Below are 111,934 nucleotides of genomic sequence, written 5' to 3'. Positions count from 1 at the left end.
GAAGTAAGAAGAGGAGGGAGATTGTGAGTCTAGCAAAACAAAATCAAGATGACAAGGACAGGGATGTTGGAAGTAGTAAGAAGAGGAGCAAGGTTGTGAGTCCATCAAAAACAAATCAAGATGACAAGGATGTTAGAAGAAGTAAGAATAGGAGGAAGATTGTGAGTCTAGAAAAACAAAATCAAGATGACAAGGAAAAGGATGTTAGAAGTAGTAAGAAGAGGAGGGAGATTGTGAGTCTAGCAAAACAAAATCAAGATGACAAGGACAAGGATGTTGGAAGTAGTGAGAAGAGGAGCAAGGTTGTGAGTCCATCAAAAACAAATCAAGATGACAAGGATGTTAGAAGAAGTAAGAATAGGAAAAGATTGAGAGTCCAGCAAAAACAAATCAAGAAGTTAAGGACAAGGACAAGGATGATGGAAGTAGTAGTAAGATGATTGTAAGTCCAGCAAATCCAGACGACTATCCTCGGTTGGCGTCGTTTCTAAGACAGAACCATATGGAAGAAGTGCTTCAACGGAATTGGACAGTGATTGGGAATGAGAATGCGTCAAAGCTACAACAACAATGGATCCGAATCACAGAAAAGCAGATGGACGTTGCCGCGGTTAAGTTGGATCTCATACAAGATATTTTTGATGTTATTAACCCCCAAGCTAATTTGTTTCTTCCTGATTTTCAATAACAACCTGCTTCATGAATATATTCTACTTATCATCCGTGTTTAGTAGTAATTAGTAGTGAGAATTTGATTAACAAATTATCATAAGGTGAATAATTTTGATGATATTGTAGCATTGGTCAGGACTCAACTCAAAGGTGTGCTTGATTTTATGAAAGTTCTGCATTTGATGCAGATTAGGATTTAGCATTGTTGAATTCAAATAGCTAATAGGACTCCTTGTGATAGTTCATATGCTTTGCTGCAATTTCGGTTTACCTAATTCTTCTTATCTTCTCCTCTCTCTCTATCTTCTTGTTTTCCCATTATTTCTTTTTATACCAATTTAGCTCATTAGTGCCCAGCTTTCAAAATTTAATTCGATAGCATGCAAATGAATTTTACACAAACTTGAGGCGCCATTGCTTGCATATTCATTTTGAGGAACTTTTTAAATTTTGACAATATAAATTTATCGAACTCAAACACTAAACTAAAACTCTTATTCACTAGTATGAAGCACAATAGCAAGTTTTGGCGGATGTTTGAAACATGCAACACTTACTTCGGAGTTATTGGTATGACGGAAGACAACTTGACGATGGCATCCTCAAAGCCGACAACCTCAGATAGCTTTCTCCCCTCTACCAACCATCTTTGTTCTCGACGTCAGTCACCAAGGGCAGCTAAGTCGCCTTCGTGATAGGAATTAATATGAGATTAATTCCTATCTGGAGAAATTATATGAACAACCGTGACTTTGAGAGAATTATAGAGAGATTGGCGGTTTCTCCAAGAGGGGGAACCGATGGAGAGAACAAGATTAATAATTTAATTCTTCATTCTGCTTGATAATAATAAAAGACTCCACACATATTTATAATATGTGTGGTACAAAAAGATCTCTATAAACTAGGAAAACAAATCAAAAGCAAATCAAATCCTAACCATTGTGGAAAGTAAATAAAATCATAATAACTAAATAATACTAAAACATAAATAAACTAAATACATATACGGAGAGAATATCAGCTCCCTTCCGGAATAAAATAGAATATTAGATCCCTATCAGGGGCATTTGCCCCTCAAAAAATTGCATCTATACTAATTTTTCTTCAAATTAGAATATTTATTTGAATTCCTTCTTAAAGGCCCTGTCTCACTTCTTCAAATAATTTGCGTATGTATATTTTTGCCACTTCTGAGTTTAATTTCTAGGTCCACCCCTGGGAGTCAGGGATAGTGGTGGTGATGCTTGATTCCGTCATCATCTCCAAGCCAATGGATTTCCTTTGAAAGTTATTAAATTCAATTCAACAGTTGTTCAATCTCCTTCTTCAGGCGGAAAGTGTACTATCATGGACCAAGTTCGCACCAAAGGCACCAAGAAAACGATTGTTGGGGAACTTGGGTACAAAGATAAGAGCTTGTCGAGAGTACTACAACCCAAGAGAAATTGAAGGAAGATTGCAACTGTAATAACTGCAGAGAAACAACAATAGTAAAAAATATAAACCGTAAAAATAAACTGAATCGAAGAGTCCTCTTTTTGCAAGACGAGATACGCTATGGTAGTGCCCTTGAATCTGACCTTCTAGTGTAGTAGTACCACTAACCACAGAGTACCAGGCTTCCAGCGACTAGATGATGACGAGGGCAAAGCTTTGACAAATTAAGAATAGAGAGAGAGAGATAGTATGCTAATGCATGTGCAGATTTCATGTATCTTGGTGTGTCTCCCTATCTCGGAGATTGCATGAGTATGAAATATACACTTGTGTCTGTTAATCGAAATAATCAAGTTGTCGAAAGAAGGACAATGTCTAGATGATAGAAACCAAATATACATATAATAACACATGCTCTCCCTCCTTTCCATTAGAAATGAAACATTTGCTTCTCGGCACAAGATTTTATGTAGTGTTATTTTATGAGGTAACAAGGAGAGAATAAAGATAGAGAGATGAAAAAAGTAGAGATGATGTTGTTTTCACTTCAGGAAATGTACATTTTTAATGGGATAACCTAAAAAGAAAACGTTTAATATTTAATGGGCCAGAGTATTTATTTTCTAAAATAATTAATTTCAATTTTTATTTACTCGAAATAGATGTTGGTAATGATGGTGGATTTTACTTACCTCCCGTTATAGTAATTTCCTTGACAATTTTGTAGTTTGGGGCTATATCTATATCCAAATATGATTGTGTTTTATATTACTACTAGTATTTTTTCAAAAGATGTCAGATTAACTGTTACATGAGAAGAAATGTCATAGCAATGTCTTTTGTACCTGCTGACTGCTGTCATTGGTGTTCTTTTGACATGGCTAGTTGTTTACCTTGGGGGATAAATGGTGAAATCAAACTCTATGATTTGCTCAGTTGTCATGGAAATCCCAACCTTTCATTTCATTAGGATGTGATAAAATTTGATCACCTTTCTTGCAAGTTTCATTATATGGCAACGAAAGAGCAAAGAAAGATATAAATTTACATTTATAAATTTACAAACTTTTCTTTGAATCAAAGGAATTAATGATATGCTTTTGAATGCCTGTTTCATTCATTTTAAATCAAATCCTAGCATGCCTGATCTTATCTCAGATGATGAATTTGAGGATTATTGATATAACACTGGAGAGATCTCACCATTGGGCAATGAACAAACGTCGGAAAGAGGAAGCATGTGTTATTCTCCATATTTTGGGCCAACGGATCAATCATATTGCCCACAAGACTTGTGTTGTATATAATTAATGCAGCCTCTTGGGTCTCACAGCTAAGCCCAAACTTAGATGAATTCCACCAAGGCAATGTCTTTTGCAAAATCAAATTCAAATTGAATTTGCTCCTCCAGTACCCGAGTTTTGAAAAAAAAAACTGCCAGAAAAATTGAAGATGGCTTCTGGATGGATACGGACTAAAACTATCTAAGATGACTCCTAGATACAAGCTAAAATTATCTACGTGGCTCCTAAATATGAGTAAAAAACTGTCTAGATTTGGCTTATTGACACAAGTTAAAATTGTCAATAAAAAATTGAAGAGCTCATTGACAAGAGTTTAAACTGTCAATAGAAAATGAAGAACACCTTGATAAGAGCCTAAAATTTCAATGAAGAAAAATAAAGAAGCTCCTTGAAATGAGTCTAAACTTTCAATGATGAAAAAATAACTCCTTTGTACGTGTCTAAACTATCAAGGATGAATTGAAGAAGCTACATGATACGAGCATAAACTGTCAATGAAGAAAATTAAATGACTCTTGTATACGAGTATAAACAATTTACCAAAATGAAGATTTGTGAAAGATAATTGTCGAAAAACTAGATACTCAACTTGAGGAGAGTGTTGGAATGGAGAAATCATTTAATTGGGAAAAATCAAATCAAGAAGATACTCCTAGAATTAGAATATATATTTTTCATGTATAACTAGAATTGGAGCCTATAAAAGTTTGTGTAACCATTGAGAGAATACATTCAAGTCTAATACAATGTAGTCTATAAAGTTTTTAATGTCCTCGTTAAAGTTTTGAAAAAGATGTCAAGACGTAATAATGCATCACTCTAACAAGCTTATGTTGCAAGTTTGCATTAAAAGTTGCTTGGCTTGTTTGTTTTAGTGTTTTCTTGATCTAGAAAATTTATGTTGATCGTAAAGGATATTACCTTTACTCATGAATTAGAACCTCTATGAATTAGCTTGATTTATTATCAATACCATTTGCTCTCTAAGGCTCCACCAATGAGTTGTTACTTGTTAGCTAGCACTATCTGTCCTAATTGCACTTTTTGGATCTTTTGTCTACATTGATATCTCATTCTTGTAAGATAATTGGCCTTGTGAGTATTCTTGTCTTCATGTGTCATCGCCTCTCAATGGAGTCTATATCATCATAGGTCCCTATAACATGACCCAAGTTCTTAAGATCAGAAATGGCATTTCCACTGATTAAAAGTGGTGAAAGTATATATGCCTGAATTTTATAAAGCATACTGCTTTGAACTATTTGCTAGTTGAGTCATTTCTTTTGGTAACTGGATTTAAGAAATTTATTTGTTAAAGATTAAAATGGAGATAAGAAAGTAAGAAAGATGAAGAGATAGCAAAGTAAAAGAGAGAATAAAATTTTTATCAGAAAAAGAAATGACTAACTATCTTGGGACAAACAAAAAATAATATTCAACTACCTTAAAATGGAGGGATTATTATCATTTTCATCATCATCATTATTATCATCATTATTATTATTATTATTATTATTATTATTATTATTATTATTATTATTATTATTATTATTATATTTTCTTGACTAGTGTCAAAAAGTACATTCATTTTTTTTACTATGATTTATTTTCAAAATTGCATTATTGGAATACAATTACCGTGATACACAGTATTGATTCTCTCACACACACATACGCACACACTGTAGTTTGTCTTTGAGCTTTTGTTTATGTATGTTGTCATCATCTACACTATTTGGGCCTTAATAAAGTTTAGGAATAATGAGTCCCATAGTGACTCTTATCTTCGACCTAGATTAAGTGAAAAAGTCCACTTAATATACACATTATGGTTATCTACTCCCCCGTCTCTAATACTTCGTTATCATTTGACCTGGTATCGACTTTAAAAAATATAAAAGTGAGTTGAAAAAGTTAATGGAATATATATCTACTTTTATATTAATTTTATAATAAATGTAAGTGTGTATGAATTAGTGGATTATGAGATCCATTGTCAAAGTAAAAGTGAAAAATGATAAATTTTTTTGACAGATAAAAATAGATACATGTAACAAATATTTAGGGATGAAGGGAGCATGATTTGTCTTAACTGCACATGCAATAATCAAAATTTTCGTACCATGAGCCAAAGATGTTTAAATTTTGATGGAATGAAAAAAACGATGAAAGTGTGGTTAATGTGAGAATTCTAATATTTTCCTTTCAATTATTGGATGTTTACATTGGTCCTACGATAAAAAAAAAATGCATTAATATTTCAATTAAAGCTTCACCTGCAGTGTTTTTGTGTCTTTGTAGATGATGCAATATTGGGTATGAATTTATTAGTCACTGTATTTTTCATCATATATTAACCAAAGCTATAGTACTAGAATTATTTCGTGTCCCACTGAGTAATACTACTCTCTCGGTCCAGTGGTGGATCCAGAACTTTTTATTTGGAGGTATGATATTTTATTAAGTAAAACATTTTCCTTTTTGATTATCCTATTAAAAATGAAATATTTTCTAAAATGAAAACAATTATATCTCTACTTTTTCATCTTCTTTACTTTATTCTCTCTTTATTAACTCACAAAACAATACTACATAAAATCATTTATCGATTCCCAAATATTTTATTTTAAGTAGGACGGAGGAAGTATATAGTATGAGAATATTTGAAAATCTTATATAAATAGGTATACTAATTAACATAAAGATAATAAAAAGAGAGAAAATAAATATTTGTAACTCTAATATGTATAGACTATAATATTTGAGGGAAAAGAGAAATAAAAAGAAAATATATACAAAAGTGACGAAAATAAATGAGAACGGGAGATACGAAATTAATGTGGGCCAAACTTGGGTCTCTCCTTAGTCAGAGCTGGCTTCTAGCACTGTGCCACGTAGAGTTATATGGAAATCTATCGTAATAAATAAATAAAATAACAATTTCTGGGGATACAGTCCTACCCCTTTGCTTGCATAGGTACGTCAATTCAACCCGAAACCCATGGGTCGCCTCAAACAATCTGATAATATGAGCGGGTTAGGGCTATAATTTTATCACCCGAATACAAACGAGCTAAACGGGTTGACCCGAATGGGTTGGCGGGTTAAACGGGTTGGCCCGAACGGGTTGCGGGTCGGCCCGATGGGTTGTGAGTTTTAATTATAAAATATAAAGTTTTAGGGGTTTTTTATATTTTTGAATCCTCAATCTTCATTCTACACAATCATTAGTCTTATTCAATCTCCATTCTATACTTTTCAACTCGATCCCACAATATCAGCTCTCAAGTTCCATCTCAATTCATTATTGCCCCGTCCCATCATCTGCCACTAGTGTCTTACCACCACCAAAGCCAATCAAGACAAAATTAAGAACTAACACATCAAATTAATATATTTATCATTTTAATAATGATTCATGTAAGATATGATTTTTCATAAAGAATTAGTTACGAACAATGTCATAATAATGACACGAACACAATCTTTAATTTATATTGTAGTTGATCGAGATGAAAGGCTTCTTTTCAAGTATTATTGAAGAAAACTATGAAAATTCGAAGATTTTATATGATTCTAAACTAAAAAGAAGAAAGTATCTAAAATTTAAAATCATTTGAGAGAAGAAAATTTTGATACAAGAGATTATTTTCGAAAGCTTTTAGGCCCGAATAGCCCGATGGGTTAGCCCAAAACCCGACGGGTTAGAGTTAGGGTTGAAAATTTATGACCCGAAAAATCCATAACCCGAATGGCCCGCACCCAAATAGCCTGGCGACCCGAGTGGGCTGGCCCGAACCCGCACGGGTTAGCCCGATTGACATCCCTAGTCTTACATTTGATCCAACGGTGCTTCATCACTTAGAAATAGAAATTTTTTCTTTTCTGGTCGGTTTCCTAAAAATAAATATTTTTTATTTAAAGAAATTTCTTTCTCTCTAATGGGATGTGACCCATTTTTCACTAACACACTATTCTTTCTATATCTCTCATACTTAATCGATTTTATGAAATTTTTTTAAGAAGTTTGTATTTTTAGGGGACTAAGAAAGTATAATAAGTATATTGTATAATATCTGAACTATCTATTATTGTCCTTACCGTACGCATTTGTCATCTGCAACAAATAAGTAGCATGCGTGTGTTAATAATGAATTAATAATGATTGACTCAAATGTTTTTATATTTTGATCTATTTCATCTCGTGTACATATATGGGTTTGGCTTTGGAGGGTTTTTTTTGTTTTCATTTGTTTGGAGTTTCAAATTTGTTGTTCAAATGAAAGAATTACAATATTTTTTGAATGATTGATGAATAATCGGCTTACAAAGTAGGAACCCTCAAAGTATTAGTTGCATTTCATCATATAATAGCAATTAAAATCTCTGCTAATCATTTGTCACCTATCATAATTATACCCCAAAAAAAGTGACATCATTCACAGCAATTATGGTTATGGTTGAAAATCTTGAAGGTCATGAATATCATTAGATGATGCATTTTATGTAGGTGAAATGAATAGTGGGAAATAGAATAGATGCATTTTATGTAAGTGAAAGGAATAGTTAATAAGGGATAAATGGATGAGGAATGGATTGAAAATAGCAAAAAAGGGACCCACATGAAATTAGGATTGACGCTTTCTGTTTTGAAGGCATCGCATGTGCGCCTCTCTACGCTTTCTCACATGTGCGCTTGTCCCGCTTCTTGCTTTCCCCACTCGCTTTCCTATTTTGCCCCTCCCAGCTGATTTGATTCTCTGTACCTCCACCCACTCTACTTACCATGTTGCTCTCCCCCACTTCATTATTATTCCCGATCAACACTCACATGCTTCATTCTCTTGCTTCCCAAATTATAATTATCTATTAATCATTGTTACACCTATACGTCAAATTTTGTTTATGAAAATAATCAAGTGAATCACATTCGCATGATTATTGAAATCATAATTCTTGACTTCGCATAAAATTAATAATTAATGAGTTAATGACCAGTTTTATCGTATCAATGCAACCCGATAAAGTAACAAAAAGATAGAAAGAAAAAAATAATTAAAGTATTATTAGTAGAGAATGAATCATATCCCAATAAAAGAAAAAAATTTCTAAAAGTATTTCAGGTGAATTTTTTATCTCTTTTACTTTACCAATTTACAATAAAAATATTTGTCAGTCACCAAAGTTTGTGCTTTTTGGAAGTAAATGTTTAACAATTTAATAGTTAAATATAGTGTCATGTTGGATCATGTGTTTAACTGTGATGTATTGTGATTGTGTTACATTTGTGTTTGTGCGACATGTTTGTTCGCGATGTATTCTTACACACCTTTAATCAAATTTTTTTTATTTTTTTATTTTTTTATCATATTTGGTGAACATTAGAAGCATAACTATTTATTACTCCCAGTTATATTGTGCAAAATAAAGTTGTTTACTGAATTGAATGTTGAATGCATATAATTACGCCCACTTATAGTCTTCTTTAAGCACATGCTTGTGTTTCTTCAACTAAATAGACTCATAATGATTTGTCTAATATTGATTAGATTGCTTTTAGTTTTCTACTTTTTTTCTTATCATTGATATGACGATCTCTAATTGGTTTTGTGATCTTTGACTTTCTCCCAAAAAGTCTGATATATAATACGAAAAAAATATTGAGCTACAATCGTATTAATGATAAAATCTCATTACATTGATGAACGAAGTTGTAAAGAAATCAACTCGGAAACGATTTATTGTCATTTTTGGATAATTGAGAGTTTATCCTTATCGAATTATTTTAGTTACTAATTTGATTGAAAAATAATTCCAATATTTGCGTACTTTATAGTGTTGAATGGTGTTCATTACATACAGTTACTTTTATATTCGAACACTTAATATATTATATTATATTATATTATATTATATTATATTATATTATATTAAAAAACCTCTACAAAAGGTGATGTAAACAACACCTAAGTCAACCAAATCATTCGTTGATAATTGGAAGATAAATCGGATTATGACGAGATTAAAAAAGGAAAAAAGCTAGAAAGTTGTGATACAATTAATTGCTTAAACGATACTATTTCACTCTTTATTTATCATATAATAATCAATTAAAGCAAAAGCACATCTTTAGAAAGTATTTGGTTTTGTTTGGTAACTGCAACGGTAAATTGCAGCAACTTTTGAAAATGGACCACAAGTTGTTGAGCTGCGACCGTTCCTAAACAAAAATGTTGCCGTTGTTATGTCACATTATCAATTACTCATCGTTGGATAATGACTCGTACATATGCTTTTCTGTGAAAATATTGCGTGATATTTAAATTTATGCTAAAATAAGTAGGACATATTTAATTTCGTAGCCTACAAATATGCATGCATTCTTGCAGACGAAATCATTAGACTTTATAACCCTCTTGTTATTTTTCCTAATTAATTCCGACAAATCAATATATTAATTCAATTATGTGATGTTGGATTTTATTTTAGGTTTTCCCCTTTTGTGTAGAATTAACGAATAACACGCGACACCTAAATATCTATAAATTTTAGAAATTTTTTTTTATATTAATTTAATATTATATAATTATTTCAAATCAAGCTCGAGATCACGTAAAAATTAGTTACTATATTTTTCATATCACTTTTTTCATTGCTATATAATAATATGATAACAAAACTAATTATAATATAATTCAATTAAATTTAAATTTAGGGGTATTATGTATGCGTACAATTTATACATTTATCGTTATTTATTTATTAATTATTTTTAAATTCACATTTTGGATTGAAAATATCATGTGTTGTCCTCTCATTGGACGGACAACTAGGGATCAAGTCCACACAAAATGCATCGACGTGCTCCAGCGCTGAGCACCCATACTCGCATCGTTGAGCACGTTGTTGTCGATTCTCTTGGATCATCTATAATTAAACTGTAAAAATCCAAATCTCATTTCAAAGTGAACTTCTCAATTTATTTTATCAAAACGCCAACAACTCGAGTAAAAGTGAGAGAGAGATAATATTTGTATAATTATGAATGGTTGGACATACAACATGACAATATTTCCAGACTACTAAGAGCATCGATGATGGAGTGGGGAGGGGGTGTCGCACCGCGAAGAAGGGATGTGGTGGTCGACACCCCACATTGTTGGCCACTGGGTCGAACGACATTATTTTTGAGCTGCCAGCAGTGAATAACGACTACAAAGTCGTTGGTATAAAACCGAGGACACGTGTAAAGGGAAAGGGCAAGAAGCATTGGCGTAGCAGTTAAGAAAAAAAAAGTTACGATTGTACCACCAATAGATGTAGATAGCCTAGTTGTAAAATGCTCATACGTCCTAGTGTAGATTCGGGTTCGACGTTTCTCAAGCGCATGTTTTGCTATTCTATTAAGTACTCCCTCCGTCCCAAGATAAGTGACTTATATTCCTTTTTGGAGTGTCCCACTATAAGTGACCTATTTCCATTTTTAGCAAAAAGTCATCTCTCTTACTTTATTCTCCACCTACTTTATTCTCTCTTCTCTCATCTACTTTTCTCTCTCTCATACTTTACTTTCTCCATTTTAACTTATTTAAATACCATTCCTTAAATCTCGTGCCCAAAAGAAGTAGGTCACTTATCTTAGGACGGAGGGAGTATCATTTAATATTTGTTCTTTCATTTTATTAATAGTACATAATAAAGCATGTATGTTGGATACTATTTATGGTTTCTTATTTTAGTCCTACTTGATACTATCTGTATAAAAAAAATAGATAAAGTTGTAAATGGTACGAATTTTAATGCGCAATCAGTAGGAATATACATTTGTTATTTGTACTTTCATTTGTTTTATACGTACACAATAAAGCATGCATGTTAGATACTTTTATGATTTCTTATTTTATCATACATTTAGTTTTAGTTTAAAGTATTGAAAACTTTTCTAAACTAGAATAAATTTTTGTTATATAAATATCAACCTCCATTCATTTGACAGTAACATTAAAAATAAATGTAATATAAAAAAAAAAAGAATTCAGCTATCGAATAACGGTGAACTGAAGATTTCCATAAAGTAAATGTATAATTTTTTATAGCGAATTATTGATACAATATACGATTTGAATTTTGATAAGATATGCATCCTCCTCTAAACTTTTACTTAAAAAAAACTGGTTACAAAAATGAAGCGAAATGTGTAAATGATTGTGGGCCAGCGGAGAAGATAGAAATGGCGTCTTAATTGCATATTAAACCCCGCCTAAACTGCGTCCTTATGATCTATATAAACCCCACAATCAATTCAAACCCATCCTTCAATTTCTCTCTCTACACCAAAATCAAATTCTTACTCTTCTCTCTGCAAATACAACAAATACAATACAAATTGTTGTTCTCCGATTCCAATTGATTTTCAATTTCTGATTAACATATGGGGAGCTATCAAAATTGCGTCAATGGAGAAGCTCTCACCTCGTCGGCCTCCTTCAAGGCTAAGAAGAAGCCAGCCGCTGCCATCTCCCGAGCTGGCTCCGACTCCGACGACATCATTACTCTATTGCATGGCTCCGATCCGGTGCGCGTCGAGCTCACTCGTCTCGAAAACGAACTTCGAGGTTTGTCATCATTTTCAACTTTCGATTTTCGCTAAATCTCCATTTTATTTCTAATTCACTGATTTCTAAATCCTTCCATTTTTTGATGATAACTTCTGATTTTAATCATACAATAGATTATCTATAAGATGAATTTGTGGTCGCCGGTAATTTTAAACAGAATGTATTAATTTTAAAATAAGATATACAAGTAATTATGAGAGCTATGAATGTTGAAATGTGCGATCTGCATATTTCTATTAAAAAATGATGTTTTCTTCATATGAAAGGGCTATTCTTTCCCCCCTGATTTAGCCCCTGAAACAACATCTTTAATCTCATTTTTTTGTTTTATCAAGATCATTTGAATGGTTACAAGTTCATTTTGTCTAATGTTTTTTTATTTGAAGTCCAATATTTAAAGCTTTTTAAGTATAAAAATACAGATTGTGACTGTTGTTACGTATAGCTAAAGATAGGAATAGAAAGGAAAAAGAAAAAGAAACGGGTGCAGCATGTGGTTGTGTGGGCAGTGGACCTTTTGCTCTGAATGAGTGAACGTAAAGTCAATTCTCTAGTCCCCACTGCATGTTGCTTATGGGATTCATCAGATTTGTATTTTTGTATCATTTCAATATTAATGATATTGCACTGCACACTTTATTGAGCCTCTTTCATTTTTTTTGAATAAGAAACACATTGTTTGGCTTTATTGGCTCATCTTCTCTCCACTTAGTTGTGGTCCTTGGTCTGTCCAAGTATGGATTTCGAGCAGCATTCGAAGTGAGATTTTAAGATTTCCGATTTAGATTTGTTGTAAATATGTGGCTGCTATTGTCTTTATAGGATTGATGATATAATTGCGGTGTTTTTGCAATTTGCATAGGGTGTGTGCTGCAGGTCTGAAAATATATGATCTAAAATTGCTGTTTGTGATAAATTGGTAGATTCTAGATTGAATCGTATGTGCTTGAAACAATGATATGCTTCACGTTTCAGCCCTCTCATTGAAGGCGGTGAGGACCACCAGTACTTCACTGATGGCAATATCACCGTCATTTTTATCCTCCATATGAACAGAAAACATGATCCCAAACATAACTAGCATTTGGTATGGTGTAAAATTGCTGGAAAAGGTTAAACACTTGATGTTTGTGCTATTCAATTATTTGTGAAGATTCTGAAGCTTGAATAAGGCAAATAGCCTTTATCTTTATTAATTTAAGGATAGTGTGATTCAGCTTGAATATGTTTTGCTCAGTGGTAAAGCAAGTATATCTTTGTTTGTGGAATTCTTATTAAATTATACTGCAATACTCAGAGAAGGACCGTGAATTGGGAGAGGCACATGCAGAAATCAAAGCATTAAAGTATTCAGAACGCCTCAAGGAGAAGGCAGTCGAAGAGGTACTCTTACATATATAATGTTGAAGTTTTCGTATATTCTGGCCACATGCTAAGAGGTCCACCAACGTTATATATGAAAGATACACTCTGGAATTGTTTTTTTCTGAATAATATCTTGGAGGTAGCATGTGGGTGGAACTTGTATGCTTGGATCACAAGGGAGGAAGTGGATGTAATTGAAGCTTTTGTTCACTGGTTAAACAGTTGATTGGGCTGTATCTTGTCATTGTCATTTACTGTGCAACATATTGTTGGTGTAGCGGAAGGTTGCTCGGGATTGATTGATTGATTCTCGAAACAGAATATTCAAGAACAACCTCTAGCAGTTTTTCTCAGGATAACTATTTTGCACTCATTAGTTATTACTACTGGGTTTTCCCCCTGACTGTTGTTCTTTTGTTCTTTTACTCTTTACACTATATGTGGTGTGGTGTTCTGATTTTTTTCAAGAACATAAATAATACGCTTCTTTTTTTGAGGGATGGTCTGATAAAACCTTATGGTGTTTCTGTAGCTAACTGAAGAGCTTAAGAAAGTAGATGCAAAGTTAAAAGCTGCAGAATTGCAACTTGAAAGCAAGGTATGACAACAGTTTCTGAATTTTCAGTATTAACTTCTTGAAACATTAAATTATAACGTCCATTTAATATAAGGTTATATTATTCCTTGTGAATTTCAGAATCTAGAAATCAAGAAAATAAATGAGGAGAAAAAAGCTGCTTTGGCTGCTCAATTTGCTGCAGAAGCCACACTTCGAAGAGTGCATGCGGCACAGAAAGATGACGAGATGCCTCCCATTGAAGCAATCATCGCACCTCTGGAGGCCGAGTTAAAGCTTACCAGAATTGAGGTACTCGGCTGGGTCACTTTGAGTTCCTCTAGCATTTAGTATTCTAATTATTACTCCGCAGATGAACCTTACTGCTGTATGTTAAGATTGAGCTATAAAGGTCTCTGACTAAAAATACTAAATGTTGCGTTTATTAGGTAGCAAAGCTACAGGAGGACAACAGAGCTCTTGATCGGCTTACTAAATCAAAAGAGGCTGCTCTGTTAGAAGCAGAACGTACTGTTCAAATTGCTCTAGCAAAAGCATCCATGGTTGATGATTTGCAGAACAAAAACCAGGATTTGGGTAAACAGATTGAGATATGCCAGGTTTTTCTATTTTATACCATTTTATGTTTTACATATTTTCTAGTAAAGGTATGATATTAGGTTCTGGTTTTGATTTCTGATACATACGCTTATGATATCACATCAGGAAGAGAATAGAATATTGGACAAAATGCACAGACAAAAGGTTTCTGAGGTCGAGAAGCTGACACAAACCGTTCGTGAGCTTGAGGAGGCTGTTTTGGCTGGGGGTGCTGCTGCCAACGCTGTACGTGAATACCAGAAAAAAGTGCAAGAGATAAATGTATGTAACAATTAGTTCGATTCATTTTAGCCTGTGGCCTGTTGTATTTTTCTTGAGGTGTTGCTAATTGCCTAGCTTAAACAGGAAGAAAAAAGAATCCTAGACCGTGAACTAGCACGCGCTAAGGTATCAGCAAACCGTGTAGCTGTTGTTGTTGCTAACGATTGGAAAGATGCAAGTGACAAAGTAATGCCAGTGAAGCAGTGGCTTGAAGAAAGAAAATTCTATCAGGTTCCCCTGCATTACCTCATTATAATGCTTAGATTAAGTGATTTAGCTGATTAATCATGTTGAATAGCATGCTAGTAGCATACATTAATTAATTTGGACTTAATGGGACTGAAACAGGGAGAAATGCAGCAGCTGAAAGATAAGCTGGCTATTGCGGAGCGTGCTGCTAAGGCGGAAGCGCAACTGAAGGTGAATATACCACCCATACTCCTTGTTCATTCTGCTGCGATAATTTGTGAATTGATCTGATCTCGATCTTCTTCATATGCTACCAGGAAAAATACCATTTACGCTTTAAAGTTTTGGAGGAAAGGCTTAAAGGGCATCCAAATGGTATAAATCGTGCTGCATCACAAGGAAGAAGTACGAGCAATGGAGCTTTGCGCAGGCAATCACTTGGTGGATCTGAGAACTTATCGAGACCATCATCAAATGGAATTCTGTCTAGAAAAGGGGGCTTATCAGCGTCATCCCGGATCATTAATGCGAGTTCACTGTTAAAGCTGGAAAGAGATTCATCAAGTTCATTTGAAAGTGATGGTGAGCTATCCAATGGTGATAGGAGGGTAATGGATGTGAACGAGAAAGACAGTCGACTTACCAACGGAAAAGACACCCCACCAAACAATGGAACAACCCATCCTTGTGAGAATGGGAATGGAGTTATCTTAACTGAAAAGCTGGCAAATGGATATGAAGACTGTGTTTCTGGGATGCTATATGATATGCTGCAGAAAGAGGTTATTACGCTGCGGAAATTTTGCCATGAGAAAGATCAAAGCCTCAAGGACAAAGATGATGCCATTGAGGTCTGGTGATCGCTAAATTACTGGTTTTATTACACCCTGCACCGCACCCCATCCCACCCCATCCCCTGCCTACCCACTCTCTCTGAACTGTTTTTTCCCATGATCAGATGTTGGCCAAAAAGGTTGAAATGTTGAACAAGGCAATGGAAGTCGAGGCCAAGAAGATGCGGAGAGAAGTAGCTGCCATGGAGAAGGAAGTCGCTGCTGTACGCACTGGCACACAACAAGACCAAAGGAACCGACGCCCTAGCGCTACAAGAGGAGCCGTTGTTGGGTCTCATACGCATTCCATGAGGTACGGGCTTGCCAATCATTTTTGAAAACTTGGTTGGCAGCAAGAATTCAATCAGGTTGATGTATTCGAGCAATAGTGTAACAGTTTGGTGATGAATTTTTCAGGAACGGACGCCACCCTTAGAGTGAATGTTGGTTGCTGTGTTTATTGGAGGCAAGTATTGTAGTTTTGTAAGCATAGAGCTTATATAGTGTTCCTACATATTAGTAGTATAATTTTGTATATCTTGTTTGCCAAATGTCTGATTTTAGGAATGTATATTTTATGATTTGAGAGCTGCTACTGCAATGCAAATTTGTAAATGGAGTTGTTGTTTTGGGGTATCTTCAACCATGATATTTTATTGATTTTGCATATGTTTCCACACCGTATCACTTCTATTTAAGACTGTATAATTTGGTCTAATAATTGGACTGGGAATGAGAAAATCATATTTTCATAGAATGAAAACATTCATTGGCAAGCAAATGAAAAAGAATTCGTACAAAATATATGTCAAAATAAAATAAATACTCCCATTTTTTATTAAACAAATTATTTGAAAAGAATGCCACATTTGTTTGCTACTTCCTTCGTTCCTATCTTGCTGAATTGTGTTTCTTTTTCAGTTGTTCAACTATAACTGAGCTTTCTCTTTGTTTGAGCCAAATTAGATAGATACATAGAGGTATAGAAAGCAAACTTATACGAATTCATTTTCCATATACAAGTGCGGAGGAGTGATCAATTGCTAACTCATCACTTAATTGCTAACTACAACTAATTTAAGACCATAGAATTTTAGAAAACGTGTGGTCTACAATTTGCCACGTGTAATTTTTGTTTCTATTAATAAAATAAAAAAAGATAAAAAAAAACCGCCAAATTAGAGTTTTAGATGAAAATGTCAATATAGTGTTTCGGAAATATCAACACAATGCTTTGAGAATGTCAACACAATGCTTTAAGAATGTTAACACATTGCTTATATTGACATTCTACATGTATTATATTGACATATTTTATATAGTATGTTGACATTTCTGCTTTACGAAAAAATTGAAAAAATGTTGAATTTTTTTTCAAATTTTGACGTCGGAATATATGCATGTATGATATCGTTAGAATCCTTATAAAATTATCTTTAATTTGATATATGTTATATGAATTTAACGTTTTGGGATTTCTTTTAAAAGTTAGTTATAACTAAACATGTAGTTAATTGACATTAATACCCCTATTGATATTTTATGGAATTAATCCTATGGCTTTATTGACGCTTTTTGTTGATCGTATTGACATTTCGTGGTTGATGATCTAGGCCCTTAATGTGAATATCTAATGGCTATTATTTAGTTGTAGTTAGCAATTAGATATTGAGTTAGCAATATAACACTCCCCTACAAGTACAAATAGTGAATTTATAATATTTTATTTAAAGATGAGTAGTTAAGCAAAATATAATTCAAAAGGTTAAACACAAAAAATTATATGGTGCCTCATTCCAAAAACCTCTATGAACATCTATTGATTTGTAATCTAAAAATAATGCAAAAGGTATATATAAAAAATATGGAGATTAATAGTATTCCAGCTTTTCTCTTTCATAGGGAAATTTAGCTATAGTCTATGACCTTAACATTTCCTCTGTACCTATTGATTTGTAATCTAAAAATAATGCAAAAGCCAAAAGGTATATATAAAAAATATGGAGATGAATAGTATTCCAGCTTTTCTCTTTCATAGGGAAGATTAGCTATAATTTATGACCTAAACATTTGTTTTTTATCATTCATAAACTACTACTATTAGCCATTTACTCCATTTTATCCGCACTAATTCACACCATTATAAATGACAACATAAGCAATTGAAAATTTGAAGATGTATAGATGGGGGAGCACTAGTTTCCTTTCATATCACAACATCCTTCCAACCACATATTGCCACGTGGCACGTAGATGCAACATAACAACATAATTAAGCAAGAAAGGATGATAAAGGATGAAACAAAAGAATTATCTCATATTGCATAAAATACAGTTTATTTTGCATTAAATGCACTTTATTTTGTATTACAGACTAAAATGCAAAACAAAATGCATTTAATGCAACATAAACGGTTTTTTATGCAATCTGATTATCTAAGTCATCCACTAAGTTTGTTGCTTAATAATGTTGTTTTGTTGCTTATAAATGCCACATGGCAACATGTGGTTGGAAGAATGATGTTGTGAATTTTTAAAATGTGATATTTTTGAAGTCCATCCCTGTGTAGATGTTATCATATTACAAAGAACTAGAAAGTAGTAGTAGTATGATGCGGTTATTTTCGGAAAGGAGAACCCAATACTTAGGTTTTTGTGTTGGAGTTTAAGATCATCGTGTTCTATGATGCGGTTATGTTGGTTATATGTAATACCTCCCTGAGGGACCTTTTCCCCCTAGAGTTACTCCCCACCCCCAAATCGGTCTGCTAGTCTTGGCTAGTCGGCATGTATCCCTAGAGTATGTCAGAGTCTTACTTGTACTTTATTTGCGTCTTTATATTCCATTCATTGATTCTTAAAAAAATAAAAACTCTCTTTACTTTTTTTCACTCTTATTTTATCACTTTTTCTCACCCTCTTATTTTATCATTTCTCTAATTAACTCACAAAACAACGCTATATAAAATAGTCGAAAATGAAAGCTCATTTAGAGTGAGACAGAGAAAGTATTAGACAATAGTATCTACAAGATTAAAACATAAATTAGATATGATAAAATAAATATCACACTATTTTACTTGATTTCGAATTTGAGAATATTTTACTTGATTTCGAATTTGAGAATGCGTAATTAGTTTAGTTACACATTGTCAGAAAGTGTAACAACCAATCTCAGAAGCAAAAAAGTGACCCATTTTTAAAAGCTAATAGCTGGATTGATCCGTTTCAAGAATATTGCCGTAAATTTAAACTCCGGTGATTCGGCATGCTTCAGTTGCTTATGACTAACACTTTTAAAAAGAAATACAGTTTCAATTCCATACATTGTTATTCAAAATTCCTCGTTTAAACAATGCATTCATCTTGAATCTTGAATATCACACTTATTTCAGAGAATCAGGGCAGAATCAAATCCATACATGAGCAGTTGAGCACACATATCTCACAATTCAGCCTCATCATGCTTAGACAAAATCTACCATAGCAGCAACCTTCAAAAGCTTCTATGATCCTTTGATTGAACACGACGAAAGAAATCAAGCTCGCTCTAGCGCAAGGTAGGCATCACCCAAATTGGGAAAGAAAAGTGCTTCTGAGTATCAGTGCCTATGCAGAGGGGTCCTGAGTAACCACTCCTCAAGCTATACACACCCACATTGACACGAGTCACCCTCTTCGGCCACCCTTTATCCTTCTTCGATGCTACAAAATACACGCTGTTACTTTCGCAGTTCAAATAGCGGGCTGTACATACAGCAATACAGGTATTATCACCAACAAAAATTGTGCGACTTCCCAAGCTGCTCAACCTGACCCACTGCTTGTTGTCAAAATCGAAATTGTAGACCAGAAACACAGTTGACTCTATGTAAGACCTCCACGGATTACCCCCACGATTTTGGTAAACCATCCAGAGATCTCCAGATGATTCGACCAAGGATATTCGCTCCGAGCCCCCAATAAGAAGTGATAAGGCAACATTCCTCGGAGGGTCTTGCCCACTTATAGCAGAAACGGTTATGTTATCAATGTCAATGAGGACAAGAGATCCCATAAAGGAGAGAGCAAAGATTTGATCTTTCACACACGTAACATCTATAAACTCGGAATGAGTTTTATCTTTGACACATCTCCAAGAACAGTAGCCGGGTCTACAAAATGCTAACTGCTTCAAAGTGCCATAAATTATCATAACCACCAAGTCCTCATTAGCATCGGAAGTGCACGGATTCCTAAAGACGAAGGCTCTCTCTATGATATCATACCAACTCAGAAAATCACCAAAACTGATTTGTAGTGAGGACTTAGGAGGGAGTTTATAAGAGATATGAGTAAAGGGATTTAGAAGCTGGATTTCAAGATCATTTCCTGTAGTTACAAGCCACCCTGAAGAAGAACCCCAGCACCGCCTACCACAAGCCTCAGGCAGCTCCGAGTTAGAAACCTTATTTGTATACAAGCTTAAGAAACTTATTATGCTACTGTTTTCAGTGTATGAGAACATTAATACCGGAACCTGAGGACCTGGATTCCATTCCTTAGCCAAATAAACCGATCGCCACGAGCAACAAACAGCAGAAAATGCAAGGAAATCTTGAATCACTGATAAACGTCCAGCCACCTTGTGGATGATATCATATGGAAGTTTGGACCAATCAGCCATTATTGATCTTTCCACATGACCTGATTCAGATACTTATTAGTAATTTTTAACAAATACTCATGTGAATGCAGCAAAAAAAAAGTGAGATGCATTGAAAATGATCCATCCAAAAAGGGGCATCGAATGTAAGAGGTGAAGAATCTAATGAAACCTAGACTTGTGTGCAGCATAAAATCAACAACTTAAACATGAATCCAACTTTCCTTCAAGTGTAAATAATTCAAAAATAACTGTGACTACACTCCTAAATTAGATACTCCTATTTCTTCCCCTGCATTGCAAATTACAATTACAAATCAACGATATTGCCATCAAAAATGTCGGCAGTCAATTCGGCTCTTAGAGAAACCAGATCAATTTATATCCAATAGAAAGGGACTTAATTATCAGAAAGCAAATTCAATCCTCGGCGCAAATAATCGCAATTTAGCATTACATAAGATGGCATTAGCTAATTAATCGAACACGAAATCAAATTTTCACATAAGGAATCAACGCCGCATAAAAATTGGGTCCAAAAGGTGAAGATTGAATCAAATTTACCAGAATTATAAACAGCACGACACAATTTCTGGCGGAGAAGGATAGAATGAGATACGCTAATGCTAATCTGGAATCTGTAGCTGTTATCCAATACTGCAATTTCTTAATTTCCTTTTGTTATAAAACATGGTTAAGCACATTTTTTTTACTGAGATTTACGCGGCAACCTCTCTTAAAATAATATTATCATATTTTCACCGTTCTTAGCCAAAGAGTAAATTTTCTCGGCTAGCAATATCTAATACACTATACAACAATATTCAATACACTATACAACAATTCATAAATGTAAAAATCTCGGTCAGCAATATACAACATTGTATACAACAATTTTTTCTTGGCCAACAGTATCCAACACACTATACAACAATCTGTATAGTGTTTATAATATTGCTGAATATGTGGTGTCATATTGTCACTTTAAAAGGTGTTGTCATTTTAACACCGAAATTTATATTCTCATAATTCCCCTAAATATAGAGAATTTGGTCATAAGTTTATAAGACTAGTATCATCATCTATGCACAGACCAAATTTTTTTTTTCTTGAACTAATTGCCCACTGTTAAGTAATTAACTGAAATAAAAAGCAAAATCATTATATGGAATGCAAAATTCACAAAAATATTGGAGTTTAGATATTAGCAATATATTTTAAATGCATCAGTACTACCCAAGTTTTTTCTTTTTTAATTTCAAATGCTTCTATCTTAGTAGGTATAGTTCTTCGCCGAGACGAAGAAATTGTACTCTCTCCATTCCAGATTAATAGAATAATTTTTTTTATTTTAGGAAGTTCCAACATAATTGAACATAATTGAGTCATTTTTATTTTGGCAAAAAGTAATTCTACATTTTACTTTATTACTATCTCTTATCTCTCTTATTTTATTCACCGTCCACTTAACACACTATTCTTAATCTTTGTGTCGGAAAGAAATATCTCTATTAATATAGAACCATAGAGTCGTATTTAACTTACTCTATTGTTTTTATTTTCTTCTCACGTGTTCTTTTGTTGTTCCTTGTGCAAGTTGGTTATGTGTGTACGGGTTGTTGAAAAAACAATTGTTGAGATAAAGTAAAATAAATAGCATGAAAAGTACAATGACAAAAAAGAAACATAAAAGTTGAAATAAGACAAAAAAAAAATTTGTGATTAATCACTAATGAAATTTATATTTATAGAAAATTTAGTAGCTCTTGACATTCTTCTAATAACCTTTAGTGACAGCAATATCATTCATTATAAATTAAATCAATAATAAATATATCTTATAATTTTGTTTAACCATTCTAATAATGCTTAAATAATTAATAAGTGCTTTACCATTAAATATTTTCCCTCCGAAATCATTAATAAAAAAATAATATTAAACAATAGATAACATTCCAATTAAAATAGCGTTCCACTAAATATCTCTAATTATCTCTAATTAGATGGTGGCATGCGTGCTATTACAAACAAAATTTTACTTGCTCAATTAAATAATTAATTGGCCTATTGTCAGAATATGACGCTTGAGACTTTATAACTAAATGAAAGTAATAGAGAAATATAGTAAATTGTGTTAAAATTTTCTATTGATATAATTTTGTCATTTGTTGATATTTTTTAATGGTCCAGATAATAGTTCAAAGTTCATACAATATTTAGAGCTTTCATTTGATCACATCTTTATATATATATATATATATATATATGCATGTAGTATTTTAAAACTTGGCTCTTTTTCCATGCGTATACATATTAATATATACGTATGTAGTATTTTAAAACTTGGCTCTTTTTCCATGCGTACACAAGTATACGCATGTACTATATTTCTCTATTACATTCATTTAGTTATAAAGTCTTAATAAATAACTATATTTATATGCTTTACAATTACTAATATTACATGTGTGTATATATATATACATTTTAACTATATAAGAAGATATCTCCTAATTTATTAAATACCTCTTGTGTAATACTCACTTGCTATAATATAAATAATAATAATATCTAATGACTAGAAATTATATAATCATACAAACTGATAAATGATTTGGGTTAGGGACGTTACATACTTTAACTTTCCAACAACCATTTATCACTTTAATTTAGTTTAGTTTTAATTAGTTCTCTCTCTAGAAAACTTTTCTCTCTTCCTTAAGAAGAGAGATTTCAAATTCAAACTCATGGCTGCCAAGATCTTTTGTCCATCATGGATCAAAGTATTTATTTCTCTAATTGCTAAAATCTTTTGTCCATCATGGGTTAAAGTATTTATTTCTCTAATTGCTTGTTCTCTTTTGCACCGTTCTCTCTCTTAGTTATTGTTGTTGGTCTTGTTTTAGAAGCTTATTTCAAGTAGTTAATGTTTATGTGTTTAATGTGTTTTAAAGTTTAGTTCAACCAGTACTTAGATCGATAAATCAACCTTCTAAAGCTCCATGTGTGGGAAGTTGCAATCAATTGGCAATAATTTGGGGGCCTTTCCATCTCTTCAAGCAGTCGTTGCACAAGGTTCGGGTTGTAAGTCGAAAAGGCTTGGCTCCTACAAGGGCAAGGTTGTTGTTTCTAGTGGAGGTGGCGCACTCCCAAGGGATCCTGGACAAAAACATGACCAGGCCAACACACATTCACTGAAAAACGGTCTACCAACTGTGGTCCAAAAGTTGATGTTCATCCGGGGAAAGAGAGAAAGAAAAATCATTCGAAGAAGTGATGTTCAGCCCGTCCTTTGGATGAGTCATCGCTACACGTTGACCCGTCTCAATGGTGGTGACAACTTGGAATGCAACGGGACTACAACAACCCTGCAGACAACCTGTTGTTGTGGACTTTATTAAGTCTAATCGAGTTGATGTTATGGGTCTCATTGAGACAAAGATGAAGGATACCGACGTCAAGATGTTTGTTACTAGATACTTCCCCTCATGGAAGTTTGAGTTTAAACTAGCTGATATAAACAACACGTGTATAATGCTCCATATCTGGAACCCTCAGGCGGTGGATTTAGATGTTCTGAAAGTGGAAGAACAGACCATTTACACAAAAATATGGTGCACTCGAACAAGAAATTAATTTCGATTTTCTATTGTTTATGGCTTACGTTCACCTGGTACACGACAACCTCTGTGGGAGTTGTTAGTCAACTTTTGATTGCAGGGCGGCCTCTATCTTGTTAGTGGAGACTTTAATGCTGTTATGCATATGGATGAACGTAGAGGAAGGAGGAAGCCCGAGAATAAGGAGATGGATGGGACGATCCAAGCTTGTGCTCGGCTAGGCCTCCAAGACACTTATTCAATAGGTTGTGCTTTCACTTGGTCAAACGGCACAGTCTTTAGCATGATCGACCAGGTCATGGTCAACCAAGTCCGACTCAATGTTGGATTCCTTGCGAATACTACTTTCATGCCAGCGGGCTTCCAAACTGATCACTCACCGCCCAAAACAAAAATCTTTGGTGATGTTAAATCTGGAGATTCGGGCTTGCCTGGATTCTCCGTGTCTTTGGGTATGCCCAAGTTGGAGTTTGTAACATGTGTTCCATATATTCGATTGATTTAATTATAAAAAAGGTCTAACAATCAAGATCAGTGCTTGTATTATTTTAATTCGAAATTGATTAATTTTGTCTAATTACAAAGTTAAAATAAAATGGGCCGTGGAAGTAACACTAGTTAAATGTAAAACTTGAGTTTTAACTGCATGTGCATCTTACTTTCGAACTACCAGTTCATACAATTTATCAAAATTATCAACGTTAATAATGTGAATTGCTTCGCTATATATCTTGTAGAGTCTGAGATGCCAATCACGAAGACTACAAACAATGTTTTTAACGCAATTCATGATGACAGTCCCACTTGAGTACCCACCTAAAGATAAAGAAAAAAGAAGATTGTATTTATTCATCAATTTCAGTAGACTAGTCGATTGGATTAGTTAACCGATAATCGATTTGTAGGCTAACTGATTGGTACTATACTAGTATACTGGTTCTGCCACGGTTCCAAACTTCCATAGTTGAGGTGTATTCTTTGTTAATTTATTGATAGTATCAATTCAGTTAGAACTTAGGACTGAATTTATCATTTTATTCAAATGTAAATTACTCTCTCCGTACTATAATAAGAGTCACACTTCACTTTTCCTATAAATAGTAAGTAGGTCTCACGTTCCATTAATTCATTTAACCCACATTTTTATTATAAAATCAATATAAAAAAGTGAATCTACGGAGGGAGTATTATATATGTATTTTGAACTTTCAAAGTCAAAATAAAATTTCAGTAAAACATAATGCGTTTGTGAATGCCTTTAATTTTTCTTATATTAGCCCAAAATAAAGGGTTAATAGCCCCAAACAGCACCATATTTACTCTGATTTCTAATCTTTGCGTTATTTTTTAAAATATAATTTTTTTTGCAATTACAATATTGATTGATTTTCAATTATTTTACTAAGTTTCTTTCCTTAATAAAGCAGTGATACATCTGACATTTTTTTGTGAATATGGAGAATATAATGTTGCAAAATTCAAAAGGTTATACTTGTAATTATGATATTTTAACAATTATTAAATGGAATAAATATGTTCAAGGTAGTCGAATATGGGCCGAAGCCCAACTTACGTGCCCATGAAAGTAATGTTATCCGAAAAATCTCATTTTAGGATATTTCACTGACCTCCGTTCGATTCAATCATACCAAATTTCAAAATCACTCCACGCAAATTAAAGGAACCCTAACTCATTGAGCTCTTCAATATTCGAATTCAGGCTACAAATTGTAGTAAAACACAGGTTTGTTTTGGAATTTGTTTTTAATTTATTGTGTATCTTGTTTGAATGTGTATTGCGTACGAATCGCTGTTTCCTACGTGTTTATGATTTGAGCTGTTTTTTATTTGTGTTTTCGATTTCAATTTGATGTTTTGACATTTTTTTACTGGCTTATTGAATGTAATTTACACAGTATGGATTCAAATGCGCGAGAAAGTTCGGATTCGGCGGAATTCCGGAAGCCTTCGAATGATGCTGCTAATAGGAAGTACAGGCGCAGATCACCTGTTGGCGGATCATCGTCTTCTGATGGTCAGTATCTCCTTACCATTAAATCATCATTAGAAACCATACATATCTAAAAAAAAAACAAAACTTTTTTTTAATTTGTTTCCACTGTATTAATTACTAAGCCGCTATTAGCTACTAACGATAGGATTGAGTAACAATTTGATTTCCAGCTTCGTAGTGACTTGTTTACTATGAGTATTCATTTGGTTCCTCATATTGATATTTCTTAGAATATATCCTAAAGAGGCGATCAATAATTTTCTTTGTTAATGGTTCGGTTAATCCAAAGATTTTCGAGCATGCCATTACTTATATTGGTGATTTTTGGCTAATTCTACATTTAGTGAAATTTATACTACTGAGATGCATTATTTGAACTATGTGTAATCAGGTAGCCTTACTTTCAATTCTTGCGATGAATATGAAGTGAATTTAAATTGAAAGAGGAATACTTCCTATACTGTTTATGACATGTTATGTGAGCCTTAAGTTGTTCTCGATATTTGGTATTTTGGTTGTAATTAACTATTCTTGTATTCCTATAGCATCTTTTGCTTGTATTCAGGGAGTCCACGCAACAGGCACAGCTTAAGTCCAGCCCCATCTAGGAAGGAAACTGCTAGGGTTGATGATAAACGAAAAAGGGATGATGATCAGTCTGGGCGTAGTGATGAACCATATAAATCCTCTGATCGGCACTCATCTAGGAGTCACTTTAGGCAAGATGATCGTAGCAGACGTGATAGGCATGTGGATAACTATGATAGAGGTCACGCTAAGTCATCCTATCGTTCACGGGATTCACGAATCAACAATAACTTGGATTACTCCAGGTCGGATAAAAACCACAAATCTAGAGATTATGCAAATGAGGCTGACACATGCTCTCATGGAAAATCTGATGGTTTAAGGAGTAGAAATAGGGATAAGGACTCATATGACAGAACTGGATCTGGTAGGAGGCATGCTGCTGCTGAGGAAAGGGACTGGGACAGGGACCGAGATAGGAACAGAGAAGGTAGGGCTGACCATTATGGAAAGACAGATAATAAGAAGAGTTTTGTGGATCTCAAAAGTGATCGTTCACCTGCATATGAAGAATCAAGGGGCCTCCGAAATGATTCTTTTGCTCAAAGGGATAGTTCTGTCTGTCATGTGAAAGAAGCTTCTTGGAGAGATGGCAAGGAACTAGACTCTGCAAGCCATGCTAATGATGAAAAGAGAAGAGATGATGGTCGAGGTACATATAAGGAGCAAGCCAATAGAGAATCAAAGGAGCATTCTGATGATACGTCCATCAAAGGTTAAGATTCTGAGAAGCCCAATTTTTATGCTTTGGGAAGCCCATGTTTTGAGACTGATGATTTGTTTTGCTTCGTCTGCTAGTTTCTTTCTATTTCGTTTTTCGTTTTGCAATGTCTGATATCTTCTGGAACTACTCAACAGGTACTTCTGAGCCTTTTGTTACAGATTCTGATATTGATGCTGCGAGAATTGCTGCAATGAAAGCTGCTGAATTAGGTACTTTAATTTCTGTTGACTGTTATGGCAGTTTCCTCTTGATACCCATATATCCATTGACATGACATGCATTTTTATTTTGTGGAGATTTTTTTTTTATCGATATATTTTCTTTAACTTGTTTGGTTTTTTGTCATGTGTGGTAAAGTGGTTATCTTCTACCATTGAAATTGCATTATCAGTTCTTCATTTTAGCATGGATTTGTTATCTACTGTTATCTGAGCTGAACTCTCTGGCTGTCATTCTGTTTTTTGAATGAACACAGTTAATAAAAATTTAGTCGGTACGGGATACATGTCAACTGATCAAAAGAAGAAGCTTTTGTGGGGCAACAAAAAGAGCTCTGCTACTGAAGAGGTATTTATAATCATCTCTTTACTTCCACTTCAAAAAACTCATCTTTTTACTTGCACAATCTCTTAGTTTCATAAATACCAACCCATGGATTCTGTTATATCCAACCAAATGCTCCCTCCTTCCGTTCATTAAATGTCCCAGTTTTCCTTTTCCGTCCATCAGCCAATAAATGTCCCATTTCATTTTTACTCCCTCCGTCCCACTTTAGGAGTCCCAGTGTACCATTTTTGGCTGTCCCATTTTTGGAGTACCGGTTGGAATATTCAATAAATGGTAATAGGCCCCACATTGCACTCACATTTCATTATAAAACTAATATATAAAAGCAGGACCCACATTCCACTATCTTTTTTCACCAACTTTCCTCTACATTTCTTAAAAACACTTGCCGAACTCAAATGGGACTCCTAAAGTGGGACGGAGTGAGTACTATATTTGGTAAGTGGACCCTACGTTCCATTTACTCATTCCACTCACATTTTATTATAAACCAATATATAAAAGTAGGCCCCACATTCTATTAACTTTTTCTTTCCGCTTTACTTTATAAAGTCAAACAATTTCTTAAAATCCGTGTCGGTCATATATGGGACATTTAATCATGGACGGAGGGAGAATATAATTATTAATAATGTCACTTATTATTTCGAATGTCTTGAGAACTGACTTTCTTTTTTCCTGTTTGCATGTTGGACTTAACTCTATATATACCATTTGGTGTGCCTTTCCATTCTCACTTGTGCTTTCCCGTCTAATTCCTGTATGGTTGACAAAATTTTTCATGTAGTCTACTGCACATCGTTGGGATACGCCAATTTTTGGTGACCGTGAACGACAGGAAAAATTCAACAAACTCATGGTAATTTCATACTTCCTTTTCCCTTGGTTGTCGCATCATATTATATGGTGTGCATGGGACCATGTAATGCATGAATAATTGGGTTGCGTGCTCATAAGAATTCATCCACGTACTAATGCCCTTTTAGAGTCTGAGGTTGCATTGGTGGCCAATTGTAGGGTGTGAAGGCGGATGCAAAGGTAGAGAACCAGGGAGACAACCCCGACATGGAAAAGAAGCGAGAGCAACTTCAGATGGAACTCGAGAAACAATATACAGCCGGACTGCGTCGAAGAGATGGTCGGACTGTAGGACTCGGCCTTTAGAAGTTTGCTCTAGGTACTTGCGGGCTTGTATGAATGTACGTTTGGCAATCGAGATATATTGCGTGAAAAAACTATTCTGTAGGAGTGTTGTAATCTGGGCTTTGAACGTGACTGGCGGTAAGGCTTCTACTTATATTATGGTTCTCGGATTAATTGCAAGTAATGTCGTTGGGATTCATCTTTTTGTTGGTGGATTAACTTGCTTGTTCAAATATTTCTGGTTACAATCGATCATTTGGTCATTTTCTTTATTTTTATTTTTTCCCCTTTTGTGTGCTATTGAATATCTAGTGAACGAACGGATTGCTTTTATCAAATGCCATGGATATGAATAATTAAGTCTCCATCTTGGAAATGTTTGTTGTTTGTTGGAAAATAAAACGCAGGCATTATGTAGAGTCTAGAACTAGTGGCATGAATAAGGGGATTGGACTTGATAGCTTGAATTTTATCACCTATAGGGCCATCCCAGCTAATATTATGCTCTGTACTACTAAGCTCTTTACTTTTCTTTCAATAATTGCTAAATAAGAGTTGATATTATTGGTGCCACTTTAAAAATTGAAGTAGGGGAAAATAATCTATCAGCACATTAACTAGAGCATGTCAAAGCAAAGGAAAAGAGAAAAAGAGGGCACTGCACATTAATTTCCTACTCTACTTTAAAAGAGTAGGAAATGGAGGATTGAGAATTGCATTAGAACTTGGTATACCTAGCCAAATTGATAATTATTTATCAAATGGCATTACATTTGCAAATGATTTATGAAAGGGGAGAAGTGGAGAAAGTACTTCCCCCATTCTATTAGTGTTGGAGCTTCTTTTTGGTACGGAGATTAAACAATACATATTTAATAAGTAAAGTGAAGTGAAGTGAAGTGGAAAAAAGTAGGAGAGGAATAAAGTACAGTGATAATGGGTTGTGTTTATAAAAAAAGAAAATGATTCAAACTCTTATGGAACGGCTTAAATATAAATATGTTCCAACACTTGCGGGTTATATTACAAGCTCTATACAACATTAACTTATTGATTGATTAGTGTTTCTATTTCTTTAAGTTTAACGCATTTCCTTGAAATGTAATTTTGCTTCTAATCTTTAGAAAGTCAAAGCATCCCACTTTCTCTCTCACGTTACCTAAGTTAATTACTACTATATGATAGAGTGAAACTATTGGTAAAGTGCTCAGTAACAAAATACATGATGAAGTCTCTCCACCCAAGAAGAAAAGAAAAACATAAAAAATATGATGGGATGCCTAATTTCTTGGTATGGATGGGGACTGTATATGCTGGTTAGATAGGCATCATTTAGTTAGTGATTAGTAGATTGATCCAAACAATTAGTAGTATATCATACTCATATGTATGGTTTGATTACCTAAGTAGATTTATTTAGGTAACAAGTTATTTCAGTTAATTTACTGATGAACCAACTTCATCTTCAACTTCATATCCCTATTTAATTCATCTTAAAAAATATCGAATAGTCTTTTTAGGAAGACTAATTATTTAATGTAATCTCTTTTGGTATGAAAATAACTGCAGGAAATTAGGTAGAGTAAAGTTGGCCTACATCTCTAATGAGTAGATAAATTCTAACCATTTGCAATTAATTTATTACTACTGTATTTTAGAAATAAATAGCTGCTCTTTTAGATATGAAAATTCAGTATTTTACTGCCACGTGTCCATAAATAGGTTACCTGTGCACCCACCAATTTGTGATACATCTTTTACTTTTCAGCAAGAAGCCATATCAATTTTATCAAAAAAATTCGATCTTGACAGTTTTCTTTATAAAATAAGGAGAAACCTTTTTCACCACGCCCTTATTTAAAAAGAAAACTTAAGTTTTAATGAAAGTGAAAGTCTTGACAATCTAGATTAAAGCAAAGGAAGATGTGGATGCATTGTTTGTGTTCCTAGATTGTCTTTTGATGTAAACAAAGGCATTGTTTTCACCAAAGGGTTTAGGCTTTTAGCAATAGAAATCTTAGCAAAGTAAACGGCTCAATTCCTCTAGATTTTATTCCTCGGTTTAAATAAATATTTAAATTAATACAAGTATTTATTGCAGCCCACCTGCATGTTACTTTCTCCGTCCGCGAATAGGAGCCATTTTTTCATTTTGATCCATCCGCTAATAGGAGTCCTAAGTCATAATTACCATAAATGGTAAAGAGGTCTCACATCCCACTAACTCATTCCTCTCATATATCATTTAAAACTAATATATATAAGTAAGACTCATATTATACTAACTTTATTTCATCCACTTTTCTTAATACTCCATCTGTCTTCATTAAATATGAAACGTTTGCTTTTCGGCAATAGATTTTATGCAGTTTTATCTTGTAAGTCAATGAAGATAGAATAAAGTAAGAGATAAGAAAAAAGTAGAAATAATGTTATTTTTATTTTAGGCAATGTTTCATTTTTAAATAGACAACTAAAAAAGAAAAACATTTCATATTTAATGGGACATAGATAATATTTATTAAAATCCTGTGCCGAAAATAAATAAAACTCCTATTTCTAATGGATGGAGTATTAATAAAGTGAGAAAAAGGCTTAGAGAAGAGAGAATTCAATGCATGTAGATGAAAGCCACATAAATTGGGTGGGAGGTGTTTCATACTTTCATGGTTCATCGATTTTGGAGTTGTAACTCCCAACAATCAAAATTGTCGGTTGTGTTGTCTATAGACAGAGCACCTTTTTCTTAACCATTAAATCGATTTGATTAATCTTGCCTACTCCGCCATTTTCTTTCAAGCATTACTATAAATTAACAAACTTAACTTTCAGCTGATTAGAACATCTTTGTTCAAATTACAAGTTACTTATCTTCATGCAAAAAACTTCCTTTTAGATTAGATTAGATCTCCAAACCTTTCTTCTAAAAAATCTCTTGTTTGACAATGTTGCTTTTCCTGGTTTCTTGTCTATCTTTCCTACTGCTTTTTTCTCAGTCATTTCTGAAGCCAAAACCAACTCCCAAAATGGGATCAAGAGTGTGGAGATTCCCCTTGTTTTTTAGGGAAATTCTCTTTCTATTGGCCAAGAAAAGAAAGGATCTAAGGAAAGTTTTTCAAACTCCATCATCCAAGAAAATTGTGAGCACAAAATTTGAGAGAAAACAAGAAATTTGTAGTATGTCTCTAGTTGATCTCCCTGATTTGGTTCTAGACTGCATTCTTGAGAAACTCTCAGCTGCTGAGCTCTGCAGCATGGCTGGAGTTTGCATCGCTTTGAGAGAGAAGTGCACAAGTGAGCATCTATGGCAGAAGCTCTTGAAACAGAAATGGGGTGAATCCATTGGTGCTGCTGCTTACACACAATGGCAATCTCAGATTCCTGCAAAAAGATTCTTGCTTTTCACTGAAAAAAGAAGAAGCAAATCATGGCTCTTCTCCAACCTTTTCAGGTTCAAATCAGAGACTAGGGAGAAAAGAGTAACACCAAACTCTGTCATGTCATGCTATCTTGCTCTTGAAACTGGAAAATTCTGGTTTCCAGCTCAGGTTTTTAACAGAGAGGTAAATTTCATTTTTCAAGGGATTTAATTTCTTGATGTAATTAAACAAGTTTAGTGATTTAAGTTTTGTGATGTGCAGAATGGGCATGTGGGATTTATGCTTTCATGTTATGATGCACAGTTAAGCTATGATTCGGCCACAGACAATTTTGTTGCTAGGTAGGATCAACATTCATTCTTGTTTATTTTATTTGAGTATCAAGATTTGGTTTTGAGTATCAAGATTTGATCTTTTTGCAGGTATAAGGCCCAAGGGCGGTCTATGATTGAGGAAGGTATTGATTGGAAAAGAATTAGAGCACCAACTGTGAAAACTCCTGCAAATGTTCTTCACATTTCGACTTGCTTAAATGATCTCAAACCTAATGATCACATTGAGATACAGTGGAGGAAAAACAAAGACTTTCCATATGGTGTGTGATTCCTCACTTTTTGTGTGTGTATTTGTGGGTGTGAGAGAGAGTTGCCTCATGACCAGCCAAGAGTGAAGAAAAAGATTTTGCATTGAAGGGGGTGGGGTGGGTTTGAAATTTGAATAGTTGGATCTGTCCAACTGTATTCATTAATGAACATTTTTAATGTTTTCTTCTCCCAACACCACAGGTTGGTGGTATGGAGTGGTTGCACATCTGGATTCCTGCAGTGGCAATGAATTAACTTGTCAGTGTCACATAAGCGGTGAGCACATTAATTTCATACTCTCTAGTCTCGTTCCTTCCCATTGCACGTGACACATTTCTTTTGAGCACAAGTTTTAGTTAGTGGTTAAATAACGAGAGAATTATATGAGTGGGAAAAAAGTAAAGAGTAAAAGTAGGGGAAAAGATAAAGTAAGAGAGAGAATGTTACTCCTTTCATCCACGATTAAGTGTCCTAACTGACTTGACATTGATTTTAAGAAATGTAATGAAAAATTGATAGACAAAAATAGAGTAGAGTAAGTCCTATTTTTATATATTAATTTTAAAATAAAATGTGAGTTTGAGTAGTTAATAGAATGTGTAGTACATTATCAAAATAGTAAAAGATAAATGAGACACTTAATTGTGGACGGACGAAGAAGTTAACTTGAGATACTTAATCGTTAACAGGGGGAGTACCTTTTTCCCATAAAAGAAAATATCTCACTTATAGTGGGACGGTCCAAAAAGGAATATGCCTCATTGGACGGAGGGAGTACCTATATTTGCTTAACAAAAGGAGGGTGCTCCACTTTACTTCTAATTTTTTATAGAATCTTAAAATTTGAGTTTGAAGTTTGTTAAACCCATAATTCATGCATTTATAATGGGCTAATTAACATGTTTTAACTACCTACTTTAAGGTTTGTTTCCTACAAAATGGATAAAAATGGCTAAAATGTGTGTTTGTTTGTGTAGATACGATAGTGTTGGAGTTCAAGCAATACAGTGGAGAGTCGCGGTGGCGGAAGGTGGAGATGAAGAGGAAGGGCCACAGAGAGATTGGTAATGAGGTGGATGGATTTTATGGTGGGATTAGAAAACTTAGCAACAAGCAAGAAATTGAAAAATGGAAGCAGCTATGGCCAAACTGTACCTTGGAATAGCTCATTTTCTTTTAGATCCCTTTCTCAAATTTGTAGATAGCCTCATCATATTAGGGCTTTGCTTTTTTTTTGTGCATCTTGATGCAGAAGCCTATGGTAGTTCCAATATTTATATTTAATTTCCGCTTTTTATTATTTGAAAGATTGGTTGTTTTTATAAATTTGACCATGCTTAACACAAAAGGATGGAAGTGAAAGAGGATGGATAAACAAGAAAATAGAAGGATAGGCCCAATCAACATCAATTTCTTATTCCAGATTGGCTATCATGATATGGATTCATTGAGATCTATTAACCCAAGATGTATACCCTTTGATGGTAATATAAAGGTGATTTATCTTGCAAATGAACACAAACACACAAAAACAACAAAAGGATAGGGTGTGCCTAGCCTTCAAAAATTAGATCCAAAATGATTTGATGGAAGACAAGGAATGAAAAAGTGTGAATTTGATATTAGCTACATCTATTGATGGAGAAAATACTCTAAGCAATCTTCAACAGATTCAACTAATGACTCAACTACTCAAAGGAATTCACAAGCCCATTGATGCATACCTATACTTGATCATACTTGATTGAATCAATTGATGATCAAGCAAAATAGAAACTAGGAATTTGATAAAAACTCTCACCAATGAGAGAACAAAGCTCACAAGCTACAAATTCAATATTCAACCAAGCATAAAAATGAGAAAATATGCTATTTATAGGTTAGGCCAAATTCCAAGAAAAGGCCCACAAAATATAGCCTCTGCGTGAGACAACTGGTCGGGTGGCCTGGCCGCCCAAGAGTCACCCGTCCGAGAGGGATCTGCTATCTCAGCTGTGCCTTCGGGTGGCCACACATCCGGGTGGATTTTTGTAACCGAAAGTCACTCGTCAGGGTGGGATTTGTTGTCTTAGCTGTGCCTTCGGGTAGCCACCTGTCCGGGTGGAATTTGGTGACTAAAAGTCACTCGTCCGGGTGGGAACTGGACTCCGATTGAGGCATGTAAGATACTCACGCGAAGCTTTTTTGAAGATGAATACATTGGTGGCATTTTTAGAGCATTTGTACATCATCTTGATAGGCAAAATACTGATTGAATCCAGCTGCAGTTGCAAACTTTGATGCACGGCTTCCATGATCATATTATATCATCATAGCTATATAGAGTATCCACAATGGGAGGACTCCCTCCATGCCACAACACGCCATCACATTATCGTTTATCTCTTTATCCTGCATTAGGCAACAACTTCCACATGGACGCCCTTTCCTCATGTCTCTCCCATTAACTTGCATTAGTCATTGTTTTAGTTGTAGAATTGAAATACTTACGAATCATGTTGTTCAATCTTCTCAGTGAGCATGTGAAATATGAGGTTGTGCAGTCGGAGCTGATCCGGGGTCATGGCTGAAGTTTTTTTTCTATTTGGTGCACCACTTCCAGCCTTCGGCTCCACCGCTGAATGTGGGGCTCCTCTGGAGAAGTTGTCAGACATCGAAGAACTTGAAGGGCTTCTCTCATCACTGAAGAAGACTTCATTCGCCTTCCTAGCAATGTCGGCCAAGTTGTGCCCGCTCGGCCGCATCTTCTGGGCGTTGGTGTAGATGGTATCCCACTTGAAAAAAAAAAAAACAAAGAAGTATTTAAATCCCTAAACAGCTGAAAATCTAATTCCAGCTCTACTCACTTCATTGTATTAGGCATGTCTCCTCGAGCTTCCATCTTCTTTTTTTGTTTGCTACACTCAAAGCAGTCGATGATCACTGTGGGCTATTGCTACCGGGCAATCTCTTCCACCTTCTCTTTAGAAACAACTCTGCCTATCACGATATCCACCACGAGCTCTATGGCAATAACTACAACTTTTCGCAGCCATCAAAGAAATACCAAAAATGATCACAAAACATATACAGAGAAGAAATACAGAGGGAAAATTATTTGATAGTAATTTAGAGTTAGGTGAGTAGTCCTGAGAAATAAGGAGGAAAAAAAAAGAGCCAAAGTGATTGCATTTTTCCCACGAGAGAGGATATGGGAAACAAAAATATTTGATTAGGTCATATACAAGGGCAATTAAGGAATTAAATCAATTTAATTAGGTCAAATTTGTCATTGCACATTTATTTATGATTTCATAACTTCCCTACTAAACAAAGTGGGCTAATTAGAAATAATATTAACTAGGGTATCAAACACGAGATATTAAAATCATATCTTTCCCTAACTTGGTTCTAAATCTTGATCACTAACTAACCTAGGCATATCCCACATCACTTATCAAACAAGCCCTTAATGTTTAGGCTTTCGGCAGCCTGATCTTGCACCTGACTTCCACTTTTTTGAAGCTCCTTGCCCTCAGCGCCGACTGGACTTCAAAAAAGGTGATGGTACCTTCCCTACCATACATTATAGCATCTTGCAATTGCTCATGCGACTTCGGTAGTGCATTAAGGAGAAGAATCTCCTTATCCTCATTTTCTATGGTGACATCAATATTCTCGATATCATCTTTCGCTTTATTGAAATATTCTAGCTGCTCAAGAATGACATTCTCCTCTTGGAATTTGTACGAATACAAACACTGCTTCATGAATAGCCTATTCACGAGCGATTTCGTAGAATACAGGTCTTCCAATTTCGTTAGAATCCCGACCGCAGTAGTCTCCTTTGCCACCTCACGGAGCACTTTATCTTCAAGACACAACACCACCGTGCTATGTGCCTTGGCCAGCAATTCCTCTTTCTTTGCGGTTGCCTTTTAGTTGAGCACCTCATCCGTCTTCCCGGTCGACAACACCGCCGCCAGCCCTTGCTGGATGAGCATCGCTAGCATCTTGACTCGTCATAGTCCAAAATCATTTTTTCTTGTAAATTTCTCTGCCTCAAACCTTGGTGCCATTGATTTCCTAGAGTTTGATTCCCTGATTCAACAACACAAAGATGAAGTTCCCATAGATCCGCGCCACTTGTTGACAATCGGAATGGATGTGAACGGAAGTAGAAATCTTATTGAATCAGAGAATTGAGAAATTGGGGATTTTACAGCTGAATACTTGGCCAAAAAAACAACAACAAAGAAGTATTTAAATCCCTAAACTCTTCCAACGATAAGTTGGATCAATGACTGAAAATAAAGAGCCTAAGTCATTCTTCATCCAACGGCTCCTGAATGATCGTGCGATCATATGATCTAATTCCAGCTTTACTCAATTTCATCTAGCTTCGTTCAGCATTGAAAAACTGAACAAGGACAACTTCAGCAGCCAAATCTTAGGGTTAAAAGGAAAACAAAATATTTATACACCAAATGTAAGTAGCACAGAATAATCGGAGGCAGATGTGCTATGGTGCTAAGATCCCTCGATCTACTTTATCTTGTTGAGTCTACAAGAAAGAAAGTAATAGCAAAGTAAGTTATTTGCTTGGTTAGTGACATTTTGCAACTGATAAATAATAGAGCACAATTAATTCGGAGATACTCCATTAGTTCAACCAAATGTTCAATTTGCAGCAATATTAACACTGAGCGCGGAGGACTTCGAGGTGGAAGAAACGCTCACCGGTGCCCGCCTTCTGCAGAGCGGGAGGAAGGCGCCAAGGCCGCTGGCCGCGACCGACATTTGTCTTAGCTTATATACTGGCTGTGGTGGTGACTACTTACACTCGCAAGAGTCCGAGCCGAGAAGCCGACTGGCTGGGCGGGACACGTCACAAAGACGCCAGAGCTGAAGAATCTACCGTGACCGAGATCATATTCCTGGGAGCTGACAGCTGCTGGCACAGAGCCACAAGACGCTCAATGAAGGACCATGGCAGCGAGCGATCCGTCGGCATTGGGAGCGCCTCATGAGGGACTGCGGGCACTTCAACGGTATTTATTCTAACTTGATGACTCACATGACGAGTGGCCAGAACGAGCACATGGTCCGAGATGAGGCCATCCGGATGTATAGTAGCCAGTACTTGTCGACGAAGGGCTTCAAGTATTGGAACATCTACGATAAAGTTGAAGGATCTCCCGCAATATTAAAGCTTTAATACATAGGCCTTGAACCAGGGCTCTCAAATATGTCATGTTTTGTAACAGAAGCTTCATATTAGGAACTCAGTCATCCATCAAGGGTACATGATGGAGGCTATTTGAACCATTGAGATAAATTCAAAATGAAATCTAAGCCATCAATAGAATATCAAAGAATGGAGGCTAAGTATTCCATGGGATAAGCTTGGCATCTTGAATATTTATTATACCATACTATCTGCTCCCTCCATCCGCCGTTAAATATCTCATTATTTTCTTTTTCGTCCATCCTTCAATGAATGTCATTTCACTTTTACCATATTTGGTAATTGGACCCTACATTTCACTCTCATTTTATTATATAATGAATATATAAAAGTAGGGTTATGATCAATTGCGAAATTATTAACAATCACAAATTAAGACTAAATCTTAGTCATTAGATTAGCAGATCTAGTGGTTAAAATATTGTCACATAGAATTATTAAATAAACTTAAAGGGTATTAATGTCAATAATAATATATGATATTTAAAATTAACCACTATTTTTCTCCTCAAAATCATCTTAAAATTTTAAATTTACGTAACTCTCTCGATTTAAATTATTTTTCGTAAAAAAATATCAAATTAAAGGTAATTTCATAAGGATTCTAACGAGATCTCAATTGCATATGTTCCGATAATGATCGGATGATGAAATTTTAGAATTTTTATTTTAATTTTCGTATATGTTGATAAGCATATTTTATATCAATAAATGAATCAAACAGTCTCAATATAATGCATGTATAATATCAATAAAACTGTGTTGATATTTTTTCTTGTACTTGTGTTGATATTCGTAATACACCATGTTAGATATAAAAAAACCATGAAAATTATTATGTTATAACATATTGACTATTTTACCCTTTTATTGATATTTTATCTACTATTTATTGAAATACACGAACTTTAATCTCATCCACTAATTTTAAGATCTAATGGTGTATAATTAGTTTTAGTTGTGGATTGGATACTATATGCATTTTAACGTGATCCTATAAAAGTAGACCCCACATTCCACTGACTTTTACCCATTTATTTTTATAAAGTTAAACAACTTCTTAAAATTTATGCCGACCAGATATGAGACTTTTAATCATGGAGAGAGAGAGTATATATCATGCCACATAATCCCAAGGCTATAACATTTCATTAAACATTATATTCAACGGATTTCCACTTCCACAACTGTGGTATGACAACACCACATTAATTCAATAGATTTGATCTTCCATTTTTAACGAATATTTATGAAAGTATAAAGTTCAATTTTGGTCCATTGCATTCGTCCTAAAATTATTTTTGGTCTCATACATTAAGTTTGTAACCTTTTGGTCCCTAACAATTAACATATTATTTTGGTATTTTTGTTCCCAAACATACTGTTTTGGTCCAAAATAACAATTTTCTGTTAAAATTAACAGTCAAAATGTTTGATCAATTTAATAACTTGATTATAATCCAAGACTAAAGTTCAATTTTGGTTCCCTACATTTTTCATAAAATTCTTTTCAGGCCCCACACAATAAGTTTGTGACCTTGTTTGGGATCAAAAAGTACAAAAATAATATGTTAGGGACCAAAAGGTCACAAACTTAATATATGAGACTAAATAGAATTTTAGAACAAATGTAGGACCAAAATTAAACTTTAGTCTTTACAAAATGAGGACGGAGTTCATACAGTAAAACAAAGATAGACACTCTGCATTAGAGGTGGCGAAACGGGTTACCCGCGGGTACCCGCACCCGACAAGTCGGGTACCCGTACCCGATTTTAGCTAAATTGGTTGTCCCAATACCCGCCCCGTGATATACCGGGATTACCCGATACCCGTGTCGGGTATCCCGTACCCGGCATTGCGGGTACCCGTACCCGACCCGAAATTCGAATAAAAAATTTGAAAACCATAATAATCGTCAATGTTCCCTAATTTACTTAATTAATATTGATGGTAAACTTTGAATAGATTAAGAATAAAAGTGAGGGGACTCTATAGCTAGTTCCGATGAGTTTTCAATTGTATGTTCGTCGGAATATAAAAATGTTTCAAAAGAACTCTTAGAAACATTTCATTTTCTTCACTCATTTTGGAAAAATAATAATATAAATACTCTTCTCTACATTATTATCTCTCTTACTTTATTTTTTCTCCATTCTAACTATTTATTTTTAATTTTTCAAAATGAATGTGTATATGGCTATTATTATTTAACTATTTATTTTTTTCTCTAATTTAACTATTTGAAACGCCTCTATTAATATGGAATGGAGGGAGTATTAAAAATGCTATATGGCTCTAATACTAATAATAATGGGTATTAACGGGACTAACGGGTATACCCGCAAAACTCTAAAACACACTACCCGATCTCGTCCCATTTCCCGTTATCGTCGGGTATCGGGTACCCGATACCCGACGGGTAGCGGGTCGAGATGGAAATTACCCATTACCCACTACCCATTTTGCCTCCCCTACTATGCATATACCAAAATTAAAAGCTAAAAGCTCCACTTATGTGATTCACAAATACAAATAAAGGAAAGCAACGCAAAATCGAAAAGGAAGAGAATTAGCAACTACTACTACAAAATATAATCAAAACTACATCTACGCATCATTTTTTGGGATACATAGGAGAGAGGAAGGAGAATTGAGAGGAAACAAGATTCTGACAAAATTTTCCAAAACACTAACCCATAACTTTCAGTCCACCAAAAACTGATTTAAAATGTGTATCCCGAAGCATCTATCTAAGAGATGAGACTTGGATTTCATTTTTAATTTATCCCCATTTAAGCCCAATTAGGGGTTTCACATTATTTTCTCTTTTTATTACAAAACAACACTAGTTTAAATTTTAAACACACCAAAACTTATTACTAATCTAGTCATAAATCATAGGTTAATTAGAGCCTATAATTTCTTAGACCCCTAATCTTAGTTCACGTCGTCGGACATTGCACCCCTCCCCACGCCCGTCATGCTGCCACTACACTGTCCCTATCCTTGTCGCCGTCCTCCGATGTGTATGCTTTTAAGAGCGTCCACAAAAGAGAGCCTCCTTTTATCCTTACAATATTCATTTTTATTATTCTTTTCCTATCTATATAGTTTGCAATTATAAATATATATTCACTGTGTCATGGCCTAAGTGATATATTTCTATTTCTATTTCTATTTTTGGGATATGAATTTAGATAGTGGTATTAAGTGAATTAATTATAAACTAAAGTAACAAAAAGACATGTGGAACAAAGAGAAAAAACAAATGAATTACCTGATAGCATAATATAATCATAAGAACAATAAAACAATCATAACAAAAGCATGAACTATATCGAAAAACTAAACATTTTATTACAATATCTTTATTGCAACTTATAACAAGTTTCATTATTTTTCATCTCGCTCATATTTTTATTTTATTTAAGTTATAATACAAGTCATAGATATTACGTATGATGATAGTATATAGGAGTATTTATTATGGGTTGGCTTCATTTTGCATGTAGGCTAATGCTTCTTGTGCAGTATAGCAGCACCTCCTACAACCGCCACCGCGCCCTCAACATCCATAACGGTAGCCTCTTCACCATCCACCGCCACGACCACCTCCGCCCCATCCACCGCCACGACCACCTCCGCCCCATCCGCCGCCACGACCACCTCCGCCCCAGCCACCGCCACGACCACCTCCACCCCATCCACCTCCGCCCCATCCGCCACCACGACCACCTCCACCCCATCCACCGCCACGACCGCCTCCTCCCCAGCGACCACCGTTGTAGCCTCCCCAGCCTCCTGGCCCACCCCATCCAAAGCCGCCATTATACTTCTGGTCATCTACATGATTTGCTTCAGTGTCGGCTTGATTGACTTCATCACCTACATTTTCATCACATATACAGTTGATATAACTCAAGATATATAAAAATATTTGTAAATTATCAGTGGTGACTTGAACTAACCTTTGATCTCGTTTTTAGACGAATCGTCCCCTGCAACCAAAGAAAAAAGAAGAAGGATGCTGAAGATTACTAAAGCTACGGTTTTCATTTTCTCAAACTGGTTTAGAAAATTTCAAGTTTTTTTTTTTCTTTCTGTGAGAACTATAGTGTTTGGTCACATCTACTTATAGGGGATATTGGATTGAAGATGCGTTATAGGAGTCAGAAACAAACAATCTTGTATTCAAAAGCGTTTATTGGGTTTGTTACCATTAATACAATATGGTTTGCAGTTGAGAGTTTTGGATAATTTCATGATGTTTTAGACTCATATAGTAATAAAATACATATATAAATAAATTAACTGAAAACTCCTTTTATGATATCATAGGACTTGTTGGCAATTCAATTTAACATGTTGCATGCTAGGCACGTCAAATAATTCACGTAATAGGCATATAAAACCCAAGAACATGAATTCTACGTAGAGAAATTTATACCTTCAAGATTCTCCAAATAATCAAAATTGCTTGCTAATTCTTTACGTGATGATCTTTAGAACTCAACCGCGTATTTTGTGTCTCTTTCTCAAACTTCAATTATGATCTTAGAGTGGGCTAAAGCTTATAAAAATTATTTAGGTCCTAAATAGAGAAGATCCTACTGGAAATAGGAGAAAAAATTCGCATATCACCTAACGTGCGCGCGTTAAGAGTTTTGTGTGCTCTTATCTCTCATCTACTTGCATATTTCAAAGTTATATTGGGGTTAGATCAGGGGTTATGTGAACCAAACTGTATTCTTGTATAACGTTATTTTACTGCCCTTGTTAGTGTGAATTACGCACTCATTTTAATGTATTATAGGGGGAAAGGGCTAGAGCTTGAATATGAATAGAAGAAAGGAATAAGTATATAGCTTGGAAACAAAGAATATCAGAATGTAAATAGCAATCGGCTTTACAAGGATGATTTCCAAATGACCTCAAAAGAAAACCATTATATCATCTTCGAAAGAGCTACACATGGGTACCTCGCACGCTTCGATCAGAGTCCAGTAGAGCAATTTCCAACCGGCCCACGTGATATGGCTCGCACCTACTCACCTCAGAAACACCGGCAAACTGTCTAACAAAGATTGGAGAGGATGTAAACCGCATGCTAATTTCATGTCTATAGTCCTTCTGTGACGACGAATCACCACAACCACAATAGGCCAGAACAACCATGGATCAAACTAAATACAGATGGGGCTTTCAAACAGTTAACAAGACAATTGAGTGGCGGAGGAATAATTATGAACTCGGAAGGGGAGCTAATGCGAGCCTTCAACATGCCTCCCACTGCAACATCAAGTATGGAGGTTGATTGCTCGTGGCAAGAGAGTTGATGAGAGAATTAGTATGTGAGATTAGATGTTTTGTTTTTAGCCAAAAAAACAATGACTCAAATACCTTAGGACAACCCAAAATGAAATATGACTCAAGTAATTTGGCACGGAGGGAGTATGTATGACTGTATATGATCTTTAACATTTATGGTTTCAAATTATGCTCATATTTGAAATTTTATAGAAAAGACAACATATTTTGTTTTTTTGAAATATTGAAAACTCTTTAAACTAAAAAAAAATTCATTATATAATACTCCCTCCGTCCCCAGCACATACACTTTGGGTTCGACACGGATTTTAATGCAAAACTAGTATCACACCTGTGCGATGCACGAACCAATTGGTTTTCTATATACATTTATGAAATGAAAAATAATATAATTATATGAAGTTCTAAATTAAAATAAGTATACAATAATAATTTATTTAAAAAACTTTTTCACCTCTATTACAAAAAGTTCAACCACAAACATGTCGAATACACTTTATTGTTCAATGAAAGAAAACAAAAAATTATTGATATATGCGATGGAGCATGATTAACGTGTGCAAAACCAAGTTAAAATATCAAAATTACATGTTTCAATTTATTTAATAAATTTATTATTAAAGAGAATTTTATACTTTAGATACATAAATTTTATGTTTAATAATATAAATATTGTATGTATTCTGATTTTTTATATTTCACGACAATTTTGATTAAATCAGTGTATTCAATTATAACAATGGTGGGACATTTAAACTCAAAATACGATTTGGACATATGTTGAATTTTAGTATTTTCACATCAAAATAAAAACTTTTTTTTTTTTATAAATTTAATTCAAATTAAAGGAAGATTCTTTTTCTTACATATATACTCATTAATACATCTCTAAAATGTAAAATTGACGGTTGGGATTGTTGAATTTAGTCTAATGTATGAAAATAATTACAACACTAATATGCCCTGTAATATTTTTGAGAATTTTCTATACATGTTTATAACGATAGATTGAAATTAAAGTCTAGGAAAAACATTATAATTGAAAATCTATTTGGAGATTTTGTTTATAAACTTGATGCACTATTTATTAGCACTAAAAATACCTGCAAGCATACATGGTATATCTAGTATAGCTAAAGGTCAGTACCGGGATATCGAACACAGGGAATAAGATTGCAACTGACTACCATATACTAAGCATCACATACTATCTAGAGACACAGAGTTTTTGGTTTGATTTTATAAACTAGACATAAAATAAATAAACAAATAACAAGAAACATAAAAACATATGATACAAAGCAGGCTAATGATGTAAAATTTTAGGATCCAAAACACAATCGACCTCCTTGAATTACGGTCTCTAGAGTTATTAAGTCGGTCACTTAACTAGATTAAACCCCCTCCCGAGGTGAGAAATCCGTAGATTAGGTGTAATAATTGAAGTCCCCTTCTAATTCTTAGACCTAACTCCAAAAAGGTTGCAAGACCAATTACCTCACATGAAACCTCAACTCTCTCGAGTTCTATTGAATTAAAGTGTGAATTATCCCTCGTCCAAGTCAATTATTTCGTCTCCCGAGTACTCTAATCAACTCTAGCATGTATTCAAAAGGTAGCTAATCAATTGAATATAAAAGGCACAAGGATAAATCAAATAACTGCAAGAGCTAACAAGGAAAATCCATTGAATATCTTCACCAAAAAAATCCACAAAAGATGTTCTATTCATAGACAAGTAAAAACTACAAATAAAGTACGAGACATGGAAGAAATTGATAAAACCCAAGGTTGAATCTTCAATCTCCAGTCTTCTCTCGATAAAACCCAATGTTGAATCTTCAATCTTCAGTCTTCTTTTGCCTGGATCTGCAGAGCTCCGCTCCAATGGAAGATGGATGATTATATGTGTGGATTGTGGGATGGAAGAAGGTAGAGAGGGAGAAGGATTGGAGGCTCTGAGATGGAGAATATAAATTAAGTTAAGAGGTATTTATAGGGTGGAAAAATGTTTAGCTTGATAATTTTCGTGCCCTAGAATAATTGGGAGAGATTGGGCTTCACAATATAATAATTTCTTTTCTTCCGTGAATTTCCGTCTAAATTCCCGTGAGCTTTGACTGCACTGCGCAACGTTCGTAGAATAGACATAACTTTCTCCACAGAACTTCGATTGAGACGTGCGAGATATCCACGCGAAGCTCTTTCAAAGACAAAGAGAATGGTATGAACTAAGCACTGATTGGACTTCAAAATCACTGGCAGAATGGGCTCGAACAGAGGCTGCTGCACCTTGGCCTTTTTGCACCTTTTTTTCTATCTTTTTCTATCATATATCAACAAACACATTAAAAATACCAAATGTATAACATATGCAATTTAAGAACATAATTTTCATGATTGACATTTAAAACGAGTCAAATCTAGTCCTTAATACCATGCAAAATCCGTATTTGTCAACTCCGGATCTAAGCCATCCACAACAAACCATAGCAAATTTCATCTCCGATCACTCCGATCTAACCAAATCCAACCGATCAACTACAATTCCGACACAATCCAACTTCAACAAAACAAATCAAGTGCGAAAAGCATCCAAAGTAAAACAACAATCAATGCAAATATAAGTCGAAAACAGAATATGAACTTCCATAGCTAAATGATTCGGAATTCAACAAGGTTTCAGCAACAAAATAAACGTTGAGCTTCAAACAGCGAAGACTCGGGGAAATTCAGAGCAGAAATGAAAACAAAAGCAGTAAATTGTTTCTACGCCTCATGTGGAGACGGTGGTACACAACAGCAACTCAAAAAACGAACCCCAATCCCATGAATTTCCGATATCCCCAAAGTGTGTGTAGAAGTGTGTGAAAGTGAGCTAAGAGCAAAATTGAGAGTGATGATTTTTGTGTGTTGCGTGCTCTTTATTTATAGATGTGGAGATGATCTTCTAGAATCTTCTTGAATTCCCTTCTTTGCCCTCCATCTAGCATTCTCCTCCGTCTGACAATCTTTTTTTTTCTTTTCTGCTCACTTCCTCGCCAAACTCCTTCACTAGGTGATTTTCTTTCTTCCTTCCTGGATCTGGTGATTTCTTCTACACACCTGACTCAAAAGTTATGTTAGACCCAGAAATTCATTGAATTTAACCCCATAACCAATGCATGGAATTGGTCTTATCATACTGCCCACACTTAAACCATACTTGTCCTCAAGTATAAAGACAAGAAAAAGAACTAAGATGAATTTCAATGCATGGTTACTTATGACCGACCCTAAAGACACTTAGACTCCTATACTTAGACACAGAGAAAACACATAAAAAAAAAAAAAAACATATATGCATGAACTAGCTCAAATTTTTAAGCAGCCGTCCCCACAAGCTTAAGGTCAATCCGATAGTCTACATTCTCCAAAAACTCCCCTTCCCTTCGTCCACCTAGTCGGTCTGTCAGTTTGTCAAGATAACCTATAGCTTTGCCAATTGTTGGATTCACTTGATCACCCATTCCTCACCAGGGATGTTAGGATCGATCACTCTTAAGTATTGCCCTACCACTGATGCCTTGAGTTATGAGAATTTCTCCTTTCTAAACCTCCTTTTCCCCTTAATTTTTATTTTTCCTCGACTTCGTCCAACTTATACCTCCTTTACCTGGACTTCGTCCAGCTTATACCTCCAGAATTTTTTCTTTTCTCCACTATTTCCTCCTTTCTATATTCTCTCCCTAAGCATCAGATGGCAGCCCATTTTTTACATGTTAGCACACAATATTCAGGCTTATAACTCACTTATATAATGGGGCTTCACAACTAGGTCAGCTAAGACATTTTCTATCGTTCTTACTTCTTCCAAACCGATTTCTTCAATTACTCTCACTAAAGGGGATCTTGCCTTATTATCTTCACCAGCTCATGCTAAAACACATAAATCCTAAAAAACTAACTCCTAGACCTAATGACTCTTACGCATGCTGAGCACAGATGGTACTAAGTCCCTCCCCCCTCCTATTTTCACTTCACACAGAAAATAAAACAAATTTCACGAAAACTTAAACACATATAAAAACATTCAAAAGAAACTTCTTACACTTAGACCGGACACTGGGCTAAGTGGTAGAAGACATAAATACTAAACAGAAAACAAATATACTAAACAAACAAAAACTTCTCACACTTAGACCAAGAATTGGGGCTAAGTGAGAGATTGCACACATAAACAACTATAAACATGCTCAGCATAAAAAAACAGACACACAAACATAAATATGCACAAGAAAAGAAAACTGAAAAATAAAAACTGAAATGTAAAATTACTTGGTCATCTGGGGGGTATCAATTCTGGGTCTGGCCCCCTCGGGAGCCAGACCTAGGTGGTACACTGGGGCGGTTCGTCTTGACTTTCTTCTTAACCGGTGACTCCGGTTCCTCTTCCTCTATCACGGGTTGCTTTGATATGTGCTTCTTCACTGATACAGGCGCTAGGGACTTCGACGCAGACATGGCTACCACAGACTTGGACGTGGGCGGTGGTCGCTGGAGAGATGAGTTGCCTTGACCGGGCTGCCTGGCCGCACTACCGAATCCAGGAGGCAATCTTTGCTGGGTCTGGGAGAATTTCTCCTCGAGCCACTCCGCCATTTTCTTCATCAACCTGACCGCATCAGCCATTCTATCATTTTGGGCTGATGATCTCTCGGCCAGGACATCAATGCTCCCCTTTATGGCCTGTATCTCCAGTCGGACCCCGCCGAGTTCTTCCCGCACCGCTGCCATGTCTTTCCTTAGCTCCTCATAGTCTACACTCATCACGGCCTCTGTCCCATCCGGCTCCCTCTTCACCTTCTCCACCACCGTCCTTACATCGTAGAAACACACCTCCGGGCCATCCATTTACAAGAGCCCCTTGTTGAAGAATTATTCTATGCTGAACAGCTTTGGGGGCTCGCACATCAGTATGTCGGGTTCCGCCTTTCCTATCTTCATTATGATGTTGTGTTGAAGGTAGGCGCCAAGTAGATGGCATGTGTACATATGTCGGGAGGGGTTGACAGTCATCTGGTGGCAAGCTTGGGCCAGCCAGTAGCCTAGGCGGACTTTGATTCTCTTGGCCATGCACCAGGCGAAGTAGAGCTCTGCAGTGGTGAGAGCGGAGTTGGCTGTGCCCATCAGATTGTATCCTATAAACACTTGAGCAAATCGAAGGATGTGGTTGGTGATGTGGAAGCCCTTGGAATAGCTGGTCTTGAAAGTCCCCACCCTCTTATGAGTGATGAATTCTCATGCTGCCTGCGGCTTGAATCTAGGGGTATGCTTTGGGGCTCCGACCATTCGTTCATTCCAGATGCCCTCCTCGTCTTCGGCATGGGTGAACAGACCCATCCTCAAGGACCACTCCCTTATGCTCATCTCATATTCTTGGTTGAACAGCCTGAAGGTGATGGAGTCAGCGTCCAAATCAGTTGTAGACTTGAGGCGAAAGGTGGAGAAGAATTCCTTGGCTAGGGCAACTGGCACCTCATGTGTGTTGTGCTTTAGCAGCCACTCGAATCCTATGTCCCCGATGAATGCCAGGAACTCCTGCTCCGACCCAATCTCCCTGAGTGCCTCCGGGTCATAGCGTTTCCCAGACCTGGCCAGTTTCCCGATCGCGCCTCGCTCCTTGTAAGTAGCTGCCATTTTCGGATCATCAAACTTTCCCATATCCTCTAACAGCTTTTTGGTCACCCAGACCTCTGTTCGCTCGTAGTTGAGCTCCTCCTCCTGCTCTTCTTCTTCCTCGTACTCTGACTCGCTATCCAGGGCAGGACCGACTGGCTCCTTCGCCTCAACGCTCTTGACGGAGGCAGTTCTTTTCGATCTCTTGGGCTGGGGAGCGGCCGCATGCTTTCCCTTGCATTTACGTTCCATGGCCAAGCGACGTTCTTCCGCTTCATCCACCTCCTCTTCAGACCCAGGAGCTTCCTCCTCCTGCTCACCTCCTGCCCCTGGGGCAAGGAATTCCAGTCTCATGGGCTGATCGAGGTCATCCACCTCGTCCAGCAAGCTCCGTCTGGTCCTTCGCCTAGATGCCCTCAAATCTACCGGCGAGTCCTCTTCCTCTGGTATGTCCACCAGATCCACAACTTCCTTCAGCCCTTCCTCCTCGGGCCCCTCTACACCTTTTACAACAAGGGGTTCCCTTTCATCTCTTCCACCAGAAGCAAGGGTTTCCCCCTCATTCACTTTCTCTTCCCCATGTTCATCCACCACCGTGCATTCCATTCCCTCCGCCAGATCACCACCATCCTCCTGTTCACCGATCTTCTCCACTTCTCGTTCCGCCGTGCTTGTGCTTGGCCCGGTTTTTGCTTGTGATTGATCGCGAGCGAGGGCTCCAATCTAAGACCTTTCGGTATGTGAAACCGAGGGTTCGGCCGTCGTTTCCTCTGGAATTGTTGGCGGCCATGGTGCTACGGTTGTCGATCCGGTGGATTTCCCTTTTTGTATCGCGGAGAAAAGGACGAACCAAACATCAGATAGGGTGAGAAATGGCCCATTTAGAAAGTCTAACAGACTAACCAAACACGCCATAAGTTTATAAGAGTATATAAAAACTTCCATTTTAAATAATGAAAAAGTATCAAGTAATAACACTAAAAACAATCTATTTTTTTTATATACAATTAAATGACTTCACTAGAAAATTAATAACAACAAAAAATGATCCATTAAATTGTATATTTTCAAGTTGATTAAATTATTCATCACACCCCCATATTAAAATTTATGGATCCGTAACTGCCTGCAGCGGTTCAACTCTCAAAATTCAGGTGAAGATCACACATATTGTTCAAGAGGGGAATCAAACAATTACTATCTTGCTCGAAAAGGGGCCAGGGATGCTTGGGTAGAAATCTATGATAGTGGGTCTGCTATCTCGATTTTAAAGGCACTGGTGCAACTCGAATAAAGTAGAGAGTTAAGTAAGAGAGAATGTGAGTGAGTAGAGAGTTAAGTACTGGTTGAAAGTAGAGAGTTAAAATTTAAAGTTGTGTTTAATGAGTTAAATAAAGTAGATGAGAGAATAAAGTAAGAGATAGAAGAGAGAGTTAAGTACTCCCTCCGTCCCCTATTAGGAGTCACTCTTTGACCGGGCACGGGTTTTAAGAAATGTAAAGAAAAGTTGGTTGAAAAAGTTAGTGGAATGTGGGACCTATTTTTTTATATTGGTTTTATAATAAAATGTGAGTGAATTGAGTTAGTGGAATGTGAGACCTACTTACTATTTATGGTAAAAATGAATTGTGACTCTTAATTGGGGACGGATCGAAATGGAAAAGTGTGACTCTTAATGGGGGACAGAGGGAGTAAAAGAAAGAATAAAGTAGGTGTGATTAAATGTTTTATTTTTAGCCAAAAAGAGAAATGACTCAAGTAATTTGGGATAATTCAAAAAGAAATACGACTCAAGTAATTTGAGACGGAGGGAATATTAAAATTGAGTTTGTGGGCAACATTGCTGCCAAACTGGTTGTTTGATTTGACATTTGTTTGTAACAAATAAAATAGAAAGAGGATTTATTTTTATAGGTAAGTTCTCTTATTTACTCTTTGTAATAATAAGACCTGCAAAACTTATCTATTTCGTGCAATGAATGGGTTGAGGATTTGCCTAACCTAATCCTCAGCCAAGAATAGGTTTGCTTAAAAAATACTGCTTATATCCACGAAAAATAGATAAGATTGTGAATGACACGGATTTTAAAGTATACTCCCTCTGTCTGCGAATAGGAGTCCCGTTTTTTCATTTTAGTCCGTCCGCGAATAGTAGTCCCGATTCACTTTTACCATAAATGATAATAGGGTCCCATCTTCCACTAACTCATTCCAGTCACATTTCATTTAAAACTAATATAAACAAGTGGGACCCCTATTCCACAAACTTTATTCCACTCACTTTTTTTAACATTTCTTAAAACACGTGCTGCCCATAAATGAGACTCTTAATGGCAGACGGAAGGGGTAATTGGTAAAGTAAAAGAGAGATTGGAAAAGTAAGATAGACGGAGGGAAAATGTAGTGAATTGAGTGTTAGTGGATTATGGAGTCAACATTTAGAATGACGTGTAAGGTTAGTATTGATTGAAAACCTTTCTTTTTAAACTTAGTATTCCCTCCATCCCAAGATAAGTGACCTACTTCTTTTGGGCACGAGATTTAATGAATGATATTTAAATAAGTTAAAATGGAGAGAGTAAAGTATGAGAGAGAGAAAAGTAGAGGAGAGAAGAGAGAATAAAATAGGTGGAGAATAAAGTAAGAGAGATGACTTTTTGCTAAAAATGGAAATAGGTCACTTATAGTGGGACACCCCAAAAAGGAATACAAGTCACTTATCTTGGGACGGAGGGAGTATATTTTTTGTGGACGAACCGAAATGACAAAATTTCTCAACTTTCCATGGACGAAGGGGGTATAATCCCGAAACAAATAAACAGCCTTTGATCAATACACGTGCAGAAGTCAAAGGCTGACACGTGTGCTCTAACCCAGTCGCTTTCATTCGAGAAAGCTCAGCTGACCAGAAATCAAAAATCAAGAATTGTGATAAAATTGAATTATTGAACCCCCAATCCATGCCGCAGCCATGAGCGCTCTCATTCGCAAGGTTTGGGAATCCATGGCCCACCGATCCGCCTCCAAATCCAGCCCCAATTCGGCTTCAGACTACGACCAGCTTATGTATATGCAGTCGTCATCCACCGGCGACTTCGACCGGATTCCAATCGACATCTTCATGCAAATTCTCAAAATTCTGGGGCCCAAGGAGTCTGCGCGGTTGAGTGCAGTCTGCAATTCCTGGAAATTTCTTGTGTCGGATAATCGCTTGTGGATTTATTTCCTGCAGCATCAGCCCGATCCTTGGGACTCTGTTTTCTTCGCGGAGACTCACCTGCGATCGGGCTATCCTCTGCAGTAAGAATCTTACTATCCTCTTTCAATAGGAACTTCAAATTGAACCTATCAAACTAGTTTTCTTGATTTGCAGAGTGTTTCCTGCTCAGATGCATGACCTATCATTTATGCATATTTATGCTCAGCGCGTTCAGGTCCCTGGAGCTCTTATAATTGATGGTACCTTTGTGTATTCTCTCACTCGAATGCGTTTTTTTCACTCCTCATTTACTCATACTACTATAATTATGAAAACATTCCCTTATATTTATGCATAATTTATTGATATAGGGGGTTCAGGTTATTGTAAATATGGATGGAGCAAGTATGCTTCTCCATCGGGGCGATCAGCAACTTTTTTAGTAAGATTCGTGTCCTTGGGAATACATGCCTGCTTCCACCTTCACTGCCCTCTCAAATCTTGCTAATTTTGTAGGAATTTGGAAATATTGAGTCTCCAATGCCTTCTAGACTTCGACATTTTTTTTCAACAATTTGCAACAGGTTTTTCTACTCATTTTATATTTGCAAACAGGATGTAGGTTATTGTATATTTTTCCGTCCTGTTAACTATAGTTTATGACATACAGGATGCAGGTGAAAACATCAACACAACCAATTGTTGTATCAATACCCCTTTGCCATTGTGATGGTTAGATTCATAATACGCGCGTATTAACCTTTTTTACTTTTATTATTAGATTTTGTTCTCAGGTTTACCCTTTTGACTTATTAAAAAATTGCTTATGATGGTATTACGCTCCATCCCATTCCCGTGTGCTGAAAACGTTTTTAATATCTATCTCATCTACTTTTACTTTTCAAATCATGTTCATGTCGGATCACTCTACACCTTAAAGAAAGGTGTACAACTTAAAAAGAACTTGCATGCTGTTTGATTTCATTATTGAGTATCTATGTTGGAGTTCTTATGTTTGTCTCTCCTTTCTTCTATAGTCTTTCTGCTTTGGTTGGTCAGGCATTCTTCATTTCGTTGTAATATTTTTCCTTAACAATCAGATACCGAGTCTGCAAAAGGTTCTAGAAGACATCTCAAGGATGCCATTTACTCGACACTGTTTGATATGAATGTTCCTGCTGTATGTGCCATCAACCAGGTATTTCTTTAATAGGTCCTCCAATGGGGATTTTTCTTGGATACTGTCTTTCTTGATCTATTACTATATGCCATGACTACATGTTATGGAAAACCTCTTAACATAGATATTCAATAATGATGGTTCACATCTTCATGTAAATGTGGTGGAATTTGTAGTTGTGTGTGATTTTTGTTAGCCTCTAACTGAGTTTAAGCACATCATGGAAGTAAAATTCCCCTCAGGTATCTTTTGACCACCAATCAGCGTGCTCCTTGATGGAAACACACTTATCAGGGGTAATTTGTGCATATCCATGAACAAACACATGTGCGGTTAAGTTTTTAATGCACACACACTATCTTCGGAATTGTGGCTTGTTGCATCTGAAGTTTGTAGTTAGTCATGCTGTTGATGGGCTTAAGCTTCTGAAGTTGACTAGGTAAAAAAGATAGGCTGCATAATGCATAGCCCCCGCCCCCACCCTGCATCACTCAACAAGTAAAAAATGACAAAAAGGGAACTGAAAAATAATGAAGTTATAAATTCATGACTAAAGGCTTCCAACTGCACAATAGATATCATTGCAATTGTTCATCATGTTATGGAATACTTTCTCTTTATCCAAGCAACAGTCGTTCCTGAATATTTCTATGTGGGTATGGGAGACTCTATAGGAGATTACATTCTTCTTTTTCTTCTTTTTTGGCTCTGGCTGTTCAGACAAAAGTTCAGTCCAACACCTTGTTCTTGTTTTTTGCAAGACACTAGTTATCCATTTTTTCCTAAATACGTGTTGCAACATTGAAAATTTTCATGAAGGCAAAAATTTCAATGTAAAGAGTTCTGTTTCATCTTTGACCAGTTATCATCAAGTTTAGTATCAAGCTGTAACTTCTTCTCATCCTCAACATGCAGGCGACTCTGGCTTTGTTTGCAGCACGAAGAACATCAGGAATTCTTGTGAATGTTGGTTTCCATCAAACATCTGTTGTTCCAAGTATGTTAATTGACTTTGTTCATTGTAGTGTTTGAAAAGTATTTGATGTCCAGTCGAGCAGCAATTTCTTTGGCCATTGTATCTAAGGCTGTAAAGTTTGAATGATCTGAAGATCGATTTGAAATGCAAAATTGTGAATCCATTTATAGGTGTTTAAATCATTGCGTAATAGATTCCAAATCTACCATGCTCATTTATTTTAGACTGATTTTGATGTTTGAAAACCATCTTATAAGAATTAACTTAATGTCATTTCAAATTCATCACCAAGTGCACAAATCAAAATGCTGCCTAAGACACCTTCATTTGTCAATGTCAATTGTGAACTTGTGGAAGTTGATATTTGTTGAGGTGGGACTACATACATATGCATTTTTGTGTTGACAGTTTTACATGGCAAGGTGATGTATAAGGTTGGGGTGGAAGTTGTTGGGATGGGAGCTTTGAAACTTACAGGATACCTCCGAGATCGGATGCAACAGAATAACATACAATTTGACTCTCTGTATACTGTCCGCACATTGAAAGAGGTACTAGTCTCTCTTATGTGTTATTAACCTCTCAAATTTTACATCCACACAACTATGGAATTCAAGGAAATGAACATAACTGGACTGAATCCATCAGAGGAAAGTTCCCTAGTCTGCAACAGCTGCCAAAAACAACTTATTCCACATCCATCTGAGGATAAATATGCCCTAATACTCCTATACCTACTTTTCTACTGCAACTTGTACATATCAATGATGGATGGGACTAACGAGAAGTCTAGAAAGTTATTCGATCATCCTTGGGATCATATACACTTAAAGTTACCTCTCTTTGCACCCCTAACTTGTTATCATTACTAACTTTTAACCTCACCCGTGGAAGTGTTATCTCTTGTATCTGGTCTTGTCTTCTTGGATTTGATCTCATAACTATTGTGACATTTCTCTCCCTTACTAATATTTTTCCCATATCATTTATGAGATTGATTCTTATTGGAGTAAACCTTCCTGTACTTTTTTTTTCTTGGGTTAAAATACAAAAAAGAGATAAACTTGGCATTGTTAACTTGTTGTGATTCATACATATGACAACAGTCATCTTTTTATTGTTTGAGGTTTTCTGAGGCAGTTAATTTCATTTCACTGCCTTTCTTGTGTATTTGGACTTGCAGAACTTGTGTTATGTTGCCCTTGACTATGAAGATGAACTATCCAAAGACACTCGAGCATCGTTTGATATTTCACCTTCCAGTTCGTTTACGCTTTCAAATGAGCGCTTTCAGACAGGAGAAATACTGTTTCAGCCTCGCATGGCAGGAATGTATGTACACTTGTCTTAACAATGACTGGTTGTAGTATTAGATGAAACCAACTCTTGGAGTTTTCTTTTTCTAGCATCTATGTATGTGATTAACTCAGTTTTTTATAAAGGTCATCTCAGGTTTAGGAACAATCTCCGATGCTCATTTTGATGTACCTGAAGGCTTAAAATATAATTAGATGGAATTTACTAGGAAAAAACGTAATAGCTTGTTCTCCCATTATCAATGTTTGGCATCTGTCTGCTGCTGTTGATATAGTAATACTATATTATTATATCTTTACAGGCAGGCAATGGGTCTGCATCAGGCGGTGGCGCTTTGCATGGATCACTGCCATGATGCTGAATTAACTGCGGATGATAATTGGTATAGAACTGTTGTCTTGGCCGGTGGCAGTGCATGTATGCCAGGATTAGCAGGTTTATATCCTTCTGCATCAACTCAGTTTCTTAATGTAAAAGGACCGAAGTTTGTAGTTTAGATAGATAAACTGCACATGTTTTAGTTTTGGAACAGGAAATAATTAGATGTATCAGAATCCGATCATTGGTTTCTTGGAAAAATGATTTGATGATATAGTTTTGGTTTTTTGGTAATACCCCGAAGAGAAGTTCAGTGTTTGGGTAGTGGGTTTCTTTGGGAATTCTTGAGAGTAAAAAAATTAACATGAAACTGAGAACTTGGTAAATGAAGTTGCAGTTGGAAGTCCCAAACAGTCACTGGTTTGATGATGGGTGCTGGAAGTTTGATCTTTTTGTTGTTTCTTTTCCAGCAAGACTAGAGAAAGAACTGTGCGGACTTCTGCCAACTTCCTTGTCCAATGGAGTTCGGGTTTTACCTCCCCCTAATGGCGGGGATTCTGCGTGGTTTGGAGCGCAGCTCGTCAGCAATGTAAGTAATATCTGTATGGACCAACTCTGCTACTCTTTTCCACTGCTTGAACCATGTTTGATGTATTAGCATAGGCTGTAGTAATTGTTATTGACCACCTCTCCTTTTGTACTTAAATTGCATGATTACTAAAGGAAGTGGTATGCTGTTCCTTGTTCTCCTAAAAATCACTTAAACAATTCGTTGTTACTCATGCCTTAGATGCGGGGTTTAATCATTTTCTCTTGGATACAGTTGAGCACATTTAACACATCTTGGTGCATGACTAGAAAGCAATTCCGGCAACGGTCCAAGCGGAAGGTGTTGTGGTGAACTACCTTCACAATTTCTTCAAAGTCGGACGATGTTTCCATGAATAAGATATCTTGTGTATGAAAATGATCATGGTAAGACCACAAAATATATTAAAGCAGTATGTAGAAACACTTCCTAATCCCTATTGTCATTCAGTTTGTCCATTTGTTGAGATATACTTCAAATTCTCACACCCGCCACAGATAAATGGATAAATAAATATAGGGCTATATTCATATCCAAACGCTAAATATAAGTAAAACTCAAAACACTTGCAATCCATTGGATCTTGTGATCTAATGGTTAGATTGATGTCACGTGTCATCTAATAGTGTGATTTTTAGCCTAATAATGTAGTTCGGATAATAATGTACCATTTTAGTTCGGCGAATAATGTTTATTTTTAGTCTAATAATGTAGTTCAATTATTATTATCACCATCATCCAATCTAAGGGCTGAGATTTATGTTGTGTTTTAAACCAAAACACCCCAATATATATATATACATATATTTATTTGGGTTTATTGAGCGATTATTCCCCTTATCAATTCCTACTTTTCATTTTAATTTTCAGTCTGCAATTCGTGTTTCAAATTTAAATCTCTATTATCTTCGCCGTTCTTTTGACACTTTCTTGAGGAATTATCCATGCATTGCTCTTGATTATTCTCCAAATACTCTAAAAACTTCTACCCAAACTTTGCCCTTGCAGATTTGATATCTTTTGCATCAAGTTGTCTAGATTGATTTTTAGTGTTGGCGGTGGTTCAAGGAAAATTGAAAAACAAGTTGGTGGAAAGTAAGAGAATTCACATCTTTTAGTTTTTGCTTGATAAAAAAAAATCATTGGTATCAAGGTTCTCGATTAAATCTTAGAAAACAAAAAAGTTAATATATGATATAGTACTAATTCTTTCACTGCAGCAAGCATAATGGTAGTAGGCAAGAGTGGAATTCGAGCCCTCTTGACATCATTTGTAATTTTCTCCTTTATATAGAAATTTATTATTATTTTTTTCTTTTTTTAAAAAAAAGCAAGAGTGGGAATAAAAATTTGTTTGGGTTTAACATCTCGTGAAATTTTTAAAATTCTAAAAATTTAAGAGAAATAAGAAAGTGGAAATAATAAATTTGTTGTAGTTCTTTTATATCTCACGCTAGCAATTCTAGAAGAAATCAAGAAATTAAATCATTGATAGTATGTTTGTCAAATTTTAATTTGGAGAAGAGTAAGGGCCAAAAGTGGTCCTAAACATATGATGATTTTACGATTTTGGTTCAAAACATTGTCTTTTGAATTATTGAGTGCCGAACCAATAAAAACGGATCAAATTTGGTCCATTTTATGACGGAACTATTTATTTTTAACAATCAAACGCTAATTAGATTGCATTATTAGATTGCATTTGACTAGATTAGTATTAATATATTTAACATTTTGAAAAAAAAAATTCCAGCTGAACCTCACACTTTATCTTCTTCTTTTATCTCCTCCATAACCACCACCACACCACCTACGTAGCCACCACTGCCACTACCGCCACCTCAATAGCCTCTGCCATCACGACGAGGGCCATAGAAACCGCCACAGCTGCCGCGAGATTGAGCCTCGATGAAGGTGATGATGCTACGGTCGACCAATTCCTAGCCATTCACAGATAAGAGAGGAAAAAGTGTTGAATTAACTCTAAAATGCCCAATTCAGTAAACTAGTTCTGGGTTTCTTCCTTCCTCCGCCGTTGGACGTCACTGTTACACTTAAATTTTCTAACATTTCCAATTTTGAATATGAATATCCCTATATTCACCAACACTTGTTCCACATCTTCATCATAGCATTCCCTTTTCAACTTCTTCATCTTACTGCTCCCTAAATTCGCCGCCTCTTCCATTTCCAAACTCTCCTCCAACTTCACTTCCCCTCGCCTCTTCTCCTCCACCTCTCTCCGCAGGCAGCCACCGCGGCACGTGCTTCAATTTCCCCTCATTGTACCACAAGCTATTATCCTTAATTGTCAACACTCTACCCTCGACCGGAGCAAATCATCCTCCACGACGACGCCTGAGCAAACGGAATTTGTTCCATGCACTTCTCGAACAACGGTGGCGGAGGCGGTTTCTGTGTCCCTCGCCGTGATGGCGGAGGCTATGGAGGAGGCGGCAGCTGTGGTGGCTACGGGCCCCGTGAGGGCAGTGATGGCTACGGAGGTGGTGTGGTGGTGGTTATGGAGGTGATGAAAGAAGAAGATGAAGTGTGCGGTTCAACTGGATTTATTATTTACTCCCTCCGTCCATAATTCGACCAAGTATTCCATTTCGGACCGTCCCACATAATTTGTCTCATTTTACTTTTACCATTTTTGGTAGTGGACCCCATATTCCACTAACTTATTCTTACTCACATTTTATTATAAAACTAATACTTTAAAAGTAGGGTCCACATCCCACCAACTTTTTCACCTCACTTTCCATTAAATTTCTTAAAACTCGTGCCGGGTCAAAGTGTCCCAAATTATTAGGACAGAGGGAGTACAAAATACTCTTAAATATATTAATTAAACTAATCTAGTCAAATGCCATTTAATTAGCATTGACTGTTAAAATAAACGGTTCTGTAAAAAATGGACCAAATCTGATCCGTTTTTATTTGTTGGGAACTCAATAATTCAAAAGATAATGTTTTGGACTAGGGGTGTCGAAATGGGTAGCGGGTAACGGATAATCCCGAATCCGACCCGATACCCGACGGAATCGGGAAACAGGGCGGGATCGGGTATAATTATTTTGGGTGTTGCAGGTATCGGGTATCCCGATACCCGACCGGGTAATCCCGATAGTCCCGAAATACCCGATATGTATATTAATATTTTATAATTTTTTATTTTTAATTTTAATACTTGCTGACTGGGCTGGCTTAAATATCATAATGTAATTTTTTATTAGTAATATATTACAAAATGTATTTTTTAAGTTTTTAGCTTTTAATTAGGGTTAAGATCACGAATCATTTTTCCGTCTTTTCTCTTCTCTACGGATTCAAATAAAGAATGAGTTTTTTGACATGTGGGTTTGGGTTGTATTAAACAATATAATGTGTTGTTTTCTTCTTCCACGGTAATGTTTGCTAATCTTTATGTGGTTTATTAAACAAAACTTGGCTGTTTAGTTTGATGATTATCGGAGTAATTATTATTCCAAGTTGGCTTCGCTGAAATCTCAAGCATAAGGGATACTGTAGCAAAAATTTGAAAAAAAAATTTATGTTTCGGGTCGGGTACCCGCGGTGTCGGTGCGGGATACCCGACTCGGGTATTGGGTAATACCCGACTAACTGCGGGATGGGTATCGGGACTAACTTTTGGGCCAAAATCGGGTGCGGGTACCCGCGGGTACCCGTTTCGACACCCCTATTTTGGACCAAAATCATAAAATCGTCGTATGTTTAGGATCACTACTTACTCTTTGGAGAATAACATCATGGAGATAGAAGAGTGAATCTCTCATTGGGCCAAGAGTCAAAGATATTTTCTTTGCTTTTCCAACTTATCAAACGATTTCTTAGGGCATACTATTAATATCATATCGTCCAAGGAAAATAGTCCTAGTGATGTTGATACGAGGTTAAATGCGTAACTGATAAAGTAATAGAGAGAAAAAAAACATTAAAATTACAAAATGAAAATTATTTCATAAATATATAGAGAGAATGGACTAAAATGAAAAAAGAAAAATAGGAATATTTTAAAACGACTTCATGTTTGACCTGGGTTTTTCAGTTAGTAATAGACTATTATGATTGTTTATCCCATGATTAAATCAATAGATTTTAGTTTCATTTATTTGATCATGTTTAAAATATTTTGTGGAACTATATAATTGTATATTGACAAAATTATTTTAGATGCATTTAGATATCAGGATCTTGAAAAAACATACACATAATTTCTCTACTTTTAAGGGCCCAAATTATTCTTTTGTTCAACGTTGCACTGCCAAAAGCTTAATAGTATAGAGAGCCAAAAAAAAAAAAAAAAACTAAAACTGGAAGCAACAACCAAGCTATTATATTAAGATTCGATGCTTGTGAATTAGAAACATTGTTACTCAATTTCACTCTGGAGTCTACTAAACTTCAGCTCAAAGAATGTATTAATGCAAAGCTAAAATATGTATGTACAGCGACTTATTGCTGTAGTAAGTAGCTTTTCACACGAACCTATTCTGCCCTGACCATGAGGGACTGATTGGACACTCTCTTAATTTCCACAAACGTTGAGAAGTCCTTGTCCATTGGTTGTTTCCATGGTTCACCATCCATTTGTAGGTAAGACTTCTTCCATTCTCCTCCTCTGAGCTCGAATCGGATATCTGAAGCCTGGAGCAGTATCAAAACCAACAACATCAATTATCGATGATTCTAGGTGAAGGCCTAAAGACTGCAGTAAAGTACGAGAATAGACTAACTAAATTGGTGATCAGACCAGCGCTTATGTAAGTTCAAGCATTGAGAAACATTTTGAGATGGAAAAATTCAAGCATAAGTTCGATGAAGAGGAAAAGGAGAAGGTAGAAAAAAGAAAACTTCTAGTGAGGTCCCCCACCCCAACACTCCCATTTGCTTGAGAGGTGGAACAAATGAAAAACAATCATACTATGGCTCCATGACTGGTATAAAAAATGTTCTATTTTCATTGACCTACAAACAAGATATTTAGTTATTTTCATTCAACCTTGGAGAAACGGTACACTACCTGTGCTATGTGTTTGGCGGATATTACTTCAGCCATAACCATCGAAGCATGCCATCCATGTTTAAGACCAAAAATTTCCAAACAACCATCATCTGGGTGAGCCTGAACAAACCCCCTCTGGCAAAACAAAAAAGGAGGAAGAAAAATGAGAAAAAAATGAATAAAAGATTCACCATCTTGTAACCCATAAAATCCTTCTCAAGTGATCAAATAAAATTGGTCAAATAAAGGTTAAGGGGAAAATAATTAGGACCAGTTATAAAATAGAATTCCTACATTCTCAATAGAGAAATTTCTAGGAATCAGTTGAGAAGAGATGCAGAAGCCACCAGAATATGTATTATATAAAACTAACTAGGCCTTAACCTCCCAATAAACCAGGAGAGGAGGGGGCTCTTTCCCTATCCACTGTTGTTGTGCAACCGCTTACCGCAATCTCCAAATAAATGTTCTTTTTTAGTTTCACTGTCTACTTAATGTCTTAGCTATTTTAAAATTTACATTTGACAGTGAAGGTTTCAAGGAGTAGTGTGACATTTAATAGGATGAAATGCGCCCCCTAAAACGTGGCCCAAAAATTATTTCCGTTTGTAATGTGAAGAATGAAACCATGAGGCGCCATTGAAAGCTGGCTGTAGGGCGAAAAATAAATAAATTTAAAACCTCAGTAAAGAAGAGAGAAATAAGAATGCATCTGTTCAAGAATAGTAATGATTTGAAGGTAAATATCAACAACCGGGCTTGGGTTACTGTAGAAAACACATTTCTAGAAAAATTTGTGAATATAAAATTAATCCTGCACTCAAGCAAGCCATGATATGTACTTTTCTTGAACACAAAATAGAAATGAATAATGGTATTTCCATATACAGCTGAAGTTATAAGATGTGGATTATTTAAGTACCTTCTCTAGATAATCTGGCTTTAGCTTGCCCCATGGATTTCTTCCACTTCCATAGCTAGGAAGATTAAGAACAACAATAGATCTCACGCTGGAAGATCCATCAGAGTTCGGTTAGTTATGGCATAATCTAACCTAATCATATCTAGAGCAAAATAATTATAAAATGGCATAGGAAACTCTTATCAAGATTATCCAACTTAATTTGTTTGAAGTACCAAAGATAAGACCAACCTTGATGGGACTGGGATTTGCTCCCATTTCAAATGATTCACCTTCTTTATGTGAATCCTCAAGATGTTCTTCAAAGACCTGGGCAATAATGTGAAAAGCATATTGAATAATGACACACTTATTATTGAAAGATTCTAAACAACGTGAAGGTTACTCAAAAAAGTAAGCCAGAAGCTAACTTGTAAACATATTATAATAAAGTTGTTCATGCAACGAAAACCAATGCTGATAAAGAGCTGACATTTCAATAAAGAACCACCTTGTACAAGACTGACAATCATGTAGTTAGCTGGTTAGGCATGGTCGATACAATTCAAAGAGGGACTCTAAGAAGTAATGTTTAATGGTCAATTACAAGAAAGTCACACAAAACCAACCTTAAACCTGGATAACTGCTGCATGGTGTGCAGAACCATCCTTGTTGGCAACTGTATCCAGAGTATATCATCTGCATTAGGGATGCACAATTAAGAATTATGAAAGTAAGATATAATCTTTGCAAAAAGAAATCATGGAAAATTGTATTAAGCAGCGGATGTAGCACCATATATATGGATTTTAGCCTTGGGTGCTAAACTAATAGTGGTGGTTGATTGGTGTTTATTCCATGTAATTTATGAACTAAAAATAATGAGATATATGCATTCACAATCATCTAGTTCCAGATTATTTAATAAGTGCAAAAATCAAGAACTATAGAAATTATGCATGGTTTAATGAAACAGAAAATTATTTTTTATTAAAACAAATTATGTACTATTAGCATTAAACCATGCATAATTTCTATAGTTTGTGCTTTTTATTAATAATTTGGAAATAGATGATTGTGAGTGCATATATTGGTTGACAGAAAATATTTTTTTATTAAGAGCAAATTATGTGCACTTAGCATTCACAGCTCATAAGCATCACAGCATAGTAGATTATATTGAATTCAAATACTTTTGACAGGGAGCAAATTATAAATGTTAAAAAGAGAATATGTAAGGAAATGAAAGCATTCAATTGAAAACCAAGGATCTTGATTAGATATGTCAATCGGGCCAACCCGCTCGCGTTGTCGGGCTATTTGGACGCGGGCGGGCTATTCGGGTGGCAAATTTTTCGGGCTATAAATTTTCAACCCTAACCCTTTGGATAAGGGAAACTATAATATGTAGGCTGCAGCAAACTCCATCCGTCCAGCTTTAGGAGTCCCGGTTGAGTCGGGCACATGTTTTAAGAAAAAAGTGTTTGAATGTGTAATAAATAAATATTGTAGTGGATGTTGAGACTCACTTTTAATTGAGTGTCCAATAAATAAATGTTATAGTGGATGTTGGGACCTACTTTTAACACTTTTTTATTAGTTGTAGTGGATGTTGGGACCCACTTTTAACACTTTGTAGGCATTTTTTATTAATTTATCTCAACCGGGACTCCTAAAGCGGGACGCCCAAAATTGATCAACCGGAACTCCTAAAGCGGGACGGAGGGAGTATAATATAAGCAAAATCCAAATCCAAATTTTTTAACTAAAATATGCAGCCCAACAAGCTGACCTGTAACCTGACCGGGTTAGCCCAAGTAACTCGTCAACCCATTAGGGCTTACCCGAATAACCCGATTTCATATTTGAGTCACAATTTTATAGCCTTGACCCTATAATTTTATCGGGCGTCATTCATGTTGACCACGGGTTTCGGCTGGATTGACACCCCTAATCTTGATGTTGGATCATTATATCAGAATTTCATGCATCCCATGGATCAAAACCAGTGTTAGGAAATGAAAGAATGATCTTACCTTATTTGAAATAGGACCTTGAGCAAGGTAAGGTTTTTCATTGCGTAAATGGTGGAAACCATATGCAACTTGGGCATCCATACCTTCATAACACATGTAGTATTTTGTCAGAGTGACAGTAAAAAACATATTAAAGAGAAAGTTTAGCATTCAAATACAAACCTATGCTGAAATAATTATAAAATACTCCTTGATAGCAAGAAACCTTCTCTGGAAGCTCCCCTTCAACTTCCAGTTCCTGCATAATCAAAATATAATTTAGATTAAAGATATCATGGAAACAGATCCATAAACAAGAAAAAAAGTACATGTGAGTATGTGACAAGTCTAGCAATGAATATTCCCCACAGGAATGATGCATTAAAACTAAAATGTGAATAGTTTAAGAACATTATCTACATCAGTTATGTGAATAGTTTACCAAATTTGAGGAACAGGTTGGCTATTAACAGTCACACTTGCAAGATTAGCAAGCAATAATTAAGCAATGACAAATCCAAAGAAAGTGGCACGAGTAAATATTTATAAGCCCCACTGATTGAGTAAAACTGAACAGATACTCCTGATTAGAAGTAAAGAGTAGTCAGCCACTAACCTGATCAAGAGGTGTTTCTTCTGCTTCCTTCAGAGAATAAGGTAGCTCCAATTTTTCCCCAGCTGGCATTGATATTAAGACCTGCCAACTGCACATTAAGGTGCATGTCATTAATAAGAAGAAAAGAACATCAAAATCTACAAGAGATAAATAGATCCTGCCAGTGTCAAAGTATTAATTACTTATGTGTTTTATCAATCTTCTTTTTGCAGAAAAAATGTTACAACTGCTGGGGCTGGCACATTAAAGAGATTTTTGAGATGCTAATAAACCTTTTCTTCGAGAGATCAAAACTCCACGTCCTCAAATGTAAGTGTACAGATAATCCTTATTGACATCAAAATCCTTATTAAGTACCAAATGAATAGCATCTTGTTGATTATTTTCATTAAATATACATCACCGCCAACTATGATGTGGCAGTGCTTTATTTTACATCCCAGTTTCCTGGATTATGTAATTCCCCTTTGCATTTGAATTTATTTATTTATTTTTTTACAATTTGCATTTCTTCAGAGATTGCTCAAATATCCATATCCCATGACTTCAAGTTTCCTTAGACCAACCAACAAATAAATAGATAATCACATAACTACCGATATAGAATCGATAAGTAAAGCCTTTTTGCTTTCTCTAACTGTGACCTACTCAATCAATCGCTCTCTTGACTAAATCTATGCCAGTCAAAGGAGCGCAGGCACACAACATACAAACATTTAAAGCATCAACTCCACCATATAAGCGCCACCCCCATGATATGAAAGATCATTAAAGTTAACAAACTAAGAGAACACCTGTCAAGACGAGCAATAGGACCATGGGCGACCTTTTCAAGAGTTCTTTTAACAGATGATTTCCAATTAAAAGGGAATGAGCCTCCCTGCAAAATAAAATTTTAAAGATTTATAAGGACTTGTAGGAGACTAGCTTGGTAGAAACGAAATGTGAACATGGACACATATAAAAGCATACCCAACCAAAACTCCTTGATAAGTCATTTCCAGTACCAAGTGGAATAACTCCAGTTGGTGGAATAGGAAGCCTGCCCTGTCTGTTGAGCTCCCCAAGGCATCCAAGAACCCAGCCAACAGTGCCATCACCTCCTGCTACCTGTATATATCAAGGTCTTATATTTGTGATGATCATTGATATCTGAGGAATGATGAGCAGTAATTTGAAGCATGGAAAGTTAGCAAAACATTCATACCACAATCTTAAGTTTCTCACGGGTTGCTTTTGCGCAATTGTCTCCAAGATTAGCAAAATTCTCCAGGCAAGACAATCCATACTGAACAAACTCATGAGGCTTCACCTCTGAAAGGTCAAAAACCTGATGGGATTTAACAGGAACAAAAAGCATTGAGAAGTAGAATTGGACAATAAGTTGCTCTATTTTAAATAGGATGAGTACCAACTAAAAACTTGGCAGAGAAATTAACTATTCTGCCAATTTACTATGCTTGACATATGATAATGAGACAATGTTTTTGTTGAAGGGGATACTATAGATAAGGTAACTATTCAAATTTTTACTGTTGATTGAAAGAAAATTAACTACCCTGTGCTGCCATATGATAACTGTAACAATGTTTTAGTTGAATGGGATACTATAACAATGTTGATATGGTGCCAATTCAAATTTTAATTGTTGATTGAATTTTTGTCTACAACACCATTTAAGTGTATTTGAAATCAAGTTGTCATATCCACCAGCATAAGGGATTATGGATGAGATGCTGTGACTGTGGCACTTAAATAAATGCTTGTAAGCAATTTAGAAAGCAACCTTCACAGTAAATATATCTTATATGCAATTCAGCATAGAATAATAATAAAAAGCAATTGTAGCCAAACCTAAATCTTAATACTAAAAGCTACCCATATTAAGCAGATAGCCTACATTCAATGGATATAAACAAGTTTATCAGCATTTAAAGGAAAAATATTACTATATGAGAAAACTGAAGTTAAGAGGCAAGAGTTAATTGCAGCTATCAATTTCAACACCAATGCAAAATGCATAATTACCACGATATTTACTAAAGTTTAGATTGAGCGTACAAACTCAGTAATCAATAGTTCTTATATTCCTACAACAGAGCACCGCTATCCAAAAGATGCTACTTTTCTAGTTAGATCTGACATATATTTGATAAGAAGTTAAGAACATTGAAAGATAATGCATAGCCTAAAAAATGAATTCACAGAAAACATGGCTAGAATAGTGTCGACCTTTTCTTCAAGTCCTCAGATGAACCTTTGCAGGAAATCTCACAAGCAATTACTAAAATAGAACAACTATAGCAGTACTCTTCGCAAAACTCGGAAGCAATTTATGCCAGACCAGAAACTCAAAGATTGCATATTTTTATAGGAGAAATTTGTTGCTTTTCCTATTTCTGAAATAAAAACGTCGGTTGGAGTTTTGGATTTAAATTGTGAAGTGAAAAAAGAAAAGGAATATGTAAAAAACATATCCAAATTTCATTAGTCGCATTTCCTGATGTGAAATCGTAGCATGATTAAGACAATTTAGTTGCTCCAACAAATCATAAATACGAAAATTGGTTTATTGCATTGTAAAAAGCTTCTCTTTGAAGAACCGACAAATAACAAATTAAAATAGAAAAAAAAAGGAGGATGGAGAAGATGACGTTCTTAAAATAGGACATCTACAAATCTGGAAGAAGAAAATGAAAAATGCATTCACACAAAATCAAACTAAACATAGAATTATAATTATAATTATAATTATAATAAAAAAAGGAATTAATTATAATAAAATCGAGCGTATCTGCTCCAGATATTAACTGTTCTCACGCGCGCAGTTACGAAAGTGCAGTGAAATATTGACCTGTTCTTCGCCCATCAGTTCCTGTAGGCGGGCCTTGAGTTTGGGGCCGTGGCGGCCGCCGCTCTTGGAATTGATGAACACCACAAGCGGCCATTCCGCGGGCTGCTGGCCTTGGCCTTGGTCGAAGAGCTGGACGGCGGAAGCGGCGTCGGCGTCCTTGGCGCGGATCGCCTCCGTCATCGCGCGGCGGAGATACTCCGGGAAGGTGATTTTGTTCTGGAGGTCCTCCTTGTTGACACGCACGCCGGAGAGCGTGAATCCGCGGATGGAGTCGATCAGCGACGACCGGCCGGAAGTCGATAACCGTCGAGGCTTGCGTGGAGGAGCCATTTACGATTCTACCCTTCTCTGAGGCAAATGTCGGCACGGTTTGAACCAGTTTCCTCACTCTCTCTGATTCAATTCAATTCACCCTCTCTCTCTCTCTCTCAAACCTCTCCAATTTGCTATCAATTTGGGAAAGCGAAGTCATGTGTAAAAAACAAATCAACGCGGACATCTTACGCGCTACCGATATTCTTTAACTGTCATTAATTATATATATACACCAAATTAAATAAGCACGCAATATTATTAAATTGACTTTCAATAATCGAATAACTTTTTAGATTATTTCCTGTCCTAATCTTAGAAAAAAATATAATAAAAATTGGCATACTAGCTTCCATATATTAGAAATAATCTTATTAATGGTGGACGGCGTAGTTTTTATAAATTAACAAATCAAAAAACAAAAAACTATTATCAAATTTTAGGTGGAAACTAATTTTAATAGATAATCTTGTATGTTTTCCAGATAGAGAAAGTAATAAAACTATTTTTCATGAAAAAGTAAGTTAATTATTCAACATTTATAGTATATGATTATCATAGCTTTTAATAGAAATGCTAAACAGAATATCAATATTATTGACTTGGAATGCTAAATATATCAATAGTCAGGTGATATGAAATTCATGTTTTTTTTTTATCTTATTCTATTGATTTTCCGGGAATCAAACGGCCCTACTAGCATCCCCAATTGCTAATCCAGACTTGGGCGGACTGTAATTGTCACATTAGCTTTTCATAGTCTGGATGATCCTGTTACAGACTGCCTCTGCCTTATCAATTTCCATTTAGTTTTTTCATTTATTTTTTATTTATTTTTTTGTTTTCGCATATTAAAAATAGCAATAAGAAATATTAAAGTAGATGCAGAACATACATTACTTAAATTTTTTTTAAAGTTACAAAGGAAATAACTAAAAGAGGTACAATTTAAATTATATCAAGCCTTCGGCTGATCAATACCTAACAACCTCTTAATCTAATTCATCATTCTTCATCTCGGAGCCTCCAATCATTCTTCATCTCTACACCTTCTTCAAACCATCTCAGAACCTCCAATCCTCCCCCCTCTACACATTCTTCCATTCCATCTTCCACAGATAATTCATCCATCTTCCATTGAAGCGTAGCTCTGCAGATCCAGACAAGAGAAGACTGAAGATTGAAGATTCGACCTTGGGTTTTATCGATTTTTTTCATGTCTAGTACTTTTATTGTGTTTACTACTTGTATATGAGTAGTTAAACATTTTTTGTAGATTTTTTGGAGAAACTATTATGAACATGTTTTGATTTATTGAATTGAATATTTTCCTAGCTCTTGTGATTGTTTTGCTTTTTCTTGTGCTTTTATTGTTCTTTTGTCTGGCCAACTTTAGAACTATGTCCGTTTAACTAGAATAATCGAGAGATGGCTAGTTTTACGTGGTAAAAGGAACGAGTACAACACATAGGTTTATCTGCACTCGAGAGGGGACCCTTTGTGAGGACTTGAGTCTTAGGAACTTAAGGAGTTAGAATCTAATCGATTAGAAGGAGACCTTTATAGTTAGAGTCTAATCTACTGGGTAGGTGCACCCGGAGAGGGTTTATCCTAGAATCGCGACTTTCCTAATAATCCTAGAGACACATAAAGGTAAAGGTTATGTGAGATTAATCATCACTAGGTCGTAGTAGTTGCATCCTAAAACTTTACATTCTTTAGCTTGCATGTATTATTTCGTTTTTATACTTTCTTTTATTTGTTTATATTTTATGCCTAGTTTGTAAAACCAAAACCAAAATCTTCGTGTCTCTAAATAGTATATGACGCTTAGTATATGCTAGCCAGTTGCAATCCTATTCCCTGTGTTCGATATCCCGGTACTGACCCTTAGCTATACTAGATCTATCCTGTAAACTTGCAGGTATTTTTAGTGCTAATAAATAGTGCATCACTCCCGCCCAATTGATTCCCCGGCGTGAAGATATTCGTCGAACATGTCCGTTGTGATGCTCTAACACCACATACCCGACCAACGTCTGACCGGATAGAGAATGTCACAATAAAAGTTACTATATAACATAATAAGTTTTATACCATAATTCAGTCATTTAAAGAAATTTAAAAGCCCACATAACGTAATATCATTGACCAACAAAATATAGAAACATAATCACACATTATTTACAAACAACAAAAGTTATAATTTGTAAGTTTTACGCCCAACATGCCATGACTACAAAAGATATAATCCATAACAAAAGATGGTTATTGATGACCAAATAAGAATTTGGTGCTGACGAAGAACCAAAAAAAATATCCACAACAATCTTCAATCATCTCACCCGTAGGCTGTAGCACATCTAATATTTTAGCCAAAACTCTATAACAATTAAAAAAAAACTCGAATGAATTCACAATCTTTTTACTAACATTCTCCAGAACCTCATTTTAAACCGACTCGATCACATAAGGTTCCACATCAGCACGTGAACACATATAGCATAAATCGCTTGCACGAATTAGCAAAAAAATCTATTACACAAAGTATCAATTATTAAGACATACAACAACAATAGCAAGATTCTGCATTCATAGCTCAATCAGTGCGTTTAGTACAACTATATGGGTACGTAGACAATCCACCAATCTTCATCTGTCATATCATGGCCAATAGCCTCTGATAGAGTATAATGCCCTACTTGGTACGATGGAATGAAATGGGTGTATGGAATGACATTCTTACCTTCATTTCATTCATTTGCTTGGTAAATTTTTTCTTAGGAATCACCATTCCATTCCACATGGGAATAGTCATTCCATCCATTTAGCTAAGGAATGATCATTCTATTTCATTTTGCTTTCTTCTTATTTTAAAATGTTAACAAAATTATATAAATATTATTTGATAGTATACTCTCTCCTAGGGGTGTGCATTCGGTTTTTCGGTTCCGTTTTTGCCCAAATCGAACCGAACCGAAAAATCGAATTTCCTTAAAAATCAAAACCGAACCGAACCGAACCGAAAAACCGAACTTAAAAAACCGAATTAAACCAAAAAACTGAAATTTTCAATAAAAACCGAAAAACCAAAAAAAATGTGGAGTATATATCAATATATATAATTTATTTATTTTATATATACTAATATAATATAAATATATAATATAAAATTAATAGAATATATATAATACATACTATATAAAATATATTTTAAAAATATATATTATATACTCCCTTCGTCCCCCGATTAAGAGTCACACTTTTCCATTTCGGTCCGTCCCCAATTAAGAGTCACACTTCATTTTTCCCATAAATAGTAAGTATGTCTCGCATTCCACTAACTCAATTCACTCACATTTTATTATAAAATCAATATAAAAAAATGGGTTCCACATTCCACTAACTTTTTCAACCAACTTTTCTTTAACATTTCTTAAAACTCGTACTCGGTCAAAGTGTGACTCCTGATAGGGGACGGAGGGAGTATATGATATAATATATTTAAATTAATAGAATAAATATATATAATATTATATTTAAAATATAATTCGGATTTTCCATTTTTTTTTCGCCCGAACCGAACCGAACTGAAAAACCAAATTTTTTTATTTTTAAAACCGAACCGAACCGAAAAACCGAAAAAACCGAACCGAATTTCAAAATTTCGGTTTGGTTCAGTTCTCATATTCGATTTTCGGTTTTTTTGCTCACCCCTACACCCTCCATCCACAAAAAATAGAGCAATTTGTGCATGAGACGGGTTTTAATGTAGAATTGGTAAAGTAAGAGAGAAGGGAAAAAAGTAAGAGAGGAGGGGAAAAGGTAAGTGAGAAGTAGTGTTTGTGTAATGATGTGTAGGGTTATTATTTGTTGAAATCTTTCCATAAATGAATGTGCTCTATTTTTTGTGGACGACAAAAATGGTAATTGTGCTTTATTTTTTGTAGACGCGGGGAGTATTTAAATTTAATATCATCACAATTTTATAATAAAATTAAAATTTTAAAATTTTTAATGATTAAAAAATCCACACACACACACTTCACACACTATACACTACACACATTTCACACATTTCACACACTACACACTTTTCATACACTACACACATGTCATACACTACACACACTACACACATTTCACACACTGCACACAGTTCACACTACACACATTTCACATAGTTCACACTCTACACACACTATACGCACTTCACACTCTGCATAAATTTCACACACTACACACACTATACACACAAAATACACACATTGCACACAAAATAAACACTCTACATAAACTATACACAAAATATACACATTGCACACACTTACAAATTTTACACGAAACACACACATTACACTCATTTCACACAAACTAAAATTTCAAATTTAGTTTAGTTTTTCTGTTTGATTCAGTTTAAACTTTTAAAAAATTTCAATTTTTTTATTCGGTCGGTTTAGATCGAATAAAAAAATCAAAAATAGGATGCTTGAAATGTATGAAATGTGAGTAGTGTTTGTAGTGTGTGAATTGTGTGTAGTGTATGAAATGTGTGTAGTGTATGCAGTGTGTGAAATGTGTGAAGTGTGTATAGTGTGTGAACTACGTGAAATGTGTGAACGAGTCTAACTCTACCTAGGCAGTGTGGATTTGACACGAGTTTAATGTGCAATTGGTATAGTAGGAAAGATGATGAAAAGTAAGAGAGAAAAGGTAGTAGATAGTGAATTGTGGGTCCATATCAAATAGTGGTGTGTAAATGGCTTAAAGTTTTCTATATTTAGACTTTATCTAATTTAATAGGACAACCCAAAATAATAAAACTAGTTTATTTTTGTGAAAATAATATTATTTTCATAAAATGAATTCGAAAAAGAAACTACTCAACTATGGAGGAAGGAATTATTAAATATCAACGTCTTCATTAAATTTTCAAATTTTGTTTTACAATTACTGGGGTCACATGTATACGTTAATTTACTCTTTATTTTTACTTATTAACGTTTATTTAATTTACTTTCTTATGAAATTATAAATGAACGGTCCATATATAATACCCCTCCATCCCAAGATAAGACACGTTTCTTTTTCGCTCTTATTTTTGGAAAATAATTATAAAATAGTTAAAATGGACAAAAATTAAAGTAGGAGAGAATAATGTAGAGAAGACTCTTCTTATCTACATCATTATCTCTCATACTTTAATTTTTGTCCACTTCAACTTTTTTATAGTATTATTTTTCTAAAATAAGTGCGAAAAAGAAATGTCTCATTTATTTTGAGATGGAAGAAGTACTATTTCAGAACTGGGAACTGAGCCTGGTCATACCATAAGACTGAGTTTCCAATCAATTTCGTCATTTTAAAAATACAGTGGGAAATATTGAAAAGCAAGCAAACTTTTAACCCATACCTTAAGTCTGAGTTTCCAATCAATTTCGTCATTTTAAAAATGCAGTGGGAAATAGAAAAAGCAAGCAAACTTCTAGATTAATACTTTGACTTGTTATCGCCTGCTAGATTAGACCCTTTCTGTTTGGATTCTTCATTTCTTAGCATTTTATGATTTTGTAACGTCTATACCTATACTTTTAATTAAATGTCGATATATATTTAACCATAGATGTGGTTAGAATAAAATAATGGAAATGGGCAAATTTGAATATTAGTTAATCAACAATATCCGAATTTGATGTACCAAAAGTAAAAAGTAACAAATTAATAATATTGATCCGAAAAATAAGCATTAATTATAATTTTTGGCCAATGCATTAATGTCTGATTCAACTATATAGGTGGCTTATTATTGATATTTATTACTCCCTCCGTCCCCCATTAAGAGTCATATTTTTCCATTTCGGTCTGTCCCCAATTAAGTGTCACACTTCATTTTTACCATAGATGGTAAGTAGGTCTCACATTCCACTAACTCACTTCACACATATTTTATTATAAAACCAATATAAAAAGGTGGGTCCCACATTCCACTAACTTTTTCAACCAAGTTTTCTTTATATTTCTTAAAACTCGTGTCCGGTCAAACTGTGACTCCTAATCGGAGACGGAGGGAGTACAATGTAAATGATTTCTTGAAACAATCGTGAAGCTAGAACTTTGACACTTGTGGCACAAACTAATGTTAATTAATTGTGAGGTATTTTTTATATTAGTATCATTAGAAGCAATTGCGATTTTGACTTTTGATATTATAAGACACAAAGAGTTATGTTAGCATCTTTTGAGCAAATTTGCAGGTTGCAGGTTTAGAATTGCTTGTATACAACAAAATGTATAATCCACTTCCTAAGATGAGAAAAAATAGTTTTATCATATTATATTTGTATAAATATTTATAAGATGTTTGATCAACATTTAAGTACATAAGAATCAAACATGTTAGACTAGTTGGAATGATGTTCTAAGCAGGCAACAATGTTAGTTCTTTGCAGAAGGATGTAATTTTACGGTCAAAATAAATTTTGATTACCTATCATGAAAGGTTGTGGCGCCAGTTCAAAAATTCTTTTCCTTACATAAGGAAATGAATGACGTTGATGTAATATAGCATAAAAATGATCTAACAGATGAGATAAATTATCTCTTAATTATTATTGATATAACATTGCTAATACAATATTGGTGATAGTGATATGCTGTTACCTAAAATGGGCGTCTAATTTAGGCGGATGAGCGACTTAAGCTATTTGCTCTCTACCCATTAATTTCTAAATTTTCTTTTCATTTATTTTTTCTCTCATCTAAAGCTGGAAAATCCATTATGTCAACATTATACAGCAACTCATCCTAGTCTTTTATTTTTTAGATACTCTTTATTTTGCCTTTCTCAGTTTCTAAGTGCACAGTTCTCCGTCGATAACGAACATAGAGAAGAGAGGAGTAAAATCTATTTTTCTAATAAATTTCGTATGTTTATCATTAGTCATCATTCCTTAGATACAGATCTGAATCACTTTGAAATTTCAACATGATCAGTCTCCCTTTATTGTTTGAAAGGAACAATAAAATCAATATTATCCATTTTAGATTTTGTGATGACAAGATTAAATATTCATTTTTGGGTTTAAAAAATGAGAGCTCTCAAACTCTGATTATGAAGTCCCTTATTCCTCAAACTCAGATTAGAATTTCTTTTGAATTTCGACATAATCATTCTATATTTATTGTACGAAAGGACCAAGTAAAATCAAGATTATCTCTTTTAGATTTTTTGATGACAAGGTTATAAATATTCATTTTTGGGTTAAAGAATGATAGATTCTGATAATTAAGTCATGGAGATGAAGACCCGTTAAAGATGCGAAATCAATAGTATTATGTTCTCATTTGGGAAAAAGTGCACAGTTATTTACAAAATAATAAAAATCAAATAAATTGAAATAAAAAATTTTTGTGACGTGGGCTCCACGTCATTGTCGCTCGTGGAAGACACTTAAATATGGCGCCCAATTATACACTACTTTAATTTATTAGAAGGTCAGATTTTACTATTTTACTATATTTTTCATTCCATTTTGAGGATGAAAACATAGATTTATTTAATATTTTTAAACGGACTATTATAACAAATTATAATTATAAATTTTGAATTTTTTTCATGTTTGAGACAGTTTGGCCGAGGAAGAGTTGAGATAATAAATGAGACAGTTGAGGAGTTATGTTTTAGATAAATATAGTAGAACTTAATTAATGCATGCTAGGCTGGCTCATGCATGTGGAAACAATGTCGGATGTAAATAACCAAATTGTCCCATATTGTCCCCATAATTATGGCAATCATTCTCACCCTAATTTGTCGCATTCTAGCACCAATTATCTGCAATATTCCCCGGCTTTGCTTGAAATCCTTCATGAAGGAGACAAAAGGTTACATGCATGCCTCAAATACAAGTAGACAAGATTGAGAGTGTTAGGATTGATATACTAATGCATATTTCGAACTGTTTGGAAGATTAGAATTTGCTTTTATATAATAAACGCATTAATCCACTTTTAACCCAATGTGAGAAGAAGTAACTTTATTATTTTGCATTTACTTATGCATTTATAAGATATTTCTCAAATATTTAAACATATATGAAGCAAACAAGTTTAATTTTTCTGCATAGTAGCCTAGTCGGTTCTTTGCATGAGAGAAATAGTAAATATTTCACAACCTAGATATATTTTGGCTATATATCGCGAAAGATTCCAGTGTCAGTTTACAAGTTTTCTTACTTTTTGGAAATAAACTACACTATTGTGGTATAACACTAGACGGATCTAACAATGAAATAAGTCTTTCTTGCTATTTACTTAAAGACAAAGGTCTCGGTGATTAATTCTTAATCATTGTATTTAACATTGAGCACGTGATATTGGTTATGCACTACTTTGATGTATGAATAAGTGCGAGTTTTTCGTAATCCAAGAATCATGATATTGGGTAGTGGTGATCAGTGTCTAGCATTGCTAGGATATTTATAACTTTGAGTTGTGCACCCGTTGAGTCTGGTTTGATAATATCCTCAAGAGGTGTTCGAAATAAAGTTTTATTATATATAAATACGGTTGAAATTTATTCGACGAATAATAAATAAAGGTTTCGAACTAAACCAATCTTGGAAAAAGATATTAATTAGATAAAGTCAAATAGCAGAATCAAGTTAATTAATGAATATTTAAAGAAAAAAACCCCTAGTACCTGTAATTTTTTATTGGAAGCAAAATCAATATTTTTTTACAATAGTTGATAATAATGTTTTGTTTGGACTTGAAATAAAATCCATCAAGTCTGGTCCAAGTCCAACATAAATGAATTATAGGGTTTAACTCTTCTTAATTTTTGAAAATTCCTATCCTAGGGTTTTCGAATTCTCTCTCTTATTTGAATGAAATTCTATATTCTTTCTAGTCTAGTCCATTCATGATTAATAAGCTGCGTGATGTGATTCTTCATACTGATTCCATATTTTTGTTTTTCCAAGGACTTGCCTATTGCAATAACTCAAAATGCACAAAAAATAGGTTGATCCAACCATAAAAATTGGATCATCTCGTTGGATCAAGAGATGGTGGAAGAGAAAGAAGATGTAAGAATGTGTGAGAAGTGAATCACGTCCTTAGGACCATAGACCCTTAATGCAATCAAGCAAAACAAATCTAGGCAACTTCCACTAAGACAACAACTCTCATTAACTCCACAAATCCAATCACAAGCAACAACTCTCATTGTAACAGCTCGCCCTCCTAGGGTACAATAAATGCGGCGGCTGCTACCCAAACAGACTCCAAAGAAGTAAACATAGGCTAGGGTTTCATTCAAAGAGTGTTGACCAAAAGATTTGAAAGAAGTATCAGAGTATTTAAAGCAATAACTTAACCTAGGAATATGAAAGAAGAAGGAAGGTGTCATAAATAACGATCAAAACATCTGAAGAGTACGACGAAATATCCAAGACAAAATCACAAGAAAAGGCTAAGGTCTCAAACCGAAGGAAAGATGCCAATATTCCAAAACAAATTCGTAAGTGTATCAAAATTCAGCGGAAGACGACCAAGAGAAAGAATAGCTATGTATGAAGACACAACTATGCTTGAAGTTCATAACCACCATCTTAATTAATTAACAGCTCAACACCCGCCACGACTCGCCATCGTTCAACCTGCACATAAGGACAACACATGCATGGCTGAGTATTTTGAAATACTCAGTGAACTCATTGCCAAAACGTTTTATAAGTTATGCCACCCTTACCAAGTGAACTCGAGTTTTAAGCAGTTATAAAAGAAAAAATATCACGAGTATCACAAAATATATTTTCATAGACTGGCCAGTCAAAATAATCCCCCATTTTCTCATCAAAATAACAATCACAACATTCCATGGTGCGACGAAAGTGTGGCCACACTTTTCACCCACGAGACCGGCTGACTAGCAAGGACGGCTCCCGCTCCCATCGTGTACACAGCCTGGTAGGGCTTGCGGCCCATACTCACCCGAATTCGTATAAGCATATCCAACATCACATTAAAACAAACATAGGCATGACATAACAGTTAAACCACCCTTATAACACCAAACAACATTTTGATAAAATAAAAGAGAGTTTTTAGAGTAAAGCCCACCTCGATTGCTTAGTTTTCAAGTAGTTTCGCTTTTCCGTTATCCGGCTTCGCAACCAAAGTTTCACCTTTTAATCACATAGGCACATATCACAAATTAGGTTCAATACTACTCTTACTCATGCATGTCTCAATACTTCTTTTCCCTTTTTCATTGATTTATCTTATCATTACTAATTAATCAAGATCATGTTTATCTCACAAGATTATTTAGCCATCAAACACACACAACACAACAACACACACATACACGCACACCACACACACACTCACGCCACACACACACACACACATGAACATATTCCCACATCCCTTTTATCCCACTTTCACTCAACCAAGATGCATGAGGGTTCAAGAAGACCGATTAATCGGTTAGAAAGAAGAAAAAGAAGAAGTAGAAGAAGAATAAGAAGAACTCATAAACAAAATACCTTTTTAGAGAAAAACAATCGGTAGAAACAAAGTAGAGACTTGGTTCTTCAAGAATCTTGGCGTTCAAACTCTAAATTCTTCTCAAAGGATGACAAAATATTGGTGTGTGGAAGAAGAAAATTTGAGAGAGTGAGGGGAGGGGGTTTCGAAAATTATGGGGCTAGGGTTAGGGGTTTTGGTTCTTATTTATAGAGTCCAATGAGATCTTTAAAATATTTGGTAAGATTCTATCCTCCACAATTAAATAAATAAATATTGTGAAGCAGGGAAGAAGAATTAACAAAAATAGATCCTAGGGAAAATCCCATAGGTTTCGAAAATTAGGCTCTCCAATTAGCCATGATTTTGTTTTGGTATAATTTTCGGAGTAGAATAAAATATCACGGAGCAAAATAAAAATAAGGATTCTCCCAACTTGGGATGGAAATAGGCGTCCCATGCCTATTAAATAAGGCATGGATTTTTTTAATATTGCCTAGAATAAGGTAAGACAAGATCTCTTGAAGTATGGAAAGATTTGGTAGAATAATTTAATTCTAGGTATGGAAGGAAATCAAATAAGGGATTAACTAAAATAAAATAATTCCTTCCTTCCCACAATAGGTGATTTTCGAAAATCACCAAGAAACAAAGGGGCTCAATTTTTCTCTCTTCAAAAGGAAATATTTGGGTCTTGGATTTAATTTGGATAAATATCACAAGAATTAAATTAAATCCGGAAAAAAAAATAGAATTCCTTCTCCAAAATTTCAAGGGGGGTCGAAAACACAAGAATTAGGATGACAAGTATTTATGGAAAATTTCTCTAATATTCTCACTCACCCTTAGACAATTAATTTACCACATAAATCTCATAATTTAATAAATCACATGCCACATCATAAAATCAATAAGTTTGACTTTTCAAACTTTCAACGCAAACCCTAGACTCAACTCGGCCATAACATCACATGCAATAAATGCATTCACGACTCCACGTCATCACTAATAAATTCTAGGGCCCTAAAATTAGGGTTCTAAATTCCGAGATGTTACATCCTACCACACTTAAAAAAAATTTCGTCCCAGCTAATCCAAAATTTCGAGGTAAACTTCGGGTCACGATCGGGCGTGTCGTCATAGGACTCCATGTAATCGTACGATCTCTTGGATGTAGATCAGAACTGTACTTTATCAAATCCATGGGTTACGGAATTGTTGTAAATGGCACTCTTGGTAGATGATCCATGTATGATCACCCAGTTGCGGTGTTCCCTTTGAGGGTCTTCGGCAATGCCGTCCACCCAGAAATCCATAGCGATGTGCTCCCATTTCCACTCGGGTATCGCAAGCGGTTGTAAACCCGTACGGTCGTTGGTGTAAGGCTTTCACGTTGGCAGTAGCCGCGCTCTACAAAGAGCTGCCGACATCTTTCTTCATGCCGTTCCACCAAAAGGACTTGAGATCTGGTATCTTTGTGTGCTCGGTGTGAGCGGTGTATGGGGTTTCGTGAGCTTCGCTCATGATCACAACTCTAGTCCCTCGTCGTTCGGCACTTGCAGTCTCCGCCCCAGTGAGAGGGCGTTGTCGGAAGCCTCGGCCCAAAATTTCGGATTCACGGTTCCCACTTCGACTCGAATCTCCTCCAATCTCGCATCTAGCCGTTTTGCTGCTGCTGATCTCCGTTCTTGGGTCGGGTTACACTCTGCTTGCTTGGCGATTCGACCTTCAGTTGGGTGTCTAGCTACTTACATTACCGGCTTGCAAACTCTGCTTTTGGGCTTTCCTCTGCTTTGTCGGAAAGATGGCGAGTTGCGAATGGTCTCTACGGCTTAAAGCGTACGCTACTACGTTTGCCTTGCCGGGGTGGTAGTTGTTACCTGATAGTCCTTCTGGCTCGGAAACCGTACAGTTTATGTAGCGTGTATTAGGTCTTACGCTCGAAGAAGTACTTCAAACTCTTATAGTCCATAAAGATTTCACACCTAACTCCGTAGAGATGGTGTCTCCAAATCTTTAGGGCATGCACCTCAGCATGCTCTGTGGGTAGGGTAGTTCAGCTCGCGCGGTTTCCATGTCGCGGCAACGCTAGCTGATCACCTTGTTGTTACGTCAACACGCATCCTAATCCGACTTTCGAGCGTCGGTGCTAAACTATCATAATTCCACTCCAAGCTACAGCCGTCAACAACGAATGGGTGGTGGTTCTCTAGTCAAAGTTGAGAAAGCTCAGCCGCGCTCCGACGTCGATTCAGCATGATTCGCTGCCCAGACTCTTGGGTCATTGGTTTCGCTATCTTGGAGAACCCTTCTATAGACCTTGGTGTCCATCTTTGCCAGCGAGAGCTAGTCTCGTTCGACGTCGATGGCGACTTCGGCTGTTACCGCCTCCAGCTTTCAGCGGGGTCCACTCAATTCCGCCTGTTGACCACGATGTGTCCTAAAAAGTTGACTTCCTTCAACCCGAGAATTCCTTGCTGAATTTGAAATGCGACTTCTGCCGCTTCCTCAACGTCTCCGGTAGCGATTAGCAAGTCTTGGCGTCTTTCAGCTATAGATCCTTCCCGAGTAGACTAAGATATCATCATGAACCTTAAGACGAACGTATCAGGTGCGGGTAAAAAACTCGGTTCATCAAGTCCATAAACACATTTAGGCGTTCGTCGAGACAAACAGATCTACTTGAACTCCTTAGTGACCATATACGTGCGGAATGCGGTTTGGGGATATCTTTCGCATTTTAAATTTGATGAGTATCCGGACTTCAAATCATCTTAGAAAACACTCGGCTCCTCGGGAGTTGATCGAAGTGGTCATCCTCCTCGGCCAGGATGCATTCTTGGGTCGAATTGTTGACTTCTCTGTCAATCTTGATCCCATTCTCATGGCCCGTCTCTGCCTGCCAAGAGCTTTGGTCGCCGCTGGCGAAGCTCACCCAGGCATAACGAAACTAATTCCATGAGCTTTTGTAAGTTTGAATCTTTAATTCCTCTAACTCCTTAGGCGCCCGTGGTGCGGTGCCCTTTGTTCGAGTGGGGCTCGGGTTCGAGATCGATCGTAAGTCCAATTGCCTATTTGGCAGGCAGGTCAGAGTAACTCCTCGGGAAAAACGTCGGAAAATCTCATGGCTCCAACGTCACAGGCCTCGCTTCCTCCTTCTCTTCTCCGTGGAGATAAGTGACGTGGAAAAATCACACTTTCTTCGGCTTATGGCGGTGGAGGCACATACTTAGTATAGGGTCGTCGGTTCATCGAGATTCCGTGGCACGGGGTTCATTCCGGGGCTTGTAGGGTTATTAGCCTCCTTACGGCTAATTCGTCTCAGCAAGTTTCAACGTTCTTCCGTCCATTCTAAGATTCGTCAACGTCTCATCGGCTATGGCTCTTGAGATCGTAGAGCGACTAGTTCAGCTCTCCTAGCACGTGATTTCTATGTTCGTGCAAAAATGGAAATCTCTACTATCCATACTAGTGAGGATACCATCATCTTATGTTCGGATTCTCCTAGCGGGCAAGTTCAAGGTATTCCCTTTTCATTTCAGGATGAAGAATGCGATGCGCAGGTGTCGAAACAAAACAACAATAGGGGTATCGAGGAATGATCACACCGTATCATTGTGAGGAATGAGGAAGTTGCGCAAGAAAAGACATAGAGCGGTTGCACAAGGATGAAAGGTACTTGGAAGAAAATAGAACGGACAAGTAGGTTCACGCGATAAGGTAGAAAAAGAGTAGGAAGCAAACAGGTCTTTCAAAGATAAAATAATAAAAGGTGTGAATTCTCCATAGAAGCTCCAAAGCGTGGTCTCAAAGGGTCTCGGTACAACGAACGAAAAGGAGTAACGCAAATGCGAAAGTGAGATGGTAAGGTGAATAAAAGCTTTAGAAATCTCAAATTCCATACCCAGGTAGCGAATCAAAGTGCTGCAAGAACTGGGCGGTTAATGATCGGACATGTCGAGGCCTAAAACAATGGGTGGTATTTAGGAATATGGCGGATGTCATGAAGTTGCACTAGTAATGGTTCCAACGGGTTTGTTGAGGGCAACCCAAAGTGATTGGAACTTTGAGCCGTTAAGGAAGAGAGAGAACACGATAGCACTTAGCAGTGCGAAGAAGAAAAAATAGTGGGTGTGAAACAATATATGTAGTGAAACCAAGCTAAAAAAAGAAATGACTCGATATAGGAAAAGAAATAATGGGTATCACTTGCAAATTGTGAGTCAAACGAGGTGTTCAAATAGATAAGGGTTCATGGTTATTCAAAACGTCCCGAAAAGAACTTAGGATCCAAGGAAAGACCACACAATAGCATTTGCAAAGAAAAACAGTTGGGCAAGAGAGAACATAATATGGTTGCACCATAAGGTATGCGATAAGGATAGAAAAGAGTGAAGAGCGATATTATGAGATAATAGAATGGCGTCTGTTCCCATTAAATTTAGAAAAGTGGTCTCAATGGAGTGGCGAGTACGATGAATGGAAAGCGTCTAAATCATGAGAAAGAAAATAACAACGTAAATAAATTCAAATTCAAAAACATGGGGAAAGGAAAACAAAATTTCTATTCGGACACTAGACATCTCCGCTCTCGTCTTCGGGTTCTCCCGACCCTCCGACACTCTCCGCGCTCGAACTCTCTACTCTCTCGGACGATCCCATCTCCTCGTCTTTCTTCTCGTTGCTTAGGGGTGAAGGAATCGAAGTGAGCATCCTATGATCCTTCAAGGGGCAGCAGCGCATCTAAGGGTCCTTCTACGAGGAACGAGCAACGTGCGAGCTCCACCTACATCGTCGCGATACTTCATTTGACGTCTTTAACAAGTGGAATTGCCTTTGCATTGTGGATGGAGTGGAGGTCCGTCCAACGCGACGAACATGGCCAGGAAGTAAGACTCCTAATGAGCGACGCAGTCTCCTCGAGCGTGTATTTGGGCGGAGCTAAACCAAGTGTAGGATCTTGAGGCAAGCGGTCCACGCTCGAAGGGAAGGTAGTATATGGATAGCGATGCGCATGATTCCTCGTGATGGGTAGTCCGTACGCGTAAGCGTCGGCCCGATGACCGTAGAAATCGTTGACGAAGTTCAAGAGGAGCTGGTTTAGATCCCATTCGGCTCCACATAGCGTTCTAGGAAAGTTCATATTGCGCGTAGCGGTGACGTATAAGAGCGTGATAGGGTTGAACCATCTACAAAAAGGGGAAAGGAACAAGTCGGCACCGTCCTGAGGTGGAAAAGAATGGAAAGTGTGTAGATCTTTCAAATGGTGTTGCAGTGTATAAAAGTCGAAAGGTGATGGTTCGCGTCGTACGAGTTCTCGTCCTTAGACAAACTTTATTAGTGGTTTCCATTCGCGTTTCGTCGAATCCCATATACACTAACGGCCTTATACTGGTAGAACACGTTTCTATTGTTGGTACAAGCGGCTATGATGCATTGGCTAGAGCATCTTGGGTTCAATCTGATCTGTGACATGTGACATTTCAACATAATCTCATTTTAATGTTAGCATTCAGTTTCACAAGTTCTCATACAACATTCGACAATTCACCATTCAAGAAGCATCGCTTCACATTCGTAATATTTCCACACTCTAGGGTTCATCATTTAAGAAGCATCGCTTCCACGAAACGTATTTCCAAAACTCCTAAGAATCATCATTTAAGAAGCATTGCTTCCATAGCCTTGGCTCTTCTCCAACACTTAAGGCTGTCTTATACAAAATAACACTTTCAACCAAAATTTCCAAGAGCATAAAGTTTCAATCGTAGAAATATTTGTACCTCTTTCTTCGTGGTTGAACAAGGCGAGTCGCGGGTATTTGAGCACTTTACGTATTCGGTTCATTAACAAAGGATTTCAAAGGCAAACTTAGATTTTAGAAGAAGGCTTTTGGGTTCGAGCGGAAAAAAGTGAATATGATATAGCTATTAACATTACCTCTAGGGTACAATAAATACGGCTACCTTTGAAGCAGACTCAAAAGAAGTAAACATAGGCTGAGGTTTCATTAAAGAATGTTGAACCAGATTTAGAAAAGATATGGAGGTATTTAAATGGTAACTTAACTTTGAATATGAAAGAAGAAGGAAGGTGTCATAAATAACGATCAAAACATCGAAGAGTACGACTAAATATCTAAGACAAAATCACAAAGAAAAGGCTAAGGTCTCAAACCGAAGGCAAGATGCAATATTCAGAAACAAATTCGTAAGTGTATCGGAATTTCGGCGGAAGACGACCCGAAAAAGAGAATAGCTATGTATGAAGACACAACTATGCTTGAAGTTCTGCTGCCTCCACCTCTTAATTGTTAATTAACAAGCTCAACACCGCCACCCTACGCCATCATTCAACACAGCAGCATAAGGAAAACACATGCGGGTGAGTATTTTGAAACCCGGTGAGCTCTCGTTGCCAAAGCGTTTTATAAGTTGTACCTTACCAAGTGAACTCGAGTTTTAGCGAGTTATGAAAAGAAAAAATATCCACGAGTATCACAAAATAAATTTTCATAGGCTTGGCCGGTCAAATAATCCCCGTTTTATCTCATCAAAATAAACAATCACAACATTCCATGGTGCAATGAAAGTGTGGCCACACTTTTCACCTGTGAGACAGTGACTAGCAGGGACTCCACATTCCATCTCGTGTACATTTGGTAGGGCTTACGGACCCATACTTTTCGCCAATTGATATAAGCATATCTATTATCACATTAAAACAAACATAGGCATGACAACCAGTTAAACCACAGCATAACACAGAACAACATTTTGATAAAATAAAGAGAGTTTTTAGAGTAAAGCCCACCTCGATTGCTTAGTTTTCAAGTAGTTTCGCTTTTCCGTTATGGGCATAACTAAAGTTCTGCTTTTAAGTCACATAAACACGTATCACAAATTAGGTTCAATACTGTCTTGCTGTTCTGTGTCTCAATACTTAACACCCTTTTTTCATTGGTTATCTTATCATTAATTAATCAAGATCATGTTTATCTCACAAAGATTATTTAGCCATCAAACACACACAACACAACAACACACATACCGCACACAGCGCACGCTTCACAGCTGCTGCACACACGCATGAACATATTGTCCCTTTTATCCAGCTTCACTCAACCAAGATGCATGAGGTTCAAGAAGACCGATTAATCGGTTAGAAAGAAGAAAAAGAAGAGAAGTAGAAGAAAGAATGAAGAACTCATAAACAAATACCTTTTTAGAGAGAAAAACAAACCAATTAATTAAAGTAGAGACTTGATTCTTCCAAGAATCTTGGACTAAACTCTAAATTCTTCTCAAAGGATGACCAAAATATTGGTGTGTGGAAGAAGAAAATTTGAGAGAGAGTGAGGGGAGGGGGTTTCGAAAATTATGGGGCTAGGGTTAGGGGTTTTGGGTTCTTATTTATGAGTGCGATAGGATGTTAAAAATATTTGGTAAGATTACATATCTGATTAAATAAATAAATATTGTGAAGCGGGAAAGAAGAATTAACAAAAATAGATCCTAAGGAGAAATCCATAGGTTCGAAAATTAGGCTCTCCAATTGGCCATGATTTTGTTTTGGTATAATTTTCGGAGCGGAAGTCATGCATTCACAAATAAATCATACATATGGATCTATTTGCCAGATTATGGGATCAATTTATCATATGTTAAACAATCAATTGCATGCTAGAACACATAAAATTCACAACCAAGAAAAATCCTAATTTATGAATTCCTAAAGTTTAGAATTACCGATTTGATTCTCCGAAGAATCGACGATTGCTTGCGCCATCTCCACATGAAGATCTTCGTACTCAACCAGGAATCTTCTAATTTGTATCGCGAACTCAGAATCTAACCTTTGGGTGGGCAAAGCTTGTCAGAATCAAAAGAACCTGACTAGATAGAAGACTGAACTTCAGTTTTGTAAAACTGAAAATTTCGTTCCCTCCCTGGAAGAGGGGGGCACGAATTTTGATGCTAAAAAAACAATTAATTTAGTCTTCTATTTAGTTTCCTTTATATAGACTCACCCAGCACACGATTCATTGCAATAACAATACTAGCACCGCTAGACATTGATCACCACTACCCAAGATATCAGGATTCTTGGATTGCGAAAAATCCACACCATTTGATAAATCAAAGTAGTGCATAATCAATGTCGTATGCTCAATATTATATCAACAATGATTAAAAAATAACAATCACCGAGACCTCGTCTTTCAGTAAATAGCAAGAAAGACTTATCTCAACCGTTAAATCCTTCAGTGTTATACCACACCAGTGTGGTTTATTTCCTAAGGTAAGGAAACATACGGACTAACATTGTTTGTGTCAAAATAATTAAAGAATAATTTTTTTTTCAAATAAACACATAACTTAAAAATTAAATTTATTATTATACTATGATATATATAGTACTCCCTCCGTCCCAAGGAAGATGACCTCTTTCTTGGGCGACACGGGATTTTATGCAGTTATATTTTGTGTGTTAAGAGGAGAGAGTAAAGTAAGAGAGAGGGAATAAAGTAGAGATAAAGGTGTTTCCATTTTAAGTAATGAATCATCTTAGTTGGGACAAATCAAAAAGGAAAGTAGGTCATCTTCAATGGGACGAAGGGAGTACTAATTTTTATGTGGCTAAATAATTTTTTTTTATTCTTAGATTATAAAGAATACATAAATGAAATAAGAACAAAAGTTATAGTATAAAACTACGAATGTGAAAGAAAATAAAAAAAACTTACTAGTATGAGAAATTAGAAAAAAAAAAGTTTGGAAGGTCTCATAATGCACTAATGTAAAAAGTAAAGTAATGAGAAAAATTATGATAAAATTGAAAAATACAATTGGAAATCAAAATATTGTGAAATGAAAAAGTGTACAATTATGCTTTAGCTACCTATCGTGATGCAGTCGGTTCTTTATAGAAGAGAAATAGAATTTCACAACCTAGATAAGCTTTGGCTATCTATCGTGAAAGGTTGCAATATCAATCCGCATATTTTTTACCTTAGGAAATAAATGATACTGATGTGGTATAGCACTGAAGGATCTAATAGTTGAGATAAGTCTTTTTTGCTATTTACTGAAAGATGAGGTCTCGGTGATTGTTACTCCCTCCGTCCCATTACATGTGATTGATTTCTTTTGGACATGTGAATTAATAAAATGATATATATTGAGTTAAAGTGGAGAGAGTAAAGTATGAGAGATGAAAAAGTAAGAGAGATAAAGAGAGAATAAAGTAAGAAATAGAGAATAAAGTAAAAGACGGTTGAAGTTTTGCTTTTAGCTAAAAAAGGAAATTGATCACCTGTGGCGGGACAACCCAAAATGAAAAATGAAAAGTTGATCATTTGAGGTGGGACGGAGGGAGTATTTCTTAATCATTGTTGACATAACATTGAGCATACGACATTGATTATGCACTACTTTGATTTATCAAATGGTGCAGATTTTTTGCAATCCAAGAATCCTGATATCTTGGGTAGTAATGATCAATGTCTAGAGTTGCTAGTATTGTTATTGCAATGAATCGTGTGCTGGCTGAGTCCAGTTTGATCTATCCTCAAGAGGTGTTTGAAAAAAGTTTTACTCCCTCCGTCCGCGAAATAGGAGTCCCAGTTGAGTTGGGTGCGGGTTTTAAGAAAAGTTTGAGTGTAATAATTTAAGTGTGTGATAGTGGAATGTGGGACCCATTTATATTATTATTTGTAATCAAAGTGGATTAAATTAATTGCAGCTTCTAAATTAAGGGAAAAGTGGGTTCATTTTTTATACTCCCAAGATAAAATGTCTAACCGGGACTCCTAATGGCGGACGGATGAAAATGGCCAACCGGGACTCCTATTCGCGGACGAAGGGAGTATTATTTAGAAACATGGCCGGTTGGAATTTATTCCAGAATAATAAATAAAGATTTTGAACTAGACAACTCTTGGAAAAAGATATTAATTAGTTAAAGTCAAATAACAGACTTAAATTAATTAATGGATATTTATATCTTAAACACGAAAAAAATAATAAATTGAAGAGGTAAAGCTCGGATTAATCGTAATTTGGGAATGGACGGCCATTCAATATTATTATACTATAGTGGATGATAATAATATTCTGTTTTGATTTGAATTAAATTGAGGCTCAATTTAATTAGCAAAAGTTCAACAAGTTTGGCTTAAGTACAACCTCCATGGATCCCTAATCTGTCTCATCATAACTCTTTATAAAGAAGACTAAATAGAAGACTAATTTAATGGATTTTTAACATTAATGTCATAATTCTTTAGTCTAGTCAAGCCTTTTTTTTATTTTGACAAGCTTTGCCCACAAAAATGTCATAATCTGAGTTTGGGATATGGATTAGAAGATTTCAGGTTGATTACGAAGATCTTTATGTGTAGCGCAAGCAATCGTCGATTCTTCGAAGAATCTGTTCGGCAATCCTAAACCCTAGAATATTATGAATTAGCATTTTAATTCCTTAAGAATGACTTATGTGTGTTCTTGTTTGCAATTGATTGTTTAACATGTGAGTAATTAATCTCATAATCAGTCAAATAGATCTGCATGCATGATATATTTGTTTATGCTTGATTTATTTGTTTATGCATGTTTTCCGCTGTGCAAGGGGCAGCAAACCCCACCAATCGATATCAGAGCTAATTTTGACTCTGATTGGATTAATTTCATGTTACGTGAATTTAGTTTTGGAATGAATAAACACAACGTATGTACGAAGAACTGGAAAGCTGCGTGAACTTGTGTTCTGCGCAAATTGAACAATTTGGGAGAATTAATTCTCCAGAATCCCAATACATGTAGATAATGATTACAAGTTTTTAATCCCTCCGTCCCACAAAGATTGTCCCAGTTTACAATTTCGATCCGTCCCCCAAAGTTTGTCCCACTTCCAATTTACCAAAAATAGACATTGCTTAAGCCCCTCCATTTCACAGAAATTACACCATCTGCCATCCCACATTCATTTTGGTCAACACAATTTTCACCAACCATCCAATATTCTCTCCCTTTATCTCTTCCCACCTTCACCTACCTTCACCAACCGAAACCCTTCTTCCCGACTCCACGCCTTCAATTATCGGTCATTACTCCTCTTCACCTACCATCCAATCCACTATCTCCATAAATCTCAACCCATCGCCCACAATTTCCCCATCGAAACCCTAATTTCCTATGGCGGTGGGTGCAATGGCTTCTAATCCCGACTCATCCCCTTCCTTTCCATCGGTGGATCTGGACGACCTTATCATCTCAGACACGTCTGAACATTTGTAGCCCTCTGACTCCTCCATCGATGGCTCATTTCTCGGCGGAACCCCTTACCGTCGTCCCCGAAACTGAGTTTGAGTCCTTCGTCCTCGATAAGATTTTTGAGTACTTTGGCACTGAAAGCCCCTACTACAGTCCACCACCCCCAGCCACCCCTGTTGACCCACCCGCATTCTCCCACATAGTGTATTCTGATGTTGAGAGATAGATGCTTGTGATTTTGCTGCCTGGGGTTTTGGATCTAATCTAAGTATGTCCTCCCTCAAATTCTTATTTTTCGGTGGTTGTCGATTGGTTTGGAGGCTTTGGTTGATGGCTGCGTTGGAGGCTGTGTGGTTGTTGGTTGGGTTGGAGGTTGTGGGCTCGATGGGTTTGGAGGGTGTGGTTGTTGGTTAGGTTTGGAGACTGTGGTTGTATTAATTGTTGATGTTGAGTTCTTCTGATCTGTGTTTTCTGTGATGATTTTGAATGTGTTGCTAATATTGATATCTTCCCTATGATGATTTTGTAAGTGTTGCTTGTATTGATCTGTTGTGATTACTAAGCCACCCCTACTGTTAGGTTAGGAGGCTTATCTGTAAGTGATACAATCATGCTATCTGAGGGATTGTGATTGAAAACCACACATATTCATAACAGAAAATAATTCACATTACAAGTCACCCCGTTACATAGATTAGGAGGCTGTTTTGTGAGTTAGGCAGCCTTAGAAGCCACCTCTTACACAGGTTTGGAGGCTGCCCTATGATGAAATCTTTCTGAGGGATTAGGATTTTAGAAGCCACCCACACACAAGTTTGGAGGCTTTACAAAAGATGACAAAAAACAGTTGATATCATAAGCCACACATAATTCTAAATCTTACACACACACCAACTGACAAAAAAAATGATTTCTACTTACTAAACTAGAAGCCTAAAGCTTTAGTGATACCTGAGATGTCATATGCTTTACTGACATCATTTTCTTGGCTGTTGGAGATATGCCACAACAACCTTTACAATCTCTTATTCAATCTCCAAACTGATTGGCAATGTTCCTTTCTTGTGTGGAGTTTTGTAGTCATTTCTCCCCTTCCACCTTCATCATCTAAGTTAGACAACCTTGAAGAGTTAGGAAGACATTGTTAAGTGTTTGTGCACTAAGTTCTTCAAAAGATGTATACACATTCCTCAATAAGTCATCCACTCCCTTAGCCACTTTGTCATTCTGTAGAGATTGGATTGCTCTAAAATATCCCAAATCCAACACATTACAGTCTGGGAAATTAGGTGGTTGGCAAATGATATGGAATGTGAAACCATCTGTGTTTGCAGCTGACTGAAAATCTGCATCATTGTGGTTTATATGAGGCTTGACATTGTCTTGTTGAATGAATATATCCTTGCTTACATTCTTTGGTCATTTGGCTTTGATTGCTGGTATAATCTACACATATATGATGTGTTAATGTGTGATAGATAAAATAAAGGAAATAAAAGCAGTTTACCTTTTGAATTAGGCACTCCCTCATCACTGCCTTGTTTACTGATTGAATGGGCTTTGTCTCCAAAGTGCCTTTTTGTCTATTCTTGGACTTTCTCTTTGCTGGCTCCATAGTTGTGAATGGAAAAATGCCTATTTTTCCATCTAAAATGACATCTCCATTTTCTGCAAATAATGGCCAACACACAGCACACATAAACATCACCTTTGTGAGAGCATATCCAAGGGGTAAAGGTAAGTTGAGAAGACATATTTCTCATTTACCTTCTTTAAAAAGTAATTATACCTTCTTAAAAAGTATTAGATTCCAAGAGAAGAAGGTAAATTAAGAAGAAAAACAAAAATAACTAATTTTTACCTTTTCTTCCAAGAAGAGGTAAAGATACCTTCTCAAAATGAAACAAGGTATAATACCTCCCGAAATACCTTTTCCATTGGAGCATGAAATTTTATCAAGAAGAGGTAAATATGGTAGTTATTTCTCTTTACCTCTCCACTTACTCTTTCCCTTGGAGATGCTCTGATGAACTGCTTTGACTTACATGATCTATATGGCACATCCTCATCTGGCAGTTGGTAATATCTATCCGAACTCTTAGTCATATAAAATCATTTTTCATGTATGTGCACTACATTGTGCATTGTGGTATACTTTAGCTTACCATTGACTATGAGTGGTTGAACATGGCTAAGACCCCATCTCATTCTTGCTATCTTGTTTGAGACAGTAAGAATAGGCTTCACTGCACTTGTCTTGTGTGTGGCCTGAGATGATTTTCTTTCACCATCCTGCCTAGTATACTCTTGCTTAAATCAAGCTTGGAAGCCATCTTACGGATGGTAGTTCTTTCAAGGACCTAAAGATCTCTTACCTTGGTAACATCAAGTTGAATTTTATCTTTGTGCTTAATGTCTCTAACACGATCTCTTATATTGACAGACAATCCACTCTCAATTTAGAGTTTTGCTTCTGCCCAGATTCTGTGCTATCTTCCTGCTGACTCCATACTCCTTGGTTGCCTTTTCAATACATCCATATGGTACCTTACCTGAAGTGCTCGATTTTAGCAGACTTTGAGCTATCACATTTTTGGTGATGCCTCCTAACAAGCGTGATACTCCGGGAGCAGGCTCCATAGCCCAGTGATGAAATTTTTCTAATGGAAAATTTTCTAAAATATCTGATTTTTGTTGGTGTAGTTACTCCTTTTGTAGGCCGTGGTACTTTGAATTTCCCTCCTAAATTGTGTGTAAGTATGTTGTACTGAAAACCATGTTCCCTCCGATAGTTTGCATTAATTTTCCTCCTAAATGTTGTGGGTTTAGGGATTTCCCTCCCTAGAAAATCCCAAATGTAAAGTATATATTGGCAGGCGCCTTATTTTGAAATGAATGGGCCGAAATTTGTGTGAGTGTGAATCATTTTCATTGCCCTTTTTTTTATTATTAGTGCTGAAAAAAAATTTAATGCATTGAATTCAATTGTTAAAACATTAATTATACAAACAAAGTGGAAGAAAAAACGTTAAATATACCCATCTTCACCACATTGAATAACCAACATTAAAAGTATAAAAAAACAATGTGAGACCCATATTTCATTACACACCCCATTTAATAAGTCAAACAATTTCTTAAAATTCAGTAACAAGTTAAAGTAGGACTATATTTGTGGAAGAAAGGGAGTATTTGACAAATATTTTGGAAGGAGAGAAGAATACTCATTGCCCCTAAAAATTAAAAAAATCATCTGTCGTTTCAGTATAGTTTTTCTTTCTGACTTTGTGTACAGTAGGTATTTTCATTTCATTTATTAATCTGATTTCGTAATTTGAAGATGAATAAATGGATTAGCTTCAACTGACTATTATTGGTAATTGATTATTCTGGCATTTATGTTTAATATTAGTGTTCATAGCAGAATTCAGTAAGTTTGCCTTTTTCTAATAAAAGGGGGAGATAGTTTCAAGATTTTTGCTACTCCCGCTTAAGGTTAGTGTTGGTATTCCCTTTTGTTTTCTGTTCATTTTATTTGCCGGGAATCACTCTTTGGCTTAAAGGTATCACTGAAATTCAAAGGACACAGCCTGATTTATTTCCCGTAGAGAAGGTACTGAAAAGTTCTCCTTTTGTTTCTTGTAGTAATAAATATAAAGCACTTTGTGTTTGAGTGTGTGCCCAATCTGTTGTATTTGCCATAGTTCGGTAACTTTTAGTGTATCTTGGTGCAAGTTTTTAATATATTTCTAGTTTTTTCTTACTTAGAAGTTTTCAGTCAGTTGCCTTTGTTGTTGAAAACATAGCAATTTAAGTTTTAGTTATAAACTTTCTTGTTTTATTTTGATTTGTAGTTGAGTGTTGTTTTGAACTTTGACTAATATTTTTGTTAGTTGTTTTGTCTTGATGTTTGATAAAGTTTTAAAATGGTTGCAGTTATAATTTGTTGAAGTTGCTGCTTTCGATTTTCATAGTTCGAGTCTTGTGTTATTGAGAGTATTTACTGAAGTGCTATAGCTAGTTTTTTGGATGTGGTTGATTGGTTGTGTTGACGTAGTTGTGATTTTTTCAAGTGTATAGGAGTATAAATCTTCGTAGTTACGTAGGAGTATTAATCTTTTTTTCGAAGAAAGAACGAGTGTTGTATATTGCAGCATTTGAATAACTGTTTTCATTATAAAGTACTATGGCAAAATAATGAATGATTTATCTCTTCCTTGGTCCTTTGCGCTAAGAATCCTAAGATGTCAATTGAAACGAAAACACCACACAATTTTTGCAGATGAAGAATGATACGTTCCTTTGGCTCCCACTGTTTGTGGAGTTCACGTTTCCTGCTAACTCAGTCCCCTTCAACAGTTGCCATGCTTCCACGATTGTAGAGGTGTTTCTCAGAAACAAATTATTTCCTAGTCGCTATGTGATAGAAACAGCATAATTTATGTATGGTGTTTTTGTAGGTCGATAAAGGTCATTTTATGGTTGCTTATTTTGGTGGTTCAGCAGAAGGAGCTCCTGATGTGAAAATTTGGACACAGACTTACAAGGTGACAATATCCTTTTGATCAACTCAAATTTATAGTGATTAGTGAGAACTTCTGCAAAACAATCAAGATTTTGGTGTATCTAATTCCTAATTTAACACAAGTTTAATGTTAGGATGGTTGTTGGCACTCTCCTCTTGCTGTTGATGAGCAATTTAATGTCCCTATGTGGAATCCAGTGCTGTTTAAGGACCCTTCCAGTCAGTTGCTGTTATTCTATAAAATTGGTCAAGAGGTTCAGAAGTAAGTATTTAAGAGTAGCATTGTTTGAGACTACATTTCCTTCCCATATATTCTAATTCTCTTCAACAATAATGCAATGTGAGATGGAAGTGTTAGTCAATTAACAATTAACATGTTAGTTGTTACTAGTTCTCATTTTTACAACATGTGATCATATTCCTGTATCTGAAAATGTATCACCTGACTATTTAGATGGAGTGGATGCATGAAGAGATCTAACGATGGTGGGGTTACTTGGTCAATGAGAGAACAGCTCCCTCCTGGCATACTAGGCCCGATTAAAAATAAGGCATAGACAAATTTGCTGTATCCACATCTACTGGTGTAGTATGTTTTAATCAAGCTGTGTTGTAACGAAATTAATGTTTATTTGCAGCCAATCCTGCTCGAGAATGGGGACTTGCTCTGTGGATCTTCTGTCGAGAGCTGGAATTCGTGGGGCTCATGGATGGAGGTACTAATCCATGTCATCTCTTGTTTTCAAATAAATCTTGTGATGGTTGCTAATGCATCTTCTCAATCTGTAAAACAGATAACTCCAGACTTGGGCAGGTCATGGAGAAAGTATGGACCGATATACATTCAGAGCAAAACACTTTCTGTGATTCAGCCTGTTCCTTACAAGACTGCGAAAGGGAACCTGCGTGCTCTCATGAGATCCTTCGATGGAATAAACAAAATTTGCATATCAGAGTCCCGTGATGGTGGTCACACATGGGATTATGCACAGCCAACTCAACTGCCAAATCCAAATTCAGGTTGTTTACTAAGTAGAGTGTTTATAAACCATCATGCTTCTTTCTAAATAATCTCCTGCTGAGATTATATCAGTGACAATGGATAGGAATTGATGGAGTGAAGCTGAGTGATGGCCGCCTTGTACTGGCATATAATACGATATCTCGTGCTGTACTCAAAGTTGCTGTTTCTTCTGATGACGGTGACTCATGGCACGACGTTGCTACATTAGAGGAGACTGAAGGAATGGAATTCTCTTATCCTGCTGTTATTCAAGCCAGTGATGGATTAGTTCATATCACCTACACTTACAATCGGACACAAATTAAGGTGATACAACCTATCTCCCAAGTCACTAATTGGTTCTTAAAATTTTGGTAGTCTTCTGGTGTATATCATGATACCCATGCTTCCAAGGTTGAATTAAACTTGATTCTGTTATTTACTTTTTTCAGCATGTTGTCTTTAAGCCGGATTTGATATAAAGGAGCATAATGCAGGAAGCATAACAGCAAGGTACTTATATTTCTCTGATATAAACAAAATCCAGCAACAATAATTTACCTTATTTTACTATTATTGACAATCGGTCAATGTGAAATGCATATTTGACCTCATAGGGGATGATTGGCTAACCTTTTTTAGAGAACGTATAAGCTCTTGGTCCTTATAAGATCTGATGTCTTAAGAGATTTAGGATAGTTGAGCTTATAAGTTTTAGTGAGAAATACCTACTCAGAGAGAAAAGCGTACATATTGTAACTGAATTATTCCATCCGTCTCGGCCAAGATGACACATTTCTTAGCCGGCACAGGTAGGAGTTGTTGGTTAATGTTATTAAATGGAGAGATAAAATATTTAATAGAAAAGGAAAAAAAAAGTGGTTGTGTGTATTAATCGTAGAGAGAAAGTTATCAAAAATAGAAATGTGTCATCTTGGTTGGGACAAACTAAAAAGGAAAGGCGTCATCTTAGTTGGGACGGGGGGAGTAATTTCTGAATCCGGGTTTTATCCGATTAAAAGTTTCTCGCACATTCGCACAAGTTCTAAATTAGAATGCCTCTATTTCAAGGTAACTTCATCCATAATCTTGAACGGTCTCTGTCGGAATGGAGCTCTCTGATTTGCCTCAAGTGGAGCGCGGAGCTGAAATCCTAACTACTGCTCCTTTTGTCTTCCAAATATGCATTCTTGATCCAAGTAATGATATTCTAGGCCAGTGTGACAGTATCACAGAAGAATTTATTTATTTTTTAAGTTAAATTAGTTACTTTGTGTTTTTATTAAGATAAAAACAAACTCTTGTAGAAATGGGATTCTTGAATGACACAATTTTCATTAATGAGGATATGCTGCTCCTCTCTCCTTTTTATATCCAGCTCATAAGTCCCTCTTTCTCCCTCATGTTTGTTAGATAGTTAGATCTCCAGCTGTCCTCCCTTATTAACTGACGTGGCACTCAATCCCAGCCCACTCTTATGTGGCGTTTCTCTTCTTCAATTTGTGATCGTAACCATCCATCCCCCTTAAGATTCCTTGTCCTCAAGGAATCACGGAGCCAAGTTCTCGTTCTTATTCTTACCAGCAGCAGCACCATTTGGCCTACGAAATATTTGCCAGATGACATATAATTTGATTTTGCAGCAGAATAACCAAGGCGATCAGTGTCCTGCATTGTGAAGTTGAATGTCATAAGCTCAATTAGAGGCCTTGTACTGTAATATGCTGCACCAACTCTTATTCTAGCAAACCCAACCATAGTGATGGTTGTATCGGGCACCCTCCCTGGACCATACTTGTAAAGAAGCCCTTTTGTAATCTTATATGTACCCTGATACTTTTCAACCACTTCACCCATTACAGAGACTTTTGAATCAGCTGATATCTCTTCATCAAGTGCTGCGTTTAGAGCATAACAAACTGTCATAGTCTCCTTTGTTGAAGAAGGAAGAGCCTTAGATACAATCACTTGAAGTCCTTACTCCAAATCCCAAGCATGAGAGCCTTGACAGACAACTTTTCTCCTCAAAACTCCCAACATACCGGTTTCTCTCAACAACTCCCAAAACAAAATAATACTAACTTTATCTTCACCATTGGCTTAGGAAATCTACCTGAAAACCCCTTCGAATTCCTTATCACACTCAAAATGGCAGCCAACTCCCTCGATGGGCCATTTTGTCTAGCATTTGCTAGTTCAGTTTACTTGAATTCCTTTGCTTGTGAATAAGTCCTGTAATCTGAAAATGCAACAATGTATTGCTTCAATTCAATTCCAGTTACCTTGCCATGATCTAGCCTCTCCCCAACCTTTGAATCAACACCACAGAAAAAATTCCTGGAATTGCCAAGCTCCTCTTCATAAATTGCAAGAGCATCCTTCACATACATAATCAGCTCTCCCTCCACAACCATAGTCTCCCCATAAGATTCCCATTGCATCTTCCATTTAGTTACTGTCATTACTCCCCCCATAAAATGCAATTGATCATCACCCATATTAGTATTATATCTATAGACAATAGTAATCATACGAAGTTAAATTAGAAGTTAGAAAATATAATTACATCGGAAAAGCAAAAGACAAAAGAGAAAGAAAAAGAAAAAAGAAGAGTTGCTACTTTGATATATACATTGCTGAGATTAGAAGTTTTGTGTAATTCAGTATTGAAAAGATAGTAAAAAATAGTGTATATAAGTTTTCATATGCAAACACAAGAAGTAACAAAGAGAACACACACACACAAAAAAAACATGAGTGGAAAAGTAGAAAAATGAGATAGAAGAGGAGGAGAGAAAGATGCTTAATCATTGGAGCCACCAGCATCCACTTTCTCTGGTGGTGATTCATAGTTTACATAGTTGTGATGGTTGTTATGGGAAATTTAGAACAGCAGATAAAGGTTTTAGGTGTATCCAGAGGTGCAGGCAAGAGGTCCTACTGCATCAAGAGTGTGCAGAGGCGCCGAGGAAGATCACACGCGCAATGCACCCTCAGCACACACTTACTCAACAATATACCCATTTGCATTGGCAAAGCTGTTGTTCTATCTGCCAATGCTATTTAGAACGCATCTCCTACAGATGTACGAGCGCAGAATGCACGTTTACGGTGCATGTCAGATGCTCACAGGGAAGCGACATGATTTATGGAGCCGAAGATGACGTGTGCAGCATCATACATCATCCGAGTCACCCCAACCATGAATTGAAGTTGCTTAGGAGGTTTTGCACCTTCAAGTGCGATGCTTGCAGCACCACACACGTCAAAGGGAGTTCCTACACATGCACCGCACCGGCATGTCAGTATTTGATCCATGAGAGATGTGCTTCCTTGCCTCACATCGTTCATAGTGAAGACCACCATCACTCCCTCACTCTCTCTTTTTCCATGTCCCGCTTCAATATCTCATATATAACTACCGTTGTGAGGTGTGCAGAAAATATTCCAATATCCAAATATTGGATATATCATTGTGAGCTTTGCAGATATGCTGTCCATCTCACCTGTGCCTTCACCAAATCGCCACACACCACTAGGTATATGACTAAACCACCCATATGTCTTTCTTCATTATGTAAATCTTATATTTTTATGTTACATCACAAAAATTTGAAATGTGTGTTTTGTTGCATTGCATGTAGAGAGAAAGGGATTATGGAGTTTCCAATAAATGATGTGGCTGTGGGTGAGGACCTATTTGGAGTTTTTCTAATTAGACAAGGAGTTGAAGCATACACACATTCAATCATCCTTGATCATCAAGATGATGTTGATTATGAGTTCTACCATCACAAACTCACATTAGTCTCATCATCATCATCATTTCAAGAACAAAAAGAAGAAAATAGTGATTATGATGATGATGAGGAAGACTACTCTTGTAGAAAATCGGAGTTAATATGTAATGGGTGCAATACTCCAATACCTCTGAAACAAACATCATCATCATCCTTGCATCATCTTCTTCTTCGAGTAGTGGTAGTAAAGATAACTACTACTACTACATGAGATGCAGCATGAGATCATGCAAGTACTATCTTCACTTGGCATGCTTCCACTTTCCAACTCAGCTTTCCTCTATTCCTCTCTTCCACAAACATGAGAATGTCACAGCAGTCTTGTCCTTCAATACGGTGACAAACTTAAACCATAGGAGCTGTCATTTTGCAAAGTCTGTAGTAAATATACTAATAGTCTATTTTATGGATGTACAAAATGTGAGGAGTTCAAAGTAGATATAAACTGCGCTTTAATGCCGGACACCATATATCACACAGCTCACCCTCCACACCCCCTCAACTTTCTTTCCAAAGAAGATACGGATATGAGACAAGGTTTAATCTATTGTGATGCATGTGAAGGCTTCATACATGATGATAATAGCGTTATCTACGAATGCGGCAGCTGTGATTTCATCGTGCACTTTGAATGCGCGGTGCTGCCAGCATCAACCACTAGCCGTAGATGGGACAAGCACCACCCACTGCTTCTGACGCACGACGCAACTCTAAACCATCCCCTGCTTCTGACGCACGACGCAACTCTAAACCATCCCGGTGAATTCTATTGCGATCAATGTGAAGATAAAATGAATCCCAAGAGTTGGATGTATCACTGCCACAGTTGCGATATATCCATCCATCCGAGATGCTTAAAAACTACATCCGGCTGGCATAGGAACATCAAATTGGGACAGGAATATCACGTGAATGCAGAAACCCATCCACACCCTCTCACCTTTCAACTTCTCACTACAAAACACTGCGACTTTTATCGTGCATATAGTCATCATGAATGGGAAGGATTTTACTATGCATTATGCAACTTTTTCATTTGTTTCTACGGCTGCGGTAGATATATGATCAAAGATGGCTACATTGAGGCCGTGGATTGAAAAAAGAGCTCAATGTTTACCTTTTTTATTCTTGTGGGCTTATGTTTTTGTGTTACCTTATTTGTTTGAGTGTGTTTTAAAGAAGGTTGTAGCCTGCTTTTTTGAATTACAGTTTCTGAAATTTTTACTTCTGTTCTGCATATGCTTAAAGATTAAGGGCATCTTTCTTAATTACTTATACTTAACTTGTGATTATGTGTTTCTTGGTAGTCATTGAACATCAAATCAAACAAATATTGAACATAAAATATGAGCAACACACAATTGTGGAAAATAGTACTCCCTCCGTCCCATAATAGATGTCTTACTCGGAAGATGCCAAGAGATTTTAGGAGATGTTATTTTGTGTGTTAAGTGGTGAGAGAAAATATAATTTTATAATTGATGTGAGAAGAAACTTTTTCCGAAGAGGAATTGTGACATCTTTTGTGGGACAAACTAAAAAGGAAAGTGTGACATCTACTATGGGACAGAGGGAGTATTATCTCAACGGAAGCGTTCAAGTGAAAGAGATGTATGAAGACCCGACGGCACTCGAAGTTCAAATAAAAACCAACAAGACTTCAAATTTAGCTCAACACCACCCAACTCGTCGCCGCTCAACCTGCACATAGGGAAAACATATGCAGGGCTGAGTACTATAAAATACTCAGTGAATTTATGCCGAAAACACAGTTATCAAAAATATTATATTTATCATGCTATTGTCAAGTAACCATCGGAGTTTTAGCTTTAGAAAGGCCCGAGGCACCAAAATATTCCATCGTTCAAAATCACGCCTGCCCATGCAATTTCCCATAGAAGTCTACCATATCTACTCATACATGATTTGGAATGTGGACACAAACCAAGTCACTAGACCGGCCAATCCATAAGATGGCACACGGTCTACCATAGATGTACACTAATCCAAGAAGGGTTTGCGGCCCTACAAGGATCCGAATTCGATTTTATATAATAAATGAAAATGCTATTTCAAATAGGTACGTTAAAAACAAAATACGGTATGATAAACATATTCACATTTCATTTCCATCGATAAAATAGTTAGGATACTTATAGGAATGCCTAATTAATTTCATGTCTACCTGTGGTTAAGTAAATATTGTTGAAATGTTTGTAGTTTGAGTCATCGCCGTAACTATGATGCAATGGTTGAATGAGCATAAGAAAGAAAATTTTGATCAGAAATTTACAAATTAATAGGCAATGCACATAATGATAATTAATTCACACAATACATCCATTAAAATGATTTTGAAAGAAATTCACAAATTAATAAGCAATGCAAATACAATGAAAGTAAAAATTCAGGGGTGAGAGGGTAATTGGAGTCTTTAATTTTGAATTCATTCTTTGATATCACAAAAATGTTTGAACTTAAAATTGATATTCAATAAAGATTGTAGCCAATGCAATTGCTCAAAATTTCACTCTTAACATTCACTTGAGAAAAGCAAAAGAGAAAGGGAGTGATTGAAGTTGTGATTTTTCAACATTCTTTCCATGGTTGTTCCAATGAAAAATGAAAACGTCATACATTCCAACAAATAATCAGAAATCAAACACATCTATGAAGAATATTTCTTTCTCAAGTTTCTTTAAAATTACTACATCCGTCCAAAAGTAGTAAAGTAAGAGAGATGAGAAAAGTGATAGTTAAAGTAATGTTAGTGGATTGTGAGACTTACATTATTAAATTGATATATCTTTCCAAAAATGGAATGCACATTTTTGTGGCAAGGACGGAAATGAAAAGTACACATATTTTTATGGGAAAAAGAGAGTATCGTATTGTGAATTGAGTGTAGAGATAATAAAGTACTAAAAGATTAGTATTTGTAGAGTGGAATGAATGAAGTACTAATATATTGTACATATATTTCTAAGATCTCGTTTAGAATTTTGTTCCAATTCGCATAGATCCCCGGCAAAATGATGTCGCGTTCCGAAAGACCAAAATGATGTCTCGCATAGACCCCTATCAATATGGGTCGGTTTTTCACAGCCTAATAATGACGACATCCTAGGTAGCATGATCAACGTACGAAAATTACTTTCTAGAATTGTGTCTCAACTATGTCGCAGTTGATATTGTCCCCAATAAATGTTTTGATCAAGTTTTTAGTAGCAATAAGCTCATACAATTATAGGACACGTAATAAATTAAACGCGATAAATACTAGTTGTAAATTCATGATTAAATATGCTACTTTGACTTGACAAATATTTAAAGAAATGTAAATATAAATAGGTAGAAAAAGTTAATGAAATGTGAATCATAAAATTTACTCCTTTTGTTTCCTAAAAGTAGGAACTTTTGAAAAAAATGAATTTTAATGCAAAATTAATAAAGTAAGAGAAAAATAGAAAGAAAAAGTGTGTTAGTGAAAAATAGATTCCACATTATAAAGTTAAAGAACTTTTCTAAAATGAAGTGTTTTTATTTTTGGGAAACAACCATATTAGAAAAGAGTTCTTAGACCATCCCCGACCATTTTCACCAAACTCAATTCCAAATTTTTGAGTATGGGTCGTACCAAAAAGTAATTCTACTCCAATCATTTGCATCAAACTCAAAACAAAAAATTATTACACATCCACATATTTTTTTTGTACATTTTTAATTATATCTTCGTAGTTATTGAAATTACATATTACTCCCATAATATTATATCAAAAATTTATATAAATTCAATAATAATATAGTAAAATTTTTTATTAATATATTTATACATTAAATATACTACTTTTAACATTTAAAAAAATACTAATATAAAATTTAAACACTATTCAGACACATTTCAAAATAAGCCTAGCTATTAAAATAATTAGGGGCTTCTTGATATTATGGAATGGAATAAGGAAGGAATGAAATAGAGATGAGAATGAAATGAAGGTGGGAATGGAATGACAATTTCATTCCATTCTTGTGCTTGGTAAGCACAAGGAATGCAAAAGGAATGAAATTGTTATTTCTTGATTGATTCAATTCCTATGTTGATAACTATAAATTAATATAGAAATGGAATGAAATGAAATATGAATAATTAATATGTTGATTCTACAAAAAAAGTGCTACACACATTTCACACACTACAGACATTTCACACACTACACACACTTCACACGTTACACACACTACACACATTTCACACACTACACATTTCACACACTTCACACACTACACGCATTTCACACACTTCACACACTACATACATTTCACACACTACACACACTGCACACATTTCACACACTTCACACAGTAGTAGGTGTAGTGTTTGAAATGTGTGAAATGTGTGTAGTGTGTGAAGTGCGTGTAGTGTGTGTAGCGTGTGAAGTGCGTGTAGTGTGTGTAATGTGTGAAATGTGTGTAGTGTGTGAAATGTGTGTAGTGTGTGAAATATGTGTGTAGTGTGTGAAGTGTGTGTAGTGTATGGAATGTGTGTAGTGTGTGAAACATGTGTAGTGTGTGTAGTGTGTGAAGTGTGTGTAGTGGGGGTAGTGGGTGTAGTGGGGGTAGTGTGTGAAATGTGTGTAGTGTGTGAAGTGTGTAGTATGTATAGTGTGTGTAGTGTGTGAAGTGTGTAGTATGTATAGTGTGTGTAGTGTGTGTGTGTGGATTTTTCAATTATTAAATTTTTTTTAATTTTTAATTTTATTATAAAATTGTAATGATATTAAATTTAAATATAATATAAAATAATATTATATAATTTTCTTAAAATCTAAAATAAAAAGAAAGGAAAATGGAATGGAATGGCTATTACTATGTGGCATGGAATGGGCATTCCAAATGGAATGGTGATTCCTAGAGGTGCCCACAATTCAGGAACCGACGGTTACGATTCGGAACCGCCGATTTCGGTTTCGGTTCCAAACCGGCGGTTTTTCACGGTTCTGAATCGTCGGTTTTTTGTGGTTCCGGCTTGTTTCACGGTTTTCCGGTGGTTTTTCGCGGTTCCGGTTTAGAACTGCCTGGAACGGCGGTTCCTGCACGGTTTCAGTTCGAAAAATTTTGAACCTGAACCGAACCATGGTTCAAAAATCGACGGTTTCTGTTTGGGTAAATTCTTACGGTTTCAGTTCGAAACCGTAACCGTTGGTTACGGTTTTGATTTTAACCGCCGGTTCGGTAAACCTTGGGCAGGTCTAGTGATTCCTAAGAAAAAAATTTACAAAGTAAAGGAACGGAATGGAGGTAGGAATGTCATTCCATTCTATCATACCAAGAAGCCCCTTAGAGTATCCATATCCATGCTCTTGCCAGGAGTATGGATGTGGGTCTACATCCACTTTTATTCATTTTTTACTCTCTACTCGTTTACAAGAGCACAACACCCACATCCATGTTCTTCCGCAAAAGCATGCTCAAGAGTCCCACCATTCAATTATTCAATTTAAATACTTCAATTACTAAAAAATTTTCCATAATATTAAAATGCATTAAAAATACCTGAAATATGATTATAAATGACTAAAAAATCAAAAATTACATAATTAAAATCCTAGAAAAATAAAAAGTTACATAATTAAATTCCTAAAATTAAAAAAACCCACTATTGGTGGCCGAATTTCGCCAAAATGTGTTTGATTAGGTATTCTTGTAGCTCAATGTGGGCATATGTATCGCACATTGTCAATCTTCTTCCTTTCCTCTTGCGCACCGTCTTATGCACACCTCGGCGTGCGGGAGACCTTGCGGTTGAGCTTCCGGCTTCATCCTTGTCGAAAACATTAGCCGCCCTCGGTCCTTCGTCCACTATAATCATGTTGTGCAAGATAATACACGTATACATGATGTCGGCAATATTCTTTGTGTACCACAGCCAAGACAGGGTCTTCACAATGTTGAATCGGGCTTGAAGGACCCCAAAATCTCTTTCGACGTCTTTCCGAGCAGCCGCATAAAGAACCCGTTTCGGGTTTTGGCGGCATGTTGAACGTCTTCATGAAAGTCAGCCACCTTTGTTAGATACCATCGCTGAGATAGTACCCCATGTGGTATGGATGGCTGTTGACGGTGCCGTTGCTACACCATTCAAAAAATCATCGAAGAGGGGTGAAGAATAGAGCACGTTCAAGTCGTTGTTGGATCTGGCCGGTAGTCGTTCAAATCCATAGGCGGTAGTCGGCGACCGCTCCAAGGGTGAGCATTGGGCCGCCGCCTTTGTAGCCGCTTAAGTGTTACCCCCTCCAAGCATTCGGGCAATTCTTCCACCTCTATGCATGTAGTCAATGCTGCCAAGCATACCGGTAAATTCGTGGACTATTTCGTGAAGTTGAAGCAACCGTTGACTATTCTCGATGGTGGGTGCCCGAAAGAATTCCTCACTGAAAGCAGAACAAACGCCGGCGCAAAAATTTTTGAGGCATAGGATTCCAGTTTGACTCCCCCACATGCAAATACTGGTCGGATATAGCAAGTTGTCGGATGGCACAAGTACACTTCTGCAACGCCGAGAGACTTTGCTGACTGGTTGCATCTGTACGTGTTGGAAGTATTCAATAAGGGCGGACAATGTGTTGACAATACGCACAAACAAGCGTTTTGACATGCGGAAAGGACGCCAGAAGTAATCTGCTGGAAACTGTGGCTCGTCGGAAAAATAGTCGCTCACGAGGCTTTCTTGGGCTCCCTCCCGGTCACAAGGGATGTAGTGTCGATTTGATCTCGTTGGTCAAGGAGGTGGGGGCGTGGGGCGGAGGCAGCGGTGACATAGGCTTCATAGGCGGTACAATATTGTTGATAGTATTCTTGTTCTTCGCACTCCGCTTCCACAATGATCTTGTTTGGATCCATATTTGAATTTAGAGATTGTTTGAGTGAGAAAGGAAGATGTAGAGCAATTCAAAAATAGCAGAGAAGTATGAGTAACATATAATTTGATGTGAAAAATGACGGATGAATGTGTGTATTATAGATAACTTTGGGATTAAAAATTATAATTTTTTTTTGAAAAAAAACAGCAATAAGAATCCAATTTTTTTTTAAAATTTTTTTGGGATTATTTTTTATTTTAAAAAAAATTCCAACGGAATTTCCGTTGGTGAATAAGATGGCGCCACGTCAGTTTGCTCTTCGGCACGGCGGTGCTGTTGCTATCGAGCACGACCCTGGTGTTGGCAAGAGCACAACGGCAAGCACGATTCTCACCACGCCGACGGCACTGCGGCAATAGCACTGCGTAGTTGCTATTAATGTCTTCTTTATTAAGTCTACTGCAACTTTTAGTTGGAACACAAAAGGCTTAGAATAAGACTGTCTTGCAATATTTACATAATTAAATAATAAGGACTAAAATACAATATTTCAAACTTTATGCGGTAGCTATCCATTTTTTATGTTTACCATAAATTTGGTGCTATCTAATGAAAAAACTCAAAAATGGGTTTGGATATAATACGTAGTTAGAGAAGTTTTTTACATTAAAAATAAGATTTAGTGTATGGTTGGGATGGTCTTATTTTCACGAAACTGGGGGAGTATAAATTATTGAGTTTGGGGAGGGTTAACTTTATTTGTGAAAAATAATAAAATTAAAATAAGACATTTAAAGTAATAAATTGTAAAATTGTTAGAGCTATACATGCCTCTTTGACAAAGTCAAAATTGTCGGTAGATAAACCTATACACGCCCGTCTCTTTGACAAAGTCAAAATTGTCGCTTTCTTTTATACACTGAATTGACATATCCAATATGAGTATGACTGTCAATGCATTAATTACATGTCCTCATATTTTATTGTTTTTATTGAACAGAATGGATCATTCAACTTCATTATAAAATTGTTTAAAATAATGCTCCAGGTGCATCATCGTAGCTTTCAATGAGTTTAACTTGATGATTTATATTCATGCTAAGGTATCCATGATCAAAATACCCACTAATATCTATACAATACAACAAGAATCATCTTCACCCACATTAAACAAAAAGATAAAAACAGAGGTACATTATTTTATACAAAAATATGTAATAGCATCCAAACTAAGGAATATCAGTAACTAGTGCAGTGTAACTTAAGTTCCCAAATTGTGGTATCTTTAAGTCGTGATACTCTTTGCACCGAAAATAGTATACCGTATACGCCACATTCCCAAAGATGGTCGTAACCGAACCACAGTTGAAGAAAAACAGCGTATACACCGTCAAATTGGTGGTCAGGCTCCCTAGATCTCCCAAAATCATCCACGAACTCACCAAACCAATCAAACCCAGAATGCTAAAAAACAAATTCACCATGAAACCTTGAAGTCTCTGCCCCTCCACAAGTCTATCGGCTATCTCCACCGCTTCCTCCACCTCGCACCCGTCTTCCAAAACCCGAACAACGGAGGCAACCCCTGTAGCCACCGAGGCGTAGAGAAAGACAACGAAAACCAAGCCCCCGACACCGCTCACAATAGTAATCGTCACGGGATTCGGATTTAAAACCACAACGGGGATTCCCACTCCCACCGCGGCCAACATTAAATAATGAATCGGATTTACCGGTTTTTTGCTTTTCCTGAACCGGAACCGGAACGGACTTCTCCACTTTGTTTTGACGCTGGAAAATAGATCTGAAAATGATAACTCGCGGCCGTCGGTGTAGGACGCTGCCGTTGCTGTCACCGTTGCGAAGCCGAGAGTGTAGAATAGTGCGATTAAAGAGAGCATGAAAGTGAATGTCATTGCGAAACTAAGCACGGCGTAGATTATGATTTTTAGGATGAGGATGAAGGAGGTGGAGGAGTTGTTGATGATGATATTTGTCATGTGATTGGAGACGGTTTGTCTGGAAAAACTGTATAGCAAGAATATGATCGATGTGAGCAGAATAGAGAGTGTGGTGAGTGATGCTATCAGTATTGCATTTCTGAGAGCAATTTTGATGGACTGCGTTAAGATTTTGAACAAGCCCAAAATTTGAGAGGAGGATTCCATGGTTTAACAGATTCTGGAAAGTGTATTTTGCCACCAAAATACATGTATATATATAAATGCTTCATACAAACATGATAAGGTAATAGGGCGTGTTGACTTGGTAATAATTAGAAAAACTCTTAAATTTGAATTGTCTAAAATGATAACAGGGCGTGTTGACGGAGTTACAATTAATATGGTTGATTTTTCTGGATCATACTATTATTTGACACAAATACTAATATCATACGACTCGTCCACCCACGAAAAATAGTCCATTTTTTGTTATATTTTGGTGTGTCCATAAAAAATAGTCTCTTTCAAAAATGAAAACTTTCTCTCACTTTATCCATTTTTTTTCATTCTCTTTCTTACTTTTCTTCTCTTTTTCCCTCCTTGATATGGATCCATGTATTTTGTGATCCATTTCCCAATGATTTACCCAATTGTGATGCTTGATCTAGGTATTTTTGTGAGAATTGGTTTTCTATTTTATCAATAAAGGCAACCCAACAAGAATTAAGGAAACTAAGATGAACAAAGAAGGAAATAACATTGGATAGGGTGGAAATTGTGATACATAGTCATTGATGAAGCAAGCTAAGGCACTTACAACATAACTAACATGCATCCATGGCTAGATCTTCAAGGGAACCACAAACCTCAAAGCATACCTCTACTTGATCCATGCTTGAACTAGCAATTGATGGAAATCCCATGCTTGAACTAGCAATTGATGGATTCAAGCAACCTAAATCTAGGAATTGGATAGAAACCCTCTCCAAGAGGAAACAAAGCTCTCAAGCATCTAATTTCATCAAAGCCTTCGGAAAAGAAATGACATCAAGAGGTATTTATACTATGGGTCCAAAAATAGAAAGTTGGCCCACAAAATCTAAAAATCGGCATAATCGCCCGGTCGGGCGTTTTTCACATGCCAAAATGCCCGGCCCAGGCGTTTTCCCTGTCCCCGGGCGATTTTCACAAGCGAAACGCCCGGTCGGGCATTTTTCCCGAAGCTCCCGGCCTTCTCTGCGCGACTTCCGTAAAACCGCCATAACTCCCTCATTCGGACTCCGATTGGGATGTGCAAGATACCCACGCGAAGCCGTTTCCAAGACGAAGACAATGGTGGTAGTTTCATAGCTTTCAGATGTCATCTCAATAGGACGATTTCCAGTTGAATCCAACTGCAGTTGAAATCCTTGACGCACGGCTTCCATGATCGTATCGCTCCTACTTTATCAACTTTCTCTTATCATCTCTTTTACATGTTGTACACAAATGAGATTATTTTTTTGTATACGGAGGGAGTAGTTTATAATAATAATAAAAAATCGACATGAATTTATTAGTTATATGCATCTTTGATGCAAGCTTCGGTGTCTCGCATCATTAAACGACACCTTTGAAAACCCGAGGAATAATTCAAGTAAGAGAATCAAGAATCGACAAAGGACGAGCCATAATAATTGTGCTCGAAAAAAAGGCGGAAGAACTCTGCCACCCGACTGAGTGGCAATGTGAGGCTTGTGCCACCCGTCTAGGTGGCAGAGTTCAGCAGTCCAGACTCGGCAGGGTGGGAGTCAAGTGCTCAAATTATCAACAGGTTGAGAACGCGTCAGAGTCAATTCGAAAGATACGGTCAGGTGATTTAGTGCTCTAAGATTAGTCGACCGGGTGGCCATGGTGAGATAGAACATAAGGTTTTACCCAGTCAGGTAGTTGATGAGTAAAACTACCACTCGACCGGGTGGATTATTAGTTATGGAGTTTCAACCGTTATTTAGACTATTTATCTATTTTTCTTCCCTAGATATTAAAAAGGCCAGGGAAATGTTTCATTTCAGACTTTTGACATATTCAAACAATCCTTGAGTGTATTTTCTCTCTTTTGACCTTATGTGACATGCATCGTACATTAGACTTGTTAAAAAACCTAAGACGACCACAAACTCGATCCACGATTTGTAAAGCAAATGAAGCCTTGAGCGTCGTCATCCGCGGCTTGATGCAAATTGAAGAATACAAACTTGATATTAAGGGATGGTCAAAGGGCATCACTCCTCCGAATAGATATTTGGGATAAGGCCTTTCGTCTAAGTGGCATACGAAGGGTCTCTGAATTTTTCTACTTTTTTAGACTTTCCACCTCCCCTCGTGCCCTATGTGTGAAGGCCATGTTAGACATGTTTTGTATCAGTCTTAGAACGATGATAAACACTAATACACTAATATGAGTATAGTTTCTTCCTCAACTTTATTTTTAAAGAAAGAGTCTATCAATCCTAATTTATTCTGGATACTTTAATAATGCATTGCTTAGGTAAATGTATACTTTCTAGCTTGGTTTTTCTAGTTGTTGGAGCTATTATCTGTGAGTTTCTTTAGTGAAAGTAGTCAATGGTTGTCTTCATTTCCTTGAACAAGTTCCAAGGTCCCAAACAAGATCATGGATTTCCTCGTTTGTTTTCAACTAGTTATAAGTTGAAATATTTTGTCTCAAGTTTAGTCACAAGCGTTGAGTGTATTATTATTTTGTCCTTAAACAAAGGTTCACATCATTTGATATCAATGTCCATTAGTTCTTGTTCTTTATGGAACATTTTCTTCTTCTATATGTTTTATGATTATGTCTATATTTATTGCATTATCGGATAGAGACATAGTTGTAAGTTGTTGAATTGGGCTGAAATCTTTACCATATGTTCATGGATATATTGCGTATATCTCTGCAAAATTACTTCTAAAATCAAATTGTTTAATTGGTCAAATATATACTTGAAATTTTTGCCCCGTTTTTGTAATTGTTATCCTAACAAATCTTGAAAAGAGTTAAAATAATGGAGTATATTCTTTTGATAATAATTTTTTGTGTTTATTATTTATGGTTCGTCGGAGCCTAATTTTTCACTCCCAAAGCAATGTGAGATATAAACTCTTCAAATGCATTAATCAATAGTACCATCTGTCCCCGAAAAATAGGCACATGGATGAACAACACGAGTTTTAATGAGAAATTAGTAAAGTAAGAGAAAGAATGAGATAAAGTGAATAAAGTATGAGAGAGAAGAGAAAAAATGGGTAAAGTATGAGAGAAAAAAAGCAGGTAAATGCAATGGCGGATCCAGGAATTAAAAATGGTG

General features: G+C 36.1%; 8 protein-coding genes across 20 annotated transcripts; 5 read left to right on the top strand and 3 right to left on the bottom strand.

The window, feature by feature from the left end:
• Positions 1–11,741: 11,741 nt before the first annotated feature.
• On the top strand, positions 11,742–16,528 carry LOC125189189 (microtubule-associated protein 70-2-like). Of its 2 annotated transcripts, none has more exons than XM_048086447.1 (11): positions 11,742–12,031; positions 13,332–13,417; positions 13,932–13,997; positions 14,097–14,267; positions 14,405–14,575; positions 14,682–14,837; positions 14,922–15,068; positions 15,186–15,257; positions 15,344–15,877; positions 15,985–16,172; positions 16,277–16,528. In XM_048086447.1, exons 1-11 carry the CDS (start codon positions 11,848–11,850, stop codon positions 16,293–16,295), a joined length of 1,794 nt encoding a protein of 597 aa, XP_047942404.1. In that variant the 5' UTR covers positions 11,742–11,847; the 3' UTR covers positions 16,296–16,528. The 2 variants fall into 2 exon arrangements, with proteins under 2 accessions (XP_047942404.1, XP_047942405.1); XM_048086448.1 differs by lacking the exon at positions 11,742–12,031 and adding an exon at positions 12,725–12,793.
• A 2,574-nt stretch (positions 16,529–19,102) lies between these two features.
• Positions 19,103–21,180, bottom strand: LOC125187522 (F-box protein At2g26160-like). 2 transcript variants are annotated; one of them, XM_048084128.1, is made up of 3 exons: positions 21,069–21,180; positions 19,637–20,545; positions 19,103–19,564 (listed from the first exon to the last, which is right to left on the bottom strand). In XM_048084128.1, exons 2-3 carry the CDS (start codon positions 20,523–20,525, stop codon positions 19,410–19,412), a joined length of 1,044 nt encoding a protein of 347 aa, XP_047940085.1. In that variant the 5' UTR covers positions 20,526–20,545; positions 21,069–21,180; the 3' UTR covers positions 19,103–19,409. The 2 variants fall into 2 exon arrangements, with proteins under 2 accessions (XP_047940085.1, XP_047940084.1); XM_048084127.1 differs by having other exon boundaries at positions 19,103–20,545.
• Positions 21,181–25,719: 4,539 nt separating this feature from the next.
• LOC125190376 (serine/threonine-protein kinase fray2) lies at positions 25,720–29,432 on the top strand. The gene is made up of 7 exons (XM_048087666.1): positions 25,720–25,868; positions 26,041–26,159; positions 26,704–27,441; positions 27,585–27,659; positions 27,926–28,017; positions 28,805–28,876; positions 29,035–29,432. Exons 2-7 carry the CDS (start codon positions 26,042–26,044, stop codon positions 29,179–29,181), a joined length of 1,242 nt encoding a protein of 413 aa, XP_047943623.1. The 5' UTR covers positions 25,720–25,868; position 26,041; the 3' UTR covers positions 29,182–29,432.
• A 2,370-nt stretch (positions 29,433–31,802) lies between these two features.
• LOC125187247 (F-box protein At2g32560-like) lies at positions 31,803–34,424 on the top strand. Its single transcript, XM_048083802.1, has 5 exons — positions 31,803–32,723; positions 32,802–32,881; positions 32,963–33,135; positions 33,326–33,400; positions 34,102–34,424. The coding sequence occupies exons 1-5, from the start codon at positions 32,106–32,108 to the stop codon at positions 34,287–34,289; spliced, it is 1,134 nt and encodes a 377-aa protein (XP_047939759.1). The 5' UTR covers positions 31,803–32,105; the 3' UTR covers positions 34,290–34,424.
• A 7,519-nt stretch (positions 34,425–41,943) lies between these two features.
• On the bottom strand, positions 41,944–42,478 carry LOC125189594 (acanthoscurrin-2-like). Its single transcript, XM_048086856.1, has 2 exons — positions 42,323–42,478; positions 41,944–42,239 (listed from the first exon to the last, which is right to left on the bottom strand). The coding sequence occupies exons 1-2, from the start codon at positions 42,408–42,410 to the stop codon at positions 41,944–41,946; spliced, it is 384 nt and encodes a 127-aa protein (XP_047942813.1). The 5' UTR covers positions 42,411–42,478.
• A 9,796-nt stretch (positions 42,479–52,274) lies between these two features.
• LOC125189105 (actin-related protein 8) lies at positions 52,275–57,389 on the top strand. 5 transcript variants are annotated; one of them, XM_048086307.1, is made up of 13 exons: positions 52,275–52,640; positions 52,714–52,799; positions 52,911–52,981; positions 53,056–53,123; positions 53,210–53,271; positions 53,640–53,737; positions 53,962–54,015; positions 54,635–54,716; positions 55,104–55,246; positions 55,879–56,027; positions 56,314–56,447; positions 56,801–56,919; positions 57,154–57,389. In XM_048086307.1, exons 1-13 carry the CDS (start codon positions 52,312–52,314, stop codon positions 57,229–57,231), a joined length of 1,473 nt encoding a protein of 490 aa, XP_047942264.1. In that variant the 5' UTR covers positions 52,275–52,311; the 3' UTR covers positions 57,232–57,389. The 5 variants fall into 5 exon arrangements, 4 of the variants coding, with proteins under 4 accessions (XP_047942264.1, XP_047942265.1, XP_047942266.1 ...); XR_007170825.1 differs by lacking the exons at positions 56,801–56,919; positions 57,154–57,389 and adding an exon at positions 56,148–56,228; XM_048086308.1 differs by lacking the exon at positions 53,962–54,015.
• Positions 57,390–61,257: 3,868 nt separating this feature from the next.
• LOC125188726 (diacylglycerol kinase 7-like) lies at positions 61,258–68,829 on the bottom strand. 2 transcript variants are annotated; one of them, XM_048085744.1, is made up of 12 exons: positions 68,336–68,829; positions 66,689–66,811; positions 66,454–66,591; positions 66,276–66,361; positions 65,482–65,569; positions 65,049–65,124; positions 64,887–64,969; positions 63,479–63,549; positions 63,102–63,179; positions 62,871–62,958; positions 61,967–62,083; positions 61,258–61,590 (listed from the first exon to the last, which is right to left on the bottom strand). In XM_048085744.1, exons 1-12 carry the CDS (start codon positions 68,663–68,665, stop codon positions 61,432–61,434), a joined length of 1,437 nt encoding a protein of 478 aa, XP_047941701.1. In that variant the 5' UTR covers positions 68,666–68,829; the 3' UTR covers positions 61,258–61,431. The 2 variants fall into 2 exon arrangements, with proteins under 2 accessions (XP_047941701.1, XP_047941702.1); XM_048085745.1 differs by lacking the exon at positions 68,336–68,829 and adding an exon at positions 67,714–67,725.
• Positions 68,830–93,755: 24,926 nt separating this feature from the next.
• Positions 93,756–101,006, top strand: LOC125190474. Of its 6 annotated transcripts, XM_048087794.1 has the most exons (13): positions 93,768–93,829; positions 93,910–93,948; positions 94,017–94,066; positions 94,736–94,837; positions 94,914–95,000; positions 95,113–95,240; positions 95,433–95,529; positions 95,617–95,694; positions 95,773–95,998; positions 96,085–96,308; positions 96,434–96,494; positions 97,053–99,520; positions 99,626–100,049. In XM_048087794.1, exons 4-11 carry the CDS (start codon positions 94,736–94,738, stop codon positions 96,461–96,463), a joined length of 972 nt encoding a protein of 323 aa, XP_047943751.1. In that variant the 5' UTR covers positions 93,768–93,829; positions 93,910–93,948; positions 94,017–94,066; the 3' UTR covers positions 96,464–96,494; positions 97,053–99,520; positions 99,626–100,049. The 6 variants fall into 6 exon arrangements, with proteins under 6 accessions (XP_047943752.1, XP_047943751.1, XP_047943754.1 ...); XM_048087795.1 differs by lacking the exon at positions 93,910–93,948 and having other exon boundaries at positions 93,756–93,829; XM_048087797.1 differs by lacking the exon at positions 94,017–94,066 and having other exon boundaries at positions 93,813–93,829.
• Positions 101,007–111,934: the final 10,928 nt, after the last annotated feature.

Source organism: Salvia hispanica, chromosome 5 (genome assembly GCF_023119035.1).
Source record: "Salvia hispanica cultivar TCC Black 2014 chromosome 5, UniMelb_Shisp_WGS_1.0, whole genome shotgun sequence".
Taxonomy (NCBI): Eukaryota; Viridiplantae; Streptophyta; class Magnoliopsida; order Lamiales; family Lamiaceae; genus Salvia; species Salvia hispanica.
This window is presented reverse-complemented; position numbering and strand designations above follow the sequence as displayed.

Excerpts from the sequence above, each read along its gene's own strand:
- LOC125189189 (XM_048086447.1), top strand. The coding sequence starts at position 11,848 with ATGGGGAGCTATCAAAATTGCGTCAATGGAGAAGCTCTCACCTCGTCG. Across the intron at positions 14,576-14,681 it reads AACAGATTGAGATATGCCAG|GAAGAGAATAGAATATTGGA; the intron begins GTTTTTCTATTT and ends ATATCACATCAG. Across the intron at positions 15,258-15,343 it reads AGGCGGAAGCGCAACTGAAG|GAAAAATACCATTTACGCTT; the intron begins GTGAATATACCA and ends ATATGCTACCAG.
- LOC125187522 (XM_048084127.1), bottom strand. The coding sequence starts at position 20,525 with ATGGCTGATTGGTCCAAACTTCCATATGATATCATCCACAAGGTGGCT.
- LOC125190376 (XM_048087666.1), top strand. The coding sequence starts at position 26,042 with ATGGATTCAAATGCGCGAGAAAGTTCGGATTCGGCGGAATTCCGGAAG. Across the intron at positions 26,160-26,703 it reads CGGATCATCGTCTTCTGATG|GGAGTCCACGCAACAGGCAC; the intron begins GTCAGTATCTCC and ends GCTTGTATTCAG. Across the intron at positions 28,018-28,804 it reads AGAGCTCTGCTACTGAAGAG|TCTACTGCACATCGTTGGGA; the intron begins GTATTTATAATC and ends TTTTTCATGTAG.
- LOC125187247 (XM_048083802.1), top strand. The coding sequence starts at position 32,106 with ATGTTGCTTTTCCTGGTTTCTTGTCTATCTTTCCTACTGCTTTTTTCT. Across the intron at positions 33,136-33,325 it reads AAACAAAGACTTTCCATATG|GTTGGTGGTATGGAGTGGTT; the intron begins GTGTGTGATTCC and ends CCAACACCACAG. Across the intron at positions 33,401-34,101 it reads TTGTCAGTGTCACATAAGCG|ATACGATAGTGTTGGAGTTC; the intron begins GTGAGCACATTA and ends TTGTTTGTGTAG.
- LOC125189594 (XM_048086856.1), bottom strand. The coding sequence starts at position 42,410 with ATGAAAACCGTAGCTTTAGTAATCTTCAGCATCCTTCTTCTTTTTTCT. Across the intron at positions 42,240-42,322 it reads GTCTAAAAACGAGATCAAAG|GTGATGAAGTCAATCAAGCC; the intron begins GTTAGTTCAAGT and ends ATGAAAATGTAG.
- LOC125189105 (XM_048086307.1), top strand. The coding sequence starts at position 52,312 with ATGAGCGCTCTCATTCGCAAGGTTTGGGAATCCATGGCCCACCGATCC. Across the intron at positions 52,982-53,055 it reads GGCGATCAGCAACTTTTTTA|GAATTTGGAAATATTGAGTC; the intron begins GTAAGATTCGTG and ends CTAATTTTGTAG. Across the intron at positions 55,247-55,878 it reads CTGTCCGCACATTGAAAGAG|AACTTGTGTTATGTTGCCCT; the intron begins GTACTAGTCTCT and ends TTGGACTTGCAG.
- LOC125188726 (XM_048085744.1), bottom strand. The coding sequence starts at position 68,665 with ATGGCTCCTCCACGCAAGCCTCGACGGTTATCGACTTCCGGCCGGTCG. Across the intron at positions 62,959-63,101 it reads CAAATCCCAGTCCCATCAAG|CGTGAGATCTATTGTTGTTC; the intron begins GTTGGTCTTATC and ends TGGATCTTCCAG. Across the intron at positions 62,084-62,870 it reads AGCCAGATTATCTAGAGAAG|AGGGGGTTTGTTCAGGCTCA; the intron begins GTACTTAAATAA and ends TTGTTTTGCCAG.
- LOC125190474 (XM_048087792.1), top strand. The coding sequence starts at position 98,781 with ATGCTTAATCATTGGAGCCACCAGCATCCACTTTCTCTGGTGGTGATT. Across the intron at positions 99,521-99,625 it reads AAATCGCCACACACCACTAG|AGAGAAAGGGATTATGGAGT; the intron begins GTATATGACTAA and ends CATTGCATGTAG.